A 144179-nucleotide genomic window follows, 5' to 3' on the forward strand; every position below is an offset into this window, starting at 1 on the left:
TTAGACTTAATACATACTGACATTTATGATATAAAGTCAACACCATCACGTGGTGGGAAAAAGCATTTCATAACTTTTATTGAAGATTGCACTAGATATTGTTATGTCTACTTGCTAAATAGTAAGGATGAAGCAATAGGTGCGTTTAGGCAATATAAAACTAAAGTTGAAAATCAGTTAGACAAAAAGATCAAAGTAATAAGAAGTGATAGGGGCGGAGAATATGAATCTCCCTTTGCGCAAATATGTGTAGAGAATGGAATAATCAATCAAACTACGACCCCATATTCACCTCAATCTAATGGAATTGCGGAAAGAAAAAAACAAACTTTGAAGAAAATAATGTCTGCCTTACTTATAAGTTCTGGTTTAACGCAAAACTTATGGGGGGAGGCTATCCTTACGGCCAATCGTATACTCAACAGAGTTCCCCATAGTAAGACACAATCAATTCCTTACAAAAAATGGAAAGAAAGAAAACCCAACTTGAAATATTTCAAAGTGTAGGGGTGTCTAGCGAAGGTTAAAGTTCCTATACCTAAAAGGGTTAAGATAGGACCGAAAACGGTGGACTGCGTGTTCATAGGATATGCAAAAAGTAGTAAAGCATGTCAATTTTTGGTTCATAAATTCGAACATCTGGATATTAATGAAAATACGGTAATTGAATCAGACAATGCTGAATTCTTTGAAAACATTTACCCGCATAAAATTAAACATGAATAATCTAGTGGAAGATCTAAACAACCTCGAGATGAACCAAGTGAGGATGTACATAATAAAGAAAATCCAAGATGTAGTACAAGTCAAAGAACGTCAACTTCATTTGGATCGGATTTTATAACATTTCTCTTAGAAAATGAGCCTCAAATATTTAAAGAAGCGATGTCGTCGTCAGGCTCATCCTTTTGAAAAGAGGCAGTCAATAGTGAGATAGATTCAATCTTAAGCAATCATACATGGGAATTGGTTGACCTTCCTCCTGGAAATAAACCTTTAGGTTCTAAATGGATCTTCAAAAGAAAAATGAAGGTGGATGGTACTATTGACAAATACAAGGTAAGACTTGTAGTAAAAGGCTTCAAACAGAAGGAAGATCTTGATTACTTTGATACATACTCGCCAGTAACAAGGATAACCTCGATTTAAATGTTAATTGCCTTGGCAGCGGTATATGATCTTTAAATCCATCAAATGGATATGAAGACCGCATTCCTAAATGGAGATTTGGAGGAAGAAATATACATGGAATAACCTGAGGGTTTTGTGATTCTAGAAAAAGAAAATAAGGTGTGTAAACTTGTTAAGTCACTTTATGGACTAAAACAAGCACCTAAGCAATGACATGCAAAGTTTGACCAAACCATGTTGACAAACGGATTCAAGATAAATGAATGTGATAAATGTGTATATATTAAAGATACACCAAATCACCAAGTCATTGTTTGTTTATATGTGGATGATATGTTGATCATCAGCAGAGACATTTATGACATAAATGCAACCAAACGAATGCTCGAGAGCAAGTTTGATATGAAAGACCTTGGAGTTGCAGATATGATCTTAGGTATAAGAATCCATCGAACTCCACAAGGGTTAGCATTGTCATAGTCTCATTATATCGAAAAAGTACTTGATAAGTTCAAGTATATGGAATTCGGATTGCCAAGACTCCATTGGATGTGAACTTTGCACTTCGAAAGAATGAAGGTGAAAGTGACTCACAATTGGAGTACGCAAGAGTATTGGGATGTTTAATGTATATAATAAACTGTACACGACCAGACATAGCATGTACAATTCGTAAATTGAGTCGGTACATGAGTAATCCCAATAAAACTCATTGGATGGCTATGAAAAGAGTTTTGGGGTATCTTAAATACACTCAAAACTATGCGTTGCATTATAATAAATATCCTGCGGTACTTGAAGGATATAGTGATGCAAATTGGATCATCGGATCGAATAAAGTAAAATCCATAAGTGGATATGTATTTACTATCGGTGGAGGAGCAGTTTCTTAAAAATCATCCAAACAGACTTGTATCGCTCGCTCTATAATGGAATTTAAATTTATCGTATTAGATAAAGCCGGTGAAGAAGTAGAATGACTCCAGAATTTCTTGGAAGATATTCCGTATTGGCCCAAGCCAGTGGCACCAGTATGTATACACTGTGATAGCCAAGCGACAATAGGTAGGGTAGGGAGCATGATGTACAATGATAAATCTCGTCACATACGACGGAGACATAATATCGTTAAGGAACTTCTCTCTAGAGGAATTATCACTATTAACTATGTATAGTCAAAGGATAATGTGTCAGATCCACTTACAAAAGGCCTATCTAGAGAAGGAGTGGAAAGAACATCCAAGGGAATGAATTTAAGGATTAGGACGAGTCAGCATAGAGGTAACTCTACCTAGCAGATTGGAGATCCCAAGAGCTAGGTTCAAGGAGATCAAACAAAGTTCTCATGATGTAGACAATGTATAGTAAACTAGGATAAGACTTAAGCTGAAAAGTCTTTTAATGACTATCTAAATTTGGCAGATTTGACCAAACAGTTTAATCTATAGGATTGAACGTTTAGAAATCACCTATGTGAGGGCAAAGTAGAAGCCGCTTCAAAGAGAATGTTAGTAAAGGTCTATTCTCTAAGCTCTCATGAAACCGGGACATGTTCATGGCTAAAAAGAACAAAACCGTGAGAACCATAAATGGTAAAAGGCTGGTTGTGTGACATGTGTTGTCTAGGTGTACATTAAAGCTCGACGGTTCAAAGATATCAAACCTACCGATTGACCAAGTGCATTCGATGCATGTTCACTACGGAAAGTTCAAAGGAAAACCCACTTATCCAGATGCAATCAGTCTTTGCGTGATGATCACATACTTGTTCGTAAAAGTTTTACGAAAAATAGTCATTCCCCATTCATGTGGGGGATTTTTGGGTTCATAGTAGATGAAAAAAGTATGAATGGAAAAATGGAGAGTAAAAGGGTGGAGGGAAGGAGACACAAAAATGAAAAGTGTACTCCCAAATTGGCAAGTTTACTCTTTCTCCCACATTGGTGGAAGAAGAGAACTTAAGGGTGTTTATATTGAGAAACACTAACTTCGCATGGATAGTGAGGTAAGAACTAGATGATGCCTTGCACCGTCGTCGTTGTTGCTCGCTCGGCTCGGCTTCAAATTTGGATTTGGATTTGTCAAATGATCGATAAGATCTACCTTTTTGGACAATTTTTATTTGACAGAAATAAATAAATTCAATCTAAAAATAGTGTTTTGAAACTCCATTTATAAATGCATGCATGCAGCGCACTGCTTCACTGGTTTGAAGGAACTGGTGCCACTGTTTCATGAACTGGTGTACATTTTCGAACTGATGTTGCTGCAGAAGGTTGCACCGCTTCATGACTTGATGCACTGTTTTCAAACAGATGTTACAAAAAGTTGCAATTGTTCAACGAAAATACACTCTGATTCACGAAGTGACATACCTATTTGGAATAGATGCACTGTTTAGGATAAACAGATATGCATTTTCAGGAAAAAGTCACACCTCTAAATTGAACCAATGCCACCTTTTCAAAGAGGCATGTTATGACTATAAAAACCTACTTTCTTCCACAGGTTTTGAGTATGAAATTTTCTGAATTAAAAAACATTCTTCTTGTCATCAAAATACTCTGTGTGATCATAAAAACCGTTGAAAGCTTTCGTAGAATCCGACTATTAGAGGTACTGCTATAGTTGGATTGTTGGCCATTTTATCCTGAGAGGAAAAATTTCACAACCTCGGGTACAGTGAGGGGAATTATTTCCTTAAGGAAACTCCGTGAATTCGGAAGACTTGGCCTATTCAATTTCCGTTTCATCTTTATTTTTCTGAAAAATAAATACACCTCTTGGAAAGGTCATTTTGATCTTGTGTTGAGGGTATTTGTTACTTCATTGTGTTCTTGTTTATACTTGAACTCGAGTTGAAGTTGTTGTTGTAATATACAGATTTTGCATACCCGACTATATTGTGGGAAATAGCAGTATATGCACAAGAAGTCTGATGAGTAATTACCTTAGATGACATGAAACTGGCAAAGGGTGAAGATAAGTACTCCTTTGCATTATCACTGTGTAATACCTTAATTGAAACACCAAATTGATTGTTTATTTCAGCATAGAATTTTAAAAAAATAAATAATACTTCAGAACAATTTTTCATTAAAAATACCCATATGCAACGAGAAAAATCATCAATAAAAGTAACGAAATACTGAAATCCTAAACTTGAAACAACACGACCCCATACATCTGAGTGAACAATGTCAAACATACGTGTGGCCCTGTTATTGACTCATTCGGGAAATGAAGTGTGACTATGTTTCCCAAGTTGACAAGACTCGTATTCAAATGAAGACAAAGTGGAATGACTAAGAATTAATTTCTGAAGCTTTGCTAGACTCGGGTGACCAAAACGGTTGTGGAGAAGATCAGTTGAGGCAGCAGAAGTGAAGGCAACTGGTGGTGGTAATTTTGACATATGATACAATCCCTGTGACTCATATCTTGTTCCAATCATCTTCCCCGTTCTTCGGTCCTGTACAACAATAGATTTAGCCAAAAAAGTGACACTACAGTTCAGGTGTTCGGTTAATTTGCTAACAGAAATCAAATTAAATGGATATTCAAGAGCAAATAAAACTGAGTTTAAGGAAATAGAGGGAAGAAGTTGTATGCCCCCTATTCCTTTTACTGCAGTTCGGGATCCATTAGCAAAGGTAACTGCGGTGAGGGTCGTGGAATGAATAAGGTTTGAGAAAAGATTCTGATTACCATAGATATGGTCAGATGCATCAGAATCCAATATCCATTGGCAGGAGGGTGAAGAACTGGTAATACAAGTAAAGGAATCGCCAGTTTGTGGGGCGCCAGATAAAGGTGATTGTCGTGTAGCCGCTTTATACTACAAGTAATCACTATAATCTACTCCAGACAAAGTAATGGAATTGGACAGTTGACCATCTGTGTCTTTATGGGTTTGAACCACGTGAGTTGTACTAGAATTGTTAGTACGTGGTGGTCGACCATGCAATTTCCAACAAGTTTATTGAGTATGTCCTAGCTTGTTGCAAAAAGGTCTAGAGTTTTTAACGTTTCCCCTTTGTTGGACATTTTAATCTTGTGGATTTGCATTTTTCGCAGCTAGTACAGATGTCTCGACGTTATTGGTATCATTTGTTTCTAAAACAATACGCGATAATCGAGGGGAAACATCGATTAAGGAAGGAATTGATGAACTTGCCAAAATTTGATCCCTTATAGGACTCAAATCAGATCGAAGTCCTTTCAGTGCTAGAACTATAAAGAACTTATCTCTTTGTTGCTCCTGTGTGGTGACACTTTCAAAAAGTGGCGTGAGAGAGTCAAATTGATCTTTCAAGGTTTCTATCTGTCCTAAATAACTCGCCATATCTTGATTATTTGGCTGAAGTTGGACCAAGTCTGAGACAACCTTGTATATGTGTTGTATGTCATTTGTATACAGAGTCTTAGCTTTATCCTAAACTTTATAGCAAGTTTTACAAGATTGAAATAGATTGAGTAATTTAGGATCCAAAGAGTTCCATAAGAGATTGCATAATTGAGCCTCAATTCGAGTCCACTTAGTCCTTTCACTAGCAACAATATCACTAGTATTTTTAACTAAACGATCCTCATATCCTTGTCCTAGAAACCACATCTCAACAGATGAAGACCATGGTGTGTAGTTATTACTACCTTCTAATTTCGTGGTAGTAATAACAGGAGAACTTGAAATGGAGGAAAACATTGATTTGACATCACTTGATTCAATTTTCTTTGTGACATTGGTTACTAGAGATTCGCCTTTCTCTGCCATTATGGTTTGGACAGCAAAACGAAATACCAAGAAAAAGGGTTGGTTAAAAGAACTCGAAACAGAGGAAGGAGAAGATCAAGGCTCCTCTTGATGACTGCAGATCTGGTAGAAAATTTCCAGAAAATAACTTTGCAGGAAAAAGAAGAAGTAGCTGATGTAGATCTGCTTTTGCTGGAAACTTTTCTAGTTGCTGAAAATTATAGGAGTGATGGGTAAGACTAGAATGAATGAGTGAGAAGGATGGAAAGGAGAAAAGAAAAAAAATACCAGAAGTGGCTGCAATTAAGAGAGTTTTGATACCATATTAATGATGCAAGTGTATTTCACTTCATGATCAACAATATATACACAAAGCTAGACACAAAATGTCAAGAGCAAATCCCTAAGATAATCTGTACTAGCTACCTGCCATATCTTGACACTATCCAATAGTCATATTCATTAAAACAATACATTAGATATAATACAACAATACAATATAATGTGATATATTAGACACTCTAGAAAATCCAAGTAAACTACGTATATTTTGCATAATCATTTAATTAATTACTTACCTCATATGTAGACCCTTGAATTAAATGTTCCAAAAAAAGATGGCAATTTAACACCTTTTTTCTTCTGTTTCTCATTTTCTTCTACTTGTCCATGCAGTAACTTTGAAAGATGTTGGCTAATAGATTCCTGGATGAAGCTCCTTTATACGAGGTCTACTTGATCTTCTTCTTGCTTCTGATGTCTCCTTGCTTCTTTGAAAATATTATTCTTACTGGTTTTATTAATATATAGTTGCATTATTGACTATAGTTTTGATAAGTGTTTAGTGTTAGATTTTTCCTACTATTCCTTTCGTGGCTTTGCAAATAATGTAGATGTCTCATTGTCTCAATACCTAATTGCACATGCACCCCTGAATTTCATTTGATGTTTTCGGGGATTGATTTCTCAGATGATCACTCAAGTACTAACAGAGTTATTATATCAGAAAGTCATTTTTTTCCTTGATTTCATATTTTCTTCAAACAAGAAGTGACCTTCCGTGATTAAAAAAAAACTATCGGTTTCGTCGAAATCAACTAGATGTTTTTGGCCATGTTTGCTTGTTCATTTTGTTAATTCTCTATAGTCTGGCAAGAAATTCTTTTGGCTGTAGCACTTGCATGGATATGCATTAAAGTGAGGAGGGTCTTCTTGATGCCTTTTTAGAGTGTCTTCAATAGTTTCTATAGATCCAATGCTAGATGATGGCAATTATAATTGGGATTTGGAAGTCAGCCTGAATGAATAGTTCATTTAGCTAATTAATCAGATATGATCTATCGCCTGCTGCTCTTTAGGTATTGAGATATCAGATATGATTTAGATCTACAGATTCTTAGGCTCTTAACGAGAAGCTCACTAACTATTCTTACTGAAGAGATCAACTTCCTCATGACTCACTATAGTTCATGAAATTTGCTACTACTATCTACTTCCTATTGATAAGATATTTGCAATTAAAAGCTCTATAAGAAAAAGTTTAAAGTTTGGAGAAACTATGTTGATAGATGATTAACACATTTAAATTGTTGAATACAGGATTAATTAGATGAGAATAAGGATAAGGTCCGTGCAGTTGAGATCTCTATTCGAGAATCAAAGGGAAAAGAAATATACATGGATGGTAAGAGCTGTTAACAATGTATCCCTTTCTTCTTCACTTCTTTTTAGCAAATGTCCTAAGCAGGCTTATTCTTCACTTCTTTTTAGCAAATGTCCTAAGCAGGCTTATTCCAACATTGACAAAAATATTTGGTTAAGTAACTAGTAAAGTTGTTGCCATGTGACCAGGAGGTTACGGGTTCAAGCCTTGGAAACAGCCTCTGGCAGATATGCAAGGTAAGGTTGCGTACAGTACACCCTTATGGTGGGGCCATTCCCCGGACCTTGCCCCATAGCGGGAGCTTTAGTGCACCGGATTGCCCTTTTTTTTATTTTACTTTGGGTCAAGAGGCTTCCACTAGGGAAGAATACTGCTCTAAGTTCAGCATAACCCCATACAATTTGGAGATCCAAAACTAGAATATTTTGCCAGAACTGTAAATGCTCGAAAGTTCCTTAGGAAAGTTGCTTCTAATGTGTAGATTTTGGTCACTTTTTGTCAGATATGGGGTTGTTCGCAAATGCATTGGAACAAAGCATAATAGTACCATCTAAAGAGTCGAGGTAAATATGGCATGTGGCTCTTAATTTTGATTAGATTTACTCCTTATCTCTTACTAATATAATTAATCTAGCAGCTATGGAAATTCACTCTTTCCATCGAAGGAGGAGATTGGGCTTCATGGGACTTCTATGCCATACTTTCCCAAAAGATTGTAAATAATGTGACCTTTTGCGCTGTTTTTTTGGGAGGATTATGCCTCTCTGACCAGGCAGTACAAAAACAGAAAATTAGAAATACTGGTTTGTAACAAATTATTCTTCTAAATCACACAAGGAAGATGTACATTCACTCTTTTAGTCACAACCATTATGGCAGAAAAACTACTATATTCATTTTCTCACAACATATTACATTTGTGTATTGATCCTATTTCTTGTTCACAAGCTGATAAGTTCCAGTTTTCCAAAAAATTACATTACAGCACTAGTACTGGAGGCAGAGGACTGAGGCATAGTTGTTGTTGAGTGGCAGTTGTCTAAGCCAAAAAAAGAAAGAAAAATGAAGGAATCGTTTGGTATCTTGATAAACCTGATTCTTGTAAGAAGTAAAAGAAATGTAAGAGAAGATTGCCAACTGAGTTTTGGAAGCTATAGCGAGAAGTAAAAGAAATAAAGAATATTCTGCAGTAGATTTTTACTAGAATATTTTCTTACCCATTGCTATTCAATTAAATGAGCATTCTTTTGTGATTTGAAGGGGAACTTCTTTGTGGGAGAAAAAGCATCAAAAACAACAACACAATACCAGTGTAATCCCACAAATAGGGTCTGGAGAGAGCAAAAGTAGCAAGCGGCAAAATATTGGTGTTTGTGATGTTTGTGAGAAACAAGTTTGTGTTCCCTTTCGATACAATAAAAACCACGGGAACACTAAACACACCCCAAACAGTCCACTAATCAAAAGGATTCTTGGACCGATTGGAGATCTCACTCGGATTCGACAATGAAAACAACAATAATGAAATGAAGAAGGTGTTTATCACACCAAAACAGCAACAACAACAATAATATGAAGACAAGATGAACAACAACAAAGTGGTAACAATAACAACACCTCACGGGTTACATTAACAAAAACAAGAAACAACGATTACAACAAACAAGAGGATAGATAGTTAGACAAAATGAAGGTGTAATTTTAAAAACTCAAGAGCCTACCTTTAACAATACACACAATAAATACCTAACTCTTACGTTGGCACAAGAGTGACCTCGATCTCCCAAGCATCCAACGTTTCCAAGCTTGAATCCAACACGAGTGGTTCCACACTTAAGTTGATTTTCCTAGTTACAATTTCGGCCAAGGAGGGCCATTCTCTCAAGAGAGGTGTTACACTTTCATATTCAACAAAAACTAAGACTAAAAACCCTAAGAGGTTCTATGTATAGTGTATTATAAAATAGAATACAAAATGACCATAATATCCCTCAAGGGTGAGGTGCCCATAAAGTGTAACTTAGAGGCTGTTTTTAGTGCATTTAGGCCCTCTTTTACACTTTATTTGTGCACTTCCTTGGACGGATTCAATACGCACTCATTCTCGTCCATCCTCGTGGTCGTACTCGTATCACCTTTCCTCAAATCTCTCTCCTTTTAAACTTTCTTTCTTGAATAATTTATCATTGTAAGCCATGAAGAGGACTACAAAATTTCTAAATGGGATAACTGATGCTTCGATTATGTTTGATTATTGCCTTTTAACATCATGAATCTTGGTACAGATTTTTGTGCGGTTTAGGCGTCCCTACTGGGGTCAGACTGTCTGTATAAAGCATACATCTGATGGAAGTCCCCGCTGCTGTGCTTGCTATAGATTTAACTTGCTATAGATTTAAGGTTCTTAAACATACACCTTCTATATTATTTGATTGAAGATGTTCCTGATTGAATCTACGGTCAGTAATTGGCTGAGCTCTGTTGAGCCTGGGTGCACTAAAGTATCCACAGACAGGAAGTGAGTTGATATTCTAGTAATTAGTTCAATGCATCACTTAGCATGTTTCTCAACTTATATTATGTAAACAATTGACGACTCAGATGTTTTGCAGATAGGAGACATCAAGTATACAACTTTGAGTGATGGTCGAAAACTTTGCCCTGATTGTGGTTATACAGCAGTGATGGATCCTGAAGACTGCAAGCTCCTTCTCGATGAAAATCAGATATTACATTCCAGTTTTGTTAGTTGACAAAGAAGAGATGATCAGAATCCATAAAGAGGTGTGTAGGACATGTGCCAACATTACCACGCGAAATTTTATTCTTCTATCACATTTTGTAGTAGTAATATCTTTGGTTGGTTTCACAGTGTATAGCAGTTGGCATGACGATTCCGGAGAAATTTAAATTGGAGGCCGTAACTTATGTGAGTATATCCGTTTCTATTATTGACTTCTGTTAGATGGGTTGATGTCTTCTGCAATGGAATGGAAGTTTTATACAATTTTTATGGTTCACACTCAGGTGGAAAAAAGATAATTCAAACTTAATGAGTAACTTTATATTCTCACGATTGAAATCAATGCAGTTTTGTGATCTTGGATTTAGATTTTAATATTTGTTGAAACTTTATCGATTCCTCACCTGCAATGTCGAGTTCATCTAATTATATATTGCATCTGCCTCTGTACGCAACATGTGTTCTCTCATTTTGCATTAGATTCACTCATGCTATAATAGGTGTCGAAGTCGATACAAAGGGGTGAAAATGTTGAAGTGGTGAAAGAAATAGAACTACTACTGCTTCCAGGACGCAAAGTGAGAGCAATGCTTCTTTTAATTTGTACGGATTTCCAAAGTAATCTTCTTCTAAACTTCTATGCTTTCACATAAGTAGTCTTTTGATGGATTCAGGATAGAACTACATGTCATTTTCATCTAGTAATTTCTAGGAGAGTTTTTAAGAAAATACTTATATCTCATGCAGCCCAACTCGTTTCTTTCTGTATTCTCTGTAAATGAACGACCACTAACTTCTATATTTGATGAACATATCCTAGAATTGTTAGTATCACCAGTTGAAGACGTACTGCATCACTAACAACGCGCAACTCTACGTTCAGATGTTGATGTCCACATTCTAGCCATTAGTGCTCGGATTTTCTCACTTAGATCAAAGTCAAGAAAAATGTTTCTCTTTAATTTGATTCCAGTTTTAAGCAAATTTTGTAACAAGTTTACTACTGTAATCTTATGTATGCATCAATGCTCTCTATAAACAGGTTGGCCCTAGGATCAATTTTGGCTCATGAACTGATGCGCGCTTGGATGCGCGTTCAAGGTGGTTTCCAGCTTTTTACTATTTGTTGCATGTTTCTTTTTTTCTCGTTCAAAGTAAGAAAATTTTGAGTTTATACACTGTGTAGAGATTTTATACACCATCAGATTATGTTGACAAACAACTTACAAGGCTACAACAATAGGTAACTCCTTATAGCAAGCTTATTTAGTGACTGGAAAATAGAGGTACATAACTTAAATCCAACTGAAAAATAAAGGAAACAAAATATGTGGAACGCGACATTCCTCATGAATCTACACCTTTTTGGTTCAGCAAAAGAGAGAAGAGATAGGAAATCTCATTACTCTTTTTTTACTATCTTCGTCTCATATTTGCAGGCGATGAAGGATTGGACCTAAAAATCACAGAAGGTCTTGCTCAGGTTATGGCTCACAAGTGGCTAGAATGACAATCTTTCATCGGCGATGACTACATGAAGGGTAAAAGTGAAAACGTTCAGTTTTTTGAGGAATCTGATAGAGTTTCTGAAATATGGAATAGAAAATAGATATTGTGAGACATATGGTCATGGATTTAGAGAAGCAAAATGGGCAGTTGAACGTTATGGCTTAAGATACACAATGTAACATATATCTCAAGCAGGCAAGTTACCTGAATGACTTAACCTCTTAGGTGACATTAGTAATTTTTGACAAATTGTTATATATTGGTACTCATGCTACAAGAAGGCTAAATGGTGCACTTGATTGAATATTAAGTTATTTATCTAGAGGACTTGAAATCAATTTCCTACAAATATTTTTTCTTCTTTTTTTTTTTTTTTTAGTGATGCACCCCTTTCGAAAAATTCTAAATTCACCTTTGATTTTTGTAATCATTCATTTACCATTGGGAGAAAACTGATGGTTCTTGGACGAACATTGCTGTGAAAAACTTGTAAACAATTTTGTTTACCTTTGTGACTCCAAATTGTGGCCCTGAAACTACATGAGTAACACAAAATGGACAAAAATCTGCAGCCCACAGGCCACATGGGCATAATTTCCCTTTGACAATCACATGATGAATTTGGCTTCTTTTTATTTTTACTTCTATCAATAGCGAGCTGTTTTTACATTAATTTTTCAAACTTCTTGTCTTAATTTCACTTCATATGTCATGTATTTATTGTAGTCCACAGAAGACCACGTTGCACGAATAACATTTAGATATTATTTTAATATTCAGTGCTATAAGAAAATTAATCAGAACAATCTCAGATTTGCTAATATTATTATTAGTAAATCTTAATATATATTTTCCAGGAAAAAAAAAAATCTATTTACCAACTAAACACCATTTTTTTTTTTTGGTTTATTTTTCTTCTATTTATTGTTAAGTTGTCATTATCATTTTATTAGTAAGGGACTAAGGAGAGACTAAACACCAAGTGGTCCTTTTCTTCTTTCTTTAGATTTTGCCTTCCTATTCCTACGAGGAGTCAACCGTGGAGGCTCTTTTTTCTCTTAATTAACATGTAACGTTCCCTTTACTTTTTGGAAATTCCTCCATAATTTCTTCATTAGATTCTTCACCATCATGTTGATTTATTCATAGAAAATTTGGATTATTTGTTGAATTCTTGAATACAGGTTATGTACTAATAGGTTATTTAAAGAAACAAGAAAATTGAATATAAAAGGATAGCAAAAAGTTATTAAGAGTTGAAACTAATTAAGCTAGCATTTGATTATATATGTAGAGTAATTTAATTTTCAAATATTTTTAAGTTTTTATTTGGGGTTTTGAAATTTCTATTCACAAAACTTCAAATTTTTCCTAGAAAACATATCACTACACAAATTCAACGACTCACATTTTCAAATTTCAACTTCAAAATCTCTAGCCAAACCGGAGCTAACATGTAAGATATCATCCCAAATGGTACATCAAACACCAGCATTGGTACTAAAGGTTTAAAAAAAGAGATTATACTCCTAGTAGTCTCGAAGTTAACCACTTTATCACGCATGCTTCTGTTTTCTTTCGTACTTAATTCTATTCAACATATTAGATACGCATTTGGGCGTGAAAAAAAAAATATAATAATTAAAATTGAAGTTGAAAATAATATTTGAAAGCTGGAGTTGTACGTACATATATTTTACTTGGTTTTGTACTGCTAAAAAAATTCATTTCAAAAACTAGTTTTCCAAATTTTTAAAACTTATTTGCAAAAATTAACATAAAAATCAATATAATGCATAACCGAATAATATTTTGAAAATATTTTTTAGAAAAAGGAAAAAAAATCTCATGTCCAAACGAGCCAGTACAATAAAGAAAATCACAAACATGTGTAGCAGGATTAACAGTGTTAACTGTTCAACTCAATTTACTTGTCTAAAATTTGATTTGGCATACTAAGAAATTAGAATGATAATTTTACAACATTAAAATTTGAATATAATAAAATTAATATTTTGAGCAATATTAGAAAATAATTATAATTAATAATAAAAATAAGTTAAAAATTAAGTGATAAATTATCTTTTATTTTTTAAATTAGCCATAAAAGTGAATATCCATTTTTTTACACCAATACAATAGTAGTAACATGAAGCACACTTTCTTAACTAATTTCGGGAAAACTTTTCTGACTGGAAACATAAGCTTTTTTTTTTTTTTTTGGTAAGAGGAAACATAAGCTTTGATAAAGACTCGACGAGGTCAAAGTCTTCGGAAATTATTAATTAAATGTTATATTATACTACTATTTTTAAGGAGAAGAAACAGAACACGAAACTACCACTTCACTTGAATTGCAACTTCTTTATATGCTACTACCAGCAGAATATTTGTTTTTTTGTTCTGGTAAGTAGACCAACCGAATACTCTATTTTCTTAAAAAAAATTATTTCCCGGAAATTACCATGCTTTAAAAGTTAAATAAACTTGCCATCTTCAAATTTCATGTGTTGCAGTAGTATTGATATATTTGTTTGAACTCAGAGGATCTGAATTTGAAAATGTATGCAAATAGATCTCACGATGAAGGTCCTTCTTATTATTATGAGGTTTAGTATTTTTCACTTCTATATATATCTTTGTTGCTATTGTTATTATTATTATTATCATCATCATTGAGTTAAATTTATTTGAAAAAACTTGAATACAGAATTACCAGTTATCACAAGATGAGAATGAGGACGTGGTTCGTGCTATTGAATTCTCTCTTCAAGAGTCAAAGGCAGCAGAAGAGACATATACTAGCGGTAAGGGTCACTAATGATGCAACCCTCCCTCCCCCAACCCACCCGCCACCACTTTTTTTTTTTTCAAAATAATATTCGAAACCTCCAGCATGACTCAAACCTCAAACTAATTGATGATGGAGCTTGAGCACGCCCTTGTTCAATGCAGCCTTTTCATCTCACTATCTTAAAGCTAAATTTTGTCCTAGTAAGAAGTTGGTAGACATATTTAGCCCATAAGTTTAATTTCATGATTTTGGATGATTGAGTTGGTTATTTGGCAGAACTAAATGCTTTTAACAAAAGTTTCTTAACTTCTGATATATAAATTTGGTCACTTTTTTTAATTAGATATGGAGTTTCCCCAGAATGATGAAGTAGAAGAACTTACACAAGCGCTGGAAGAAAGCACATTATCTTCTATAGACTTGAGGTAAATCTATATGCCCTGTGATCAGCCCCTCATTCCCTGGCTCTTATGGGGGAAAATGAATACTATTATCCACTGAGTTTCGAACTGTGGAACTCTGACTCCCAGGGATTACTCAGTTTTCCATCTAGCATGTCAGATACATGTAATTGTCCTATTCACCTCCCTTTCCGTCGTGAGTTGATTTAGTTTACTAAAGCTTTACATCATTACAGCACCAGTGCTGGCGGCAGAGATCTGAAATGGTGGAAACTTTTCAAGGAGTTAAATCCATTTGTCGATTCGTCGAAGTAAGTTAAACACACTACAAGTGCTTCTACATAAGTAATGAAGAATATACAATTAGGTCTTTAGTTATACGTGCAAAGAGAAGAAAACCCATGCTTCTATCTATTTACTTGATAATTGTTCCAAGAACTAAATCCATGATAAGTATTGTTAGTCCTTAATTCTGGGAAAATAACAAGTACTAATAAGGAAGTAAAGCCATTCATGAATACACTTTCTTATCATTCTGTAGTATCGTTTGACATGATACTTTTTTCTGCTTTCCATTTCATCAAATTGATGCATTCTTATGATTTGTAGGAGCACTTCTTTCTGGAGAAAGAGTAGAAAGCGGTGCAATATTCTTGTTTGTGATGTTTGTGAAGAAGAGGTTTGTGTTCCCTTTCCTCAAATATGTCCTTCCCTTTAGTCTTTCTTGAACTAACATATCCTTGTAAATGTGAAGATGATCAGAAAATATCTGAATGAGTTACCTGATACCTCTGTCATGTCAAGTACAGATTTGCTCGGATTGGTTAAGGTGTACATACTGGGGTCAAACTTACTGCGAGAAGCATATATCTGACGGAACTCCTCTCTGCTGCAGCTGTTCAAGATTAAAGGTTTTCAAACGCCTTCTATATTGTTAGATTCAATCTATAATGAGATATACAGGAACCTCTCAATTAGTCTGAGTACTATTAAAAATAAAGTGCATAGTGATAAATAAATCAACCACTAGCAATTGCATGATGAATGTTCCCGAATAGCAAATATACATACACAATGAGCTTTCTAGCTTCTATACTGGCTTTGCTTTCAATTATAATAGATGTCAATTGCTCAGCTTATAATAACATGTTTAACTGAGAATTTATTCACCTATTTTTAGATAGGAGACATGAAGTATATCACTCTGAATGACGGTCGGAAGCTTTGCCCTGATTGTCACTATACAGCAGTGACAGATCCTGGAGACTGTAAGCCCCTTCTTGATGAAGTTCTCAGATTTTTTAAAGGATTAAACATGAAAGTCAGATATTACATTCCAATTCTCTTAGTTGATGAATACGAGATGATGAAAAATGGTCAAAAGGTAGGCTGAGCAGGTGTTTACATTAGCAAGTGGAATTCAAATACTTCCATCACATTTTTGTAGTACTGATAGTATTTGGTTGGTTTCACAGAAACCACTTGGCTTGACTATCTATGACAAATCTAAATTGGACGCCGTAACTTATGTGAGTACATATACTTCTGTTATAGACTTTTGTTAGATGGGTCGATGTCTTCTGTTATAATGAGTAAAGTTCAATGACTTTACTGTATAACGAAGCGAATAGACCTTGTTACGTATGGTGCAAAATATCTACTCTCTCATTTTGCATTCAATTCACTCATGCTAGGTGTCAAGGTCAAAGCAAAACGGTGAAAATATACAAGTGTTGAAAGAAGTAGAGCATCTGGTTGAAGGACGCAAAGTGAAGGCAATGTTGCTTTTATATGGCTTTCCAAAGTAATCTTCTTCTGAACTTCTATGCTTTCACATAAGTGGTCTTTTAATGGATTCAATAAAGAATTCCTCCAAGAAATTTTCATCTAATAATTTCAAAGAGAGTAAATTGGAAATATATCTTATGTTCTTCATCTAGTTAGGATAAGCAGAAAGCAGTTTCAGTTGTTTATGCAATGAGATATCCTATGCAATTTGTTTATCTACAAAACTAAGATAGTTGAAACGAATCAGCAATGTCGTATTTCATGTAATAAACTGTCACAAAATGCTGTTTTTTAATACAAAAAAAATAATGTTCACATAGTCTATCTGAAGAATTTGCATTATTAACAGCCGTTTCCAGCCAATGGCGGATCCAGCTCATAGTGAGGGGGTCATCCGAGCCACCTTCGGCGGAAAATTATACTATGTATACAAGCTTAAAATTATTTTTCATGTATATATAGTTAACGCTGAACCCCCTTCAATTAATTATTTCGTTCACGTTTTTCGATTTTGAACCCCTCAATTAAGATGTTGGCTTCGCTGTTTCCAGCTATTGCTATCTCCCAAGGTAGGTTCTTACATATTACGTATCCCACAATGTCAACTAAGTTGGGGCATTGAGGAAATATTGAATGTCAAACCAGTAGGGGTTTCAGAAGTTGCTGTCTATATCCTATCAATTTGTTGTCATGATACCCTTGACTTGGTCAAAGTTAACAAAAATGTTCCTTTTTTCCCCAGAAATAATTTGGCTCCTGTTCTAAGAGGATGTGTAAGGAGTCACTACTTTAATTTTTATGGTATCATAATGCCATCATTGATCATTGTAAATAGGTTGGCCTTGGGAGCAACTTTGGCTCATGAAATGATGCACGCCTGGATGCAGATTCAAGGTGGTCTCCAACTCTTTATTATAATCGACTTGTTGCTTTTGTGCTACTTCAACTAACGTAAAAAGGAAATCAAACTTGTGGGGAATCACATTCCTCTTGAATCTTACTTCTACTTTCCCTGCTATGCCATATTAAGGAAACAATTGTTTCCTCACTATCCTGAGGTTTCTCCTCTCTTTGAAAGCCCATCCCTCCTATGTATCTCCTATCCAGAGGACATCTTTTCACTCTTTTTTCAATTTTCCTCTCATATTTATAGGATACCATAAAAGGCTGACCCTAAACGTAGCGGAGGGTATTTGTGAAGTTATGGCTCACAAGTGGCTAGAATGGCAATCTTTTACTGGTGATGACAAAGTAAAGGGTGCAAGTGAAAAAGCTCAGTTCTTGAGAAATCTGAAAGATTATCTGAAAGAGGGAATAGAAAAAAACCATTCTGAAGCATATGGTCATGGATTTAGAGAAGCGAAATGGGCAGTTGAACGTTATGGCTTAAGATACACAATGGAACATATATCTCAAACAGGCAAGTTACCTGAGTGACTTAATTTCAATCAGTGTAACATTGTTTTCATGTTAGTTCATTCATCATTTGGTGGAAACTGACGGCTCTTGGATGAACATTGCTATGAAACACCTATAAAGAAAATTTATACTCTTGAGACACCAAATTCAGGTCATGTAAGTACTTGGCTAATATAGATTGGCGTGAACAAACATTTCCTGCAGTTATCTCAACCAACTAGTATTCCCCGACTTTCAGATGATAAATTTGGCTTCTTTGGTAGCTCTATAGCTGGCTGTTTCCCAATACGCTTTATCGGACTTTCTTACGTAGATTTCTGGAGATCCTATGCTTTCTGTGTATTTCTGGACATAACGATTTCCAATCATGAGTGTCATAAAACAAATCCACTATATAAAATTTTCGAGCAGGAATCACTTGCAATCCCATAAAGGTTACAAAATTTGAAGAGCAAAAGCACACGTTTATCATATAACGATGCAGGATATAACAGTAGTTTAATCCATACTTATGCCACTATTTGGGGATTTCGTGATTAATTAGAAATGCCCAACTGACTCTCCTTGTTTTGACTGGACCATGATCTACCACATATATACACAAAACACAACTATACAAAGCAGAACAATATGAATGATTTAATGGTAACCAATAGGAGCAGCTGCCTCCTGCAATCTCTTTCCTTGGTAATGGATATCCTGAATAGCACGAGCAATAACTAACTCAGTTGCACCATTAACTTCAGACAGTGCAAACAGAAGATAAAATTGCCAGCTAAAAACGTGAAAATTGACAATCATGTTTAAGTTTGATTAAGAAACAGAAGGAAACTTACAGATGCGAAATGGTTAACGTCTCTATGATGAGCTTCATCAGATGACAGTAACAACATCCTTTAGAGTCGCATCCTTAGGCAGTCTCCAGTAGTCAATTGCTATCGCAGGAGCAGGGACATTTTCAATTTCACCACGATCAATATCATTAAGATACAAAGTATATGAGTGTATAGCCTCCTCTTCCAGATAACCAACAACTCTGTGTGCAAGCTTGGGGGACAGCAAGTAAAGCAACAACAACAACCCAGTGTATTCCCACTTAGTGGGGTCTGGTCAGCAAGTAAAGCACAAAGTAAAAATTGAAAAACGCTCCCTGCACAGCAATAACTAACAACCTCTCATACCATTTAGGCTGTACTAGCTCCACCATAGTCATCAGATGCATCCTCTCATTCTCAGCTTCTTCAAGTAATGCTTTTATCCAACCACCACTTTGCTCGAACTTGCGTAATGACCTCAGATGTAACAGCATACCTCCCACCATTCCAGGTACACCTGCCACTGTTTCCAACATCATTGCACGGCAACCGTATCTTTTCTGTAATGCAAATCAGAGTATAGAATCAATGGTGATTAAAGAGAAAGAGACTAGCTGGTAGTGAACGATGATTTTTATTGACCCTACGTATTGGCTTTTATAGCCTGTGTATTACACGTAACAAAGAGACCTACTAGAATACAATCCTAAATATACAAATCTGATAAGTACAAAAATAACTAGAATACAATCCTAAATATACAAAGCTGATAAGTACAAAAGATAACAAGAGTCCTAAACAAAACAAGAGTCCTAAAATAAATAAGTTAGCCGTTATTATGCCCCCGCAAGTTGGCGTCAAGGTCTACTACGCCCAACTTGAAAAAATGTTTACTGAAAAGTGCGCAGGGAAGAGGCTTTGTAAGAAGATCAGCAACTTAATCAGCAGCATGTAGATGTGCAACCTCAATCTGTTTGCTCTCAACCTGCTCACGGACAAAGTGGAAGTCGATGGCCACATGCTTCATGCGGCTATGGAAGACAGGATTGGCACAAATATAAGTGGTGCTAATATTGTCACAGAGAATTCTTGGAACAGCAGTCAGAGGGAACCGAAGCTCCCCAAGAAGATGGGTGAGCCAGTTAGTTTCAGAAACAGTAGCAGCAACTGCCCGATATTCTGCCTCCATTGTAGAACGAGAAACTGAACGCTGCTTCTTCGAAGACCATGAAATAGGAGAACGACCAACATAGATAATATAACCTGTGGTGGAGGTGTGATCTTGAGGATCCCCTGCCCAGTCTGAATCAGAGTACGCAAACAGTCTACGATCACTCTCCTTAGCAATGAGTACGCCAAATGAAGTAGTTGAACGAAGATAGCGGAGTAGTCATTTAAGAGCAACCTAATGAGACATGAGCGGTTGATGCATAGCCTGTGACAACTTGCTGACAGCAAAAGCAATGTCCGGACGAGTGAAAGAAAGGTAATGAAGCTTACCAATAATGCGCCGATATAAGGAACCATCGATTAAATTATCATCAGGTGAGGGATCAAAAACAACATTAGATGTCATAGGCGTGGAAACACCTTTGAAATTATCCATAGCTACCTCATGTAGGAGATCCATGGTGTACTTCTCTTGAGAAAGCAAGAGACCAGCGGAAGTACGAATTACCTCATCACCAAGAAAGTAATGAAGAGGCCCCAAGTTCTTCAGTGAAAAACGTTGGGAAAATGCCTCAATGATAGAACAAACACCTTGTTTGTGATTACCGGTTACTAAGATATCATCCACATAAACTAAAATATATACAGTGAACTCAAACTTATGCATAATGAAAAGCGAGGAATCAAAATGTGATTTAACAAAACCCAAAGTAATGAGATAGTTTTTCAATTCAGTGTACCAAGCACGAGGAGCCTGTTTGAGACCATAAATTGCTTTCTGAAGACAACATACGTTGGTAGGATTTCTAGAATCCTCAAATCCAGGTGGCTGACGCATGTAAACTTCTTCATTAAGATGACCCTGTAAGAAGGCATTGTTAACATCCAACTGATGAACAGGCCAGTCAAGTTGAGTAGCAATAGTCAGGACAAGACGGACAGTAGCAGGCTTGACTACCGGAATGAAGGTGGAATGATAATCAAGTCCTGGACGTTGAGTAAATCCCTTGGCAACCAAACGAGCCTTGTACTTGTCAACAGAACCGTCAAGTTTATGTTTAACGTGAAATAGCCACTTACAATCCACCACGTTTTGGGGAGAATCACATGGAACAAAGTCCCAAGTATGGTTGTGAACAAGAGCATCAAATTCAGCTTGCATTGCAGAATTCCATTGTGGGGAGTTAGCTTAGCTTGCTTATAGGTTGTGGGGATTTTTGGAAATGGTGTAGTGGTTGTGAGAAACTGACGAGGTTTCAGGCTATTAGTCTGTGAGCGGGTGGTCATTGGGTGTACTTTGGTGGCTGGCTGGGTTGGTGGGTCAGGTTGAGTAGGAGCTATTGGTTGGGGCGGGGGAAGCCATTTGTGGCTGATTTTGTGCCGGTGCAAATGGATTGTGAGGAGGATGTGGAGTTTGGCTAGGAATGGGTGGTTTTTCTCGTCCACGATACGTGATAAGTGGCCGTGAGGGCAATGTTTGAGATGCTGAAGAAGCAGAAGTAGTCTGTTTTTGTGGGACTTGTGTAGTGGATGGAGTGGATGTTGAGATTTGAGAAAGAATGTTACCTGATTGTGGAGGGACACCATCTGAAGCTTAGGAGATAGTTTGCAGGCGTTGAGTGGCCGTGGACAACGTAGTTACTAGTAGGGGGAGTTCATAGGAGGAATGTGAAATTGAATGAGTGTCCTCCTTAGGTTGTTCAACAGAAATAGTATCCCAAGAAACATTAACTTTATTTTTAAAACTGGAAAATATATTTTGAAAAGGAAAATTGTCTTCCAAAAAGGTCACATCCCTATATAAATATAATTTGGAGTTAACTGGATCAAAACACTGATGGCTATAATATTTATTAGAAAATCCTAAATAAACACATGGTGTGGATCGAGGTTCTAATTTATTACGGGAATAAGGTTTGAGCAATGGGTAGCATAAGCATCCGAAAACCTTGATGGAATTATAATTAGGCACGGCCTGAAATAGGATTTCAAAAGGTGATTTATTTTGGAGATTAGGTGTAGACATCCTATTGATCAATAAACAGCTTGATGACAGGCATAACTCCAAAAAATTGAACGTAAGGATGCTTGGTGTAGTAAAGTGCGGGCTGTCTCGATGACATGCCGATGTCGGCGTTCAACTAAAGCTACCCTTTGTGGTGTATATGGGGGGGGGGGACACTAAGTGTTCAATTCCATGTGTTTTTAGATGAGAATCTAATTTTTGAAATTCACCACCACTATCAGTATAAAAGGATAAAATTTTTGTTTGAAAATGTCTTTCGGGATGTAAAGTTTTGAAGATTTCCAGAACTTCTGTTTTAGCTTTGAGTGTGAATAACCACATATATCTTGAAAATTGATCGACAAATAAAACATAGTATTGTTTTTTGTCAATCGATATTACCGGAGACGGCCCCCACAAATCACCATAAATTAAATTTAATGGACTAACACTATGCAAAGAACCTTTTGAAAAAGGCATCCTGTGGCTTTTATTAGAATAGCATGAAATACAAATAGTATTAGTTTTGAAACCAACAACTGGAATGGAAAAATCATGCAAAAATTTATTTAAAACTTGACGATTGGGGTGGCCTAATCGTTGATGCCACATGTTGTATGAAACAGCAACGTAGCAACGTTGCATTTTGGTGGACCATCAACATCCCCCGGTGGCCACTCATACAGCCCATTCCGTAGTCAGATCCTTTACAAGATAAGAGAAAGGAAAAAATTCAATAGATAGTTATTATCTTGACAAAACTTAGAGACAGAGATTAGATTATTTTTAATAGCCGGAGAGCAAAGGATATGTTGAAGCTGGAATTGGTGATTTGATGCATTAAAATTCACATTACCAGTATGAGTGATTGGAATGGTATTACCATTATCCATGACGATTTCATCCAAGCCGTGGTAGTTTTGCATAGTGGCTAGACTGTATGTGTCTGAGGCCATATGGTGGGTTGCACCACTGTCAACGATCCACGGAGTTGACTGATTTTGGAGGCTTGCATCATAATTAGCACGCTTTTGAAGATGATTGTGAGAGCGTGTTCGACATACACGAGCAGTATGACCTCTACGATCACAGAGTTGGCAGTACAGGTTGTTGTTGGAAGACTGTTGCTGATTATTATGCTGAGGTTGTTGATTGTCACGCCAGGAATGATAATTATTTTGTTGGTTTGGCGCATTTGATCTTCGATTATTGTTCTGCTGATTGGTGGAGCCTTGACGCTTAGGACTGGAAGTAGTTCCCTTAGCAATGTTCGCAGTGATTGGAACAGAAGGTGTCTTTTTGGCATCCTCATGCTGCAGGAAAGCTCATGATCAAGGAGCTTTTCATATAGTTCTTCATAGGGGATTGTTGAATCTCGAGCACGGATAGCAGCTGAAAGTTCTCGAAATTCAGATCCAAGGCCAGTGAGAATCTTGACAATCAATTCTTCATTGGATACGGGGGATCCAGCAGTGGCAAGTTCATCACAAAGAGACCGAACTTGATGGAGATAGTCAGCAACAGGGCGAGAGTCTTTGGAAACGAAGGCTAGACGGTCTTTAAGACTAAAAATACGAGTTTGAGACTTATTTGCATAAGCAGTATGCAACGCGTCCCAAGCGGCTTTAGCATTTGTAGCAGAAGCGACTGTACTGCCAATGGTCGCATCTACAGTTGCCAAGATAGCATTTTGTATAAGTTGATCTTGTTGAAATCAGGAAACAAAGTCAGGATTGGGCACCTCTACGTTGTTTTCAGATATAGTTTTGGAGGGGGTTGATATCGACCCATCAAGATGACCAAAGAGGTTGTGTCCACACATAAGCATGGACACCTGCGCCTTCCACAATGAAAAGTTAAGACTACCAGCAAGTTTGTCGGGAGTTGAGTAACCGGATTGAACTGGACAACAGTCTTTGAATTGGAGATGTTGTCGGCTTTGACGATGCTTGTATTTGGGTCCATTTAGGTGTGAGTGTTTCAGCCGGGAAAAATAGAAGAGGAAAGGAAAAAAAAAGAAGGATCAAGCTTGTTAAAGCTATAGAGAAGAAGAGGAAAGGAAAAAAAAAAAAAAAAAGATCAAGCTTGTTAAAGCTTGATACCATAAAGAGAGAGAGAATAGCTGGTAGTGGATGATTTTTATTGATCCTACGTATTGGCTATTGGCTTTTATAGCCTGTGTATTACATGTCACAAAGAGACCTGCTAGAATACAATCCTAAATATACAAAGCTGATAAGTACAAAAATAACGAGAATACAATCCTAAATATACAAAGCTGATAAGTACAAAAAATAACAAGAGTCCTAAAATAAATAAGTTGATAAGAAGGTAACTGATATAAAAGCAACTCTAGAATTAACGTTATAGTGTCCAGAGCAGAGAAGTTTCCCTATCATACATATTTCCATTACTCTTAGGGTAGTCCATGAAACAATAACTGTTATAATTTTGGCATGTGTTTCCTATCACAAAAAGATGTACTACTAGAGAAGGATGAAGTAAAGAGAACATCTCTCTGACATCCACATCAGAGCATGGTTCCTAAAGAAGCAATACAAAATAGTCATTTACAATTTGATTGGACAACATAGTCCTCGCGAAGGTGAGTGGAAATCAAACCTTAAAAAATAGATCGGTTGGAATCCTGAGAAGTTTCACTGTCCAATAAGCAACCTTATCAAGGAGTGTCTTGGGCAGATGGTGCTTGCTTAGATCAATCGACAAGTCAGCCTGATATGTCTCCCATGGCTACAAACAGAAACAGAGAATAGATATAAATTAATGAAAGACAATTACTTTCTTTTCTTTTTGAGCAAGTAAGACAAGACATTGCCAGATGAAATTACATCTTGTACCCGGGGACAACGGAAAAAGAAAAAGATCACAAGAAAGTTTCGATTAAACATGTGCAAGATTCCCTATATAATACTCATTTAAAAATCAGAACAAACAAAAGAACAATGAAACAGCTCCAGCAACAATAGTGATGTGCTACTGCAACAGAATGCAAGATTGAAATCTCACTCCAAGTCTCCAACCCTCAGAGAGTGAGGATATCAGAAGTCCAGCAGAGCTAGCGGCTAGTTTTTGGGACTGAGTTAAGCTGAAGGTACATTCTAATCCCGGTATCAAGAGTCAGACTCAACACAATTCTTCGTCTATCCTATGTTAGGCCCCAAGTTACATTGTCCACCCTCCAAATGTACAGTCTTGGGCTAAATAGCTCGAACTCTTCAAAAATATTGTCGCACCCATATCGGATCCTTTAAAAATACACTACTTTTAATGGATCCGCCACACACCCCATGACATTGTTGAAGAGCCCGCGCGCGCAACATAAGTCTTGGGTGTGCGGGGTGTTAAGAAGTCCCACACCGGCTATGAAGTGTCATCAATTCCACCAAACATAAGCCAGTAACTGAAACAGAGTAAACAGACATGGAAGGCTGGGGTGAATGAAGCTTTCCAAAATATTGCCTGCGTTTGGATTTTGAAAATTAATCGAAGAAACATGTACTAAAAGTAACAAGTTGTACACTAATCCGTACTGATCAAAACTCACATACCATGAAGCAGTTCCAAGGCCAAACAGAACCATCTTGTTTAGTAATCTTTGGCCTCGAGATGCCCCAATAGCTGGAAACAGCTACTTCGTCTTCGCCTTCTATTCTCTCCACAGAAGCACGGCTCCTTTTCGCCTCCTTATCGCCCTCCTTCCCCGCCACAGTTGACGTCGAATTCTTCGTTGGCGGTTCACTAGCAGAGCTCACCATCCTCCACCACTGACCACAAAACCCCAGCCTCTGGCCACTCATCATCACAACTGATTCACTACTCGGCTTACCCACTTCCTTCCACACTATCACCGCCGCTGATGGCGGCGATGACAAAGACCACATGAACCGGTTTCTGGTACTGCTAGAAACCAACCGCCTCATCACCGACCTTGCGAGTAACTGATGCATCTTTTCCGATTATCGCAACTTTGATTACATTTTTAGTGTGTGTGTGTGTGATAAAGGAAGCATGATAAAGGTAAAGCGCATGACGAAAGTTGCACATAAAGCTTAGTGACGGTTAGACTACAAGTGGAGGTTAAAATTGTCAGACAAGTACAACTCTGTAAACGTAAAAACTGAACGTGGACCGTTATTGTCTGGAACACGTGGCGGTAATGACCTGGGAACGAAATGATGAATAATCATTCACATTGGATTTGTACGTGCAATCAATTTATGTTTATCTTTTTTGGCTAATCTTCATTTTGTTTAAAATTTCAATTTTTCACTTACTCTTTTACTTTTGTATATATCCTTAAAATATTTTAAATTATCAATTACTCTGATTTATTATTCAAATATAAAATTTTATTTTAAAAATTTAATTCAAGATCAAGTTAAACTCTACAAATATAAATTAATAACGAGCATAAAAAGTAAAATTTGATGGGCCTATATTACTATTTTTTCATTTTAATTTATGTGACACAAATAAAATTTAAATAATCAATTATACTTTTGATATGTTTTTAGATATTTTAAATTATTAAATATTATAATTTATAATATTTTTGTAGATATTTAAGTTGTTAACTATTGGAGAAATGTATAATATTTTATGTAGTTTTAAAATAATACATGTTACTCTTGTTGTCCAAACTTTTATGGCGTTAATAATCAATTATATTTTTAAAAGAATTTAGGTTTTCAATTATTTTGAGTTATAATATTTTTCGTCCATTCCAATTTAAATGATATTGATATAATTTCGAGAGTCAACTAAATATTTTATATCGATTAAATTTTATAAAATGTTAATTATTGTGATTTATAATATTTTTTTTATGGATTTTTTTTAAATATATAACGTATTAATCTTCCTAAGCCGGGGGTCTATCGGAAACAGTCTCTCTACTTCTTTTGAGGTAGTGGTATGGTCTGCATACACTCTATCCTCCCCACACCTCACTAGGTGGGAATACACTGGGTATGCCGTTGTTGTTGTTGTATAACATATTAATCTTTTTTAGATATTTAAATTGCTAACTGTTGTAATTTATTATACATTTATATGTTACTCTTACTGTCCAAACTTTTGTGGCATTGATAGCCAATTACATTTTTTAAAAAAAATAATTTAAGTTTTAAATTATTGTGATTTATAATACTTTTTCTTCTATTCCAATTTAAGTGATATAATGCTTAGACGGTCATAATAATTAATTAAGGGTGATATAGTAAAATCATGATTGAAGCAACGAAGCAAACGTGTTTTAAATGACTCACAACAATTAATTAGAAGTGATATAACAAAATTAATAAAAATACTTGTGAAAATAATTTAAGTGAACCTCATAAAAGACGTTAAGTTAATTTAATATTAAATTTTATTAATTTTTAATAATTAAATGATTTATAATAAATTTTTAATAATTAAATGATTTATAATAAATTTTTAATATAATTTTTTAATAGTTAGATGATTTATAATAATTAATTACGGGTGATGTAGTAAAATTACAGCTGAAGCATACATGTTATAAATGTTTGTTTTATTTTTTATTAAATATAATTAATTTACTAATATGTAAATGATATATAATAACTAATTAAAGATGATATAGTAAAATTAAGGAGCAAACAACTAAACGGATCGGCGAGCAGGCATGTTGACGGGCTCTGCTTGCTCTTTCCTCATTAATATAATTTTTTAGTATTTAAATGTCTTATAATAATTAATTACGAATGATATGTAAAATTACCACTGAAGCAGACATGTCATAAATGTTTGTTTTATTTTTTTATTAAATATTATTAATTTTTTAATACGTAAATTATATATAATAATTAATTAAAAATGAAATAATAAAATTATGAAGTAAACAGTTGAACGAATTGACAAACAAGCATGTTGACGAGCTCCTGCTTGCTCTTTCCCTCTTATTAGATAGTCAATTAATACTCGCTCGCTACCATAGTTTGTCAATTTTATTAAAAATTATTTTTTCATATTAGTTTTTTAATTTATTTAATTAATAAAATATTAATTGAATTTTCACATATTATTTTTATAATTAATTATTTTTGAGTGTTCAGACTTATATATAAAATTTTCAATTTTTTTAAAAAGAAGTGAATCAATAAAATCATGTTCTTATCTATAATTTCTTTAATATATGTTTAAAAAGAAATGAGTAACTAATATGAGACAAATAGAGTAATTATTGAGTAATAGTACTATATTTTAATAAAAATACATATTGCACCAAAAGTTCAAAAATTTAAAAGTAGAAGTTAGAAACCGAAGAAGCTATTGGAACTGGCATGGTGGATTTTTTAGTTGTGGTTGTGGAATAATAATGACGACATTACTACTTACAAAAAAATGGAATTTTTGAAACTTAACATTAATGAGATTTTTAGATTTTACTCTCTCTATATATTTTCAAAGATTGGTTCGTAGCTCTATTTTACCTTTTCAATTACTTTGACAGAGCCATTGTGATAGTGGAAATATAATTACTTTCTGCTTCAGACCAAAATACAGATCAAGGAATTAGGTTAGGTTGGTAGGGAATTCACCACGTAAATATGAAAACCGAGAAAAAAACAGCGACCCGGAAGAAACTGAAAGTGGAGTTATTTGACGCGTCAACACGTCATGCGGCTACTTGAGGGGCCCATCGACTCTTCTCTCCCATAACACGTGTCGACATACGATTGGCTTTTGACATGTCCCACCAACTTTATGAAGCTTCACACCCCTCTTAAGTCTCAGCTCACAAGTCTTAAATTAAAATTAGTTTAATGGAGTTGTAAAAATCCGCAATATTCAAATGCAATCCATCGTATTCACACCGAACATTCTCCATTTTGTTTGTTTATATTCTCTTTCATCATTTCTATACGCTGAATCTCTAGTCCGTGATTAAGTCATCGTCAATGGCGGATTGTGGATCGGATCCTTCCGGATTCCGATTAGGTAAAGTTAATTTGTACCTTCCTTTTTCAAGTCACCTAATCGTTTGGTATTTATTTATTTATGATTTAACAATTAAATGACTATAGCTCACAGGTATAGACAAACTTAGTGGATGTTGATTGAACTGTGAACGGAAATGTAGAATAGAGAGGATGCACTGATTTGTGTGATGTTTATGTTTTTGTAATTGATTGAATTTACAATTTAATAAATTTCTTAAATAATTGGGGAATTTGCTAGTTGTTGTTACTTGTTTGTTCTGACGGAATTAGAATTAAATTATGAATTTGGCTTGACGGAATTAGAATTGAAGTATGACTTTTTATTCTTCTTGAGTCATGACATTACTTGCATGAAAGAGTTGTTGGTAGTTGTGATGGGCTGTAGCTGTTATGTAAACAGCTGAATATAAGATTATTAAGGTTTTATTATTCTCTGATTTTTTCAATTGCAATCAGACCATTAATAAAAGGCACAGACTCTTAAGTTAGATTGTATGTTTAACATGTCGCTGGAAAACCTCTGAGAGACTTGTGACATATCTAAATCATGTGGTAATGAGATGGTTAATGAGGTGATGCTAACGTGGTAGCGAGGCTTGATATTCGGGTCATTCAAAAGAGAGGCATTTTCAAGTACCCTGGGTCTATTATCCAGGTAATGGAGAGATCGAGATTGACGAGGATGTCACCCACCATATTGATGCAAGATAAATGAAATGGAGGCTCGCATCCAGAGTTTTGTGTGATAGTGCCTCTTAAACTTAAAAGACAAGTTCTACAAAGTGGCGGTTAGACCAACGATGTTGTATGGGGTGAAGTTTTGGCCACAAAATATGAAGACGACAGAGATGAGGATATTGCAATGGATTGTAAGTTTAATAGGTGGGATATGATTACAAATGAGGTTGTTCGAGATAAGGTAGGAGTGTCTTCGGTGAAAGACAAGATGCGGGAGGTGAGGTTGAGATGGGTCGAGCATGTGATGAGGAGAAGCACGGATGTCCCAGTGCAGAGGTGTGAGAGGTTGGGTATGGATAGATTTAGTAGACGTAGGAGTAGACTAAAGAAATATTGGAGGCAGGTGATTAGACAGGACATGGAGCAGTTACATCTTAGCAATGACAATGACCCTAGGTAAAAGGTGTGGAGGATGCAAATTAGTGTAAAAGGCTAGTAGGAGGGAGTGCGTCCATGCTAGTAGGTAGGAGTGCTTTGTTTTGTGGTCCGTACTAGTAGTTGTAGTGCTACGCTTGTAGTTTCTTGTTCTTGGAGTTTTGGTGATGTTTGTTGTTTTGGGTAGATGGATTGTAGGATTATTTTGTGGTAGCCTTGTTTCTGCTTTTATCTGGTGTTTTTTACTACCTATTGTTTCTTGATCCTATATTACGTCTCTTTCTAGACTATTTTTGTCTTGAGCCGGGGTTCTATTATAAACAACCTCTCTGCCTCACCTTTGTGTTAGTGGTACGAACTACGTACACTCTACCCTCTCTAGACCCCACTTTGTGGGAGTACACCGGATATGCTGTTATTTTTGCAGTCTCATATAGTTTTAATTGATGTGTAGAGTTTTTATTTTGCAACTCTATTCTCTCCCTATAGATCAGACTTCATAGTTTAAGCTTGCACTTTTCAAAATTTCATCTTGCCTCTACAACTTTATGTCATGTGTAAATACGAAAGGATAACTGCATGCCTAAGAAGAAATATGGATAATAAGGACCAAAAACATGTAGAAGTCGATATCCGCTACTTGAGGGTACATAAAGGAAAGTTATTTAAAAAACGCATAGTTCTTCACTTCTTATATATATAATCTTTCTCTTTATTTATTAGATATTTTTTCTTTTGATAATAATTATAAAGTAATTCTACTGCTCCATACAAGAGCTTTAAGAGAAGATTACACTAGATATTGTTAACCTTTTGCAATACACTCTTGCCATAGTGGAACCAATTAGAGTGTTCTAATCTAATTGCCAATGGTTCCATAAATACACAAGATGCACAAGAGAAACATTAATGTGTTGGTTATGTAAGTAGTTTTAGTTGGAGAAAGAAACTGATCATAGGATAATGGTAGTGGAGGATGGGTGTATGTCAGCCAAGTCAACTTTTCTTTGGCGCAACTCCTGTCAAATAGAGAACTACTTAGTTTATGGGATCAAGCGTAACCAAGCCTAGATTTAGTCCTTTGAGCTTAGATTGTTGTAGTAATTAAAAAGCTCAAGACTTTTGTGACATCAGAGTGAAAATGAAATACATAAACCAGGGAGAAGAAACCTATTTGCGGAACGAACTTCATCTTGTGAAATCTAATGTAAAGAATTGAAGTGAAAAATGAAACCTCTCATTAGCAGAATATTGTTGACATCTCAGAGATGCAATTTCTACCCCAAACACCGTAACCAATGAGTCATTAGTGATATTTCAAGTCCGAGACTATCCAATTCCGTCTTATTAGAGTATGTGAGAATGAGACATAAAATCTCTTTTAAGTTTATACCGCATGTCTTGTTCTTGAGCTATGATTTAGAATGAGTTTTCCTTTAGCCTACTGGAGGCTGTAGTCTCGTTCGCGTGCTCTTTTCTGAGAAAACAGACACACTGTTACTAAGCATATACAATGCATAAGGCATTGGCAAGAGTGTTCTAAATGTTGATCCATAGAATTTGTCTGATTTTACATTTGCATATTTTGAGTTAAGGGTTCTTCACTGAGTTTTATTATGTTGACTGATTTGATATAAAACTTCTTTCCAAAGTTGAACAATTGTATCTTCTACAACATTATATGTTTATTTGTTGATTTTGAGTTGCAGACATAACACAGATATTATCAGAAGTACAGCATCGTTGGCTGAGACCCGCAGAGATTTGTGAAATCCTGCGGAACTATAGGAAGTTTCATTTAACCCCAGAGGCTCCATACAGGCCAGTCAGTATGTCTTCTTCATTTTATCCTTCTATTTTTGAAACTCTATATATTTTTTTTGACTTCAGAGAAGCAATGCTACTTAGCATATCCTAAGAGACACTTCTACAAAAGAAAATTTTCTGTATTCTTTGTTTTGATGGATTTTGTAAAGTTTCTGCACTTATGCCCTAGTGTCAGTGAGTATTTTAGTAGTAAGACTTACAGTCTCAATCAAGCTAAATTAAAAAAGATTTGACTTTAGACAAAGCAGCAGTTTCTATATGAGGACTCTTAAGTAAATTTCTTTTATAATAGTTTCAATGAAATGATTTTATTTAGCAATATGCTGCTGCTCGATCTAAAAATATACAGCTTTTGCGTTGTATTGATTTTCAGCTTGCTCATTGAGATCCTAATTGTTTAGACTTTGTAAATGACTTTTCCATGGTCCTACTTTGTCCTGCTAAACTCTCATCTAAGTAAGGAACTAGAAGATCCTCTGAGAATATTCCCATATTTCATGTAGATTTGTTTTCAAAGTCATTAGAACAATATACATTATCCAATATCCATCCTGTGAGACTGACGACTGAAACAACTGTTGATGATTGGAGCAGTCTGTTGTAGATACCTTTGTTCCTTAAAAAGGAAAAGCGGATGATTTGGTTTTCCCTCTATTCATGTTTAGATGATTGTTGTTAATATGTGTTTTGCTCTTCAGGTGGTTCTGTTTTTCTTTTCGATCGGAAGGTGCTAAGATACTTTAGGAAGGATGGACATAATTGGAGGAAGAAGAAGGATGGGAAGACAGTTAAAGAAGCTCATGAGAAGCTGAAGGTAGGTGTTGATAGTTTATGTAAGTGTACCATTTACATGGATTGGCTTGATGAGTCTAATTTTTGTGAGCTAAAGATAATGGCTTTTTTATATGCTTGATTCTTTTTTGTTGATTAATCCTTCTGCAGGTCGGAAGTATTGATGTGCTACACTGCTACTATGCCCATGGAGAAGAAGATGATAATTTTCAAAGGCGTAGTTATTGGATGCTTGAACAGTGAGTATGGACCATATAATGTGGCTCATTTTGGAAGCTCCTCCGTATATATTTTGTATTTCTTTTGGACCTCTCCTCCTTTTAGTTTTGTGTCAATTTACTTTCTCCTGGAAAAGCTAGAAGCTCAAAATAAGAAACAAAAGTACTTATCAATTGGTTAAGATACCTTCATACACGTGATATTAAACAAAACTAGATTAGAATAAAGTATTATGTCTATTTCATAGAAGTTGGTAATTAAGTGATTATTTCTTGGTAACTTAGTGATTATTTCAAAGAAGTTGAGTAATTAAGTGATTATAAAAGAGTTTATAATGAACACGTTAATCATTCTGTCTATAGTCCTACAAAAAAATGTTTTATGGATTAAACTGTTTGCACATTCTTGTTTACTCTTTCCTTCTGTCTGTTCTTCGTATCTAACCACCTCTGCTCTAAAAGTTCTTTCTTTCTCACTTGATATGGTGCAGGGATCTTATGCACATAGTTTTTGTCCACTATTTGGAAGTAAAGGTTAGACTACCATTTTCTTTCCTTATTAGGTCATGAAACAGTTTGGTTAATTGTTATACACTCACAAGGGATCAAATCAAATTACTTTCACTAAGCGGGATGTGAGAGTGCAGTTTGTGCATGATCTATGCATCCTTCTTTCTAATGACTCTTTAGTTACATCTTTGTAGAACTGTGAAATATCACTGGTCCAACCCTCTGGCCTTTTAGGAAAAAAGCAAAGGAAGAGGGCTGTGGGGTTGTGAAGAAAAAGCAAAGTAATATTGTAACACCCCAACTTAGGAAGGAGTCCCACATCGGCAAAACACAGGAGGGATGCTGGGTATATAAGTAAGAAAGCCTTACTCTCTAGTGACGTGTTTTAAAGCCGTGCAGGCCTGGAATCCAAAGCGGGCAATATCACTAGTGGGTTGGGGTTACAGGGGTGTCTCGGGCCTTGATGGTTCGGGATGCCCGTCGCGGCCAGGGCCTCGGGTCGGGTCATGACAGAATGGTATCAGAGCCACTCCCGTGTTAGCCCTGTCGATGTGGGTCAGAGTTCAAATTGAGTGTAGGCGAATCCCGGTAAGGCGGGGCAAACCTCAAACCTCAGTCCTGAGTGCAGGCAAATCCCATTCGGTGGGGGCAAACCTCAGCGAGGACGCTGAGTCCATAAGAGAGGGTGTATGTAACACTTCAACTTAGGAAGAAGTCCCACATCGGCAAAACACAAGAGGGATGCTGGGTATATAAGTAAGAAAGCCTTACTCCCTAGTGACACGTTTTAAAGTCGTGCGGGCCTGGCTCCAAAGCGGAAAATATCACTAGTGGGTTGGGGTTACAGGGTTGTCTCGAGCCTTGATGGTTCGGGATGCCCGTCGCGGCCAGGGCCTCGGGTCGGGTTGTGACAAATATACATCCCTTTAACCAGGCTTTGGGTTTATGATATATATATATATATGTGTGTGTGTGTGTGTGTGTGTATGGAGATAGCAAGTTCTTTTAAGCAAGACTGCTTTATCCATGGACTATCTACTTGGGCTAAATGCTATTTGGCTGATGATGTGATTCCTCTATGTACTTTTGCATTGCCTCCTTGGTACTAGCTTTAAGAAAATAGTATTATCTTATCAGAAAAAATCTATGGACTGCTTTTTTTCTTATTATTATTGTAGTTCTTTGTTATTTCTCCTTGACAGGGTAACAAGGTGAATGTCGGTTACATCAGAAGTGTTAAATTTGCTCACTCAAACTATCAGAATGAATGCTCATTGTCCGATAGTATGCCTACGGGACACAAGAAACTAGCTTCAGCAAATGCCGATTCAGCAAGTCTAGCAAGCACTTTAACAGAAGCACATGAAGAAGCTGAATCAGGTAATGTTCTTTGCAGTTGGTTCTATTGTGATTCTTTTCTTCAGCTGTATTGTTGAAATTTTTTGGCTTTACTTTATTTACCTAGTTCTTTGTGCCGAGTGCTGAAGGTGTTGTTGAAGTCTCATACTGAAATCCATTTATTGCAGAAGATAATCACCACGCGTGCTCTAGATTTCATTCATACCCGGATCGAGCATCTGGAATGGACAGTCATCTGGTAGAGAGTAGGGATACCATCTGTAGTTCATATGGTTCGCCGCAATCTTCAGGTGCATTTACTAAGTTCCTATGCAAAGTTATTGCATTTTTTCCTTTGCCCTATGGTTTCTTTTAAGACTCTTTCAGATTCTTTATTGTCAATTTATGTCTAAAAAATTGTAACTATTATTGCAGTGGAGTATACATCACTTCCCAGTATAGATGGAGCTGGAAAGTGTGATCTTGGTAATTTTGCATCTGGTCCTCAAAGAACAGTTGATTTAGGATACGGGTTTCCAGTTTCTCAGCATTGTTCAAATGGTACTAAATCGCTTCAGAGCTTTTCTGGTATCATTTTGGGAAATGAACTAGGGCTTTAACCAAGTCTTTTGTAGGTGAGATGGTAGGTCAAGATGATTTCAAGAACAATTTGTCAGTCCATGAAAATTGGCAGGTACAGCTATTACGGTCCCTTTTTTTAACATGATTATATTACATCTTGATCAACATTGCTGGTTCAACTGTTCAAGTACGATAAGCAATAACTATCCTCATTCTAGTTCTTTTGGGATGCTCTTTTGGGAGTCACTCCATTGACATATTTGCTGCCATCTGCAGTCAACTCTTAGGTCTGTAAATCGGGATCTAGTAAGCACTTGTACTTTTAAAAAACTAAAAGAAACTTTCCAGGATTCTTATACGACCAATTTTTTAAAAAAATTAAGAAGTTTCTCTATTTTCCTTTTCTGGTGGCAAATAAATATCTATGTTAGACAATTTAAGGATGTATTCATGGGCATATATCTCTGAGACTCCAGTTTTTACTTAAAGACTCGACATTTGGAGATAATTTATTTTATCCTCTCTTCCTTGTCCTTGGATTTCATCTTTGTGTACCAGGTTTCCTTGTTCTTGATTCCTTATGTGCTGAACCTTGCTTAATTTTATCAGTGTTCTTTTGGAGACTCTCCGTTGCAGTTTCATGGACAAAATGTCAATCAGGATCTGATTGCAGATTTGAGCTATGGTTTGGGAAATAGTTTTCAGAACAGAAGCCTACCTTCAGATCTACTTAGTGTTAGGGGGCAATCGTACTTGTATCCGGATGCGCAAGAAGGACAACTAACACAATTGGATCTTCAATATCTGAATTCACTCTTGGAAGTTCAAGGTGACATGAATCAAGAGAGTAATATGGATATGATCGAGCTTGGAGACTATTCCACGGTCAAACAGCCTCAGCTGAGCAGTGTAAAAATGGAAGAAGGCCTGAAAAAAGTTGACAGCTTCTCCCGATGGGTTGCAAAAGAGCTTGAGGATGTTGAGGAGTTGCATATGCAGCCAAATAATCGAATTTCATGGAATGCTATAGATACTGAGGAGGAGGATTCCTATTTGCCAAACCGGTTGCATATGGATTCAGATTCACTGAATCCCTCACTCTCCCAGGAGCAGGTGTTCAGCATCATTGATTTTTCACCTAATTGGGCTTATTCAAACTTTGAAACAAAGGTAAGCATTTGGCTTTGATGCTCTCTAGCTTTAGTGCTAGATGGCACTGCTTGCATCGCCTGTTGTCTGTAATCTCTATTTGCAGTAGTTTTATAAGTTACTGTCTACTTTTTCTATCAAATGCAATTACCTTTCTTGACCTGTCTGCATACTGTTAGATTATCAAGCTTTCCACAAACATGCAACCAATTATCTATAGCCTAGATTGTGCATAATCTCAGTATGTTAGCTAAGCAATTGAAATTTACTTGCTGAAAGATATTATATGAATTTTCAGAGTTAGTCTGATTTTTGACACACGAAGCAGGTATTGATTACTGGAAGATTTCTTAAGAGTGAAGGCGAGCTGGTAGAGTACAAGTGGTCATGTATGTTTGGGGAAGTAGAGGTTCCCGCTGAGGTTTTAGCAGACGGGGTACTCCGTTGTCATGCTCCCCCACACAAACCAGGAGTACTCCCTTTTTATGTGACATGTTCGAATAGATTGGCTTGTAGTGAAGTCAGAGAATTCGAATATAGATTTGGACCTTTTCAGGAATTTGGTGCTGCCAATGTTTCTACTACTGAGATGCATCTCCTTGAACGAATTGAGAATTTATTGTCCTTGGGACCTGTTAGTAATTGTCGCATTTCTGATACTATGGAGGCTGCCAAGGATAAACAAAGTACAGTGAATAAAATCATCTTTATGATGGAGGAAGAGAATCAGCAGATGATAGAGAGAGCGTCAGACTATGATACATCCCAATGCAGGGTGAAAGAGGATCTATTTCTTGAAAGCAAGCTGAAGCAGAATTTCTATGCATGGCTGATTCACCAAGTTACTGATGATGGCAGAGGGCGAACTCTTCTTGATGATGAAGGTCAAGGTATACTTCATTTGGTAGCTGCACTTGGTTATGATTGGGCCTTAAAGCCAATTTTAGCTTCAGGGGTAAGTGTAGATTTTCGTGACATAAATGGATGGACTGCACTTCATTGGGCCGCATTCTATGGCAGGTAAATACTTCATAGACTAATTTTTCATTTCTTCATTTATGCTCCACTTAGCAAGTTAGTGGCCCATTCTTATTGTCCTGTGATTTTTCTTTTAGGATTCATAACTGATTTTCTTTAGTTAAGAAAAAGAGATCAATGGTCAATAGAACTTGCCTAAGTTCTGTTGAGATTCAAACACTGTTGGATTTGTTTTAGTGCACTCATCATTCATTCCTGTAAAAAGCTTCCAACAGAACGAGCAGCTTGGTAATAGGTTTTATCTTGCAGGGAGAAGACTGTTGTTGGTCTCGTCTCTTTAGGTGCATCTCCTGGAGCATTGACAGACCCATCTGCTGAATTTCCTTTGGCTAGAACTCCCGCTGATCTGGCATCTGCCAATGGACACAAGGGAATATCTGGATTTCTTGCTGAATCTTCTTTGACCACTCACCTTACTAAACTTACTGTGAGTGATGCAAAGGAAGAACTTGCTTCAGAAGGTTGTGAAGCAAAAGTTGGAGAGACAGTTACAGAGCGTGTGGCTGTTACAACTACTGGAAATGATGTGCCTGATGTACTTTCACTTAAGGATTCTCTGGCGGCTATACGCAATGCTACTCAAGCAGCTGCTCGGATCCATCAAATTTTCAGGGTTCAGTCATTTCAGAGGAAGCAGATTATTGAGCATAGCGACGATGAGTTATCATCTGATGAGAATGCTCTTTCTATTTTAGCTTCTAAATCTTGTAAGTTGGGGCAAAACAATGGTATAGCTCACGCGGCTGCCATTCAAATCCAGAAAAAGTTCCGTGGCTGGAATAAGAGAAAAGAGTTTCTTTTAATTCGACAAAAAATTGTTAAAATTCAGGTTCGTTGCTTCTTTCAAATAAGGAATATTGTTATACACTTGGCTGCTAGTTACATATGTTTTGTTGATGAGGAGTACCTTAACTTTTAAGTTGTTTAACCAACTTCCACTTGCAAAATTTTATTAACGAGTCAGGGTATGTCACTATAGAGGCTGTGCTAATCGTATTGTCATATATGGTCCTTTTCCTTCAGCTGATCTGTTACCCATTGTTTTAAAGTAGTTCCCCTTTTGATATAGTGCACATTCGTAGTCCTTTTCTTTCTAAATGCTGACATTTTCGCTATTCATTGTGAAGGCTCATATAAGGGGGCATCAAGTGAGGAAGAAATATAAACCAATTATCTGGTCGGTAGGAATTCTGGAGAAGGTGATATTGCGGTGGAGACGTAAAAGAAGTGGTTTGAGGGGATTTAAATCAGAGGAAGTCATGAATAAGCCAAGCACACAAGACGACTCATTACCAGAGGATGATTATGATTTTCTGAAGGAAGGAAGAAAACAGACTGAAGTCAGGATGCAAAAAGCCCTTGCTAGGGTGAAATCCATGACTCAATATCCTGAGGGTCGTGCTCAATATCGTAGGCTGCTTACTGCTGCCGAAGGACTTCGTGAAGTGAAGGTATAACGATGAATTTCTAAGTTTGTGCTGAATATGGTTTCTGTTTTCAAAGTTATTGAATGCGCTTTTATGCTATCTATGATGTGTAGAGGAAATGGAGGTTGCTGCTTTTTTATTTTTTTGGGGGGAGGGGGCGCTGGGTAGAAAATAACAATTGCTCTTTTCCCCATTGTCTTGCATGCACATTTATGCATCTACTTAATGAGTTGATCTATGGGTTTGCTCTCAAGTTGCAAAAGATAAAAACTTTGGGTTAAAGCTAGGTTGCTAGAACAAAAATTGACTGAGCTTTGTAGGACAAATACTTGGAAAATGGCTGCTTCCGGAGAAAAGTAGATGAATAATGAAAAATAGGATGCTACATCTTGTTGTGGAATGTCAAATCTTTTTTAGGTTGATACTTCTTCGATTTTTCAACTTTCTTTTGTCATTCTGCCTTTGATTTTTCATGACCAAATGCATCTATGAAAGGTATTCCCCATGCCTACCCTCTTATGACACTTTCTGAATATAAAAACCGATAATTCGTTTAGGACAGGTATCTGTGTTGGAGAGAGATCTTTTTGTTAGTTACATAGTTGGATTAGTGTACCTCGACTTTCTGGATGTAGTTTGATGGGTTGATTATGTCGGGTTCGAAATCGAGAAGGCGGCATGCGGAAGCTTAAAGTTTGCAAACCAAGGCGGTGATAATACAAATAAAAATATACTAAAAATATACTATTGAATATAATTTGGCCAAATGGCCTACACAAGAAACTAATATTAAAGAAATATAAAAAAACTATTGGGAGAAAATCTCCCCCTAAACGAGACTCTTTAAACAACTACATTGTGAATGCTATTGTGTTATGGTATGAGAAGGGGGTCTTCTATTTATTGATGTCGAAAGCCTTTCCTCCAAGAAAGAGGTTAGCCAAATATGGAAAAGAATTATATTTTTTTCTTTCAGGAAAAGTAAAAGTAATTATGTTAACTTTTATTTTCCTTCTAAGAAAAAATAAAATTTAAATATAGTAAAAAAATCAGAACAAAAATCCTAACAGATTATTCCAAATTATTAATACCATTACAGTGACCATATGTTTCTCAATTATGCATCTGAATGTGAATTAGTCGGTATTTTTTTAATTTCAACCGTAGAGTCTAGGAAATTACAGCCAAATTCTATTGGGTTTGGCTGTACCTTGATCATGATGATGACGACCCTTGGACATGTTATGGTGAATCTAAATTCAGCTGCCTAACTGGACTCATCTTTGATCGTCTTTTGGTGTCTTTTTCTTCACATGTCTGTTGGTGTTTTTTCCTTCATACCTTTTTCTTCTCCTTTGCAGCAGGATGGTCCAACTCAAATCCCGGAGATCCCAGAAGATACCGTCTACCCTGAAGAGGAGTTGTTCGATGTTGATAGTCTGTTGGATGATGTTGAATAAGCTCCTTTTGCCTTGATTAGCCAATTAACAGTTTATTCATTGTATATATATATAGAACATAGTAACTAATTCTGCACCATCAAGTTACTTGAGGAGAAACTCAATTTGCTCTAGGTTCTTATAATTTAAAAGAATGCTAATGTGTAGCTGTCAATTTTCACCAAATTTTTTTTTAGTCAATTTTTCATTCCTGAAAACGTGTTTGCGATTTCTGAAAATTTATACTAATAATTTTAGCCAGTGCCAGGTGTTAAAAGTGTTTTAGAGATTCAAGCGGAAGGTCTGGTGCAGCATTAGCTTTGTATGTATCTGCTACGTTTTGTGTAGCACCAATATTTGTAAGATCAATAATAAGGTCGTCATTTAAATATTTAGAGAACTGGTATTGGATACGATCATCATTGGCATGACGGAAGTGTTGGAAATGTATCTGATGTTATACAGAAAGATCTTCAGTTTGTAACTTATCAAGACTGAACTTTCTATTAAAGGCAATGTACCCAGGAGATTGTTATTTCAGCTGAGAAGCCCATGAAAACTACTTCTAAGATATGAGCATAGATAAAAGCTAACTGGGTTCAGATAAACTTTATACTCGCATACTATTAGAACAAAAGGCCAAGTATCTAATATCAAAGACTAAGTGTGTTCTAACTTTATACCGCATTGTTGTAAGAAATAAAGATATTAAGTATTGAAGTCGAAGGTCCATGAAGAATCAAGCATTAGAACAAGGAGTAGTGTGTTAAAAGTTAAAATTCACTTTACAGACCGCTGTAGTGTTGTAAGAAAGAAGAGACTTAAGTACCAGAATCATACTCCATAATTGTGCATCTCAGCACCTCAAAATGAAACTAGTGTTTTTCAGATTGAAATTACACAAAGGAGAAACTTGACTTATTCCTGCTTTTGGGGTTCTCCCAATGTTGTTCATTGGAAGTTGTTGCAGTTACATAGCTAATAATACAGTGTCAACATCTCATTTGAAGTTTCTATACCAAGATTTATATCCCTTTATTGTTAAAACAAGTCAAAATACTTGCAACCCTTTGTGTTGTACACCGAACCATAAACATTCGTTAAGCCAGTCCAGTGAACACAATGGGAAAGATAAACATGCCATAAGTTAAACCGACACATGCGGGATAGTTGGGTCACAAGATGCGAGTATTCTTATCAGCTCGTGCTTGCTGCAAGGCTCTCATAGAAGAGGATATAGCCATGATCCGTATTGCTCGAGTACTCTTGAGCTGAGCCAAAAAAGGTCTGGACAGCAGACTCATCAATGATCTCCGCATTCTCATCATCAAAGAACAGCCAGTGGTTGTGGCTTTTCACTAGACTAACATAATGCCCATGGTTTGGCCCACTCCCAACGTGAACCACAACAGCGAATAGAGAATACTCGGAGTCCGTGTTCTCAGTGGTGTTGCTGAGTTTTAGCTCCAGAGGAAACACAACGCGGTAAGACAATTTTTTGTAGCGACCTAGTTGTTCCATATACTTGAAACGCTTCAAATGAATGACAAGGATGTGTGGCGGTTTCTTTATTTTCATCCGTTTTTGTGCTTCTTGCAAGCTGAATTCACAAAAAGAAACTAACTTCCCCACCATTTTAACTGTTTAAAAAGGAAAAGGTGAAGGCACTTACCTACAGCACTTGTCGCAGAAAAATTTGTCCTCTGCATTGAGGGTCTCTGTAGAACTGAAATTTTTTAGGCAGCTTGTTATTGAACTGTTCTGTTCAATATCAAGGCTCAAATCAAAAAATGTCTCATCCCTTGCTGTGACTGTCTCACACCTCAAACATCTTGTTTCATTGGTTAATATACCCTGCATTCCATATAAAAAAGAAACCAGTAAAGCAGCCACTATATCTAGAAACTAGTTCACCATTTGCAAAGTCCTAGGATACAAAATTTGCATCACAAAAGTGGAGGAAGTAAGCACTTATAATTTTAAACATGTATGAATTTGTCTATTGATGGAACCCAGAGCATCATATACAAATTCAGTAGACCAATATAGGACCTTGCCTCCAAGTTTTTCAAATGACTACACAAAATAATGTCATTGATAGAATTTTAAGAGAACTTCATATTTCCTCCTTGTCCCGCTCCTCTAACTCCTCTGAGGTACAAATCCAAAAAACCCAACATAGAACAAACCTGACCTATTTTTTTATTTTTTTTGATAAGGAATGAATCTTATCTATTTTCCTTTCAAAATGAAAGTATAAAGGAAGTTCATTGACAGAAAATCAAGAGAAAACTTCGATTTCCCCCCTTCACTACCTCCTGTGACGCTGCCACGCAGATGCTAAAACTGACATCGTCAAATCATATATAGACAAAAAGGAGGATAAAATTCTAAACACGGTTAAATAGTTTACCTGAAAATTTTTGTGCACCCAGGTAACAAGTGGCTCCTTCTTAACACCATTTGTGTGACCATTACATGATCCATTTGAGACCTTTTCAGGAGAACTTGCTGTTAAACTTTTTGTTGCATGAGATTCTTTCTCCAAGATATCAACGAGTTCATTCAACAAGAAGTTCAAAAATTCATGGGCATCCTGAGAAAAAGCATGACCAAAAAATCAACTTTATTAAACCTAGATAAACTAGGAATTGATTAAGCATGACCAAAAAATCAACTTTATTAAACCTAGATAAACTAGGAATTGATTTTGCATGTAGTTGTGTCCTAGTAATTCTGGATAGCAATGGAGTAGAGATCACACATCACAATAATTACACACTTTGCTTCCTTAAACCATTGTTCATGGCAGTTGGGCCCTTCAGCATTAAAAAGAATATTAACTTAACCCTCCATAATTTTGGCTGATATCCCTAATCTATAAGGGCAATACAGGACTTACAACTAAGTACCTTCCTAACTAATTCTTTCTTCTCCTCCTCATAGTCATTTAAAAACACTAAGGATGTAACCGAATAACCGACAAGAAAATACATTTTATAAGGACATATGGGTCACAGCACATTGAAGAAGCTCCAAATTAAATGATACATGCAATATAACATCCATGTAACTTGAAGAGTGCATGCTTCCAATGTGAAAGCACATAAGATGAACTCAGGACCGAGATTAAGAGGTTTCTCATTTCAAACTGACCTTAGGACTAAATTATGCATCTAAAGTAAAAGTGAGCATGACAAATCTCCCAGTTGACAATTTTAGGGTATTCTCTTTCTTGTTCCAGATGATATTTCTTTCGTTCTTCTTATTTTCTTTTAAGCGGGTCTCTTGATATAAGTCACCTCTGTGAACTTAAAGATAGTGATGGCTCCTTAAACATTTTCTTGAAGCTTACAAGAACATCATGATTAAGGAAACTGATCAAGAAGTCATACTTGGTTCTTTCACGATCTAACCAAAAAACGGATCTTGCCTAGATGTTAGATGGTTGCCACCAAATAGCAAGCACACATAAATGTACAGAGAAACACGTGCCTGATGCATGTAACCTCGGAAAAGTTCATTTTGCTTCCTGACTCTTTGTACAAAGCGCCTTGGAGCAATAACACCCGTTTTCTTCTTCTGTGAACTTATCTGCATGAAAACAAGAAGAAGATTAACGTGCCTACAACTTCTCAACAAGCTTAAATTAAAACAAATGCCATTCTCATGGGTAGAAATTTTGTTTCCTGATGATAATTCTTGAATAGTCATCGTTCAACAGAAATTTAACCGTAGATACCAACGGAAAGACTAACCTGGTTGAAGGGCACAAATGCCCAGTTAATGCTAACTGCTCAATAGCACATCCTTATTTTCAATTCTTAAGTTTGCTAATAAAGAAATGAAAGTTCAAGGAATGGGAGTTTGGAAGAGAATGTTTAAAGTTTTTCTATATTTCTTACGCTATCATGTTGTCTTCGTTTACTTACTTCCCTAGCACTTTGGATTGACTCTTCAGTTCAACAAGCATATCAATCATCCTAATTCCTAGCTCAGCCAATAAATAGTGGTTTTTGCCGCTTTAATCGAGTAAAATAAAAATCTTACACTACCAAGTGCTATCCTCACTTCCTGGTTTTATCTGACTAAATTTAAGACAATCGGAATATGCTTGCTGAACATGCAAAACTAGCACTTTGATTGGAAATAAGTCCACAATAGTCGGAGTTCTCCCGCTTATGTATCATCCTTTTCCATATGCTCGGTTGAATGACACAGAGATAGCTGGCACTTAAGACTAGACTTGCCAAATTCCTCAATTAAGTATGTCACGTGGAGAACATCACGAATTTTGCCAGAATTTTTAAAAATCAAATAAGGTAATAACTTTACTGAGAATTATTAAATTCACGTTCAGCGTAGCAGAATACTCGAACATTCAAAACACCATTTATTATATAGAAAACCCACACTTTTAGATTGAATCTGGTACCTGTGAGAACAATTCAGCTAAACAAGTTAAGAGATTCTCCTCTGCTTCTGGAGGACTCTTATTATTTGCATAATACTCTAGCAGTTGCTCACGAAAGGGAACACAGAAGTATAACGCCTGTTTCATAACAGAAAACGACCAATCAATAATCACATGGAAGACGACAAATCGCTGCTAAAATGAAGTATTTTATCACCCAAATTACTCACAAGCGTAATATTCATAACTGAACTTCTGTTTATCCGACAAGAAACAGAATTTTCTGTTCCTGTCTGTTGTGTCTTGTACTTTAGTTATTGTCCTTGTTACTATCTGATATTTCTTGTACTTCTGTAACTTTTTTTCTGCACTGCTTTGGACTATTTTCCTCGAGCCGAGGGTCTATTATAAGCAGCCCCTCCGCCTTTCAAGGTAGAGGTAAAGGTAAAGGTCTGCGTACAATCTAGTCTACCCTCCCTAGACCCCACTTTGTTAGATTATATTGGATACGTTGTTGTTGTTGACAACAAACGAATTTCACCATCGAATTACTCGCAAAATATTAAATTGTAAAACTATGCATCCAAATAATCATCTTAAGCTTATACTCTCTCGGTCTCATATTACTTGGCATGCTTGCCTTTTGCTCAACTCTTAAAGGAGAAATTTATAAAGGATTGTAAATTGACTAATATGACCCTATTAAATTCACATTAAATATTATAATTACCTATTTGAGCTAATTACTTCCATTAAATTACTAAAGGTAAAGTTGAAAAAAGGAGTCTAATTATCTCTCGATTCTTTAAACATGCCAATTATTTTGGGACAATTTTTTTTTTCTTTTTGACAAACATGCCAAGTAATATGAGAGGAGGGAGTAGTAATTCGTAAACTGGATAGTGAAAACAAAAAACAAGGTCTAAGCAAGAACAAAAATCATCAGAAGTAACCGATCAAGGCAAAGTTTGGTTATTGTAGAAATCCAAGGCAAACCCAGATTTTATGTGGTCAAAAAATAGAGAGAGAAAGAAGAGAGAATAAACCTGCAAGACGCTGTTGCAGTAACAAGTGTTTCCGAAATTTTCGAGACCAAAATATCGTTCACCTTCGGGGAACTGGTCTCCGAGGGCCTTTTCGAGCTTGGAACCCGTTGCACCCATGAGACCATCTACCAGATACCAATACTCCTCTATTCTGCTCCTTTCTTCTACTAATTCAACAGATTAATTTTCTACAAAATGGGGCTAATTCATCTATCTACTGTACCAATATATAGAGAGAGAGTGTTGGAGGTTTTGTGTAGAGAGAGAGAGTTTGAAATTTGGTGAATGAATTGTGTCATTAGGCGTGCTTGCAGAAGCGGTGAAAATTAGCCATCCCTCACAGATCTCTTTCTTTATCTCTCTCTCTCCACCTTTGACCCAACCTTATGCTTATAAGTCTACTAATCTAATTACTACTACTACACTACTTGCTCTTTCGTTTAAAAACGAATAATGAAAAATGTTATATTTAACGAATAATGAAAAATGTTATATTTAAGATTATAAAATTAAAGAGTATTTTGGTATTTTGATACAATTTTAATTTAAAATTATAAAATTTAAAAGTCTGCTTTATTTTCTTAAATTTTGTGTCAAGTCAAAGTAGATCATTATTTTTTTTAAATAAAAAGGGATTTATTTGGGAGATTAGAGTGTTTTTCCTTTTAGGCTGTGTTTGGCAGAAAGAAAAATGTTTTTCACCCGAGATACTTTTGGACGTATAAGTTGGCGATATACTTGGAACACTTTTCACTTAATTTAGAATTTATAGAACTGAAGTTGAAATAATTTGTGTTCGATTATATTTTTTTATAAAGAATATTTGAGAGTTACTTAAATAAAAGTTTAAGAGTAAAAATGAATTGGAAAATAAGCTATAAGTGATTTTCTTAATTTAAAATATAATTTCAAGATGGATTTGAAAATTTATTACAAAATATTGATTTTCAAATAAAATGAAAATTTATCCTAAAAAACAGTGAATAATTTTTATGACCAAATGATTTCTAAGTGATTTCTTTCTTCTTTGTTTTTTTTTTAGAAAATATTTGATAAGTAAATAAAAAACATTAATTTGAAAAGCATCTATTCATGTAATCTAAATAAAAATATTAAGATTTCTGTGGGGTGAGGTGGATAGATTTTTCCCGAAAAAATAAGTGATTTACTTTTTTCTTATATTTGACAAATAAATAAATGATATTATCTCAAAAATTATATTAATATATAATTTAGTCAAATAAAGGTGGATATATATTTTCTGAAAATAAATAATTTTATTATTTATTTCTATATACATAATATATATTTTTTACAATGGATGTTTGACTCACCATCTTTTACGTAGTATAGTATTACGCCACGTAAGGGTAGAGATAAAATCTGACCACAGCTACTCTTTCTAAATTTTTGCCCTATGAAATTATATTATACATATTATTGTTGCCTTCTTTGGCAAATAAATAATTAGACAAGTCGTCTATGAAGATATGGTGCAATGCCTTTCTGTACTTAGAAAAAGTCACAGATATCTAATATATTCTCAATCCCATGATGTCAAGTCCTAATAATTAAATCTTAATTTGTTTTAATTAAATAGTAGTATTTTCATTATTCAAAACCCTTTACTGTGGCCAAATATGTAATGATTTTCTCTGAGGAAAATAAAAAAAGAATGTAGATAAGATTTGCTTCTACGTGCATTGCACAATAATTAAGAAAATTAGAAATACGACAAACTATATTGTTTGGGGAGGGTGGCATATAATCTAAAGGAAGAAATATTAAAAAAAAAAAAAAAAAAAAAACATATATACTTAAATGAAGCAAACAAATTGCTGCTTATAGCTCACCTACAGTTAAATTTTATCGCCATTTTTTTAAAATTTTAAATCACATTAATTAACATAGAAACTTGACTTATCCCATTCTACGAAATTATAGCCCTCTCTTAGTTTCTATATATCAAAAAGTACATGCAAAATTATTATCCTACCTCTATTCATCCTATGCAGTATACATCCCCCTCCCCTACAATTCTCGAAAAAAACTCAATAAATTTTGTTTAAATCTATGTAAACATTGAAATTTTGTGGACTCTACAAAAAGAGTTTAATTTTAATTAGAATTCTTGGAGACTACTTTACCCTAAATCTAGTTTGATGACTACTCAATCTAAACTCTAAATTATGCCTATATAGAGTGGACAAATGTCCCTTTGTTTGATGACTACTCAATCTAAACTCTAAATTATGCCTATATAGAGTGGACAAATGTCCCTTTAAAGGTTCTACAGTATCTCACAAATGCACGGGATATTACAAAGAGATCAAAGATCTAAAAAGTCCCAATAAATTCATGGGATATTCATAAATATCAAAATCCTCTCTCTTCTTGATAATCAAATACATCAAGAAGATCACATCAAATCCAAATATTCCTACGTTCAAGAAATACGCTACTAACGACCCTCAAATTACGGAGAAATTCATATTTAAATCTCCATACATTCGAGAAATACGCCACTGATGGCCCTCGAATTACGAAAAAAATTAAAAGAGATGAATCAAGGGAGGAATAGATTTGTACCCCATCGTTTATCAATAAAACTATTGTTTCTTCATATTTTTATTTGTGGTTGAAGTTTATTCTTCATGAATTAAATTATGTTGCCCTTCATCTCTTCTCTCATATATCAAATATGCAAATCTGTAGCCGCGGGAACGTAAAGATGGAAGCGGTACTTCAAGACTCGTCTTTGAGTTTCATCAAGTCTACACTCCGACAAACTTTGAAGCAGGGGCATTTGTAAACATTGAGGACTCTACAAAAAAGAGTTCAATTTTGGTTAGAGTTCTTGCAGCTACTTTGCTCTAAATCTAGCTTGGTGATTACTCAATCTAAACCCTAAATTATGGACAAATATTCTTTAAAGAGGCATCTCCAGTATCCCACAAATGTACGGATATTCACAAAGAGATTGGGATATTCATAAAGATCAAAACCTCTCTTCTTGATAATCAAATAATTCATGGGATATTTCTTTTCGGATATTCATAAAGATCAAAACTCTCTCTTCTTGATAATCAAATACATCAAGAAGATCCACATCACATCCAAATACTCCTACGTTCAAAAAATACGCCACTAACGACTCTCAAATTACGGAGAAATTCATATCCAAATCTCCATACATTCAAGAAATACGCCACTAACGGCCCTCGAATTATGGAGTAAATCAAAAGAGAAGAAAAGGGAGGAACAGATTTGTACCCCATCGTTTATCAATAAAACTATTGTTTCATCATATTTTATTTTTATTTAGAAACAATCTCATATTTGTATCAAGAAATCCAGTAAATTATATTATATATGAATATTTAATCACGAACTCATTAATTAAAGAAACTATGAATTTGGTTTGTCACAATTGATTGATTCTATAATACAAGAGCACTTGTGTTACGTTATCAAATGGCCATAAAAATTACATTTGCATGCATTATTCTTATGTAACACGAACAGAAATATATTACTATTTGAGTTCTTGCCCCCCTTTTTGGGTTTTCAATTTAGTAACCAACAGATAAAGGCTATTTGCATGTTGCCTTTGGATTTCTGAAGTTGGGAAGTACTGGATAACTTCAAAATAAAATGATCCACCTGTATTTACTACTGTATTGACCAAGTTCCCAAAGTTGCACAAATCGTCTCGAAGTGGTATAGTAAAATTATCGTTTTATTTATAGCCTGTTATTGAGTCTGCCATATCAAATATGACAAGTTAAATATAGACGGACTGAGAGGGAGTAGTAACTAAAAGGTAAAATAGAGATATTGAAGATTCAAATGAACCAACAGAGGATTTAAGTAAAACTTAACAGAAAGTTTTACTACGAACTATTAGCTAGTCCTAAGCTAAAATCTAAATAACAAAAATACAAAAGAGGAAAATTGAAAGTTGCTAATGATTGTTCAAAAGTTTGAGCATGCTTCAGCCTTTATGATGACTGCAATACTTCCTTACTTTACCTAGGAAAACTGGTACCCTGGTGAATCCACTGTAAAAGCAATCGTCTGAAATTGATGAAACAACTTTGCAACATTCTGTAGATATGGAAACTTTATCAAATTTGAAAAAGGCCCTGATCAGATCTGATACACACCCTTCTACATTGATCAGAACCATCGGGCAATTAGTTGATTCATCCTCACTTGGTGGAGGAGGAGGTGGATATGGATGTGGAGTGGGACGCGATGGAGGTGCATTAACCACGGGTGAATCAGACTTTGGTGGTGATGTTATAGGAGCCGCGTGCGGTGGTGGAGCCACCACATTATGAACTACTGGACTCGGAGCAACCATTTTCGGTGGCAAAACTCCTTTATCAACTGGTGATGGAGCGACATTCGGCGACGGAGTTGATGGCAGCTTAGCCGGCGATAGAACCGTGCTTGGTGGCTGAGTTGGTGCCGCATGTGGTGGTGGAACCGTATCAACTGGGGATGGAGCCACACGCGGTGGCTGAATTGGTGAAGCCATTTGCGATGGTGGCTGAGTTGGTGATGCCACTCGCGATGGCGGAACCGCATGACCAACTGGAGATAGGGCCGTGTGCGGTGGCTGAGTTGGTGTGATACGCGGTGACAAAACAGCATCACCTGGGGAAGGAGCCATGTGTGGTGAATGAGTTGGTGAACCTATATGCGATGGGGGAACCGCATTATGAACAGGAAAGGAGATAGAGCGGTATGGGGTGGCTGCACTTGAGGTGATGGTGATGGGTGATTTGGGTGGTGTCCTTTGTGATGGGGTGGTTGGTGTTTGCGGCGGGGCGGGTGGTGTTTGTGATGGGGTGGATGGTGCTTGTGGTGGGGCGGGCGGGGATGATAGCAGTCTAGCGTTGGTGCTGAATACGAAGACGGAAATGGAGTTTCTTGAATATCCCTTGCCGCGGCGACGCTCACGCAAATGAGCAAGAACAGAAATACACATAATGTGCTATTTCTCGCCATGCTTCAGGAAAGTGAACAATTTACCTGAGAGAGTAATATGAGTAGAAATAAATAACCAATGAATATAACAGTACTTCGAGTCCCATTAAACTACAAACAGCTACTCTTTTAGTTCTATCCAAATTCTAGTTCTCTGTTACTGAATAATTTATAGTTCAAGACCGACTAAACAACTGAGTTAACATCAGACTAAAACTCTTTCTCATGACTAGAAAAAAAAAGGCCAAAAAGTATTAAGAGAAAAAAAGATGTGAATATTTTTAGTGACCAAGTTGCCTGGCAAGGGCTGCTTCTCCTAACTTCCAATTATTTTTCCAACAAAACATATCCAAATTCTAATTTCTATGTCACACTTTGAATAATACATAGTTCAAGACTTCTAAACAGCGGTGTTGGGTATCAAACTATCAACTCCCCGTCACTGGAGACAAACGCCAAAACCAATAAAAGCAACACAAAGAAACTGTAAGCAACAACCAAAGAAATTTGCAAATATATTTAGTGATTTGGTTGCATGGCGCTTCTTCTAACTAAAGCTGTGAAGCACTAAAATCAGGGATAGCTTTTTTATGAGTTATTGAATAGGATGATACTGCTCCGATACACGTTTTGGAGGCAATTTGCGCAGGATATAAAGCACCAAAATAGAAGGCACAATCTCCACCACCTGAACAATCAAATATACAAAACAGATGGATCATTTTGTGAAACGTTGTTTAGGCCTATAAGAAGACGTTAAAGGGAGCTTGAAAATTATATAGGATGATCAGGATAAATAAAAGTAAAAATAAACCTTAGCATAAATGTTTCACCAGCTATTGAGTATTAAATTACCAGGTAATAGAAGAGAATGAGAACGGGATGGTCAATGACATCGACGTCTGCGCTCCCATTAAAAGCAGAAATCGCAACCTGAAAGGAAATAGTAGGGAAATGAATACTCCTAATCATGCTAGCTAGGACCAAATATGCCTAACCCCACATATAGCGGAAACTTACCACAACACATCTGATCAAGAAACAAGTGCAGCAAATACCAGTCACAAAACCAACCTGCCAATAAAAGATATTAAAAACCAAAAGCAGATCACATATCATTTATACAGGAATTATGTTTTTCCTTCATAATTAATTTTCCCTTTATAATTATACCAAACCACATTGAATGCTCAATATTTCTCGATGTTATCCTACAGAGTAGAAAATCATTTGGATAAGGAAAAAAATCTCCCCCAGTAATAGATCTTCCCTATTCAATCAGAATCTTCCTAAATGACAGGGTATAGAACATATGATCAGGTACTCGACCATCAATTGGTTTGCACTTAAGGCACAATTGATCGATTGGCCGATATTAATATCGTAATCATAAATCCTAGCTTCTTTTATTTTTGATAAAGGCAGTATTCTTGGATTGTTTAACATGTATCCCCTAAGCAGTATAGATACATGATAACCCTACCTACCATTGATTAAACATATTATTTATGGTAAATCCTTTAGTTATATTCTTTATATATTGGAAATAGCACCTTCCTTCCTTACTTACTTTATTGGTTTTTGATAATGCAGATTATAGCAACTATTATCTCAACTACGAACATAAAGGATGCGGCAAGGAACTCGATTTCTGGTAGCTAAATGGTGAAGACACTATTAAGAGGTTGAGCATAAACAGTAGCACTTAATACCAAAAAAAGCTTCAAAAGGATGCATCTGTTTTGGAGGCAAAAGCAAGGACCAAAATGATATGTAGCTTTGCATCTGACTGAAGCAGTGTACATGTCAAGAAAATGATTGAAAAGAAAAGGACCCCAGCTATATCATGTACAAACCTCATGAAGCTTTTTTTGACGGCCTCTAGATTCAATAGGAAATCGTCGAAGCATTGCGAACAACCTCGAGAGAGATTAAAAAGGAAAAGGAAAAAGGATCAATTCATGAAACATGGATATAGGAAAGTGAAAACAGTCACTTGTGCAATACTGGGGCACCAATTACCTTCCACCGTACATGATAAATCCCAGAGCAGCACAAAGTGAAATAACTGCAGAAAGTGCAAAATCAGATTTTTTAAACTAAGATAGTATACTACAATGGACTAGTAATAATTGCATGCAGAGAGAGAGAGAGAGCGCACTGACTTGCGAGAAAGAGTTTTGCAATTTCAACACCAGCCGAAGTTGAACCAACCCTAATGAAGATCCATATGCATATCTGCAGCCATATCATGGTTACATAAATAGGAGGAAACTCAGAAAGGATTTCGTTGGTTATGCATGGATATACATTTCTGTGAAGCGAAAAGTACTCCGACGAACTACCTGTATAATATATATGACTGCATTAACTGCATAATATGTAGGTCGAAGTTTATCAATTGGAAGGTTTCTTGCCTGTGAAAAATAATAAGCAACGAGTAAGGCTTGATCAATGATGAAAATAATTAAGGTAGCTAGTGATTCTTCCACAAGGAAAATGGTGAACAATCCAACATGATTCCCTTGAAAATATCTTGTCTTGAATAGTTACTTATAAACCTTTTGAGAACCAAATTGCATTACCTGATGAAATATTTCAGCCCAAAAGAGAACTAGTAGTGTATATGTGGAGAAGAATAGAAGACCAGGGAGATCCAGCAGCATCATCTCAAGTGCCTGTTTAAATGTTGATTGGATTTAGCTAAGCAGACAAAGCACAATGCCATAATGGCGGTTCATTAAAAAAAATTTGGAAGTAAACTTGGACCCCAGTTCTGATGCATTGGATATTTTTAAAAATAAAAGCGACGCTGTCCTAATATGTATCCTGCAATCAAATTCAGCAAGAGCTGATTGGTCTGTTAAGGTTGGAATGGGTTCATATCAACTACGGAGTAATGGAATATGAAGAGAGACACTAAAGGAGGGAGTAGTAGAAACGGGCAATTTGACTGTTTGTGCACTGGGAATTGCTCACAAGACAGTCCAAACTGACAGTAATTAGAGAACATGCAAAATGAGTGCCTAAATATCATGTCCAGACATCACTATACACTAAACTCACAGGCTCGCAGCATGAGTTGATGCTAAACAAGGACAAATTGTTCAGTTCAGGCTCTTGCATATGATTGTTTCATCAACATTAAATGAATGCTACTTAAATGGTGACGTTCATGAGTTAAAATTCCTTCTCTTGCAGTGTAATTCCCTTGAAAGTTCATTCTAGAAGTTTTAGGAGTCAATAGTACTCTACTTATCAAATTATTTGCCAGCAGTTCGGAGAAACTGAAATTGTCCTATAGGAATCAGAATGGTTAAGTAAAGGGAAAGAAAAGACTTACTTTTGGTCTCAGATAGAACACACTCCTGTAGACACCAAATAAAATTGCTCTCACTGCCAACAATCGTTTGTTATGAGCATTAAAATAACTTGGTATGAACAGTTTCTAGCAGAACTTTGAGAAAAGTAAAGTAAACCTTACATCCACAGACAACAAAATTCATCAAGTGAAAAACCTTCTGTGTTGTCCAACCAATTCCAGAAAGACGCAACTGGATGCGGATGAGTTGTACCTGTAATACAACACATGGAAACATGCTGAGATGATAAATTCCGAAAATTTGGCATATGCCTCGTCAAGACAAGCTAGCGGGAATGCTGATGGAAATTTGGAATTTCATTTTTTTGCAAACTGACTGTAGTATTCAAAAAAGCTGCAGCGTGCAGATCATTAAAATTGTAACAACCCAAGTTAGCAACAAGTGTCACCCCTTTCATAACCCCTCTCCTGCTGAACATTATGAAATACAAACACACATACCCCTTGAATGGAAAGCATAAAAACAAAAACTAAAAATCACATGTAAAAGGAAAGGAGGATAAACAAAATTTACTGGCAGATCTTTTAATGTGTTCCTCTTCTTTTCATTTTTTGTATGATGGCATTGCAATCAGTGTAAGACTCTTGTTTTCATCATCCCTTTTAGCTTTGTCGGAAGGACTATTGACTTTTAATTGATTAAATAATCCTTTGAAAGTACAGGCTATTTGTTGCAATACTTGAGTCAATTATACAGGTTTACAAAAAAATGTGCAATCTTTTCTATTTCGAGCCTAGACCTGTGTTTAGAACCTAATGATCTAGTTGCGTGAATCAAAATTGGAAATGACTTGTCTTAACAAGTCTATCTCTCTTACATGTTGTCATTTACTTTAAGCTCATTTCCATGGCTCTTGGCCTCTTGTGGAAATCACTGCAAAGAGTAAGGAGAGGAGAGCCGGAGACTGAAATTCTGAAAGTGTATAATCTTTTTGATTTTGAGGAGAGCCGGAGACTGAAAGTCTGAAAGTGTATAATCTTTTTGATTTTGGTGCTGTCGATGCATAGTATAAGTTGCTTATTCAAGCTACGCACGAATTCTCAGTTAAGTAGAATTCAGAATTCAACTTATTTGACAATATGTTTCCTGCTTAGGTGAAGACATGAGTTAAGGGGTTTTAGTAACCAAGAACCTCAAACCACTTTAGAAGGCAGCCAACAAACTCATATATAAAACCTAGGTAACCGGTAATCAAACATCAACCATCAATTTGGTAATAGTGATTAGTAGGAAACCAAGAGTATTCGGTCATCCGCAAATTGTATCTTTGAATGTAACTCTAGGTTTCCTTACCTGCCAACTAATTTACGACCCTGGCAGTAAAAAATCTAGTGGATAGTTTACCAGTCAAGGTTTCCAGCTTTCATCTCAAGTTCAATGTAATGGGATTTAAGCTGGCATATCCAAAATTTTCGCACCAAAGTGTTTCTCAATTACCAAGAAAAGACAGAATTCACCTCCATGCCAGTGCGAACCACTTGTTCGGTTGGGATTAGAAGGAAGAAGATTAGGTTAAGTGTGGTAAATTCAACCCTCTGTCAATCTCCAGATTACGCTACTACCCCACATGACTATGAAACACTTCCTCAGTCTCCAAAAGGAAGGGGTATTACCTTTTGGGAGGACTCCTAATGGTTTATTATTATAAATTTAATTCTTTGACATTCCATTCATTGTTCTATGTGATTATCGTAGTATTTGTTGTTTCTGTGGTTCTCTTCTTCATTGTTTTTAGCATGGCTTATTCACTACTGTACTTGCTTTCCTTACCTGTTTTTGGATATGATTTACTTGAGCCAAGGGTCTTCCGAAAACAGCCTCTCTACTTTCACAAGGTAGGAATAAGGCTGCATACACACCACTTTCCTCTATTAAAAGAAGTCAATGTCTAAACCTGACTGTACCATTTGGTTGCCATGGAATGATTAGGAAAGGAAATGCACCGAAGAGCTAATTTTCTTGCTTTTTTGAGCATTTGATAAGGAGTGAGTATTTTAGGAAAAGCCAACTTATCAAAAATGTATAAAGCTGACTTACTTTAAACTTTTGTTTCCCCTTCAAACAATAAAATGATCTCCTTATCCTTCATTAGAATTTCATCAAAGCACGTGAATCCAAATACCCTTGTGGTTTGAATGGTTATCTCATTGAAATGTAGATTAGATCACTTGTCAATTAAAAGGAGTTATCATCTTCTTACCCAAATAAGCGGCTATCATTAAATTGGCTTTACTAGGGATCCTATAACAGGGAACTCCATTCATCGTAGAAATACTCGAGCAACTTTCCTAAAACTAATAAACAAGGGGAAGGACCAAAACTAAAATCAGTATAAGGAAAACACTAGCTAGCGCCCAACCTACACGACGGCTTCCCACCTCCATTTGGTGGTGCTGCTATGATGAATCGTACACTCGTCCTAAGGCTGCAAGATGCATGGTATATCCTATAGAGAGGCCCCTATCTTATCTCCCTTAAAATCCTTCATAGGTTTCAAGTAGAGAATAGAGTTGACTTATTCGGCCCGGCATATCACAATTCATTCTAGGGCATAGCTGTTTCCTTAAATTTTATCAACAAGTAAATTCAACCTCGACCTTATAACTAGCCCTAGGTACACACTCAAAACTCCAAGAAACAAACCTAATAAGTTATAGATAGACAAATTTCACTCATAAAAGATCGGGTTTCAAAACAAATTTAATTATGGATTCGTCGTTAAAACAAACAAACAGTAAAACACTTCATCAGCTAGCATTAAGATCAATCCAATAAGATTAGACAATAAATCTCGTGTCATAAATGAGTTAACCTAATAGGAAAAAAAAAAAAGCATCGTACCAGAGCAATGAAGGATACAAAGGCATAAGCAGCACATAGAGCGTAAAAAATGCCTTGTTTGCCGTCATCGGTGGCTTTCAACATTCGATTCCACCAACCAAAGATGTCAACTCCATCATCGTAACCCTTTGCTAATTCAAGAAAAAAGCTCTTAGATTTTAGCATTATTATGGCTTAACAGAAATGGAGCTGATACAGATGAAGAAAATCAAAGAGACAAAAAGGTCTGAATGGGAGTGATGGAGTATGTCGCTGCTATTATATACGATGGTTTCTTTGTTTGTTTGTTTGTTCAAAGTGAAAGAGAAGGGAGGGGGCGCACGTGGGTGGATGAACTGACAAGTGTACTAAACACGTGTGAAGTCCCAGGTCTACGAGGACCAACCTTTTGATATGTCTTCGCGGCCGGTTCCATCTTTTTTCTTTTTTTTTTTTTCTTTTATAATTGTATTGTCCAGTTATGAGCACCTCGATTGAATCTATAGGATAACTGTCATCCTCCATTATGTATTAGATAATTTTTTTACTAAGACTTAGAAAAGAAATTAAATAATATTTAGTTTTGTTAGAAATTAAATTATTAGGTCAAATCATGGATGCGAGGTTCGATCTATTTTTATGTGTGAGTATGAATTTTTAATTTATAAATATATTAAATTAATAAGAAATTTACTATTGTTTTTTATTAGTTGATATTTTTTTAATAATATAATTTTTATTCAATCAATAAGAAAATATTCTTTTATAATTATTTTTTATTTGTTTATATATGTACTATCTTCGTTCATAAAAGTAAAAATAAAAAATAGTGGTACTAAGACAATATAACCATAAAATGTTTAAAATGTAAGTCACTATTATATAATTAAGATAAAAAACATAATTTTAATATAATTTCATTGAATCATAAATCAAACTAATAACTCAATAAAATAATTTATAAAAATATTATAAAAAATTATCAACTTAATAACTCGATATAAGTAAATTAATAATTTTTTATTTAATTTAATCATCTGGAAAATTAGTTTTCTGATTTTTACACACCTCTAATCCTACCAAAATCTCTCTTGTTTATCTTCTTTTCGGTAGCTTATTATCAACAAGTTTCTTGTTTTCTTAAAAAAAAAATTAAAAAAACTCATTGTTTTTGTCGGACTGCTTTTGTCCGAAGGAAAATAAGAAAAACTAACTATTTGACTAATCAGAAATATTTAAAATATCAACTATTTTAAATATTTATATAAACTTCATTTTTTTTTTTCTCTTTAAAACTCATGAATACATCACAAAATAGTAGTACAATGTATCTATATAAATTTAAGTGATATATTTAAAAAAAAAAAACATAATCTATTCATATAAAACTGAGTGATGTATCCATATGAACTAAATCAAGAATTTTTAATAATATTAAAAAGAGCTGAATAGGAAATAATTCACTCTAAAAGAATTGAGATTTATATTTTTTTTACGAGAAAAATTCTCGATTGGGCTCGATTTATAGACCAATCATGAGGCCCCATAGCAACGGATCACTTCTTTCTCCCGTTGGGCCTCGGAGTAGCAAATTCTGAAACTTAAGCCTAGTGTATTTCAAAGTGGTTGATCTTATATTTTTTATGTAAACAACATAAATCCCCTAACTTAAGAAAGTAATTACACAAAATCCCCTCTTATTTTCTCTCTCCCGAATTTTGGCAAATATACTCATACAATAGCCAACACATTATACATTGGTGGAATGTTATAATGAAACTGTTAATTCCTAAATTTAAGGTAATTGAAATCAGTAATTATATCATTGTTCCTTAATTAACGGTAATAATTAGATATCATTAACTCATATATGGATAAAACTAGTAACTGAAATTTAAATTTCAAAAAAAAAGATATATACAAGTCAAATTTTATTTTCTGTATTATTTGATTGAAGATCTGGAAAAGAAAAAGGTTCTATTGCTGCAAAAAAAATCTTCAAAAAAAATTCTAAAAAGCAACAAAATTATTCTACGTATGTTCTTCAAAAATTCAAAAAGCAACATGAATATCCCAATATTTCTGCGACATTCTGGAATTTGGGAGTCAGAAACTAGTTATAAGTCATACAAAAATAATGCAATAATTGTTTCGAAAAGTATTACTTTATTGAAATTGATTTCTACTATCGCCATAGAGTTGGATATAGACGAAGTGAGTAAAAAAATTGAAGTGAAATATTTGGTTGAAGGAAACTCTTCTCCAATTGTAATAAGAAAAGACAATGGAGTGAGGGTTTACGTTGAGTTGAAGAAACAACTTGCTGGTTTGGTTAATTTTTCGCTTTGTATTTCAAGTTACGACAAAGCCAATAGTGAAATAGAGTTTGATAAAGCCACTGGTTCTGTAATGTGTATCGAGGATAGTGAATATGATTCGGTTGCGTTAACAGTTGTTAAAATGGATAATCAGTATGCTCTATATGTGCCTGAAATGGAAGCTAAAAACTTCATTACTAATTGCAAGAACGCTGGAATAATTGTGAGTCAGATATACAAGGATAAGGAAACTCTTGTTTCAGTAATGGCAAGACACCCAATAGCGAATGGATTCAACACAAAAGCGAAATGATCCGACAAAAAAAGGTATGATATCAACTGTATCTCCTGATCTTATAACATATTGAATTTTTTTATGTTAAGAAATTTATGTTGTGTGTTTTTGTTAACTGTTGATATGTAATACTATCATACGAATGTATAAGATGATATTTTATGTGTTGGATAATGTATAATTAAATCATGCCAGGTGAAGAAATGTATGATGCATTGGTTTAATAGATTGTTAACTCGTTTGTCTGTTATTACTGTTTTTTTAAGTAAAAATTTTGAATATATAATTTAAATTATACATTCAGATATATGTATAATATAACTGTGGCATTGAAAGTTTTTGTGTTTATGTTATTAATATTTTAATTTTTAATATTTCTGTTTTATACATTGATTAAGTTTTTATTTGTTGTTGCAGATTTGTACTGATAACATGAATACATACTTTATGAAATTTAATTCTTTGATTAATGTGTTGTATTATTTGATTTTTTTTATATAAATGTGTTGCAGAAAGTACGTGTAATGTAGATTACACATTCAGAGATATGTATAATATTACTGGACAGTTGCTGAAATAAATTTATTTTTTTTTATATTTTCAAGATTAATAATTTTAGTTAATACAATGACTAAGTTTTTATATCTTGATGCAGTTATGTACTCATTTGTCGTAACGAAGATTGCCAGTGGGTCATGAAGGCCTCTTGTATGAATGAATCGAAATTGTTTGTGATTAAAATATTTATTTCGGAGCATAGGTGCAGTTTTAGGGACCGAGTGCTGAATAATGTGGTTGCGACAAGTAACTTTGTGAGTGAATTTACTGCTTCAAAATTAATCAATCACAAAAGAATACACACCTCCGCGGACATTATCGAAGAGATGAAAGCTGTTTACGGAGTCAACATTAACTACATGAAAGCATGGCGCGCAAAAGAGAAGGCGATTGCGATGCTTAGAGGTGGACCAACAGATGAATATAGAAAAATGCCTCGTTATATATATATATATATATATGTTGAACCAAGTGTATCCTCAATCGCACATTCGGATGCATGTGGCAGTAGATAACGAGTTTAAATACTTATTTATTGCATTGCGTCCGATGATTAGGGGTTTTGAATTTTGTAGACCTGTTATTGTTGTTGACGGGGCACATTTAAGCGGTCCATATAAAGGAACATTTGAATCGGCAAGCATATTAGATGGTGCAGGTACTGTGTGTTTATTTTTTTGCGTGTTGTACTTTTTTTTTGTTATTTATTATATATTATATTATCTTATACATTGATGTATAAATCAAACCTTGAGTTTATTTTTTTAAAAAATAATTGACATTTTAATTTATATGTAGGTTGTATTCTGCCATTAGCTTACGGTGTTGTTGATTCGAAGAATGACAACACGTGGATTTGATTTTTTCAAAAGTTTAGAGAGGCATTTGGTGAAAGAGACCACATGTGTGTCGTTTCAGACAGAAATGAAAGTATCATAAAAGGTGTAAACATTGTTTATCCTAATGTCCCTCATCTAGCTTGTATATGGCATTTATGGAAAAACGTTTGCACCCATTTTAGGAAAAGAAAAGATAGACTTAGTGACCTTTATTATTCTATGGCTAAATCTTATATAAAAAAAAAGATTTTGAATATATTATGTCAAAGGCTGCTAAGGTTGATCAAAGAGTTAAGAAATATCTGGAGAAAGCTGGGTATGAAAAATGGACTCGGTGTCACTCTCCTGTAAATAGAGGTAGAATGATGACTACAAATATAGCCGACTGTATTAATGGTTGTTTGGTTGAGGCTAGAAAACTTCCTATTCTAGGTTTCCTAGAAGAAGTTAGAATATTATTTGCTGCATGGAATTGTAAGAACAACGAAATTGCATCGTACACAAATACAACTCTTGACAGAAAATTTGAAGAAATTCTAACTCATAATGGTGTTAAAGCTTTGTGGATGACGGTATGTGTTAAAATAATTATGGAACAGAAACTTTGTTTTACATTAAGTGTATATTAATATTTTTGCATCTGAAACATGTTATGCCTTTTGGTAACAGGTTAAACCAGCAGGGAGTTATCTTTATTGTGTTTTATGATTCGGGACGGAGGTACATTGTAGATATTGAGCGTGGCACGTGCAATTGTGGCTGATATCAAATTGATGAAATACCTTGTCCACGTGGAATTGCCGTATTAAAAAGTAAAAATGTGGATGTAAAGGATTATGGTCGTTATTGTTCTGAATTGTACAGGCCACAAACCATAGTGAAGACATATGAACTCACAATAGTTCCAATGCCAGACAAGAAGGATTGGAATGTTCCATGTTTTGTTGATGATGAATAAATTTTGCAGCCCAAATATCGAAGACCTCCTGGTAGGCCAAAAAAAGGAAGGCATCTGAAATCAAGTGAATCATTGTCTTCAAATTCAAACCGCTGCGGTAAATACGGAAGAGCCGGTCACAATCGTAGGACTTGTGGTTTATTTCCAAAGGAATCATGATGAAGATAATATGTTTTTCTACATGTTGATGGTTTGTTTGTTTTTAGTAGTATAATCATATTAATTAGATTTCTTTGGAATGCTAGAACAATTAATTTCAAGTTTTTTGGTTGCTATTTGAGTTTCACTTGTTCATTTAATATTTATATTTATATGTATTTGAACAGATTGCATAATTTTTTATTTATCATATTTCGTAACCATATCACTGTAATTTCCAACTGATTGGTATATGTGTTATGTTGACTGGAAATATAACTTTCACTTAAAAAATAGTTGAAACATAATCTGTATGAACTATTATACGTTAGTATTTACTTAGTAAGAAATGTATGATGTAGCGTTATACATTGTGTTGGTGTATTTTCTTTCACAGGAAAAATGTCATTCTAATCAATATTAATTGTTACACGTTATACGTTTATATAAAGAATGATTTTGTTCATTTAAGAATGTATAAATTAGATTATACATTTGTATCATTGTATGAAATTGTGTATTTTGTTCATTTAAGAATGTATAAATTAGATTATACATTTGTATCATTGTATGAAATTGTGTAATACTTTATAAAAGTGATTCTGTTAAACTATGTTTGAAAAAATTGTTTAAGAAAATATAAAGTGTGACAATAGGAATATATGTTATGTGTAACATATATTTAACGTATTAATTATTAGTGTAATGTAGTTTTACCTTAAGAAAATTTATATTACAGTAAAAATATTATGTGTTCAAATGCAATGGCAATATATTTTTATTTTTGTTTGTACACGTTGTTAAAAAAGAATATAAGACAAACTCAAATTCGACCAAGAAAAAGTTTGTATCATAACAGTATTGTGTAAGAAACTGCTAATCAATTGTTTAAAAAAAAAAAGACATACATAAATTGTTCATTAACCATCAGAAAGTATTACTGGAAATGTATAACATTAAACACCAAAATGCCAACAATAGAAAACATTGCTACTCCAAAGTAACAATTGCATTTGCTTCAATTTCTTCGATAACACTTTTCCTTGGTCGAGGCGGATCTTCATTATCACTCGTGCACCCTTCATTTGCCTTTTCCACTCCGTAATGCCACAGTAAGGAAGCATAGCGTGCATGTTGACATGCAGAATCAAACCCACATGAATGAACTTGTAGTCCTTCACTTAATATTTCTGCATAGGCACACACAAATACGTCACAATCCCTGCTTTGAAAAGAAAAATAATAATCAGTGAATCAATTCTAACATTATTATGCATGAAAAATAAACTGTAATTTACTTACAAACTATCAGATGCTTGTTGTGGGATATTTTGCACATAGTCAACATCAAATGAGATTTCATTTACAAGATCAGTTTACTGAGTAATCTTCCCTTTGTAAGCTTCAAGTGATGGCCAGTCAGTTTGCTCGGTCTTATCATAAAAGCCATTGTCTGACAAGTAAGTTGGAAGCATAACTGCAAGCTTTTGTATTTCAATTGGAGGTTTTTTTTCCCTTTTACTTGACAGTGAGTCATACACACGTATTAATCTTTCCTTCAAAACAATCACAGCCAATACCAATGAAATTCTTTACCCCAGTTAATTGGAACATATACCTCACCAACCATATACCATGGTAATCCAGCAGGCATACAGAATTCCTGAATTATATTAACAATAGCATCTTCATTCTTAGCCACCACAATTGATTCTGCATAGTCTTGTTGCATGGATAGGTCAACTGCCGGTTTCGTTGGATAATAGCGAGTATGTGTCTTCTCAATATATGTTTTAAAGAAGCAGCTTGTCGTTGTATATCTATAATTATCACTCAGCTGAATCTTTAATTTCTTTCTCAAGTGGTAGAAGATCACATCTAAATACTACAAGTGAAAACAGATTAAAATAGTAAAAATGAATCAAAGAAATCAGTAGCTTTAACCTTAATTGTTGAGTAGATGTATGATATACAGCTATGCTATTGTTACATAGTATTATATATGACATGTTGGTTAAAGTTGAAGAAATTATAATGAAAAATACTGCATGTATGACATGTTATTATACATTGGCTAACATGTATAATATGTTATTATACATACGTTTTCATGTATGCTATGTTATGCTATTGTTGAATATTAAGTATCAGCAAAAGAACTTATGATATGGACAATAGTTAGAATAAGTTACCTCATCGTTCCAGCATGTCTTGCGTTCGGACATCAAGTAAAATCAATTTTTTGACTGTGGGTATGCAACGAAAGTCCAATTGTCTGTAACCTAACCCAGAAGCATTTACTCGATAGTGGTTGTCCGTCTCTTTCCTGAAAATAATCATTGATTACACATGACAGTAACCGTTTAGATTAAGATGGCAAAGTATTGTTAGGCAAAAATATAATATCAAATTTCTTACTTGGTAGAATGAGTTTTCAACAATCATACGACAATCCACTGGGAGTAATCAATCATCAATTCGTTAGGCAAATCTTGGTTGATGTTGTACCCATCAAAAGCATACTTCAGCTTCTCCTCTTTATCGATATCAACCGCATCCTTAGAGCCAGAACCATACTTTGAAATGTATGGTGACCTTAAAATCCTGGACTTCTTTGTTTCTCGTTTGGCAGATACTTTTGCTTTTGCTTTTGAGGCTTGAAGCTCCCGAACCTGAGCATCAGGGAAGTCAGGTGGAATCTGACTGTCTGGAAGGTCCCAGTGTCTTTCGGTCATTTTATTTGAAGCACCAACATCCAATTACTTTGTAGTCGAAGGTGTTGACAGACCAAATAAAATTGTATCTACAACATTGTATTGAATCAGTTATTGTCCCACCAACTTCATCCTACGTGAACACATAAAAATTTGTAATGTATACATAGAATATCTGAATGTGTAACTATAATAATGCTTACAACATTTATGTTAGAAATCATGATAGGATCAATATAAAAAAAATTGATATGCATTAGAGAAACAAATCAATACATTTCAGTTGGTTCAAATTCACAAAAAAATTTGCTATGCACCAGAGAAATAACATTAAGTCTCAATACGTACTTTTACAAGGTCGAACACGTCGAACGATATTTTTTGTGTAAAAAAAAGTGAGTGTTAAGCGAAAAAAATACCTGAACATCTGTCACATCAGTAGAATTCTGATTTTCCAAATTCACTTCAGTAATATCTTCTTTAGCGGTTAGATTCACATCCTAAATTAAATAACAATTATCGTGTATTAACATTTATTCAAAGTATAATGTAAAAGTTTGTGATGAAGTTTTACACCCGTGATAAGAAATTTCTATCTGTAATAGGTGCATTTGAATATATAAATATATCATTAGTAACAAACGATGTAATATTTGATGCACAAACGATTTTATGGCATTAAAAACATGAATATGTATGATGTTAATCATAAACTACAACCTTTATGTTAATGAAAAAGATTGTATGTTGGATGTATGACTGTTCTTGATATATTCAATTGAATGTTTTATGTACATTTAATTGTCCTAATATGAAGAAGTTAAAAGAAACTACATGTGTATAGAAGTAGTAAAACAATATTAGGGACATAAGAATACCGGCAAATCTTCTAATCTGGAATATTCTTTTTTCCCAACTCTTCATTGCTACATTCTTCTTCATATGCCATAATCTCATCCTAATATTCATGTGTTAATTATCATTATCCAAGTTGCATGTAGATAAAAATTTGTATTTATTAAGACAACTGTTAAACAATGTGCAAAATATTGAAAGTGTTTAGATCACTAAACTGTTAGCCATGTATGATGGATATTTATACATTGACATAATTAGATAACAGTTACTAATTGTATGATGTTCATTTATACATTCATAAAAATAAATCAAATCAACATTGAACAATTGTTAGTTATGTATGAGAGTAACTTATAACTGATTCAAGTTAACTTATACATCTGAAAATTAATATAATCTGTTAAACAGGTGTGATGGTTACTTATTAAACAACAGTTAGCATGTGTGAGGGTTGTTTAAATATTTATATATTGAAAGCGTCAAGATCAATACAACTATATATTCAGCTGATAAGGTTAATATCCTTTTTTTCCAACCAATAACAGAAGCAACATTTATATGGACATATAATTTAGGAAAAAAATAAATATAATGTACATAAATATACCTCCAAAGCTTACAAATCGGAATAATCCTGATTTTTAAAATTATCCTCACGACCTGCATCTTTATCGACCGCATTCACATCCTAAATTAAATTACAAGTCGATTTAATTAACAATTCTTCATAAACTTATTTTTGATGATTCTTGAATGATGTTGTTTAAATAAGTGTAAATGACATTATTATTAATGAATAAATTCATAAATAACATGTGTTTTGCTGAATAAAAATATAGAAAGTTTACTGTATAACTGATCATTATACATTCAAGTTAATGTATGAGGAAAAGTTAAACTGCACAAATTTAGTACGTAACAAGTATTCAGGAAAAAAAATACCATCAATTGTTGCTCTTCAAGAAGGTGCTGCTTATTAGATTCTTCATCACGATACACTTCCATATCGTTTAATCTCCCTTATCATAATCTTCATGCTATTTAAAAATTAAAAAAAAACATTTATTTTTGATAAGGTAAGTATGTTGATTTATAGTAAGAAAACAACATAAGTGAGAAAAAGTACCTGCATATCAGATTTATGTTGTCTCTCTTGTTTGTTGGATCCATCTTCTTGACTTTGTTGTTCTTCATCAATTTTGTCCTCCTGTATAACAACAAAAATCTGAATGTATAAAGATTTCATCAACGTTATGCAAAATATAATGAAATTAAATTGTTATACCTGTGATTGATTATTTTGTTCATTCTTCAATGCTTTGACAACCTCAACAGGTATTTTTGATATTAGTGTAACCAGTTCGGCCATCTTTTCAGCAAACTTATCACGTAAAGAAAAAAAAGTTAATAGAAACACATCATGTTATTCAGATAAAATGTACGATGAAGAAAATAAACTTACGCATTTGTTGATGTAATTCTTTATTTCATCACCATCTAAACTTGATTTAGAAGTCCCTTCAGGCTGTGTGGATGATGAAGGAATAGACTTGTGCTGGTGACTCTGCGGAAAAGCACCCATTTCTACATGATGATGATGTTGAATTTCAGACACATCAATTTCTTCCTTGTCTACTGCATCCTTATGCGTTTCACGATACAAATCAGATCCATGTTGTACTGCATGACCACATCCAGATGTATCATCAATCATCACCGCTTGTTTTTCTTGCTCAAACATGACAGTCTTTCTTTTCTTCAAAGGTTGATCAGCTGATACAGGCGATTCAAAACCAACCTTTATGAGGATTTTTCGCGGCGATATAGTGCTGAAATCACCAAATTCTTCAGCAATGGTACCAACACGCTGTTGAAGTTCAACTGCTGTCCTTTTCAACTTTTCAGAATCAGATGTCGAAGCATAAGTTGTTGGATCACATATCTCAAAATCTTTTGAAAAGGTCAAATCCAATCTGCTAACTTCATCGGTTGTAGGTTGTATATTCTTGTAAGAATGCTGGAAAGAATAATAAAAAATAAAATATTTGCACATAAATGAAACGACGTGAACAAATAAAATAAGTCCAAAGTTAAAGAATTACCTTAGTGAACATGCCAGACATAAAAGATTCATACTTAGGTCTTATACACTGCACCGACCAGTTTAGTATTTTGAGAATAGCATTTCTCTTACGGACAATAATTTTTTATTCTACTTCGGAGCAACACTCAAACATCCAAACATTTAGAACGTGCGGCATTCGACCCAATTAATATAAATGTTTCACAGTGTTGAAATCCTGCTGCCAAGAACTCATTAACTTTTCGAATGTGACCTTCCCCCATGGAAAGTGAATGTACCGACCGTCCTCAACAATCTGAAAGTGCTCAACACTTATTGGTTCTTCTTTATGCTGAGAAAACATGAATGTATGAACAAAGAACAATATCGCCAGGTTCAAAGCATCTTTAGCGTTATCAAAGTTTCCATTTTGCACCCGTGTTATCAGTTTTGAACGAGTTATTGCTGCTTTATTGTCGGAAAAATACCTCGACATCAACGCTGATTTAGTTGATGAAGTATACATATAATCATCAATATTATTGGTACACTTCAGACCGTTTATAATGGCAAATTCAAGCACTGTGAATTTGAGAATTTTCCCTTGTACCTAAACATGAAGCTCGTCTTTGTTATCCTGCTGAATTTCAAGCATAAGTAGGGATTTTGAAATCTGTCCTATCCAGTTGCACCGTGGAAAATTCAGAAATATGTCAAAAATCATATTTCTAAATGCTCCCAGTACATTCTCTCCAAAATATTCCTTTATCTCTTCCCTGAAAGCACAGTTACATAAGCTCCCCATATGCAATGGGTGTGGTGGGACTTTATTAATTCGGTATTTCATGCCCTGGGAAAAAAACATAACATAATTAGCTAACAGTTACTGATTGTATGATGTTCATTTATACTTTCATAACATAAATCAGTCCAACATTAAACAATTGTTAGTCATGTATGATGGGTAACTTATAACTGTATAAGGTTAAAATATACACTACACTAACACATGTATAATGTTAACTTATACATCTGAAAATTAATATAATCGGTAAAACATGTGTGATGGTTACTTATTAAACAATAGTTAGTCATGTATGAGGGTTATTTATACATTGACAATTAAATTGTTAGTCATGTATGAGGGTTAATTATACATTGACAATTAAACAGTTAGTCATGTATGAGGGTTATTCATATATTGACATAATTAGCTAACAGATACTGATTGTATGATGTTCATTTATACTTTCATAACATAAATCAACCAACATTAAACAATTGTTTGTCATGTATGAGGTTTATTTATACATTGAAAATTAAACTGTTTAAATGTATAAAAACTTCAGTCCAACATACCCACTAAAGTTATAAATGTATGATGTTAACTTATACATCTAAAATTAATATAATCTTTAAGACATGTAAGATGGTTACTTATATCTAACAAATTCTTATTACATTAAAAAGAAACTACATCTAAACATGTATGAGGGTAACTTATACATATAAAATTTTAAAGAGTAATTAAACAACATAGACAAATATATGATGGTTATGTATACATCTAACAAATTATGACAGACCAAAACATAAACAGAAAATACACATGTATGAGGTAACTTATACATTTAAAAAATTAATATCAGCTTTATTAGAATGTATAACCTTTACAATAATATTTTAGATCAACTGTATTATACATTCCTTTGATGAAACACTAATGTATGGTGTAATATTATACATGTATCAAATTACACATACACTCATAGTAAATATCTTCAGCAGACGTGGTCGGCCGGAATCATCAAATTTCTTTTTACTTGCTTTTGAAGTAGACTTCTTCGATTTAGAAGCAGCCTTATCCGTCAACTTCTTCATTGTAACGGGGTCGTTTCTGTGCTTTGATCGATTCTGCCCAATCAGGATCCTGTTCATCAAATGTAGCAGGAACAAATCCAAGTGGAATATCTTGTACAGTTGCATCTAACTAAGTAATTCCTAAACTAAAACTTGGAGGATTATCCATTACCAAGTAACACTATTTTAAGTTAACAGTATTGTAAAATCGAACTAAAAAACAAGAAAATCTCAGATCTAACTTGTACCATATGAAAAATAATGAAAATGCGAACTACTTAACTTGAATAAGATTGAACAATACTATAATTTGAACGTGCAAAAAAAATAAAAAACAGAAAACCCCTGATTTGGAAAAGTTGAACAAAAAAAAAATCAAAAAAATTAATGAAGTACAATATTAAAAACAATTAACTGTTGAATAACTTACAATTTGATAACCACAAGTAGATTTTACTTCAACTATGCCGTAAAAAGAGGGGTTTCAAAAATGGAGTAAATAACGGCTTGATAATGGAAGTATAAGGGAGTAAAAGACGGAATGATGAAACCGGTTGTTACATGTATAATGTGATGAGAGAGAAAATACCCAATAAAGGGATTTTTGTAATTATTATGAAATTTGTGTAATTACTTTACCAATTGAGAATTTTTTGTAATTATGTAACTTAAATTTGTGTATATATGTAATTCTTAGATATTTTTGTCCCTCAAATATTTGATCTTAATTTTTTCTTTCAAAGTGTTTTTTTTCGCTAAATAAGTTTTTAACGTCCGTCTATAAAGTAGAATTTATGATTAATTGTTTATGGTCATTAGCTTAAAATATCACAATGTCTACATTTGAACAAAAGTTAGAGCGCTTGTCTTGTAAGTAAAATATATAAGTTCTACCTTTATCTATGAGATAGAATTTTTGATAAATTCTGTAAGTTCATTGTCTTAAAATATCATGAACGTCTATCTTATAGGTAAGAGTTAAAACGTTTGTCTTATGATCGAATTTATTAAAGGAGGCAAAAAAAATCAAGATTATTTCTTATGAGACAATTTTATAAGACTTTTTTATGAAGGACAAAATATCAAGGCAACTCAATGTAGGATCATTTCTGTAATTAACTCGAATGACTTTCAACAAAAAATTGGGGCTGGGAGATTCGCTATTTTCTTATTTGCTTTTCAATATTAAGCCAATAATTGAAATATAATAGAAAAAGAATTAATTTTCCATCTTAATGATCCCTTTTCCCCCTCTTATCTTCTTTATATTTAAAAGTGGTATCCAAAACATTGACGATTTGCGGTGTCTTCCTTGAATCTCTATGCTTAGAATAAGGACGAGCTTCGTGAGTTCCAATTTTATAGTTGTACTATTTTTAACATATATATATATATATATATATATATATATATATATATATATATTCCCACTTTTTGTTTGTAATTGTCTGGAAATTAATGCATAACATTTGACTATGCACACATTTTATAAAAAAAAAAAAAAAAAAACTTATGACGCGTACAAAGAATTACATTGAAACTTATATCTTAAGTATGACTCTATGTTCAGGATAAATCAAATGTTAAATTTAAAGACTTTTAATATATATTTTTAAAAAATATAGGCACAAGCCGAGTCTAAAAGCATTATTGTGCACATATTGACTGTTTCCGTTAGTAGATTTGGACGTGTATAGACTCCACAAATTCACAGATGTGAAAATTTTAAAAATTGTGTACCTTCACAAAAATGTGATGTATTATATGGTATGATATGAATTCAATTAATACCTAAATAGAACTGTCAATGGCTTCCCTAATAAAATTGAATTTGGTGCACAAAAAGATTTGGTCTGCAATGCGCGTTGAGACAAACCAGGGCCCTCCTTTCCACTGGTTGACCTTTCATTCAATATGCTAATCCTTTCCAATTTCCATCATCCACATTCTTTTTAATAAAAAAAAAAACAATTATGGCAATCCTTTTAATTCACTAATGCACCTAGGCACTGTTTTCCTATTTAGGATTGTTGGATCAGGTGTATTCGTACAATTCAAAGCTCAACTTGGTTGAAGAACATTATATTTTTTCTTAATAAAATTAATGTACTTTCAATCCTACAAAGCGAATCGACAAAGTAATATATGGATTCACGTGAATCTAATAATTTTTTCTCAGACACATATATAATAAAACGAACTAAATATTTGGTCTAAAATTTACTGTGTGTATAAATTTGAAATCGTGGTTGAGATTCATACTCTTAAAATCCTGAATCCGCCTTTAGACGCTGATAAGGAAAATTAATGAGACATAAGTCACCAAAGGACACGGCAAGCTGGACTCAGTCTCATTACAATATGGATACTTCAAAGAAATTGTTCTTTGGTGAGATTTCAATTTTATGTTAATATTTATATAAGCAATAATGTTGAACTAAATGAGGTATCTCAAAAAGAGACAAACTAGCATTTGTTGTTTACTTGATCGTCTTCATTTGCCTTATTAAACAGGCAAAAACTTCGGTCGTTTAGGGCCGTTTGGTTCGGTCCCCTTACTACTTTTCGCTTACCTTAATGGCTAATGCCAATATTATTATTATTATTATTATTATTATTATTATTATTATTATTATTATTATATTATGTGTCTTACACAATTCATTGAAATTAATGTTATTTTCGTTTGTACTTCGGGTACACAGAATCAGTATATGCAGAACAATAATTTCAACTAGAGTTCAAGTATAAACAAGAACACAATGAAGTATATCAAATACCCTCAACACAAGATCAAAATGACCTTTCCAAGAGGTGTATTTTATTCTTCCAGAAATTAAGATGAAACAGAAAATAGTCAAGTCGTCCGAATTCACGGAGTTTACTTAAGGAAATAATTTCCCTCACTGTACCCGAAGTTGTAAAATTTTTCCTTCCAGGATAAAATTGCTAAACAGACCAACTGTAGCGGTACCTCAAACGGTTGGAATGTCTTCGAACGCACAGAACGTTTTGATTGATCACACAGAGTAATTTGGAAGACAAGAAGTAATTTTGTATTCTGAAATTTTTGTACCAAAACCTATAGAAGAAAGCAGGTTTTTATATCCATAACATGCCTCTTCTGAAAAGAGACAATGGTTCACTTCAAAGGTTGCACCTTTTCTGTAAATTCATGTCTGTTCATCAAGGAGTATGTTTGTTCCGAAACAGTCATGTCAGTTCACAAAACATTGTGTCATTTTCAGAAGGGTTGCATCCTTCTGAAACTAAATATTAGTTCGAAACATTTCTTGTTCAAACCATTGCATTTGTTACTGTTTCACTGTTACTGCATGCTGCATGTATATAAATGGAGTTTCGAAACTCTGCAGTAAAAATTTACTGCATTTTTCCTTGGAATTCTTCGGAATTCAAATAAAGTTTGTCCAAAAAGATAGATCTCATTGCTCGATCGTTTTCCAAATCCAAATTCAAATCCGAAGCCGAGCGAGCGACGACGACGAAGGCGTGAGGCATCTCTTATTCCTTGCCTCACTTATCCATGTGAGAGTGTGTTTCACAATATAAATACTTTAAAGCTTCTTTATCCCACCAATGTGGGAGAATTTAGTAAGCTTTCCTATTTTTTAGTACACTTTCCATATTGGTGTGATCTCAATTTTTTCTCTTCCACTTGATTTTTCTCCATTTTTCATTCATATTTCTCATTTGCTATGAACCCAATAATCCCCCACATGAATGGGGAATGACTATTTTTCATAAAAGTTTTACGGACAAGTATGTGATCATCAAGCAAAGACTGATAGCATCTGGATAAGTGAGTTTCCCTTGTAGTGAACATGCATCGGATGCACTCGGTCAATCGGTAGATTTGATATCTTTGAACTATCGAGCTTTAATGTACACCTAAACAATACATGTCACACAACCAGTCTTTTAAAGTTTATGGTTCTTATGGTTTTGTTCTTTTCAGCCATGAACACGTCCCAGTTTCATGAGATCTTAGAGAATAGACCTTTACTAACATTCTCTTTGAAGCGGCTTCCACTTCGCCCTCACATAGGTGATTTCTAAACGTTCAATCTTGTAGATTAAAACTATTTGGTCAAATCTGCCAAATTTAGATAATCATTAAAAGACTTTTAACCTTAAGTCTTATCTTTGTTTTTACTAGATATTGTCTGCATCATGAGAATGGGTTGGGTAATTGACAATGTTAAACCTGCCAGACACAACTTTGTTTGATCTCCTTTAACCTAGCTCTTGGGATCTCCAGTCTGCTAGGTAGAGTTACCGCCGTGCTGACTTGTCTTAGGCCTTAAACCCATTCACTTGGATATCCGTTCAACTCCTTCTCTAGATAGGCCTTTTGTAAGTGGATCCGACACATTATCCTTTGACTTTACATAGTCTACAATGATAATTCCACTATAGAGAAGTTTCCTAATGGCATTGTGTCTTCATCGTATGTGACGAGATTTACCGTTGTATATCATGCTCCCTGCCCTACCTATTGCCGCTTGGCTATCACAGTGTATACATACTGGTGCCACTAGAATAATATTTTCTAAGAAATTTCGGAGCCATTCTGCGTCTTTACCGTCTTTATCCAATGCAATAAATGCAGATTCCATTGTAGAGCGAGCAATACAAGTCTGTTTGGATGATTTCCAAGGGACTGCTCCTCCACCAATAGTAAATACATATCCACTTATGGATTTTACTTTCTTCGATCCGGTGATCCAATTTGCATCACTATATCCTTCAAGTACCGCAGGATATTTATTATAATGCAAAGCATAATTTTGAGTGTATTTAAGATACCCCAAAACTCGTTTCATTGCCATCCAGTGAGTTTTATTGGGATTACTCGTGTACTGACTCAATTTACTAATAGCACATGCTATGTCTAGTCATTTACAGTTCATTATATACATTAAATATCCCAATACTCTTGCGTACTCCAATTGTGAGTCACTTTCACCTTCATTCTTTCGAAGTGCAAAGTTCACATCTAATGGAGTCTTGGCAATACCGAATTCTATATATTTGAACTTGTCAAGTATTTTTCGATATAATGAGACTGTGACAATGCTAACCCTTGTGGAATTCAATTAATTCTTATACCTAAAATCACATCTGCAACTCCGAGGTCTTTCATATCAAACTTGCTCTCGAGCATTCATTTGGTTGCATTTATGTCAGAAATGTCTCTGTTGATAATCAACATATCATCCACATATAAGCAAACAATGACTTGGTGATTTGGAGTGTCTTTAATATATACACATTTATCACATTCATTTATCTTAAACCCATTTGTCAACATGGTTTTGTCAAACTTCGCATGCCATTGTTTAGGTGCTTGCTTTAGTCCATACAACGACTTAATAAGTCTACACACCTTATTTTTCTTTCCTGGAGCCACAAAACCCTCAGGCTGTTCAATGTATATTTCTTCCTCCAATTCTTTATTTAGGAAAGCGGTTTTCACATCCATTTGATAGATTTGAAGATCATATACCGCCGCTAAGGCAATTAACATTCGAATAGATGTTATCCTTGTTACTGGCAAGTATGTATCAAAGTAATCAAGGTCTTCTTTTTGTTTGAAGCCTTTTACTACAAGTCTTGCCTTGTATTTGTCAATGGTGTCATAAGCTTTCATTTTCCTTTTGAAGATCCATTTAGAACCTAAAGGTTTATTTTTGGGAGGAAGATCAACTAATTCCCATGTATGGTTGATTAAGATTGAATCAATCTCACTATTGACTGCCTCTTTCCAAAATGATGAATCCAAAGATGTCATCGCTTCCTTAAATGTTTGAGGCTTATTTTCTAAGAGAAATGTTACAAAATTCTATCCAAATAATGTGGATGTTTTTTGATGTATACTACATCTTGGATTTTCTTCATTATGTTCATTCTCAATTGGTTCATCATGAGGTCGTTTAGACCCCCTACTAGACTGTTCATGTCTAGTTTTATACGGGTAAATATTTTCAAAGAATTCAGCATTATTTGATTCAATTACCGTATTTTCATTAATATCCGGATGTTTGGATTTATGAACCAAAAATCGACATACTTTACTGCTTTAGAATATCCTATGAACACGCAGTCCACCCTTTTAGGTCCTATCCTAACCCTTTTAGGTATAGGAACTTGAACCTTCACTAGACACCCCCACACTTTGAAATATTTCAAGTTGGGTTTCTTTCCTTTCTATTTTTCGTAAGGAATTGATTGTGTCTTACTATGAGGAACTCTGTTGAGTATACGATTGGCCGTAAGGATAGCCTCCCCCCATAAGTTTTCCGGTAAACCAGAACTTATAAGTAAGACATTCATCATTTCCTTCAAAGTTCGGTTTTTCCTTTCTGCAATTCCATTAGATTGAGGTGAATATGGGGCCGTAGTTTGATGGATTATTCCATTCTCTACACATATTTGCGCAAAGGGAGATTTATATTCTCTACCCCTATCACTTCTTATCATTTTGATCTTTTTGTCTAACTAATTTTCAACTTCAGTTTTATATTGCCTAAACGCATCTATTGCTTTATCCTTACTATTTAACAAGTAGACATAACAATATCTAGTTCAATCGTCAATAAAAGTTTTGAAATGCTTTTTTCCACCACGTGATGGTGTTGACTTCATATCACAAATGTCAGTGTGTATTAATTCTAAGGGATTTGAATTTCTTTCAACGGACTTATAAGGATGCTTTGCATACTTTGATTCCACACACGTTTGACACTTTGATTTATTGCACTCGAAGTTTGACAAATTTTCTAAGTTAATCAGTTTTTGTAACGTTTTGTAATTAACATGGCCTAAACGTTCATACCATAAATCATAAGACTCAAGCAAATAAGAAGAATTCGAACTTCTATTTATTTCAACAGTCATTACATTCATCTTATAAAGGCCTTTGGTCAGATAGCCTTTTCCTACATACATTTCTCCTTTGCTAATTACAATTTTTCCAGAAACGATTACACATTTGAATCCGTTCTTGTCTAGAAGTGAAACAGAAATTAAATTCCTACGTAACTCCGGAACATACAAGATATTGTTAAGTGTCAAGACCTTTTAGGAAGTCATCTTTAAGCAAATTTTTCCTGTTCCTTCTGCCTTAGCCTTAGCGGAGTTAGCCAAGTAGATCATTTCTTCTACTTGAGCCGGAGCGAATGACGAAAACAACTCCTTGTTGGCACATACATGGCGGGTGGCACCAGAATCCATCCACCATTTGCGAGGATTCCCCGTCAAGTTGCATTCCTAGAACATAGCACATAGATCATCACATTCTTTATTGGATTCAATCATATTTGCTTGATCCTTCTTCTTGCCTTTCTTTGGGGCCCGCCAATCTATAGACTTGTGGCCAATCTTGCCACAGTTGAAGCATTTTCCCTTGAACTTTTTCTTGGGTTGGTTGCTTCCTTGTTCAGCTTTCTTCCTTTTCTTGGAATTGTTTTGGTCATCTTCTACAATATGTGCTCCATTAATTGTAGAATTTCCCTTTGACCTTCTTTCGACAGTTTTATTATCCTCTTCAATATGAAGTCAGACAATAAGATCTTCAAAAGTCATCTCCTTGCGTTTATGCTTTAAGTAGTTTTTGAAGTTTTTCCACAAAGGTGACAGCTTCTCAACTATCACTGATACTTGGAAAGCATCATTCACAATTAAACCTACAAAACAGTTTATGTAAGTATTAAGAATATTTTTAATTTGTTCAACTAAGGTATTTTTCAAAGATATATCTTCTGCTAGGAGATCATATATGATGACTTGCAACTCTTGTACCTGAGAGACAACATATTTGCTATCTATCATTTTGAAGTCCAGGAACCGTGCAACAAGGAATTTCTTAATTCCCGCATCCTCCGTCTTATATTTTCGTTCAAGTGCCCCCCACAGTTCCTTTGATGTCTTAGTTCCACTATAAACATTGTAGAGGTCGTCTTAGAGACCACTCAGAATATAATTCCTGCAAAGGAAGTCTGAATGTTTCTAAACTTCTACAATAACAAAGCGGTCTTTGTCCGAGGTTCCCTCGGGCACCTCAAGAGCGTCTTCGCTAGTGAACCGCTGCAGATATAAAGTGGTGAGGTAAAAGAACATCTTTTGCTGCCACCGCTTGAAGTCAATGCCCAAAAATTTTTTGGGCTTCTCCGCTGGTGCCATTGTTGGCGGAGCATTTGTGCGACTTGATGTGACAATATTAGTTGCCCCCACAGACGTTGTCATATCTATCATTTGACTTTCGTTAGTCATCTTTCCTGTCAACACAAGACAGAAAAATTTAGTATTTTCAGTATACTACTTATAAAGTTAAATAACTTATCAACTTTTCTTCTTGTTTCTAATTAACGATGAAGTTTTTATAACTTCAAATCATCAACCAAGTGAACTTTAACTTGTGATGAAGATTTTATGTCTTCTAATCACTAGTTAAATTCAAGCGAAATATAAAGCTTAAAGCTTTAATCTCCAAAAACAAGTTATACAGATTCTGTAAAATTAGTTATTTCCTTAAGATTGTTATTTTAGTTTGTACTTAGGGTACACAGAATCAATATATGCAGAACAATAACTTCAACTAGAGTTCAAGTATAAAAAAGAACACAATGAAGTATATCAAATACCCTCAACACAAGATCAAAATGACCTTTTCAAGAGGTGTATTTTGTTCTTTCAGAATTAAGATGAAACAGAAAATAGCCAAGTCATCCGAATTCACAGAGTTTCCTTAAGGAAATAATTTCCCTCACTGTACCCGAGGTTGTGAAATTTTTCCTCCCAGGATAAAATGGCTAAACAGGCCAACTGTAGCGGTACCTCAAACGGTTGGAATATCTTCGAACGCACAGAACGTTTTGATTGATCACACAGAGTAATTTGGAAGACAAGAAGTAATTTTGTATTCTGAAATTTTCGTTCCAAAACCTAAGAAAGTAGGTTTTTATAGCCATAACATGCCTCTTCTGAAAAGAGGCAATGGTTCACTTCAATGGTTGGACCTTTTCTGTAAATTCATGTATGTTCATCAAGCAGTATGTTTGTTCCGAAATAGCCATGTCATTTCATGAGAATCAGTGTGTTTGTTCCGAAATAGTCATGTCAGTTCACGAAACACTTGGTCATTTTCAAAAGGGTTGCATCCTTCTGAAACTAAATATCAGTTCGAAACATTTCTTGTTCAAACCATTGCATCTGTTACTGTTTCACTGTTACTGTATGCTAAATGTATAAATTTACTGCATTTTTCCTTGGCATTCTTCGGAATTCAAATAAAGTTTGTCCAAAAAAATAGATCTCATCGATCGATCAAATCTGAAGCCAAGCCGAGCAAGCGACGACGACGACAGCGCGAGACATCTCTTATTCCTTGCCTCACTTATCCATATGGGAGTGTGTTTCACAGTATAAACACTTTAAAGCTTCTTTCTCCCACCAATGTGGGAGAATTTAGTAAGCTTTCCTATTTTTGAGTATACTTTCCATATTGGTGTGATTTCAATTTTTTCTCTTCCACTTGATTTTTCTCCATTTTTCATTCACACTTCTCATTTACTATGAACCCAACAATTAATTTATTAAGAAAATTAACCAAATGATTTATTTCTCATCTCAAGAACAAAAATTATGATTGACGCAAAAATTCATTGAGTCATTTGAAAATCGTCTTTCTACTATATACACACTGATCTCACTTGTGAGATTACAATATGTATGTTGTTCAAGTAAAAGCTCCAACAATTTCTTTTCTTCGGTAACGAACTTAGGATTTAAGAACAGTGGATGTTTAAAAAATTTAAAAACTAAAAAAAAAACCCTAAATATTAATGCACCCAATCAACTTTTTATTTTAGTGCATGCTTTTACATATTTATGTACCTATTTTTATGTATTTTCTATGAAATTTTACCTATTTTGTGTCTAGTTTAATGGATGCCGAAGCACCCCAAAAATGAATATAGGTCCGCCTTTACTTTTCTTTTTACATTTTTCAGAAAAATAATGGGTAGAAGCGATATATGAACATGTTAGACTGAATTTAGGTGGCTTATAATAGTCTAAGTTAATAGATGAGCAGATTATTGATTCGTTAAAAAGTTATTTGAGTTGAAATAAGTTAAAAAACAGGTCAAATTCAACTCTCAACCTTTATTAAGTTTTAATTGTTTTATTTATTATTTTATAAAAATATATTTTTGAAAAAATTTTGTTGAATTTTCTTCTAAATATTAATTTGAATTAGATATCAACAAAATTTTTTAATGAATCAATACGAGTTGGACTAAGCTAATAAATAGACAACTCGAATGAATTGTGGAAATATAATTTTATGAACTAATTTTATTATCCCAATAAGTGGTAATTTGATTGGTCATTATGGTTAAAATTGTGGCAAACTTATCGAATCACGTGAACTATGGGATATGCCAGTTCCGTTGACAATTTTTTTGGTATTAAGCTTTTGGCAACAGAGAGCTTTACAAAAGGATAAGTCGAAGAATAAAAGACTAGTTCAAAACTTCAAATTCACCTAACAAATAAGTACTCCCTTTATAACTATGACAAGAATGAATTTATTATTCTATTATCATCAACCCTTGAAATAAAGGATTCACACAATGAAAACTTGGCAAAGGTAGTGGGCAAAACTGGTGATAAACAGTTGAAAAGCAAGGAAACTGGAACTGTTTATTAAATTTTTAAAAAGTACAAATTGCTGACCAAATAACATGGTTGCAAGTTGATGATCAGTTTTAGTGCTACTATTTTTTTTTTTTTTCTGTAGTAATTTATTACAAGCCTGCCCTTTTCATTCCATTTTCTGAATTTTTACCACTTAAGTATATTCCATTTTAGTATAAAAAGGCGAAAAAAAAAAAGGAAGAAAGAAAGAGGAAACAGCTGTACAAGAAAGAAAGGAAAAAGGACAAGTAGTCCCCTCTGACTGGCTGTAACATTAGTACAAACACAATTAAAGAAATACTAGTATATATAACCTAAATGACAGCAAAGTCAATAAGGAACCCCAAAACCCAAAGCATAAGCCTTTTTTGACACCGAATCCAACTCTTTTCTCTCACAAAAACTCCATCAAACTCCTAAATAATTCTCAAGTTGCCAACTTTTTTCTTTAAATCTCTGATTTTTTGTTCTGTTTAATCATATATATAATAGTATTTTTCTTATGTTCAACACAAAAGTCAAATCTTGTTGATATATTTTTTTTCGACTTTGGAATTTTGTGGACTGGTGGATCGGTGAGCAGATGATATTTTTTTCAATACCCGAATCTTGATTTTTGAAGAATTTTGTGAATCTTGTAGAAAAGTGGATTCTTGGATATATTTTGATTGTTTTTTTGTTTTGATGATCAAGATTCTGTTTTTGATGTTGCAGGTGGTTGTACATATCAGGCTAGGAGGGTTTATGGTACACGTTGCTTACTATATAGGAGGCAGCTGAGGAGTGACTGAATTATTATATGGATAATTTATGCTGCTTCAATTCTAAGTTCTCAAAGGTGAGGTTTAATATTGGCAAGCTATAACTTTTGGGATCTTTTAGGTTTTGCTTGATGAGTGTTTATTTTCCCTATTAAAGTTCTATTCCGATTGTTTAGCTGTTCGTTGAACTATGATATGATAAGCTGATTATCAGGGGTCAACGAAGTGGGTTGAAAACCTGCGAAAAAACACTAGGTGATTCATCTCATTTGTCCTAGTCTTGGTGGATGGAGTTGTCTAATATCTGTTTTCGGTTGGAGTTGGCAGGTATCCTGTTGCTCGGACGCCTTTAGCTTTTCAGATGGAAGTCGTTTCATGATGCTTGCTTCTTCATAGAAAACTAAATGTATTCTTACAAAATAATTTTAGGGGTTTAAGCTTATGAGTTTTACGTTGTGTGTACTGGCAGCGTAAAAGGATATCTACACAATCATGTCGTGTAAAAGGTAATAGCATGTAGCTGTATTAAGTAAAGATTGATTGGTAATCCGCAAGGGTGGATGAGTTGGTCGATCAGGTGACCTTCCGAATGGGATGTCTAAGGTTTGAATCCCCCCTACATGCTTTCTCGGTGGAACTCGTTGCCAGTGGCGGAGCCAGGATTTTCATTGAGGACGCTCAGAAGTAAATATATGGACTAGTCGAAGGGGGTTCAAAATGTACTATATATACATAAAAATATTTTTGACCATGTAAAAATAGTATAATTTTCCGACGAAGAGGGTTCGGATGAACCCCCTCACTGCTCGTCGCACAGAGCTTGCCAAGTGTGTTTTGCAAGCTATTATATTGGAGTGGGTTTACCTCGTGTGCACTCCAAGGATAGCGGCTGCTGTTTCCTTGTCAACTAAAAAAGTAAAGATTGATTGGTAACCTGAAATAAATATAAGTAGCATGCTATAATAGATTAAGTTACACTATTAGTGTCAGTGTGTAAAGTCCTTAGCTAATGTATGCAGGATCTTATTGAACTATGTTCTTCTTTTGGGAGTAAGGAATTTTTGGAAGTTTTCTTTGTCTACCTGGAAGGGGGAGGGATAGGGAAGAGGGAGGATAAAATGGTGTTCGGGCTAGCTTGTGTGCGCCTCTACTATTCCGCACCGGCTACTTGCTACTTCCCACCAGCACTACCAGCACAAGTGCTGATATTTCTGAATTGCTTGCTTTTTGTGGAATTTAACTAGCACATATTATTGTAGTTTGAAATACTTTGGCTTCAAGGTTGTTCTCTTTCTATGTGTTGTCTCTAGCATTGGCTTCAAGACAGCCTTCGGGTCTTTTCTTCTTTGTTGGTCTCATAAAATTCCTTTATTTTTCCCTGTTTGGATGTTTTGTCCTATAGCATGCTAACAAAATTTTCGCAATGAGTGTATTTTATGGAGTGCAACTCTCTGATATTTAGAGCATCTCATCCTTGGTTTTATTGGGACACGTAGCATTGCACTTTGTGCCACTACCCGTGTGGATTATTGTTGACATTTTCAATGATTGGTGTTCCATTAATTATCTTTCTACGAAATCCCAATAAATGACTTCAGAGTTTACTTCCATAACAAATGGAGTTACTTTTTTAATAAATTTTTTGGGGGATGGGTGTTTAATCTCAGTTTATGGGCTGTCTGCATTGTATATTTGGCTGGATTGATCACAAAGCTGAAGTATCATTTTTCCTCTAGCTTGCAGGAGGACGGTCATCATGTAGCTCTGGCAAAGGAAGAAGCAATCAAGGGCCTATCAAGTATGGCTTCAGCCTGGTTAAGGGGAAAGCCAATCATCCCATGGAGGATTACCATGTTTCTAAATTCGTCCAGTTGAATGGTCATGAACTAGGACTTTTTGCTATTTATGATGGGCATTTGGGAGATAGTGTGCCTGCCTATTTACAAAAGCATTTGTTTACCAATATATTAAATGAGGTAAATTAAGAATCTCTGCAAATTGAACTTCTATGCTCCGTGAGGATCATTGTGGTTTTAGTAAGACAATTTCTTTTGGAGCATGTAATGATGGCTATGTTATTGATTTCACCAGAACATACTTAAAACATGCTTCCTCTTCCCCCTCTTTCTATACCTTGCATTTGTTGGTTTTGATTGGAAGATTGCGCTCTAGCATGAGCAACAGCAAAAAATGGGCAAAGTTACTGGTCGGTCCCTCTTTCTAATTTGGAAAAGCAGAAGCTAAAAGTATCCTTTTAGAGATCTACACAATATTAGTAGAGAGGTAGATCAAGTCCGAACTCCGATGTAAGTGTGCCATATCAAGAACAAAGTCCTAATGCAATGCACTACGGCTAACCAATCTCAGAAATTCCATTTAACATTAAATGCATGATAATTTAAACTTGGGCAGTTTTATTTCTTTAGGGTCTGTTTATTGTTTTATTTTTGTGTTAGGTGGCACGGTTTGTTTGGAATTTGTCTCACCTTTTATGTTAAAAATTTCTAGGAGGATTTTCGGAATGACCCTCATAGGGCAATCTTACATGCATATGAGAGAACAGATCAGGCTATTCTTTCACACAATCCTGATCTTGGGAGAGGTGGCTCCACTGCTGTGACTGCGATTCTTATAAATGGCCGTAAGCTATGGGTAGCAAATGTTGGGGATTCCAGAGCAGTGCTTTCTAGGAGGGGTCAGGCCATCCAGCTGTCAATTGATCATGAACCAAACACCGAGCGAGGTGACATTGAAAACAGAGGTGGTTTTGTCTCAAACATGCCAGGTGATTCTCACATGCTATCACGTACTCCTGTGGATATATTGTAATACAAATTGAAAATGGACTGCATTAATTTGTCCCTTAAGTCCTAACTTGCTTCCTACGTGTACATTACCTTGGTCTTAAGCCTGTATAGTCCATCTTCACTTATTCTTTATAATAGTGTATAGTATCAATTCTCCGCTTCTAATAAAAATCAATGAGATTTAATTTAATTTAATTTCTCCCTTCTAATTGGTGTGATACTTCATCTCACGTTACCAGGGTTCAGTATTAGGAGTCAAATGTGTCTTTTTTGTGGTTTTCTGTGATTGAAAGATTTTTGTCCAGTACAGTCAAGGTTTATGTGGAAAAATAGTAGTTCTCAACCTAGTAATTAGTATTATTAGAGTAATGCAAACTGTTTGGGGGCCTATCCTGAAAAGGGTAAAGCTGAGCTGGTGACATTAATTTTTGCAGCAGCGACCTTGATGTGTGTTCAGCAATGCGGTAATTGGGAAATAATTTGGATGAAAATAAATTGGTGGGTACTGTCTTTATTCTAGAAAATAATCGGTTTAGTGGTGCTTGTAGATTAGAAATGACTAATAAATGTAGTGCTTCAAATGTTTTCCCAAAGTCCCTTAGTATTAGTTTCTAACGATCTGAGTGTTTGTTGTCAACGAGCAGCTTAGTACATATAATTATAATAAAATTTGTAATATGTGTGTTCGTGAGAAAATGCCAAAATATCACAAGTTATATAAATCTAAAAGTAGTGTTGATTTTTGTGGTACTAATAGTTATGTTGGATGCTTAAAAAGAAATGCTTCAAAAAAGAAATCATGCAAATATGTCCTTATGTTAAGAAGAGAAATGTGTATATCACTTTAAATGCATGGGTCAGCTAGCTCTTATACGTTATATAAGGATAAATTTTATTTATGTTTTCAAAAATCGTGTAGCGCGGGAAATCCACTAGACAAATATATCATATTAATAGTATAATATTTCAATGTGTTTCATAAGAATCTCTGGTACAATTTTACTTCATTATTATTTTTAAATTTCCTATGACGTAACATGTGCGACTTCTAAGATTTTTTCCCCCTTTTACAATTTAAAATCATTTTTAGGGGCTTACCAGTTTAGCCTTTTAGGCCATAGTATGGCACAGAATCAAAGTTGCCTCTTTTTAAGTTGTATAGTTCTACCATGAAGTTTGTATTTCTTCAACTATCGACTTCGAACTGTAGGTTCTACAATGGGTGCGGGTGTATTTTTATATTGACATAAGAAATTGTATTAATTATGTACCATAGTTTTAACAATTAATATTAAGATAAAATATTTTATTATGGAGTTAGGTATATAGTATTTATCTCTTCTATCGCAATTAATCTTCCAATCTTGATAGAGTTCTCGACTGGAGGATTCTTTACCCTTAGAAAAGGATATCTCATAATCCCAACAGACCCTCCCCTATCAAGCATAGGCTACCGACGAGTTATGACATCAGGTGCTTGCTATCTGATTTATGTTTTGGCATCTACCATTTATGGCTCACCAAAGATATTCTTTATGATTGGTAGACGTCTTTTTAATAGTTGCATTTGCACATAAGCTGGTCAGTATTTATTCTTCTTGTTGGCACATAGAACTTAACCATGGAGTCGACCTTCATTTGTTTATGAATTTTTTCCCAGTTAACCTGATAAAATGTTTTGATGACTAAGATATCTCTTTTCACTGTTGTTACTTTTTATGTGCTCTGTGCTGAGAGAAAAAAAAAGAAGGATTGAAAACATGATCTAATATCTTAGTTTAGAAACCTACTGTTGTCTAGATATAGAATTCACACGAGTTATTCGGGGTGCTTTAGACCCAAACTAAACTGATTTGATCTATGACTTGAATAAAAGGGATCTCACGTTGCATATGGAGATTGTTACCGACATGCCTATTGAAATTTATATAATCTCAGGAGATGTTGCTAGAGTAAATGGCCAACTAGCTGTATCTCGTGCTTTTGGTGACAAAAACCTGAAATCACACTTGAGTTCTGATCCTGATGTAACAAATGCTGATGTTGATGCGGATACAGATCTTCTCATACTTGCCAGTGATGGTCTATGGAAGGTGCCATTTGCTCCAAACATCTCTCTATCCCTTTCCGTTTTGGCATTCTTAGGTGCACATTTTCCTTTCCTTGCTTTTGATTGCGGATTTTCCAGGTAATGTCTAATCAAGAGGCAGTCGACATTGTGAGGAAGGTCAAAGATCCAGAGAAGGCAGCCAAGCAGTTAGCAATCGAAGCATTGATCAGAGAAAGTAAAGATGATATATCATGCATTGTTGTCCGATTTAAAGGGTAATTTCAATTTCATAGGTGAATTTATCCCAGTGTGCAGTATATATATTTGTTAGAGGGGTATTTGTTAGTTGAGGTGTGATTTATAGACTGACAGAAGCACAAAGTCTCAGATAATCCTGCATAAAGTTTTATATGTTACCAGAAAAGAGATTATTATATGTTCCTCTCCCCCAACCCTCTGTAATATTTTAGTTCTTTACTCGGCCGTGTGGTTGTATGTGTTGATTTATTCAGCTTGTAGATTCTCAGAATCATTTTTTCCGTCACTTTGCATGAACACTTCCAATTGTTGCATTTGTTTTCCAACTATTGCTTCATGAAATGGTGAAAACTAGTAAGCTTTTCGATGATAAAGTTCCCAACATTCTAATTTTGCAGAATGCCATGTTTCATAGTCGTAGTATAATGTTTTCAAATTGAAAATAATTAAAGTTATGGAGTTGTTCATCATCTTGGAATGAGTACATGTTTTGGTGAGCCTATAGGGCGACCGATAAAGTTGTTGTCATGTTATCAAGATCAAGAGGTTATGGGTTTTAAGTCGTGGAAATAGTTTCTCAGAAATTTAAGGTGAGCTTGCGTATAATAGATTCAGACCCTTGTGGTCTGATCCTTTTTCGGACCTCGTGCATAGCAGGAATTTTAGTGCATCGGATTGTCATGGCAAGTCAGAGAGCAAGTTAATTGGCAACTTAACATAATCTTATCCAAATAGCTAAGGAGTTGATAAGGGGATTGTCAATGAACCGTGTTGAACAATTCAACAATTATATAGTAGCTGCAATTGCTTTAATGTGGCCGTCTCAAAATAAGGAAACACGTGCCAATTCGACACGTCGATCTCTAATTTAAATTCAATGAGTTCAATATTTTTGTTTTTTTTTAATTACTGAACTCATTATATTTTTGAAGGTATGAATTCATATTACTATTTATTATATTTTTTAGGGGAATTTTATAGATAAATTTATAATTATGAAGTACTGAGCTCGGATAAATTCGATATTCCAAAGCTACTAGTCATGATAGGGTGAGCGTAATAAATCCCGTAAATGCAAGCAAATCTTCAGATCTGTACAGTTCTTCTGGCCATTATCATTAGTTCTACCACCGTGGTATACTCCTTCCATGAGTCAATTTAACTAGTCCCGTATTTAAATAAGTACGTAATTCGTCAGTAAGCGAATAATCCTAGCCGGGCTGGTAAGCCTTCAATTCGTTCTATGAGTCCACAGCTCTTAGCTTTCGCATCATTTCATCTTTCACCCCACCTAAGTCCTAATTGAGTCTTAACGTTAAATTATATTAAATTAATTTAATTTTTAAAAATTAAAATTTAGATATTTAAAAACTACATGAAAAATATTACTTATAAATTATAATGTTTTTCAATTTTAATTAATAAATAATATCTTAAAATATTAGTTAAAATTTGTATCACTTTAACTTTAAAAAAGAAGGGAGGGAGTATGTAATAATTTACCAAAAAGATAGGCACCGTTACATGGGTTGAATTTAATTTCTCCTACTTTTCTCCTTTAGGGATGTGCGTTCGATATCAGTACCCTAGATCTGTTCCTGCCTTTTAGTATTGCAAAAATTACACAAATTAGCAATTTATATTTTCAATATTACAAAAAATACTAATTTCCTAAATATATTACAAAAATTTCAACATATACATAGAATGTTATGTATATGTCGATTATGTTATGTATATTAATAGAGAGGGAGAGTAAAGTAATTAAAAAAATGAGAGAGAGTATAATTACTTCCAAAAGGTTGGTATTTATGTTATTTGTACAGTACTATTTGATTCGTTTGACTCACTCATTTATCACCTTTTATTTTGTCTATAATAACAGTGAAAGGTCGATCTAATTCCAAGTTTTAATTAAGAGGTTGGATATCAAATTTATACTTATTCTTAAATTAGCATAATATACTCTCTCCGTTTCATTTTATATGATACATCAATTTAACTTTAAATTTTTTCTTTTACCTATAGTGAAATGATGATTCACAACAGTCCATAAAATTTCAAAGTTCTATCTTTCTTTTTTTTCATAAATAACAAGTCAAGTCAAAATTCAGGGGCGACTCGAGTACTCTGATGGTCAAAGGCAAAAAATAAATGGAGATCTTAAATTGTTAAGAATTTTTTTTTTTATTAAGTCTATATTTTAAATTTTTTGAGATGCAAAGTTGTTAATATTTTTTTCATAGCGATTTCTTCTAGTAATTCTTTTTCTGTCAATATAACTAATGTATTTAATCTTTTATGAGACATAATACTTTAAAGTTTAAATATATATCAAACTTCTTCTAATAATTTTTTCCTTTTTTATAAGAAAAATTATTTTCTCTATGAATAATATTTAATATATTTTTTTATAAAAAGTATATAATCTATTATTATATAAAAAAAAAAAGCCCATTAAATTTGGGGGCCTAAGATAGTTACCTATTTTCTTAATAGATAGAGTCGGTCCTGAGTCAAATAATATCACATAAAATGAAATAAAGGGAGCAGTATTTTGTCCGGGACTCGACAAAAATGCGGCTAAGCTACTTTATTACGCATGTTTTTATTTTTAATAAAGCAAACAATTTGGACTATATATCTACACGTTTCTAGCAAATTGCAAATGGCAGTAGTGCATTCTTTTTATGATAGTAATTGGTAAATATACGTAATTGAATGGTAAAATAGTACTCACTAGTATTTACTATGATTGAATGAATGTGAATCTGTCCTGATTCTTTGACCGATTACCAAGACACAGTAATTACACGTCCTGATTTCTATAAATCGTGCTCCCTTCATTCCATTTTTATACTATACTTAAAATATTATAAATAAAAATAATTAATTTTACTAATTTACTTTTTATCTATATTGATCATATTAAGATCATTTATTAAAAATATGCTCACATTAATTGAATAAATTTATTCAGGCTTTCAAAAGGTATAAATTTTTTAATTAATTTTAACTAAACAAAAGGAGTAACAATTAACGTAAATTTATAGAGTATTGATTACCAATTGGTGGTGGGGAGTATTACTCTCATTATTAAAATCTTAACCATTAACCAAAATTCTCCTTGGTCTTAAAATATTCTGACTATGACTGAATTTTCTTTGTGTTGTCGTTGGCTTATAAAAACAGCATCTTCCACCAAATCTCTCTGCAAAACTTTGCTTAACAGTTTGGAGAGTAGTAAAGTAAGATACACAATCTGTACAGAGAATACAATTCTCTACTCTAACGATTGTTTAGGTGCACACTGTAGTGTGCTCTGTTGTTGCAGTTCTTATAATTGAAGTATGTCTTTCATCTGTTCGTCACTTGCAGAGTACAGTGGCGGAGCTAGACTTTTGGTTAAGGGTGTTTATATTTTTCCTTAGGCAAAGAATTGTTTAAAAAACAAAGAAAATAAAGCACTGTTCTACCTGTCAAGGTTCGAACGGGGATTGTTGATGCGGAAATGCACACTCTTGACCACTGGAATATGCTTCTCCAACTTGTTAAGGGTGTGCAACAACATGTATATAATCATAAATATCTATATTTAACCTATATATTTGAAAAAAAATTCCGACGAAGAGTATTTATCTGACCATGCTTCGTTGGTTGTGGCTCCGCCACTGGCAGAGTAGCCCTGCCAGTTTATTCGTGCACCTCTCGCATATTTCCTTTCTACAACTAGTGCAACAACAATAACATACCCAGTGCTATCCCACAAGCAAGTCTGGGAGGATAGTGTGTACGCAGACCTTAACTTGGGAGGTAAAGAGGTTGCTTCTGATAGACCTCGGCTCAAGTAAAAGCACTACAAAGAAGTTTGAAAAATGAAAACGACGGGAGCGGAGAAGCCAAGACAAAATGCGAAAGAACGCAGGATAAAGCATACTAGAAATGTACGGTCACTACCACAAAGTAATATGATAATCGAAATCCAAGAAACATTAAATAGTAACAGAAATGGAATAAAAGCTTACTATGATCATTGTAGCCGGTATTTCCTTTCTACTGAATTCTCATTAATTCTCCAAGGACTATTATTGTACTCTCGTGATCTGGTATTCCTATGTATTTGCCGTTCCTCTGTCACGTCTTGTTAGAAGTCCTGTTGCTAACCCATACTGCGGTTAGGGGTGTATCTACCTTATTTGAATATCTGTATTTGGATGAAATATAATGATTATCCACAAGCCATTTCCATTCATCTTTATTTTATTTTCTGAAAGTAGTTTAGTCACTGGAAGTTTGGAACACAAAGAAAGATCGGTAAGGCGGGGGTCTTCTGTTCTTGCATTCTTTTCTTTTTGCAGGAACCATCATTAGTACTACCAAACGCAACAAAAGCTTAGATAATACTACCGGATAAAGGGTAAAATAAGATTAGACTATATTATATGAGGGCATAGTTGAAAAAAGAATGAAGAAAACCATAAAAAACCACCAAATCATGGTAACCATACCACATAAAACCACCATCCGGCCGTCTCAAAATAAGAAAAGACGTACCAACCCAACATGTAGATAGATAAATTTTATTATATTACTATTTATTATATTTTTAGGAGAATTTTATAGATAAATTTATAAACCATCAAGTAATGAGTTCGGATAAATTCGATGTTCACCCTGCTTGTCATGATAGAGTGAGAGTAATAAATCGCTGTAAATGTAAAGATATCTTCAGATCAGTACAGTTCTTCTGACCATTATCATTAGTTCTCCCACCACTACCGGGATATACTCACTTCGTATCTTCAGATCAGTATAGTTCTTCTGGCCATTATCATTAGTTCTCCCACCACTACCGGGGTATACTCACTTCGTTTCTTTTTGAGTTAATACATAAAAATGATCCTAAACTTGACATTAAATTATAATTTTGATCTTAAACTTTGACAATGCACAAATATGACCTTTAACTATTCAAAACTGCACAAATATGACCTCCAATCCTACGTGGCAAAACGCGTGTTCAACACGCAAAACTGAGCGTGTCCAGATTAAAATCTAAGGGCATAATACATAAATATGACCTTAAACTTTGACAGTACACAAATATGACCTTTAACTATTCAAAACTGCACAAATATGACCTTTAAATAACTCTTCACTATTATTTTTTCATTATTTTCGGCTCAAGATAATCTAATTTCTTTTGTCATTGCGGAAAAAAAAATATTAAAGATTTATTAATTAAGCGGGTCAGCCTCATATGAAAAAATCGAGCGGATATGTATATATATTATAAAGCAGAGGACGAATTTAAATTATATAATATATCTAAATATTATTTATTTAAATATTAAATTAAACATGAAACTATACTAATAATAAAAAAATTATAGTTTTAATAAAATATTATTAAATTAATGTTATTAAGGATAGCAGTAGTAGTATATTAAATTAACGTTATCAAATTAAAGTAATTAAAATGTTATTAAATTAACATTATTCAAACGTTATTAAATTAACGAGGGGCAGACCTACATGGTTGCCATGGGGTTCACCCGAACCCCCTCGGTAAAAAAATTACGTAGTATATATATAAGATAGAAAATGTATATTTATGTACGTATATTAATGTTGAACCACATGAAACAAGGCACTTAGATAGCCCAGTGGTGTTATTTGCTTTTCTTGGGCGCTTCCTTCAGTCTATTGTGCGGGTTCGATCCCAAATAATAATAATAATAATTTTTTTAAATTAAAAAAAAGTTAGGTGTTGCTACTATAGAAATAAATAAATAAAAAAATATAATAATAATAATAATAATTAAAAAAAACGACGTCGTTTTAACACAAAAAGCAAAACTTTGACAGTGCACAAATATGACCTTTAACTATTTAAAATTGTACAAATATGACCTCTCTCCAAGTCAACCCTTTTAATGATGTGGCATAGTGTGATTGGATTATCTTTCCACGTATGCGCGAATGAGACTCACGCATAGGGTTGTAAAATCGGAGGTCATATTTGTTCAGGTTTTGAATAGTTAAAGGTCTTATTTGTGCACTATCAAAATTTCAGGTCAAAGTTATAATTTGGTGTCAAGTTTAGGATCATTTTTATGTATTAACTCTTTCTTTTTAACTACGTTTTTATTTTTTTGTGAGTTAATTTGATTAAGTTTAAAAATTAAATTAAATTATTTTAATTTTTTTAATATTAAAATTTAGATATTCAAAAATTACATGAAAAGTACTATAAAGTGTATTTTTTAATTTTTTTTAATTAAAAAATACATCTTAAAATATTAATTAAAATTGCCCAAACCCATCGATAGCCTCTCAAACTTATCCCTAAAATTCATTTAGGCCCCTAAACTAAGGCTTGTACCTATCAAACTCCTAAACCGCCTAATTTTGTTCCAATTGGGCATTTTTTGATATGTGACACTCCATGTGTTGTCCACTCACTAGGGGCGCGTGAGACACGTTTTTTTGAATAATTATCCAGTAGAAAGGTGCCAAGTGGTACTGAACTCCCAAAAATATTAATTAAAAAATTTATATTTAAATTAATTTATTAATATAATTTTTAATTTCTTAATTTTTTTTTTAAAAAAGCATCCCACCGCCCCGGTATCATCTTCTTCACAGCACCCCACCCCCTGCATCTTCAACCCCAACCCACCGCATCCCGCATCTTCATCGTCTTCAACCCCACCCTACCCCCTCATCTTCATATAAACAATTTCTTTTTAATCCACCATAATTATTCTCATTTCTTGAACAATTCCAACGAAATTCATTTTTTTTTCTCTATTAATATCACCATTTCTTGAAAAATTACAACAAATATCACTTTTTTGTTAAAAATTACAAGAAAGATCACTTTTTTCCCTATTAATATCACCATTTTATGAAAATTTTTAAGAAAGATATTTTTTTTTTAGATCTCCTTTAAATTTTTGAAGTAGATTTTAAATAAACAATTTTTGTGTGTGTGTATTTTTGAGGTTCACAGTGAAGCAAAGTTCACTTTAGTTGGGAAGTAGATGAACGCAGGGGAAAGAGAAGATGAATGCTGGGGGCACGGGGGTTTGAGAGATGATGAACGCTGGGGGAGGGGGACTTGGGGGAAGGTGGGGATTAGTTTTTTATTTTCATTGTTATAAATTTTATAATTTTATTTTTAATTTTTAAATAAATTTATAATTTCTTTTAAATAATTAATTTTTATTTTTATTTTTTAAACAATTTTATAATTATTTTTTAATAATTTGGATCCTCAATGCCATTATTTATTTTCATTTTTTAAAAAATTTTATAATTTCTTTTTAATAATCAATTTTTTATTTTTATTTTTTAAATAATCTGGATTCAATGCCATCTTTTATTTTTTTTAAAAATTTTTTTTATAATTTCTTTTTAATAATCAATTTTTTATTTTTATTTTTAAATAATCTGGATTCAATGCCATCTTTTATTTTTATTTTTTTAAAATTTTATAATTTCTTTTTAATAATTAATTTTTTATTTTTATTTTTTAAATAATTTTATAATTATTTTTTAATAATTTGGATCCTCAATGTCATTTTTTATTTTCATTTATTTATTTATTTTTATTTTTTAATATTTTTTAAAATAATTTTATAATTATTTTTTAATAATTTATTTTTTTGAAATTTTATAGTTTCTTTTTAATAATCAGTTTTTATTTTTATTTTTAAAACAATTTTATAACTATTTTTTAATAATTATTGGACCACAATGCCACGTGTTAGCTTTCAATTAGCCATTTTTGTCATATCATCGCGTGTGTGCAACACACTTTTAGCTGTTAGCTGATTGCAAAAAAAAAAAAGGCCCAATTGGAATAAAATTGGGCGGTTTAGGGGTTTAATAGATACAAACCTTAGTTTAGGGGACTAAGTAAATTTGAGGGACAAGTTTGAGGGACTATCGATGGATTTGGCCATTAAAATTTGTATCATTTGATATAAAAAAGAAAAAAAGAGAAATTAAAAAAAACTAAAGGAGTAAGTAATAATTTACCAAAAAGATAGGCACCAGTCCATGGGTTGAATTTAATTTCTCTTACTTTTCTCCTTTAGGATCTGTGTTTGATATCAATTCCCTAAATCTGTTCCTGCCTTTTAGTATTTGATTCGTTTGACTCACTAATTTATCACCTCTAATGTACCCTTTTACTTTGTGTATAATAATTGTAAAAGGTCGATCCAATTCCAAGTTTTAATTAAGAGGTTGTATATCAAGTTAGCATAATATATTTGGTAAAATGACCTTCTGAACCCTTGTATTATGTCGATTTTATAAGTTGAATACTTCTACTTACATATTTGTCATCTGGACCCTTGAACTCACTAAAAAATAATATTTTAAATCTTTTTTGGTGAGTATAACACACTCCCCCCACGTCAGCTGTCACGTTTGCCTCATCTGCCACGTCAGCTGTCAATAACAAAAAAAAATAAAAAATTTAAAAAGGTATTACATTAAATTTCAGGTTATTTTTAAAATACTAACTAACAAATTAAATATTAAAATTAATTTAATTAAATATTTTTTTTATAATTGTAGAAAAATTTGAATAATCTTGTTTTTATTTTTAATCACAAATTAAACATCAAATTCATTCCAAATAATTAAAATTCTTCTCCAACTAATTTAAATTTTTAACTATAAATTCATATATACAAACATAATAATTTTTTTATTTTTAAATTTGAATATATTTAAAAAAATCACAAAAAATTTATTTTTTTTCAAGCGAAATTCACTAATTTTTTTCAATATTCACTATTACTCACTTTCAATTCAAATTTAAATTTTAATCCCCCCCAAAAAAGATTTCAAATTTAAATTTTTATTCAAAAAAAATGAAAAGAATTGAATTGAGGAAAAATTAAAATAAAAAATAAAAAGTGAAGCTGGTGGTGGTGGTGGTGTGGGGGAGGGGGGCAGGAAGAGTGTTGGGGTGGGGTGTGAGGGCTAGAAGGGGTTGAATGGGGCTGGCGAGGTGTGAGGCGTGGGGACGGGACTGGGGTGAGGTGGAGGGGCTGGAAGGAGCTGGGGGTGGGATGGGGGTTGGGTATGGTATGGGGGGTGGGGACGGGCTGGGGTGGGGGTGGGGAAGGGCTGGACGGGTGTTGGGGTGGGGTGGGACAGGGCCGGGTAGGGTGTGGAGGTGGGGACGGGCTGGGGTGGGGTGGGGAGGGAACTTTTTTTTTTTTTTTTAATTTTTAAAAATATTTTTAAATTAAAAAAGATGCAGTGAAAAAAAGGATCCTTTTTAAATTTTAATATTATTTTTATTTTATTTTTAATTATTTTAATATAAAATTGGTCAAAAATTGACCCCCACTTGCACCCCATGCGAGTGGCTACACTCTGTTTGTCCTAATCACCATTTCAATGCCACATAGGCAAGATCAACGGTCAAAGGATGCAAAATGTTGTTTTTTAATGGGTTCAAAAGTCCAAATAACAATCATGTAAGTAGAAATATCAAAGTTACAAAACCGATATTGTACAAGGATACAGAAGGTCATTTTGCCAATATATTTCTTCTATATCATTTTATATGACACATCAATATAACTTATCTATAATTCTGACACATCAATTTAACTTACCTATAATGAAATGATTCACCAACGGGCCATAAATTTGAAAATTCTACTTTTTTTTTTCTCTTAAATAACATGTCAAAAATTTCTCCCTGCTTGATTTATTTAATCTAAAAATTACACAAATACATAACTTATATTTCTAATATTTCAAAAAATTTCAACTCTCTAATTATATTACAAAAATCTCAACATATATACAGAATACTATGTATATGTCAGTTATATTATGTATATTAATTAAAAAAGGTGTAAAGTAAATAGAAAAATAAGAGAGAATATAATTACTCACAAAAGAATTGATATTTATATTATTTATAGTCATTTATTTTATCCAGAACTCTTAACAGAAATGCGGCTAAGGTACTTTACTACGCATGTTTCTTAATAACAAAGCAAGACAATTTATACTACATGTCTACACGCTTCAGGCGAATTGATTTTACCTTGCATTTGCAAATGCCAGTAGTGTTTATCTTATTAGCCCTACCTTTTTGTTCATTTTCCAGTTGGTAACACTAATTGAAGAAATTATATTACTATGTCATTAATGGGTTGTTTCTGCGCTGCCGATTTTGACATGTATTCCAATTTTGACCACAGCTGTAGTGCATTCTTTGTATGGTAGTAATTGATAAATTTAAGTATTTGAATGGTAAAATATTTTTACTGCGTGAATGTGAAGTCCTGATTCTTTGATCGATTATCAAGACAAAATAATTACGTCCTAATTTTCTATAAATACTTCGTTTCATTTTATGCTATATTTAAAAAGTTATAAATAAAATAATTATTTTTATTAATTTATTCTTTTATTTATATTAATAGATATCAAGATTATTTATTAAAAATATACTCGCATTAATGTAATATACTTATTAAAATATTAAACTTATAATTGATTTTAACTAAAAAGAGGGAGTAACAATTAACGTAAATTTATAGAGTATTAATTACCAATTGGTGGTGGGGAGTATTACTCTCATTATTAAAATCTTAACCATTAACCAAAATTCTCCTAGACCTTAAAATATTCTCACTTTCAATTATTTTTTCTTATAAATAAAAAAATAATTTTATTAATTTACCTTTTAAAAAGATTTAAAATTTGTACAAATAATTGTGAAAATTTATATATGAAAAAAATTTAATTAACACTTGAACAATTAATATGGAAGGATGAAAATTCTTTCAATTTCCAATTATAATAACATCTCCACCTCTGTTTCCTATCGCTTAATGTATTTATAGTAGGAACGGAAGATTAGTTTCGGCTACTCAAAGTAAAAAAAAAATAAAAAAATAATCTTGTTCATTTATATTTCCCGGGAAAATTAACTGACAGCAACAGCTACGGTAGGAAAGTTTTGATACATATTATACAACGTTTCTATGGTCAAAAATCAATCATCCATAATTCGTCTTTATTGCCATTTAACTACATTGATTTTTCCCGGGTCACCATCAAGCTGTTCAACCCGACCCGTTTTTGCATATAGTGCAATTTCTTGGTCCTCAAATTACTCATTGTTGTCGTATATCTCCGGTTAGTTCTGGTGAATTTTCCGACGAAGGGGAGATGACGGAAAGTAGTAGTTCTTACTCTGTTGGCCCTTTGCTTCTGAGAAACTTATTGACGTCGGCGTTTATTTTTGCCGATAAGCCGTTTATTGTTTTAGCAGAAAGATACAAACTTCTTGAAACGTTACGTTATTTTCTTGTTTCTGTTTTTCTGTTTTTTCTTCGTCTTTTGCCTTTGTTGTTTCCTTCTTTGAATTGTTCGGGAGAAAATTTGAAGGGGAAAAAGGGGAAGGGGGAGATTTATACTCCGGTTGGTGTGAGTGGTGGTGTAGAGTCGGGGATATCGAGGGCGTTGACGCAGGTTTTGTCGATTGTGAATGATATTCCGGTGAGTTCGAGGAAGTATGAGGTGGTGAGGTCATTGGCTGAGAGGTTAATTGACGAGAATTTATTGGAGGGAAATGAAGCTTTGAGGGAAGTGAATTGTACGGCTTTGTCGGCGGCGTTTACGCGTACGCTTAGCCAGCTGGAATCGGCTATGGTGGCGGAGGCGGAGGAAGGTGGAGGTGTTGGTGGAGTTTTGGGTGGTAGAGGCGGAGATTATATTGGTAAGTTGAGCCGTGGATTGAGGGCGATTAGGTATTATGGTGATGTAGTGTGGCAGCGGGGAAGGGCGAGGAACCAGATGAGTCAATTTGGGTGCTCGGCTGAGAAGCTGGTGGCGGAGTTGTTGTGGCTTGCTCAGAAGATGGTAGCTTGTGGTTGTGTTGATGAAGCTGTTTGTATGTGGGCTTCAGCTTCACATGTGGCTTGGCTTGCTCTTTCTGCTGAACCGCGGCTTCAGGGATCTCTTGTTAAGGTTTCAGGTAGTTGTCTATCGAATATTCTTTGAGAAATTTGAAGTTTTCGTCTTCTTTTAATTGTATGTGCAGTTATGGATCTGTTTCGGATTGAAGCGTACTTGTTGTTGTTGTATGTAGAGATTTGGAGCATAAAAATGAACCTGAATTGACAAAATATGTACATAGAACTCATTCGATATGAATAATGATTTTTAGCGAATTAATATGTCGAAGTGTCTATACTCGTCTAAAGATCTCCCATTGGATTTGCACTGCAGTGGGATATTTAGATTGTAGCAGCTACTTCATGAGCCTGAATGCATTTTCCTATACATGAGATTAAGTGTTGGTTCTACCAAAAAGATAATGATTGCAGTCTGCAGACACCTATATGTTTTGCATTGTGCAGCCTCACATTTCCCTTCAAAACATCTTTTAATCCTTTTATACTACATTTCTGCAAGAGCAGAGTCTTTTGTATTGCTTTCCTTGTCGTTCTCATTTTTTTCCTTGTAGATATTCCCGGCAAATAGATGTTCACAGTTGCACGTTCTTATTACATAGGTTGCACCTGCTGGCTGGTGCATAAGCTTAGACCCCTTCTCTGCAAATTAACTATGTAAAACGGTTCATGTGAAGCGAGCCTTTTGAAGGACTAAGGAGGCTTCCACATAAGCTTCTACGGCCATTATATGTTCTCTCATGCATTCCTCGGCTTTCTCTAACAAGTTTTGACTGTTATTTTTACCATGTTTCCTTGCTGTCTATATCAATCAATCGAGTTATGTGTTTCTTCGCTCCACCCCTTTCTATTATTTCAAGGAGCGCAGCGACTCTCTGTATTCCAGCATTGGAACTTCCTTCTAAACTGGATGAAGCAATGACTGTTAGTTCAGTCAGGGAATTAGTCCTTCAGTTTATGCTTGTTCCAGCCAGCAGTTTTATGCCTTTTAAATTCTTCTCATCGTAACCTTTAGCTTCAGCAGATGACTTAATTCATTCCACGAATTCATTATGTGTCTCCAAGTGGATACATCATGAGAGATGTTGACTGGAGGTGTACATCATCCATCTTTCATTTCATACTTGATCTAACAGACTGCAATATTTTATCTTCCTCCGTCCGAACAGAGAAGAGAGTTTTTATTGTGTGTTCTCATATTTTATTGGTAGCATCTCATCATGGAATTGCTATCAAACTTGATATTTGGCATGTTATCACCATCTGTCTTTAATTGTTTTTTTGGGATAGAAAAAGCGCCATGTTCTGAATTTCTATTTTTGCTTTTGGTGTTCTTTCTAGCGTTCTTATTTAAACAATCCAGAGAAATAGGAGAAGACACAGAGGATGAAGAAAGTACAAAAGAGCATCTCAGGCGGACAAACATGAATATGCTGATGTCATGGCTACCATTGCTATGTCGAGCAAGCAATGGTACAGACACTCCAGTCCTGAGTATCAGTGAAAGGGCTGAGCTTGAAAGAATATTAGAACAGATCATAGGGACATTGGAACAAGAAGAGGAGCAAGAAAAGGTGTTGTCCCTTTGGCTTCACCATTTCACCTATTGCCCTTCTTCTGACTGGCCCAACCTCCACGATTGCTACACTCGCTGGTGTAAAGCTTCTCGTAAGCTCTTGCTTCACTGAATTTTTCACGAAAAACCTTTGGGTTAGATTGATTATAAAAACTTTGGAGTCCCATCTTTCTGGCAAGAAAGGAGTCTCTAATGGGAAGTGGAGGAAAATATTATACTGGTGTGTTAGTTCCTCTACCACCCCATCATTTTCTGTAGGTTTTGCCTCAGCAGGAAATGCCTATGAAGGTTCAAAAAGTGTATCATTTAGCTATGTCTTGTAATTATTTTTCCTCTAGCTCAATTTTAAGCCAAAGCATGCTTACGTTGCATATGCACGTTTGATAAGTATTTATTAAGTGCTTCAATATACAGCAGATTGAGCAGACTAGTTTACTTAATTTCAGGCCTCAAATGTTCTTTCCTGCAGATTACATTGACTTCTCTTCTAATTCTCTAATATTTCAAAAGTTTTGTTATTCTAGAACTCACTTCATTTTGTGATATATCAATATAGGAGCATACCCCAATTTTTAAGTTGTGTCGAAAATTCTTTATGGGATAGCAAAACACTTATTGTATACTATATTATCTATATAAATCAAACGACCTGAGATCTCGTGTAATATCTATCAACTGTTTCAAGCATATTTAATCCTTTAGAAACTAAAGAATGTCCTGATTTCTTCGCTTTCATGTAGAATTGTCCTGATTTCTTTAAATTTCCAATAGTTCATGTGGTTCAATTATCTTCCCCGCCCTGTTCGAACTTATGACATAAAGGCCTAGACAAGATGTAGCTCTGTAGACAAGCTGACTGGGCAAATTTCCTTCTGGAAGTTTGTTCAGTTCTATTAAAGTTTACATAACGAAATATACAATCGAGATGCAAACCAGAACAGTACTACGAGTAAATCTATACGTGATAGCGAGTGAAGTACTCAATCTGGAGTTGGATACTTTTTAAGTTCCTATATAGCCACCAGCTTCGAGTGTATATCAAACGGTTCAGATGAGGATAGCTGAGGCTCCTGGGCAAGATCAGTAAAATGCATTAGACAAGTATGATGATGATGCAACGGTACACTGATTATTTCCCTTTTGACAATCTTGTAGAAGCGTACCTGAGTTTCACTTGCACCATTAAGGCCTAGTCCTTTCTGTGCTTCATGAATCTTGTTGTACATACACATAATTAAGCGCCCGTAAGTCAATTTAACCTCTTCCTCCAACGTTTGGATGAAACTGTATGTCAGGGCACCCATTGGAACGCCTGTGAATGCCTGCATAAATCCAAGGTACGGCCTTTTCAATGATTGAAGGTGCAAAAAGAGATCAACATATCAATAATCTCTTAAAAGGCAATGCAAACTAAAATGACTTGATCGCGTTAGTATACTTACATTAATTTGGTGTTTACCAGGAGTCTTTTATTACAGATTCTAAAGTTAGTATAGATGTGTGATATTTACATTTACAGATACTAACCGTTGTATCTCCAGAACTTTGATCATCGTTACAGGCACTGATAGAGAAAGCTGTACCGCCTCTGGTACCTTTGTATGAGCTGATCCGATGGTCTTCCCACCGAAAGTATCCTGCCCTGCTTGAAAACATTTTACATACTACTTTTACTATTAACTTAATGTGAAGTTCTTTCATTGCATGATCAAACATCAAAAGGGTTAGTTACTCAATAACCTGTTTATTATTCTGCAGACAAAGGACAAATCTAGGGAAGTTCCACTGAAGCATGCATCAATTATGGCATGAAGTGTGGCTCCAGGGGGTAAAGGCCTTACAATGGTACTATTAATCTCATCATCTAGTATCCTCCCCTCTGTCTCATAATCAACAGGGCATATTGATTCATCATGCCCATCAATCTCATCACCATCGCGGTCTCGTACTCGTGCCCCATGGCCAGAGCAGTGGAACACTAGTGAATCTCCTGGCCGACAACCATGAACAAGCCAACGTAAGGCTGATCTGATATTGGCCTTGGTTGGGTATTTGTATGGATCTTTCTCATCCTCTGCACAGCTTTGCACTACATGTTAGATTAAAGCCGATCTTACAAATGTTCAAGTAGCTAAGTTGACTGTTCTCATAAGTGGAATGTTAAAAGGCATAATACATAAATATGCCCTTCAACTTGGCATCAACTCACATCTATGACATCCAACGTTTGTTGTGCACAAGTAGACACTTAAATTTGTATAAAGTTGAACAAGTAGACACATACGTCCTATGTGGCAAAATACACGTAGCACAGATGTATCTACTTGTGCACACAAAAAGTTAGAGGCCATAGATGTAATCTGAAGCCAAGTTAAAAGGCATGTTTATACATTGTGCCTTAATTAAACGAGACGTTTAAGAAGACAAGGGTACATACCAGTAAGGACAATTACTGATGCATATGGGAAACCCAACTTCTCGACCAGAAAATATCTCATGGATAAAAAACATCATTAATGCTTCCCTTTAGACTCTTCGGATGGCCACGGTAGTTAATCCCGCACAGAACTGCTCGTTTTCGTCCATGTACTGCAGGCGGTCTGATATTATTAATCTGTGGTGGCAAATTGTTGAACTGTTGGGGCTGGAAATTATTAGCACTTGGAGTACTCATCCTTCTTGGCCTTGCAGGATAAGGTGGAAATTCCGGGGGGCGCATATCGTTATTGGGAGGGGGGAAATTAGCAAATCCATTGTTTCTTGGAGGTTGGAGTTGTGTAACATATTGGCACCTTGGGCAGCTAATTGTTTGTGCTCTTATTGGCGCTGCCATAATCATGACGCACCACTTGCATTTGCATCTTCTCCTGTCCATTATGTGAAGGGTAGGGTGATCAAAGTGAACTTCCTGATATTGTTGTGGCTACTTAAGACGAGAGAGGATTGATCAATATTCATGGAGGAGCCTATAATATATATAACCAACAAAGGCGTTCTACATCCAGGGGCTTCTTTACCATATTTTGAATTCAACAGTTTTAATAAATATTCTCCTACGGCAGTTCATCTTGTACCATATCTGAAAGAACAGTTTGTATAGCCAAAAATCCTATTTGAGATCTGTTGATTTTGTAATAGATGATTCTGTCAAAGATCCATTGGGGTCCTGATATTATAGAAATATTGTTGGTTTAAAACCGTTAAAGGGAAACAAAGCAGGGATTCAATTTAAAGGCTGGGCGCAGAAATAGAGACGAAGTTTAAAGAGAATATGCAGAGCCGGTTGATTTTTTCTTATTGAAAGACCACCTCAAATTGATCATCAACTTAGCAACTTAAATAGTTACTATTACAACTAAAAATAGGATAAAGAAACAACCTATTTCTACCAAAATTAGAATAACTAATTAGTTTCCTACCAAAGATAGGACTCCTAATTTAACTAGGATTGTACGTAAAAAAAAAAAGCTGGAGAAAAAAGAAAAAAAATAGCTGTATTCTTAAAGCAACTTTCAACACTCCTCCTTACTTTATGAAATGCAAACACCAATTTTCTGCCTGAGAAGCTCAGATTTGCTGACATCAACTTCACGGCCACCCCACCCAGCAGCTTTGCGATGACAATCCAAAACTTTCGGGTCTGCGCAGATGACTTGTTGCCCCTTTCGATATTGGATTAACTCTAAGCCTTGAAGGGTGGACAAAATATCTTCTGCCTTGATGGCTATCAGGTCACTTAGCTCCTTGATAGATATATTGCCCCTGAGCTTTTTCAAAATATCCAGAAGCACATGCGTCCAGTAACCCCTATAGTTCAACATTCCTAAGTCGGAAAGTGGTCTTCCGGTGTGCCTACGTTACCTTCTTTCTTTGAAAGTTCATATAAGAATGCAATTAGGAATTTCCCATAGCCTTTCCTCTGATAAGGTGGAAGTGTCAGAATGCAATCTAAGTTAGAAGACTTTTCTGAATGCTTTTCCTTTGAAAAGTAACCAACCATATGGCAACCTCGGTCGTCACATTCATGAAACATATAAAAGAGGAACAAGTTAACATCATAATACAGAGTCTTATGATCAAGAAACAATTTGGCCCAGTAGCATAGTTTTGCCCATAAACCTTGTTCTTTTTGCCATCAACCTCAAACATTGACAGTGTACCGCTTCTATAGATCTTATCACCTGGAGGATGCTTAAGATCACATTTCTTCATGTGCCTCTGAAGCTGCTCTGTGCATTTCATAAAATTGAGACAAAACTCGCAAAAGAACAGTTTCGAGCAGTCATTGTATTATGGAGGAAATGACGAGAAGTACTACGTTTCAATCTCATATCTTCCAAATTCTATTGTAGCAATGTTCTTGACTTTTGTGAACTCTTCGTGCTCTTATAAAATGGCTGCATCAAGCTCCTCATGGCCCTCGACACGAATCTCATCAATTTTACGTTTCTGGTGGTGTGTCATTTTCAAACTTGTCACCTTATCCTCGACCTTCTCATCCACAACAGTCTCTACCGAATTAAGATCAAGTTGTTCAAGTTTAACCCACTCATCAAGTCTCCGGTTGAATTTAGTATCAACTATCAAACTAAAATCGTCAGAGTCGGACGTAAAATCAGAACTTGAACTTTCTATTTTAACAGACTCATCCTTATCTGGATCATCAGGATTAAAGTCATCATCTGAGTCTTCAGAGGAAAGCTCCAAGATCCCATCATCTTTAGGAGGGGCTTCTGCCAGCTCTTCAGATGCAGTAGCAGCATCTTCCTTGGGATATACTTTCTCCCAGCTGTTAGTGACGGAAAGGTCTTTTCCTTGAAGATCATTAAGCAAGTCAATGCAGTCAACTTTGCAATCACAACCAGGACAAAGCCATCCTTCATCATGAGGTGGAATGTCTTCTTTTAGCAGAGGTGGATCCACACACAACTCGTGAAATCCACGTTCTTCTTCCAATGGATTTAATGAGAAACTTCTGCCGCTCATTTTGACTTTAAATAGGTCTTGTACAGATGCTTCCTTGATCAAGCAGTGTTTATCTTCAAAATACAATTTGAAACCTTTTTCTAATAACTGACCAACACTTAACAAGTTCTGGTCCAAATCGGGTACATTAGTGCCCGATTGTGTTTCAATTGTAATGGTTCCCATTCCTTTTGCTGGAATATAACCATCATGGCCAATTCTAACTTTTGTAACTTTAGTAGGGCTCAAATCTTTAAAAATATCTTTATCGCAAGTCATATGATTTGTGCATCCGCTATCGATCAGCCACAAATCGCTTGAGACACTGTTTGTTAAACATAATGCGATAAAGAGTTGATCTTCTTCCTGTTCATCAACAACCCGAGCCTCTGCATCTTGTTGCTGAGTTTTGTTCTTGTAGATTATCGCTTCATGCCCAAGCTGATTGCACTTAGTGCACTTGGCATCAGGCCTTTCCCAACACTTAAAAGGTGCATGTCCGAGCTTGCCGCAATGCTTACAAGGAAGTTAGTTTCTTTTGAAACCACCTGTTTTGTTTTTGTTGCTGCGCTGCACCTTCTCCATCAGTTGGTTGGTGCTTATTATTCTCCTTCTTCTTAGAACGTCTATCATCGTGATGCTTGGCTGGTAAGGCACCTTCGACAGCTCTTCTTTGTCTCATAACATGCCGTTGCTCTTGCGCTTGAAAAACACTTAAGAGCTCTGCAAGTGTTATCTTGGACAAGTCCTTAGTATTTTCTAAGGTTGTTATAGTAGCTTCAAATCTTCCAGGTGCCGTTACTAGGATTTTCTCAACGATCCTTGAATCATTGAAAGCGGAACCCAACAATCTGATGCGATTTGCTAAATTAAGGAGTCTATCAGAGTACTCCTTTATGGTTTCGCTTTCTTTCATCCTTTGCAGCTCAAACTCACATACCAGATTCAACACTTGCATCCCTCGAATCTTTCATCTCCTTCATACTCAGTCTTGAGATAATCCCATACCTTTTTCGCGGATTCCAGAGACATGATACAAGTAAAGATATTAGATGAAACTGCAGTAAATAAGCATGCCAATGCCTTTGATTTTCTGGTTTTCCTCTCCTTGTGAGTTTTAATCCGCATCATCGTGGGATTGTCCGGCAAGGGAGCTATCTCGTATTCATCTTCAACAGCTTCCCATAGATCCAAAGCTTGCAGATATATCCGCATTCTAATTGCCCAGATTTGATAACTTTTTCCATCGAAAATTGGTGGTGCCATTGAAGAAAAATTTATTTCTCCGTTTATGGTATCCACCGGATGAGATTGATGCAAACACTCATAGGTCCCTTAAGATTAAAACTCTGAAACCAATTGTTGGTTTAAAATCGTTAAAGGGAAACAACGCAGGAATTCAATTTAAAGGCTGACCGCAAAAACAGAGATGAAGTTTAAAGAGAATATACAGGGCCAGTTGATTTTTTCTTATTGAAAGACCACCTCAAATTGATCATCAACTTAGCAACTTAAATAGTTGCTATTACAACTAAAAATAGGATAAAGAAACAACCTATTTCTACCAAAACTAGAATAACTAATTAGTTTCCTACCAAAGATAGGACTCCTAATTTAACTAGAATTGTACGTAAAAAAAGAAAAACTGGAGAAAAAAGAAAAAAAACAGCTGCATTCTTAAATCAACTTTCAACAAATATGATAAAAATGAAAACAACTAACCTAGTAGTTATCTTTATATATCTAGTTTACCTGCTGGATACACGTTATATATATCTCTTTTTTCGGCTATCTAAGAGACAGACGTGACATACTACTATCACATAAAAGGCTTGTCCTCCATTTTGACAATATAGAACCTCCCCCAGCTTCTGTTCTTTTATGAGGTCCTGTCGGGGTAGACAAAGGTGGTGCATGTCTAAACTTTGTGGTTGCTAATTGAAATACTATCGCAATCCATTGGACTTATTGAATTCGAAATCTATTACTTGTACACTTATTTAGTGAATCCCTCCACACATATACAAGATTTGAGCGGAAACTATCAAGCAAAAATGTAAGATTTGATCAACCTCACACATTATTATGAGGCACAAAGTAATTTTTTTTTCTCTATCTAGCAAACTTTATGTCCTTGTTCTTTGTATGTCAAATCAGGAAAAAGCTTTATTCTCATTCTGTTGTGGATTGGTGATGGAGAAAAAAAACAAAGAATCTATCTATTTGCACCTTTCGGCATGATAGATAATAGATTCATCTTGTCTTCTGAAGGTATGATCGTTTCAGAATTTTGAAAGTGTTGAGAAAATGTTACAATATTAGTATGGAACAAAAAGAGAAATAACAGTAACAACTTATCGAATCACACACTACTAGTGGGAATGGGTATTTCACTGCTTTTTTAGCTAGTCAAAGAATCATACTAATGTTTCATGAAGAGAATCCAAATTTCGCTAGACAATTTATATAGGAAAAAGATTTAAATATGTCACTAAACTATCAGAAATGACTTATTTATGCCATCTGTTAAAAGTTGGGCTCATTCATGCCATCGCCGTTACAAAACCGGCTCATCCATGCCATTACTTTTTAACATGGTTTTTTAAAAACAGCCTTGCCACGTGGCAGCTTATTAGAGGGCCACATCATTTTTTAAATTTTTTTTTTTTAAATAATTTTTTTTTGATCCATTAAAAGAATTCACGTAATTTTTTGATCCATTGAAAATTAATTTGATCTATGCTTTTAAAACTTGATTAATTTTTCATGAATATATTCTTAAAACATTCTCGTTCGATTCGTTTTTCTTTTTTGTCATTTTTGACATATTAAGATTGTTTTCATATTTTACCTTTAATCATTTTTGACACATTAAGATTGTTTTCATATTTTACCTTTAATATTAATTATTTTTTTTTTTCAAATTAATTTCAAATACAATAGTAAACATCATTTAATAAATATATTATAATAAAATAGCTATTTTAATTGATGGACGAGTAACTAAAAGAGAACGGAGAGAGTATACACTCCACGCTTTTTATCACTTTTTCTTTTTTAAAGATTCACGTTAACTAAAACTTTTATCATTTTTCAATTGAAACTGAAGGGATATATAAAAATCAAATATTATTATTATATTATTAATAGTTAGCTTCTCATTTTGCCAACTCTACATATACTATATATGTTGACATGTTGTCGCCTTCCTATTTTTGCAATAATAAATGATGATGTATAAAGTGCTACGTACAAATGTTGAATGCCGATTAGGGGCGGCTTAACCCTTTAGGAGAAAAGGCGGCCGCCTAAGACCCCAAAATTTGAGGGGCTATTTTTGTTTAATAATAATAAATTACAAATTTTAAGAAATATATTAAATACTATTTATAGAAAAAAAATTTATATAAAAAAATAAAATGCAAGGCCTCCGTTTGATTTTTGCCTTACGCCATAAATTTGCTTGAGCTGCCCTTGATGCTGATGATGTCATTCTATGCTTAATAAAAAAATAAAAAAAATAAAAAGTTACTTACATTCGGCTAACAAAATATTTCATGTATGCTAAGACATACTATATGCTTAATTAGAATAGCGTTTGGTTATAAATTTTAGTAGTAGATTTTAAAAAAAAAATTCTTTAAATATTTGTTTGATCATGAAAAATTAATCAAATTTTAAAAGTATAGATCAAATTAATTTTTAATGGATCAAAAAATTAGGTGAATTCTTTTTAATGGATCAAAAAATAATTTAAAAGGAAAATTATTTTTTTAAAATAAAAAATAAAATAAAAAATGACGTGATCATCTAATAAGCTGCCACGTGGTAAGGTTATTTTTAAAAATCGGCCATTAAAAAGTAATGGCATGGATGAGCGCAATGACATAAATGAGCCTAATTTTTAACAAAGGACATAAATAAGCCATTTCTGATAGTTCAGTCACATATTTAAGCCTTTTCCAATTTATATATATACACGTTTCCCTGAAGAATTGTTAAATTAATGAGAAACTAATCTTCTTTAATGATCTTGTTTCCTCTTTGGTCGTAGAAAATTAATATTGTCAAGAAAATGGGTGCTGTCTGTCTTAGTAAAAATTAGACCGGTAGGTTTTTGAGCGGGAGCAGAGCCAGGTAAGACTAATGGGTCGGAAAATTATATGTTTATATATATATATATATATATATATATGATTATATATGTACTGAATGTTGAACCCTTTTGACTTTTTCATGTATTTACTTTTCGTATTTTGAAATCCTTATTGAAAATTCTGCCCACTGTTTTTGAGTTGGCAATCAAAGTTCAGTTGCCATTTCAAATGTAAAAGGTGCTGTCCCTTTGACTCCACCATGGCCCAACCTCCTCGATTGCTACACCTGCTGGTGCATATCTTCTCTTTAGCTCTTGCTTCACTGAATCTTTTACGGAAAGTCTTCGGTTGGATTGATTCTAAAAACTTGAAAGTCCCATCTTTCTGGCGAAAACTTATTTCTCTATTCGGTCCATCAGTTTCTGGGATGCTGAAATTGCTGTTAGAAGGAAAATGCCTACGAAGGTCCAAAGAAAGATTTGTATCAGTTAGCGATATCTTGTACCTATTTTTCCTTTAGTTCGTCAATTTATAAGTCGACAGCATGCTTAAGTTGCATGTGCGTATCTGTCAGTATTTAGAAAGTGCTTATATTTGCAGCAAATTGAGTAGATTAATTTATTCTGTGTTATTGATGAAGTTTACATATCGAAAATACATGATCAAGATTCACACTTGAACAATATTATACGAGCGAATTTACATGCAAAATTTATTAGTGCGACAAGATTATGCCAGGGAAGTCGTAATCAGGCAAGATTTGGATACTTTAATTTCCTATAAAGCCACCATCTTCGAGTGGATATCAAACTGCACAGACGAGGATAGTTGAGGCTCCTGGGAAAGACCAATAAAATGCATTAGACAAGTAGGATTATGATGAGATGCTGCAGTGAAATTTCTTGGACGAATTCATAGAAGCCTACCTGAGTTTCATTTGCACCATTAAGGCCCATTCCCATCTGTGCTTCATGAATCTTATTCTGCATACTCATGAGTAAGCGTCCATATGTCAATTTAGTCTCTTGCTCCAATGTTTGGATGAAACTATAAGTCAGGGCACCCGTTGGAACGCCTGTGAAAGCCTGCAGGAATCCAAGGTGCGGCATATTGATGATTGAAAGTGTTCAAAGTGAACGTTATCCATAATCCCTCGAATCCATGTTGCTTAGAACTTAACACAACACAATAGAAGTAAAAGACCTATAGCTTACCCGTGTTAGCGCACTTACAGTTTGGTGTTTGCAAGGGTCTTTTTAATTTGTTTAGAGATTTTAAAGTCAGTATAAGAATAAATATTTACAATTACTAACTGTTGTATCTCCAGAATTTTGATGGTCGTCACAGGCACTGATAGAGATAGCTATTCCCCCTCTGGTGCCTTTGTATGTGCTGATTCGATGGTCTTCCCACATAAAGTATCCAGCCCTGCTTGAAGACATTTGACATACTACTTTTACTATTACTTAATATGAAGTTTCATTGCATGATCAAGCATTAAAAGGTGTTAGTTTCTCGAGGACCTGTTTATTCTGCACAAAAAGGGCAAATCTAGGAAAGTTCCACTGAAGCATGTATCAATTATTCCATGAAGTGTGGCTCCGCGTGGTAAGGGCCTTACAATGGTATCATTGATCTCATCATCTAGTATTCTCCCTTCTGTCTCATAATCAACAGGGCATAGTGATTCGTCGTGCCCATCAATCTCATCACCGTCATGGTCTCGTACTCGTGTGCCATGGCCAGAGTAGTGGAACACTAGTGAATCTCCTGGCTGACAACCATGAACAAGCCAACGTAAGGCTGATCTTATATTGGTCTTGGTTGGGTATTTGTATGGATCTCTCTCATCCTCTGCAAATTTTATGTACTACATGTTACATTAAGGTTGTTTTCATTAGTGAATGTTCATTAAGTGAGACGTTTAAAAAGATAACAATACATACCTGTAAGTACAAGTACTGATGCATTTGGGAACCCCAGCTTTTCGACCAGAAAATATCTCATGGATAAAACATCATTAATGCTTCCCTCAAGACTCTTTGGATGGCCACGGTAAGTAATTCCACACAGAACTGCTCGTTTTTGTCCATGTACTGCAGGAGGTAGCATGTTATTCATCTGTGGTGACATGTTGAATTGTTGAGGCTGAAAATTACTAGCATGTGGACTCATCCGTCCTGGCCTCGCAGGATAAGCTGGAAATCCTTGGCTCATATTGTTATTGGCAGGGGGGGAATTAGCAAAGCCATAGTTTCTTGCAGATTGGAGTTGTATAACAGATTGGCACCTTGGACAGCTAACTGTTTGCGCGCCAATGGGAACTGACATTTTCATGCCGCACCACTGGCATTTGCACCTCCTGTTGTCCATTGTGTGAAGGGTGAAAGGGCAGGGCGATATAAGTGGATTTCTCTTGTTTTGACAACTTGAGAGGATCAATCAAGATACATATGGGAGGCATATATATATATATGGGCTATGACACAGGTGGATGCATGTTTTAGATTCTATGGACCACACCTCTTTTGATTTTTACAGGAGTTGAAATCTATTACGTACTTATTTAGTAAATCTTTCAACATGTTTGAAGATATATCTCAGAAATAAAGTAGGAGTAGATAATTTTAGTAGATTTAAATTATTAGAATCTTATGTGGCTTAGACTTAGGAATTAGTTGTTCCTTTATTATTTGAATAAGAATTAGTTATCTCAATTTAAATTGGAGCGTAGTTCGAAATTTAGCTATAAATATATGTTTTGAGTTATTAATAAAAAAAATTCCGTTTGACAATACTATTGCCGTATTTTATTTTTCTCCAACTCTTTCTCTGTTATTTCTCCAATTTAAAAGCTAAAAACCAATAATTGGTATCAAAGCTCCAGTTTCTTGAGGAATCTGTGAGAAATGAATTCTGAAAACAACTTTTCCCAAATAACTCCTTCTGTCTTTGATGGTGAGAATTATCATCTTTGGGCAGTAAGAATGGAGACTTATCTTGAGGCTTCAGATCTTTGGGAGGCCGTGCAGGAGGATTATGATGTTGTTCTGCTGCCCGATAATCCCACGGTAGCCCAGATCAAAAATCAAAAGGAAAAGAAAACTAGAAAATCAAAAGTAAAAGTGACTTTGTTTGCTAGTGTTTCTCCAATAATTTTCATGAGAATTATGACCCTTAAATCACCAAAAGAAATTTGGGATTATCTGAAGGAAGAATATACCGAAGATGAAAGAATACGAGGCATGAAAGTATTGAATCTAATAAGGGAATTCGAACTGCAAAAGATGAAGGAATCTGAGACCGTCAAAGAGTACTCAGACCGTCTTCTTGACATTGTTAACAAGGTAAGATTGTTTGGCACAAAATTTAAAGATTCAAGAATTGTTGAAAAAATTCTTGTTACAGTGCCTGAAAGATACGAAGTATCAATAACTACCTTGAAAAACACAAAAGATCTGTCCAAGATTACCTTGGCAGAATTGTTAAATACATTGCAGGCGCAAGAGCAAAGAAGGCTTATAAGGCAGGATGGTATGATTAAAGCAGCTTTGGCAGCAAATCACAAGACTCAAAGTAAGGGTAATAATTCAAGAAAAAATTACCCACCTTGCCAGCACTGTGGCAAAATAGGTCATCCTTCATTTAAATGTTGGAAGACACCAGACGCACAATGCAAAATTTGCAATCAACTTGGCCATGAAGCTGTGATTTGCAAAAACAAATCTCAAAATATGAAGCAGATGCCCAAGTCACCAAAGAAGAAGAAAAAGATCACTTATTTGTGGCAACATATTCTTTAACCAAGACATATGACAAGACTCTCTTTAAAGAGTTTCTGCCTTCAAAAAATAAAAAAATTAGAATTGAGAATGATGATTATATTCCTGCAGAAGTAAAAGGGAATGTTGCAATCAAAACAATTTCAGTTGATATGAGAGGCAAAAGTTTCTTATTTAATCCAACAAAAAATGCACACAAGCCTTGCAAGAACAAAGATGAATTAACAGATTTATTCAAGAGGTCAAATTCAACCAAAGCTGAGACTACAATCTACAATTTTTTATCTGAAGCTAAGACTACAATCTACAATTTCTGATCCAAGAAGGAGTGTTGAAGATATGTCTCAAAAATAAAGTATAATTTTAGTAATTTTAAATTATTAGAATCCTATGTGCTTAGATTTAGGAATTAGTTTTCCCTTTATTATTTGAATAGGAATTAGTTATCCCAATTTAAATAGGAGTGTAGTTAGAAATTTAGCTATAAATATATGTTTTGAGTTATTAATAAAAAAAATTCCCTTTGACAATACTATTTTCGTATTTTATTTTTCTCCAACTTTTTCTCTGTTATTTCTTTAATTTTAAAGCTAAAAACCAACACCAACACATGTACACGATTTGCAAAATGTAACCTAAAGCTACTGCAACTCTTGACGCTATATTTCCCCTTGTGTATGGGGAAATTTACAATATTCAACTTTCAATTACCAAAATAGATAAAGTTAATTTCTTATATGCAAAAAGTAACTCAATTATGCCTATATATAATGTTTAAAGTTTAAAAAATCGAGAAATGTAGATTATCGCGTTTTCAAAAAAAAAAAGTTAATGTAAATATAACTACATCAACAATTCACCATATATAACATAACCTCCACTTGGTATCACTTAGAGAAGTCATTTTCTGAGGCATTATTATGTCAATTAAAAGTAAAAGAAAGAACAAATAAAAACGCCCCGTACTTTTGAGATGCTCGTGTCCTTATAGTCAAGTGGCCATTATTTGGGCATGAAAGATTCATTTTATCATCTGAAGTTATGCTCTTTTAATTTTTCTTGATTGGGCATTATATGTTTTTCACTAGTGTACTTAATTTATCCCCTCTGGCCCTCTTCAGCATATTTTCCTAAAATGTGTTGTATTATTTCTTTTTAGAATTTTGGAACGTTATGTGTTATATCAAACAGTTGCTCAACTGACTGAGAAGACAAATTCCTACTTGCTGGTGGCATCGGATGCTATTTTTTCGTGGGCAATGGGCATTTCACTGCTTTTCTAGTCACAGAATCAATTTAGTGTTTCATTAAGTGCAAAGTGTTTTTGAGAATTCGAATTTTCCCAAAGAATTGTTAAAGAGAAAATAATCTTTTTTAATCATCTTGGTTCGTCTTTGATTGTAGAAAGTTTATATTATAAAGCAACTAGGAAAATGATAAAGTGATCTCCATCTTATTCGATAATGCATAAATAATATGCACTAGTCTCAGCGTCCTTCTAGATGTATAGTATTCTCTTCATTCAATTAATCTTGTGATTAATTTTCGCCTTTTAACAAGAAGAAGAAAATACCCTGTGTAATTCCATAAATGGGGTTGGGGAGGGTGGCCCTACCTTGTGCTAGTAAAGAGGATCTTTCCAAAAGACCATCGGCTCAAGTAAAATTTCTAGTCTTTTAACCAAAAAAAAAAAAGATGTCTTGACCTCCAGATCCAGTAGGTAAATGTTTTGTGCTTTTTGCTTCTTAATTTGTCACCTTCAGAAAGTGCTTCTTGGCCTACATTATATAGATATTATGGAGTAATGAAGCAGAAGAAATTGATGTGCTAGTGAATGGCAGAATGAGGGAACATATTTTTTGACTTGGTAGTTGCATGAACTTGTTAATTTAACTCTTCTACATTGTTTGCCTGGTTGATGATATGTAATTTTGAGATTTCAACTTAGGTTTTCCATTTTCGTCTTATGAATAAGCAGGACTCGAACTACTCAATGAGAAGTTTTTGAATTGTCTATAGCTTGATCACCTTTACATGCTGCTAAAGTTCCTCAGTATGTTCACTGGAATCTGAATTAATACCTTAAGGAACACAAATCTTCATAATGTTGTTTTTAAATACGTCATGGTACATTTGGAAATTTTAGTGAATTTATTTAGTTTCTGTGCGGAATCTTTTCCAGTTCAAACAAATAATTATCCCATCAAAGTGCCAGAAGGCTCAGGTCCAGGCGGGCTCGGGAAAAAGGCGAATGTAGACAGTTGAGATAACTTATGCTGTTCTGTTTATCATAAACTTATGCTCAATTATCTAAGGAATCTGCTTTCTGTTAAAAGCTTGCTTGAGATATCTGTTGATATAATCTAAAAGGATGCCCATAATTGGTGGGCTGATATATATACAGTTGATGTCAGACTTGGTCAGACTTTCCTTATAGGTCTTCTGGCAAAAACTCACTTTGTGGAGGCCAGTAAAATAAAAACACACACTTGGACATGTGTTTTACAAATGAAATTGTTGCATGCCATTAGCATCGTATTTTAGGAGCTTATTTGGTCCTTTACTCTGGTAATGAACTGCTGCATATACTCTATACAGGATTGATAATTCCAAAGACAACATCATCCTTGTGCAGGCTTAAGTTTAAAAAGTGATTTTCTGGCTTAAGCATGTACGTAATTTATCTCCAATTAATCAATCAGACCCAATCCAGGAATTGCTCATGAACATTCCATTTCATATATTATAGTTATCACATATCTTAGTGGTACCAACTGAAATGGAAGAACTGTGTTTATTTCTGGAACGATAAAGATACATCGGTCTTATTTAAAAGAAGATTACCATTACATATACCAAGTCTGAACGGCACAAGCTTAAAAACAGGTATGTAATCCTATACACTTACATATACAAAAGTTTGTGATGAAAATTTGTTAAGACCCTGCTATGGACTTGGAGAAGACCCCATCAGAACACAAATTTTATTGGAAAACTTTCAATTATTAACTCAGAGATGCAGATACAAATTATATTGTCAGAATCAGCACAGAAAAATGCCAAAGAGAGAATTTGATGCAAATATTTGGATTGCATATTCATCTTTCTGCTGTAGATTCAGAGCTTGAACTTTGTGTTAGGGTTAAATCTTTCAGAAGATGATAATACTGGTTCCTGCACAGTTGAAATGTGATAATACAGTATCAGATCAGAAAAATAGATAAGCAAAATATCTGTAAATTTTACAAATAATTAGTGCCTATTGATGAGAATTCCAGAACTTTTAAATCTTTGAGGCCTATGCAAGTACTAAACTGCGGCTGAAAAAACATTCTGGATGTTAGCTCGTGGGATATAGCACAAGTTTTTCCATTTTTTGGACATATGTCTGAAATTGATATTTTCTGGATGCATAATTGTGTATCTTCCAAGAAAGTTCAAGTTGTGAAAAACCTGAAAGGGTGCAAAACACTAGTCTGAGTTTTACCTACTGACAATGAAATTGTTTTAAATTACCAGTCACTTAAAAGATGATCAAAGGTAACCAACCTTCTCGAGTAGGTTAAATTGCACTGATTGTGTGAAAAATCATTAAAGTTGTCATATAAGTTACTAAATCCTTAGAACGGTGGTATCAGTGGATGCAGGATAATTTTGAGAACGGATACCTGGTCTATCTTGCGTTGGAGTAACTTCAGCAGTGGGCTTCTGACTTTGTTGACCTTTCCAAGAGGCTTGTGCATATAATCAAGTAATCCCTGGTATGTTATATTCGGATTTTCCCAGATAGCTCTTATAAATAGGAAAGTCATGGCACCAGTCATAATATTTTTATCAGAGAAAGCCTGCATAATATTCATACTATGGTAGTTGGGGAGAGAGGATATGTAGATCAATCGTACGAAGACTTGATTAAAGGAAGGAAAAAATAATACAGAGGTATATGCAGCTAGTTGATCATCCTTGCAAGCACTGAAGCTGATGGCCCTGCCACCACTTGTGCCCTTATCAGCGCCGGATGGGGGTCTGTTATCATCCCATTTATTCCTGTTAAAATTCAAAAACCGATAATAGATTCTCTCATTTAATTGTGATTTGTAAGATGATTTTCATTATCAGAATTATGATAATGAGCTTTGTAACTGACGGACTCTGGTTTGTATTGTTTAAACTGATCATTCCCAAGAGAAAAATGAAATGCATAAGAACCATGGCTAAAGGTATGAGTAAAGAATGACTTTTACTAATTTCTTATATTTTTAACGTAAATTTAAATCCTATGTATCTTGAACAAACATATGAAACACCGGTTAGAAACTAAAAAAGAACTTTTGGATGGTAAGATCATACTCTTTGTATACCCAAGGTAAGTCGAGAACAGTTCCACTATGACTAGCGTCAACAAAGGCATGAAGTGTAACACCTGGAATCAGTGGTTTAACAAGAATATCATTGATGGCATTATCACTGATCATGCCTTCAGTGCTAAAGTCGAGAGGACAGATCGTTTCATCAAAACCATCTTGTTCATCATCACTAAAATCAGGTTGTCGCAAGCCATATCCTGAGAAGTAGAACACCAACGAGTCACCTGATTTAAGGTCTGCCATCAACCACCTGAAAGCCTCCAGGATGTTGGTCCTAGTCGGAGGTTTATATGCCTCTTTTTCTGCATAAATTGTTTCATTCAAAAGTAAGGTAAAAAAATATTTCTTACTTAGGCGGATTTAAAATTTAAATTTATGTGTTCAACCATTAGTTTTTAACCACTGAAACCCATCACATCTTTGAAAATACGGGTGTGTACATTGGTTTACTGCAGTCCATTTTTTGGACTACGGGTTCAAAAATTTGATATATTGGTTAAGATTTCAGTGATTTTCACATATATCCACGTTCCGTGTTGAAAATACTGGTTGAACCCACTGATATATATGTGTGTGTAAAAATACTAAAATCTCAAAAAGTATTAGAAATTAAATCCGTAATTTCAAATGTACAACATTTTCAATATTATGAACTTTAAAGTTCGAAGGGGAGCCTTGGAGTAGCTGGTAAAGTTGCTGTCATGTGACCAGGAGGTTACGGGTTCAAGCCTTGGAAACAGCCTCTGGCAGAAATGCAAGGTAAGGCTGCGTACGATACACTCTTGTGGTGGGGCCCTTCCCCGGACACCGCGCACAGCGGTAGCTTTAGTGCACCGGGCTGCCCTTTTTTATGAACTTTAAAGTTTGAACCTACCAAATTTAAGTCATGAATTTGCCTATGATCATACTGTCAACTGAGAAACTGGAGTACCTGCTAGAATGAGAATGGAATCATCTGAAAAGTTGAATTTTCGAAGAAGCAAGTCCCTCATGCTGTGTACATCATGCAATGTTCCTTTAAGCCTGAATTTCTCCTTCTTGTAAGTCACCCCACAAAGAAGTGCGCGCTTCCCACGTGGCGGTGTCTTTGTGAAACTCAGAGACAAACGTGGACTATCGCTGCGAAGTGCGTGCTTCCCACGTGGTGGTGTCTTTGTGAAACTCAGAGACAAACGTGGACTATCGCTGCGAAGTGTGCGCTTCCCACGTGGTGGTGTCTTTGTGAAACTTAGAGACAAACGTGGACTATCGCTGGAGTACTCACTATCGCTGCGAGGTGTGTGCTTCCCACGTGGTGATGGCTTTGTGAAACATATACGCGAACGTAGACTATCGCTGGAGTACTCACTATCGCTGCACCCACGTGGTGATGGCTTTGTGAAACTTATAGGCCAACGTGGACTATCATTGGAGTACTCACTATTGTTGCGAGGTGCGGGCTTCCCACGTGGTGATGGCTTTGTGAAACTTAGAGACGAACGTGGACTGTTGCTGGAGTACTCACTATCGCTGTGTTGATTCCTATTGGAAACAGGAATTAATCCAGTAAACCAATAGTAAGACATTTTCTAATCATTTTTCAAATTAGGCAAGACTCATCTGTAAGAGGAATACCATTCATAAGCTGGAGAATCTATTTTTAATGGCTCTGAAACCTCATTTATAAGGATAAGGCATAAAAAATATTGAAGAAGCTGATTCCAAGATTCGAAATGACTTCTAGTGTATGCAGATGCTTTGCTGCTCTTATAATATTATCATAAACTTATTCTCATTTTTTTAAAAGAGATCTGCTTTTTGTAAAGTCTTGCTTGATATATGCCTTGAAATTATCTAAAAGGATGCCACAAAATGGTGTGCTGAATGTCAACTAATACAGTCATTAGTCAAAACTTTTCTTATAGGTCTTTTGGCCAAAACTCACTTTGTGGAGGCCAGTAAAACAACAAGACACACTTGGACATGTGTTTTACAAATGAAGTTGTTGCCATTTAATAATAATTAGTTAAGACCCTGCTGAGGGAATTGGGAGGGACACCATCAGAACGCAGTTTCTTACAGGAAAACTCTCAATTATTAACTCAGAGACATAGATACAAATTATACAGTCCAAATCACCATAGAAAAATACGAAAGAGAATTTTGATGCAAATATGTAGATCTTCTTCTCGAGAAAGATAAACAAGGGTCAAAAGAAATGGAAGCAATACAAGAGATAAGTATGAAACAAGCAGCGCGCGCCCATGCCCTCCTTTAGTGATGGAACTGGAAGTCTCTAGGTCCAAGTTCGTAATTCTGCAGCAGATTCAGAGCTTGAACTTCATGTTAGTGTTGAATTTTTCAGAAGATGATAACACTGGTTCCTGCAAGTTTTAAAAGTTATAATACGATATTATATCAGCAAAATATCCAGTAAACCTTACAAATTAATGAATGCTTATTGATGAGAATATCGTACTTCTAAATACTTGAGGCATATGCATATACTGTACTAAACTGCTAAACAAAAACATTCTGAATAACACTTTTACACTCTCAAATCATGTGGTAGGTGATCAAAGGTAACTATTCGTACTAAGTGGAGTTATAAGACAAAGAACCTTCTCCTTGATTGGTTGTGTAAAAATTCATTTGGATTGTCGTATAAATTGCTAAATCCTTAGAAAATCGCATTAATATATGCAGGATAATTTTGAGAACAGAATGTTTTGGGCAAGGAGATGAGATACCTGGTCTATCTTGCGTTGAAGTACCTTCAGCAGTGGACTTCTGGCTCTGTTGACCTTTTCGATTTCCTTGTGCATATAATCAAGTAATCCTTGGTATGTTATATCCGGATTTTCCCAGATAGCTCTTACAAATAGGCAAGTCATGGCACCAGTCATAAATTTTTCAGCACAGAAAGCCTGCATAATATTCATAATATTATAGTTGGGGATAGGATGTATAGATCAATCATATGAAGACTTGATTAAAGGAAGGAAAAAATAATACAGAGGTGTATGCAGCTAGTTGATTATCCTTGCAAGCACTGAAACTGATGGCCCTGCCACCGCTTGTGCCCTTATTAACGCCGGATGGGGGTCTGTTATCTTTCCATTTATTCCTGTTAAAATTCAAAAACTGATCTCTTATTTAAGAGTGATTCTTAAGATGATATTCATTTTCAGAATTATGATGATAATATCAGTTTATCTGAGCTTTGTAATTGGACTCTGTACGTCATCAGTTTCTCTCGTTTGTATTGTTTAAACTGATCATTCCCAAGAGAAAAATGCAATGCATAAGAACCATGGCTAAACGTATAAGTAAAAGAATGACTTTTACTAATTTCTCATATTGTTAATGTAAATTTAAATTCAATGTATTTTGACCAAGCTTGAACAAACATATGAAACACCAGTTAGAAACTAAAAAGAACTTTTGGATGGTAAGATCATACTCGTTGTATACCCAAGGTAAGTCGAGAATAGTTCCACTATGGAAAGCGTCAACAATGGCATGAAGTGTAACACCTGGAATCAATGGTTTAACAAGAATATCATTGATGGCATTATCACTGATCATGCCTTCAGTCCTAAAGTCGAGAGGACAGATCATCCATTAAAATCAGGTTGCTGTAAGCCATATCCTTTGAAGTAGAACACCAACGAGTCACCTGATTTAAGGTCTTCCATCAACCACCTGAAAGCCTCCAGGATGTTTCTCTTAGTTGGAGGTTTATATGCCTCTTCTTCTGCAGAAATTGTTTCATTCACAAGGTGCAAAAATATTTCTTACTCAAGAGGATTTAAAATTTAAATTTAGTGCGTTCAACCATTCGGTTTTTACCACTGATAGGCGATGCGCTTGCAGGAATGAATGCAAAATATACCATCAATATCACAATGCATCATAACTGTCTTCATAAGGACCACCATCATCGCCATCAACCTCCGGCCTCATCGGGTATCAATATCATCTCAATAGTATCCTCCGGACTCGAACCGAGTATCCATATTATCACAATATCTTCCGGCCTTGCCGGGTATCAATATCATCTCAATAGTATCCTCCGGACTCGAACCGGATATCAATATCATCATAATATCCTCCGGCCTTGCCGGGTATAAATATCATCTCAATAGTATCCTCCGGACTCGAACCGGGTATCAATATCATCATAATATCCTCCGGCCTTGCCGGGTATCAGTATCATCTCAATAGTATCCTCCGAACTCGAACCGGGTATCAATATCATCATAATATCCTCCGGCCTTGCCGGATATCAATGTATCATCATAAATCTCGACACATAAATATAGGCATATAATAGGTACACAGACGCAAGCCGATATACTCATAACCGTAAAGATATCTAACTTATCAATACATCCCAAATACTCGTTATTAGCTAACCAACGCTTATTATTATTAAACCGCTAGTTCGCTAGTCATCACATAACCTCTAGTTATTAGCCTAAAGATTATCCTTCACATAATCCTTGTTCACGAGATAACAACTAACCACTATTCATTTAACAGTCAACGTCTAAAATCTAGTCTAGGTTCATCATTAGACCAAAAACCGTCATTTATCCACCATTCATTATTATCAACTATTCATCCTATTTTTGTTAATCATTACTAGACAACACATTACTACTTGTCGCCTAACCATCTTTTATTAAATGACTTCATTCATTAACTGACCATCATTAGCTACCATGTTCCAACTAAGCAAGATTCATTAACTAATACATTAGCTTCCTAGCCATCAAGTGCAATAGTTAGCTAATAGACAACTAGTTACCACATAGCTTAATCGTCTAACAAGAAGAAAAATCATAAGATCATATTTCGGCTATAATCACATAATTTATAATGGTAAATAATCGTGAACGTACCAAACCTATGCATGCCATCACCAGTATTCAATCAATGGAATAATAAGCATCATACTGCATCTTTCTCTGTCTCATACCGGAGAGATATGTATACAAACATATACATATTCATATTCATAAATCGCAATCACATCATTCACAATGATAAACACTTCTTGGATATTTAATCAGTACCATAACACGGCTCTTGACCCATTAATTTATCTGGAATAATTACAACATCATAATCATGGCCTTAGGCCCATATACATATCTGGGACTCATATCAACAAGCATATCGCCTCTATTAGACATCTCATATCTATAGGTTATGCATCATGACCAAGAGGAAAGTCGTCTCTATAAGCTCAATAATCATAACTAAGAAGAAAATCATCTCTATGGGCCAAATATCATAACTAAGAGGAAAATGCTTCTCTATAGGCAAAATCATAATTAAGAGAAAAATGCATCTCTATGGGCCAAATATCATAATTCAGAGGAAAATGCATCTCTATAAGCAAAATATCATAATTAAGAGGAAAATGCATCTCTACGGCAAAACATCATAATTAAGAGGAAAATGCATCTCTATGAGCCAAATATCATAATAAAGAGGAAAATACATCTCTATGGGCAAAATATCATAATTAAGAGGAAAATGCATCTCTAGGGGCCAAAAATCATAATAAAGAGGAGAATGCATCTCTAGGGGCCAAATATCATAATAAAGAGGAGAATGCATCTCTAGGGGCCAAATATCATAATAAAAAGGAGAATGCATCTCTATGGGACACTAATCATAATCCGACTAAAATCATCACAATTTATCAATTCACCAAGTAATTGTTATAAATAAGGCTCATTAGTCTCAACTAGGTCTACTATCCGCAATTAAGCCCACAAGGGCTAACACAAATCTTGGCCTAAGTAGGCCGGATGATCCCACTTCTAATCCATAATTAGGCATACTATGCTCCAAACTAGGATAAGGTATCTAGTTCATCCTCTAGATGTCAAGCAAGTCATATTAACGCCTAAGATAGTAACTCCGACTAGAAACAAGGATACTCAAGTCAACTCTACCAAACTTACGGTTCCAAAACTATCACACTAGCCCAATAAGGCTAAATATACAAATCATGATTCAAATGCTAAAAACCATATTTCGAGCATAACATTATATCATATCCATGCTACAAATTTACCCAAGCTAGGGAGAAGGCAATAGGACTCTACAAGGGTATTAAGTAATTCAACCTATGGGTCAAAACCCCCATCTAATCCCCAAACTTATATGTATAATCAATACTAAGTCATTTTATCCAATATCAATCTTAAAATTCACATTCACACGCAATATATATCATACATCATCCATGAAGAAGAGTAGACAGAAGCCCACCTCAAGGCTAAACCGCAAAATCACACTTCACGCACCACATGCTCGTCTTCACTTCACAATCCCCAAAATGTCATCACACTATCAAAAATATAATCTACTCATCAATATGAGTCTAACGATACCCATATTGCACTATTGTGCTTCGGGTCCAAAAATGACACCAAAAAGTCCAAGTGGGTCCCATTTACGGAAATCACATTTTCGAGGTCAAGCCAATGCTCATCTATCACCAAGGAAGCATAACCCTCAAACAAATGAAATTTGGGGTTAAATCAATCCCTAAGCTAAATTGGGGTTTTGGGTCAAGAACAATGAAATTCACAAATAAAGTGATGAAATCTTAATTCGGATGATAATCATGATAAAAGATGTTTACCAAGCTCCCTAGACACCCACAAGACTCAATTTCAAGTTATCATACCCATTTAGGGTTTTAGGTTCTCAAATGTGAAAGAAAAATTCCCAAAATCACGACTTTGGGTCTATTTATAGATCCCCTTGGCGAACAGACGCGGTACCCTATGACAACAAAGTCCAAAACTTGTTTTTGACCCTCGGAACTCATCTAGGACCCAAAATATATGATCCAATAGTGAAATTTGAGTGTAAACCACAATTCAAATCCATTGAAATCATCAAAACTTCTATACAAGGTCGTTTAGGCAAAAAGTGGGGCCCACATATATAGTTTCGATTTTATGACTTTCCGACTAATAGGTCAAAATGAGATCGGGTGCATTGGGACCCGAACCAAAGGTCTATCTAGACTAAAATCGATATTTCGGATATGCTAGCGCATTCGAAATTTTCATCATTTCGCTGAAGTTTTTGATCGGTGGCCATTTGGAACCAACGAAGAATTCTAAACAGGGTGTTGACTCTAAAAACCAAACGAATTGCCCGATAACCGAATCCTCAGTCCCAGCAAGTCATAAATGACTTGGGGGCAGCTATGGAGAAGCTCAAATGGTGAAGATAAGTATAAATATGGAAAATAACCTAAAGGGTCATTACAATAAGAACTGAGTTTATTTCTGGAAAAATAAAGATACATCAGTCTTTTTTAAAAGAAGATTACCATTGCATGTACTAACGGTCTGAATGGCATAAGCTTAAAAATAGGTATGTACTCCTATATACTGATATATACAAAAGGTGTTGATAAAAATTTGTTAAGATCCTGCTATGTGTTAGGTTTTTGTTCTGATTTTCTTACCAAGTTTAAGTTTTACTTTTCCTGAAAGGAAAGTATAAATTTTTTTCATATTTGCAAACCTCTTTCTTATTTTGGAACTCTATAAATAGAAGACCCTTCAGATACCATAACACAATAGTATCCACAATGTAGTAGTTTCAAGATTCTTGTTTAGAGGAGATTTTTTTCTCAATTAGTTTTTATGTTTTTTAATATTAGATTTTATATGTAGGCCAATTGGTAAAACCATATAATAATTTTATGCTTTTATAATAATTTTATGCTTTTTGTATTATTTTATTTGTCATCTATTTATCATCCCCATGGTTTGCAAACTATAAGTTTTCACATAACGCTCTCTCGATTTCGAACCCAACACTATGAACTTGGAAAAGACACCATCAGAACACAAATTTTATTGGAAAACTTTCAATTATTAACACAAAGATGCAGATACAGTTATATACTCAGAATGAGCACAGAAAAATGCCAAGAGAGGATTTGATGCAAATGTTTGGATTGCATATTCATCTTTCTGCTGTAGATTTAGAGCTTGAACTTTGTGTTAGGGTCAAATCTTTTAGAAGATGATAATACTGGTTCCTGCACAATTGAAATGTGATAAAACAGTATCAGATCAGAAAAATAGATAAGCAAATTATCTGTAAAGTTTACAAATAATTAATGCCTATTAATGAAAATTCCAGAACTTTTAAATCTTTGAGGCCTATGCAAATACTAAACTGCCGCTGACAAAACATCCTATGCAAGAACTAAACTGCCGCTGAAAAAAACATTCTGGATGTTAGCTCATGGGATATAGCACAATTTTTTCCATTTTTTGGACATTTATCTGAAATTGATATTTTGTGGATGAATAATTGTGTATCTTCCAAGAAAGTTCAAGTCGAGAAAAACTGAAGAAGTACAGAACACTAGTCTAAGTTTTTGTAACAACCTCAATTTCACACCACAACTCCAATATATATATTATACTTCCAAATCCGAATACAAATAAGAATTCAAGCAACAAAGTAACAATGGACAAATACTAATGGAAAATCTACGAGTAACAGAGGAAGAAGGTAACTAGAAGGAGATGAGATAGTAGACCATTGAAGAGGAGATGAGAGAACATAGACTAAGCCGAAGCTTCAACATAATTTACATGAACCTTCTATCTAATCCCAGATCCTATTTAACCAATTGACAATCGGGCCTGGATCCCAAATAAAACACTCCAACATCTCAATAGGTCCAACAATCTCAGCTGGATCAGCCTAATTCACCACTTCTAACCCATAGCCCCTTACAAAGTTGACTTGGTTCATAACAGTTTTACCTAGTGACAATGTAATTATTTCAAATTACCAGTCACTTAAAAGATAATCAAAGGTAAGTAACCTTCTCGAGTAGGTTAAATTGCACTGTTTGTGTGAAAAATCATTAAAGTTGTCATATAAGTTGCTAAATCCTTATAACAGTAGTATCAGTGGATGCAAGATAATTTTGAGAAGGGAATATTTCAGGCAAGGAGATGACATACCAGGTCTATCTTGTGTTGAAGTATCTTTGGCAGAGGAATTCTGACTTTGTTGACCCTTTCAATAGCCTTGTGCATATAATCAAGTAATCCTCGGTATGTTATATCCGGATTTGCCTAGACAGCTCTTATACATGTGTAAGTCATGGCACCAATCATAATTCTTTTAGCATACAAAGCCTGCATAATATTCATACAATGGTAGTTGGGGATAGGATATATAGATCAATCGTATGAAGACATGATTAAAGGAAGGATAAAATAATACAGAGATATCTGCAGCTAGTTGATTATCCTTGCAAGCACTGAAACTGATGGCCCTGACACCACTTGTGCCCTTATAAGTGCCGGATAGGGATCTGTTATCATCCCATTTGTTACTGTTAAAATTCAAAAACTGATAATAGATTCTCTTATTTAATAGTGATTCGTAAGATATTCATTATCAGAATTGTGATAATGGTGAACTATAAGTTTACCTGTACTTTGTAATTGACGGACTCTGTACATCATCAGTTTCTCTTATTTGTATTGTTTAAACTGATCATTCCCAAGAGAAAAATGAAATGCATAAGAACAATGGCCAAAGGTGTGAGTAAAGAATAACTTTTACTGATTTCTTATATTGTTGATGTAAATTTAAATTCTATGTATCTTGAACAAACATATGCAACACCGGTTAGAAACTAAAAAGGACTTTTGGATGGTAAGATCATACTCTTTGTATACCCATGGTAAGTCGAGAACAGTTCCACTATAACTAGCCTCAACAATGGCATGAAGTATAACACCTGAAATCAGTGGTTTAACAAGAATATCATTGATGGCATTATCACTGATCATGCCTTCAGTGCTAAAGTCGAGAGGACAGATCCTTTCATCAAAACCATCTAGTTCATCATCAGTAAAATCAGGTTGTCGTAATCCATATCCTGAGAAGTAGAGCACCAATGAGTCACCTGATTTAAGGTCTGTCGTTAACCACTTGAAAGCCTCCAGGATGTTTCTCCTAGTCGGAGGTTTATATGCCTCTTTTTTAGCAGAAATTGTTTCATTCAAAAGTAAGGTAAAAAAGTATTTCTTACTTAGGCTGATTTAAAATTTAAATTTGTGTGTTCAACCATTAGGTTTTTACCACTGAAACCTTGTTATGAACTGACTACAAAACTCAATCCAATAACTCGGAACACAAGGAATATTTTTTGGGACAATTTTTTATTAACTGAAAAATGGAAAAACAACACAATCGAGCTAAAATAACAGAAATTAAACTAAAGGTGAACTAGGATGACCATGGATGAAGCTCACAGATCCAAATCTGAAAATGAAAGAGAAGAAGAGAAATTAGAATTGGAAGAGAAGAAAGAAGCAAGGAAAGGGTTGAGAAGTTGTTAGTTACCAAATTTTCAACGTGCTCTTCTCTCCTCCAGCATGTATTTGAGGATTTTCCCACATCATCCCAGCTGTCCAATCTTCATTAACTACTTTTAATCTTGGCCTTTTATTATTTGCAATCTACTCCCTCCCTATCTCCTTAATTAACTAATACTCCTTCCACCTCTAATATTTATTTGAAAGTTAGTTAAGGTTGTTACACCCTGCCCCTTGAAAAACATCCTTGACCTCAAGGATGGGTGTCAAAATCCAGAAACTTGGCTTTCAAAAATGCATAATCCTCCCAAGTTGCTTCTTTAGGTGGAAGATTTGACCACTGTACCAAAACTTTCACTCCAGCTACATTACCATCTCGAACCAATTGCCTTTGCAAGATGTGAAGTGGCTTAACAAGGAATTGACCATCTGCACTAGTGGTAGGCAAAGTAGACTGCACCATTACTCTATTCCCAACCTTCCTCTTGAGAAGCGACACATGGAACAAGGGATGAACCTTGGAATCAGTTGGAAGGTCCAACTTGTAGGCTACCTGACCCACTCTTTCAATCACCTTAAAAGGACCATAGTACTTGGAGCTAAGCTTGAGTTTCCTTCTGAGTGCTATTGATGTCTGTATGTATGGTTGGAGTTTGAGAAATACAAAATCACCAACCTGAAATTCTCTTTCAGTCCTTCTCTAGTCGGCATACAGTTTCATCCTCTCTTGAGCTTTCAACAAATGGTCAAGGAGAAGTTGTTGAACCTGTTGTCTCTTTATAGTCATATCTTCTACAGCAGGTACTGTGGTGTCCAGCATCGGACCAATAGCCAAGTGGGGAGGGGTGTACCCATACAATGCCTCAAAGGGGGTACGTTGAATACTAGTATGAAAATTTGTGTTATACCACCATTTAGAGAGAGGTAGCCATTGTTTCCACTGAGTAGGTCTATGTGAGGTCATGCACCTGAGGTAATTTTCAATGCACTTATTAACTCTCTCAGTTTGTCCATCACTTTGGGGGTGATAGGCAGTGTTGAAGTGAAACTGAGTGCCCAATAATCTGAATAAGCTTTGCCAAAAGTTGCTCAAAAATATACTATCTCTATCAGATACTATTAATTCAGGCAATCTAAGAAGAGTGTGTATATGTTTGAAAAACTTAGCTGCTACATTGCTGGCTGTGAAAGAGTGTGACAAGGGCATGAAATGAGCAAATTTGGTCCTCCTATCCACCACTACCAAAATAACATCTTTGCCTCCAAACTTGGGCAAACCTTCTATAAAATCCATACTTACATGTCTCCAGGCTTGATCCAGAATGGGAAGGGGTTGTAACAACCCTGGATAGGGCAAATTCTCTTCTTTACTCCTTTGACACACATCACAGGACTCTACATATTGTATGACCATCTGTCCCATACCAGGCCAATAAAACATTTGTGCCAACCTCTTATAAGTGCCCATTTGTCCTGAATGACCACCAACCGGAGAATCATGAAAGGTGGTGATCAGTTGTTCTCTTAATGCACCAGAGTTGCCAATATAAACCTTGCCCTTTCTCCTTAGTATTCCTGAAGAATAATGGAATAGGTGAGGTCCAAGATGATCAACCAAAAATTCAGTTATAAGTTCAGTTGCTGCAACATCCCCATCATAGCTTTTATGAATTTCTTGCACCCAAGTAGGTACCACAACACTTAAAGCTGACACACAAGCAGTTGTAGTTACAATCTTCTCTTCTTTATCTTCAAATTGCCTAGATAGAGCATCTGTTACCTTGTTCTCAGCACCTCTTTTGTATTGCACCTCATAGTCTAGGCTAAGCAATTTTGTTAGCCCCTGTTATTGTATTGCAGTAGTAATCTTCTGCTCAAGTAGGTACTTTAGGCTATGATGGTCAGTTCTGACCACAAAGTGTTTATACTGAGGATAATGCCTCAATTTGTCTACTGCATTAAGGAGAGCCATGTACTTCTTCTCATAAATGGACTTTCCTCTATGTTTAGGAGCTAGTACTTTACTAAAATATGCTATTGGTCTAGTCCCTTGCATGAGAACAACACCAATTCTTGTCAAGCTAGCATCAATTTCTACAATGAACTCCTTAGTATAGTCAGGTAAAGCCAAAACAAGGGTAGAATACATGGCTTGTTTTAAGGCTAAAAATGCATGATCAGCTTCCCTACTCCACTTGAAGGAATCTTGCTTCAATAATTCTGTTAGAGGTCTGCAAATGACTCCATAATTATAGACATACTTCCTGTAATAGCCTGTAACCCCAAAAACCCTCTAAGTGCTCTTAAAGTGGTAGGGGTTGGCTAATCTCTCATGGACTAAACTTTACTGGGATCAGTAGACACCCCTGCGGCAGTGATAATATGACCAAGATATTCTACTTGTGATTGTCCAAAAGAACACTTAGTCCTCTTGGAATACAAGGATTGTTCTCTCAGTACTTCAAACACAGCTTTTATATGGTCTACATGGTCAGTCAAAGATTTACTATATACTAATATGTCATCAAAAATCACCAAGACAAACTTCCTGAGTAGAGGCTGAAATACCTGGTTCATCAATGCTTGAAAAGTTGCAGGTGCATTTGTGAGTCCAAAGGGCATCACCTTAAACTCGTAATGGCCCATGTGAGTTCTAAATGCAGTTTTAAACACATCTTCAGGCTTCATCCTGATCTAATGGTATCCGGCTCTCAAATCCACCTTTGAAAAAATGACAGACCTTTCCAATTCATCTAGCAAATCATCTTCTATTGGTATAGGATATTTTTCTTTGATTGTGATCTCATTCAAGCCCCTATAATCCATACAAAACCTCCAAGTACCATCTTTCTTTTTAACCAATAGGGCGGGTAAAGAAAAAAGAGATTGACTATGTTGTATAATGTCATTACTGAGCTTCTCTTGTACTTGCTTCTCTAATTCTTCCTTCTGGTAGTAGTTATATCTATAGGGTCTAAGAGACACTGGCGAAGTGCCAGGCTTCAATGGAATCGTGTGATCAAGGGACCTCGTAGGAGGTAAGGATTTAGGTTCTGTAAATACATCACTGTACTAAGTGAGTACCTCTTAGATGGATGCCTTCACTCTATCAATGTCTACAACCTCAGTAGCTTGAATAAGGAATAAATGAGCCATAAGGGTTTGTCCCTTAGTAAATAGCCTGCTCATAGCACAGCCAAAAATCATATTAATTTGCCCTTTTTCAGGTATTTCTCTCATAATCACCTTGTGACCCTTTCTACCAATGGTTACACATTGTTTTTCATGATCAAACTTGGTCAGGTTATGCTTCTTCATCCAGTCATTGCCTAATATAATGTCATAACCACCTAGTTTGAGAATTCTGAGGTCTTCTACAAAAGTTCCCCCCCCCCCCCCCCCCCCTTCCAGGTGAATTGAGGGAACATTGAACTACAAAACACATAGTTGCCATCAGCAACAGTCACTCTGATAGGTTGGACATATCTAGACTGATATCCATTTTCCACCACAGTTAATTCATTGATGAAACTGTGTGTACTCCCGGAGTCAACTAGGATTGAAAGGGTCCTCTTCTTTACCCAACTAGCCACTAATATCGTATTAACCCCACTACAATTACCAGATAAGGCACTAAGACACACAGCCTCAGGAATATCAACATAATTCCCATCGTCCACCTCAATCTCAACCTCTTGTGGATCTTCAGGACTCAAGGGTAACTCCTCAAGGCTTCCATAAATGCAGTGCAACTACTTTAATTTACATACATGACCTAGGTTATACTTCTCACCACATCGAAAACACAAGTGATTAGCCTTCCTATGTTCATACACTTCCGGGCTAAGCCTAAGGGGTGTAGATTTCTGAGCTACAGGGGAGGATCCAAGATTAGGTAACATAGAGATACCAATAGCAAGGGAACCACCAGTAAGTTTAAGAGCCACTCTAGTCTTCTTCAAGGCAGCCTCAATTGCTTTCTCCTGCATTCGAGCTTGCTGAATAGCAACACTCAGTGTAGTGGGCTTGAACATCTTAACCGCAAATTTAATTTCCTCTTTAAGACCTCCGATGAAACTAAACAGGAAGTGGGATTCATTTAATGTCGGATTCCTCATGATCATTTGTGCCTTAATATTTTCAAACTTACGCAAATAATCTTCAACACTACCCGTTTGTACAAGCTTGTTAAACTCTTCAATGACATCCTTCATTAGAACATCCCCAAACCTTTCACATATCTTTTCCTTCAATTCCTCCCAAGAGATTGGACCTCGACTTAACACTAAGGAATTGTACCAGATCTCTGCATCACCATTTAAGTACAGGGTTGCACTTTCTACCTTCTGAGCATTAATAATTTGATATAAATTGAAGTAGCGTTCACATTTTCGAACCCAAACCTCCGAATTAGAACCATTAAAACTAGGAAGTTCCCATTTAGGAGTAGAAACATGAACCTGATTTAGCCTAGCAGGTCGACCATCCTGAACTGGAAGAGGAAAGATCCCATCTTCCCTTATAGGATTATCATGTCCTCCCGGAGGACCACGCTCCATTGCATGGATTCACTCTAAAAGGAGCTCCAAAATACCCTGAATACCAGTTTGGGTAGCAGCCAGAGTTTGTTGTCTAGCCCGAAGCTCGAGCAACAACTTATCATGCTGAGCTAACTTTTCATCCATAAGACGCATACGAGTGCCTTCAGCCATGATTAAAACACCAACACCAACAGTTGTGGAATCAATGGCTTTGATACCAATTCTTATGAACTGACTACAAAACTCAATCCAACAGTAACTGGAACACAAGGAATATTTTTGAGATAATTTTCTATTAACTGAAAAATGGAAAAACAACACAATCAAGCTAAAATAATAGAAATTAAACTAAAGGTGAGCTAGGATGGCCGTGGATGAAGCTCATAGATCCAAATCTGAAAATAAAAGAGAAGAAGAGAAATTAGAATTGGAAGAGAAGAAAGAGGCAAGGAAAGGGTTGAGAAGTTGTTAGTTACCAGATTTTAAACTTGCTCTTCTCTCTCCTCCAGCGTGTATTTGAGGATTTGCCCACATCATCCCAGCCGTCCAATCTTCATTAACTACTTTTAATCTTGGCCCTTTATTATTTGCAATCTACTCCCTCCCTTTCTCCTTAATTAACTAATACTCCTTCCACATCTAATATTTATTTGAAAGTTAGTTAAGGTTGTTACAAACCCATCACACACTTTGAAATTACGGGTGTATACACTGGTTACTACAGTCCATTTTTTGGACTACGGGTTCAAAATTTGAAATATTGTTAAGATTTTAGTGATTTTCACATATATCCATGTTCCGTGTTGAAAATAGAGTTAATAACTCAAATGATCACTTAACTTTGGACTTTTATCTCAAAAAATCACTCAACTTTAGATTTTTATCCCAGAAAGTCACTCAACTTTGATCTTTACTCAGAAGGTCACTCAACTTTTACATTTTTACTCATAAAGTTGCTCAACTTTCAAATAATGTGAAAGTTGAGTGACTTTCTGAGTAAAGATCAAAGTTGATGACTTTCTGGGATAAAAGTTCAAAGTTGAGTGAATTTCTGGGATAAAAGTTCAAAGTTGAGTGACCATTTGAGTTATTTACTCGTTGAAAATACTGGTTGAACCCATTGATATATATGTGTGTGTAATAATACTAAAATCTGAACAAGTATTAGATCCGAAATCCATAATTCCAAATGTACAACATTTTTGATATTATGAACTTTAAAGGTCAAACCTACCAAATTTAAATCATGAAGTGGCCTATGATCATACTGTCAACTGAGAAACTGGAATACCTGCTAGAATGAGAATGGAGTCATCTGAAAAGTTGAATTTTCGAAGAAGCAAGTCCCTCATGTTGTTTACATCATGCAATGTTCCTTGAAGCCTGAATTTCTCCTTCTTGTAAGTCACCCTACAAAGAAGTGCATGCTTCCCATATTGATACGAGTACGACCACGAGGATGGACGAGAACGAGTGCGTATTGAATCTGTCCAAGGAAGTGCACAAGTGAAGTGTGAAAGAGGTCCTAAATGCACTAAAAACATCCCCTAAGTTACACTTGATGGACACCTCACCCCTGAAGGGTATTGTGGTCATTTTGTATTCTATTTTGTAATACACGAACCTCTTAGGATTTTTAGTCTTAGATGTTTATTGATATTGAAAGTTGTAAGAAGAACATTTCTCTCTTGTGAGAAAGGCCTATGGCCGAAACATTGTAACTAGGATTTCCAACTTGAGTGTGGAATAATTCGTGTTGGATTCATGCTTGGAACGTTGGGTGATAGAGAAGATTGAGGTCTCTCTTGTGCTCACTGAAGAGATAGGTATTTTTAGTGTGTAGTGTTAAGGGTCCAAGAGTGGAATAGGCTCTCGGGTTCTTAAGATTATACCTTCACTTGTCTATCTATCTATCTTTACGTACATTTCTTGGACTCTTTGTTGTTTTTCTAGCCAAAACCGTGTGTTGTTGTTTCCATTGTGTTATTGTTCATCTTGTTATCTTGATACTCTCTTTGCTAGTTTGTAGTGGCTGTTTTGGTGTCAAATACACCATTTTTATCTCGTATTATTGTTGTTGTAGTGAATCCGAGAGCGGTCTCCAAAAAGGTCCTCGGATCCTTAAGATTAGTGGACTGATATGGAGTGTTTTTTCATGTTTCCATTGTATTTCTCGTATCATTTGGTATCAAATCATGGCTTGATCTTGTTCCTACAAGATCAATCTTGGGCTTGCTTTTTAGAAAATTCAAAAAAAAAATTGTTGTTGAAAAAACTGAAAATTCCAGGGAAAAAAAAAAAAGCAATCTGCCCATTTAGTGTTCTTGGCCGAAAATTATGTTTTTGTTGTGTATTGGCCAATATTTTTACTTGTATTTGTTGTATCTAAGTGTTAGCTTTGTTCCTCACTCACACGTTGAGTCTATATCTTAGATTTGAGCTTGAAATGTTGATGTTGCTAATGTGAACAAAGTGTGGCCGATTGTTGTTGGTATTGTTGTTGTGGGTTCAAGACTTGAATGTGTGATGTGTTGTTGGTTCAAGTTTTGAACGTGTATTGTGGAGATTGTGTTGTGGAATTTAAGCTTGGGAAGTTGTTGTTGTTGTTTGGGAGGTCCAACATGAACCTTAGAACTTCAAGACTCAAAGTTTGTGTTCTTGGTGTTCTTGGTGTTCTTCACCATCTCCATATATTGTTGACGAAAAAAGTGGTTGTTGATCTTAGAAGTTGAAGAAAAAGAATGTGTATTGTGTTAGTCTTGCAAGACATAGATCCGAGTTTCAAGGTGTAGTACTTGTGACTCAAAGACTTTTCCTACACATTAAAGACTTTACATCACTTCTCAACCACTTTCCCATGAATCAAGGGTCCATGTTTTAAGGAAAAATACTACAAAAGTCAAGTCTTGAAATGTGAAACTTGAAAAAAAGGCTCCAAGAATTATTCTTCTCTCCGTAAAACAAATTTCATCAATTCAAATTAACATTGGTCAAGACTTGGACTTTGAAAAATAAAAATTATAGAAACCGCAACCAATACGTGGCTGCCATGTCATCAAGTTACTGTTCACGCATCAAATTTTGGCTCAAATTTTAGATTTTCTTAGTTCCTTTTTATTGTTCCGTTGTTTCATTTGTTGGTTCCAATACTAATTGGCAAACTAGTACTCATCTACTAGATTGTTAGTTAGTCTTTGTGTTCGTTCATTCGTGTTTAGCGTTTGTTGTGTGCTTCTTTTTTTTCTCTTTTGTGAATTCGTTGTGTCTTGTTGGTTCAAGTCCTAAACAATTTTTCTTTTGAGTCAACTCAAACAAAAATCTATTTCGAGCAAAGATGGACTCATCCCTCAATTACTCACAAAGTACAAGCCGACTTTCAACACTTGTGAAACCAAGTGTGAGGTAAAACCGAGAGTGACGGTGTGGTGATGCATTTTGAACTAACAAGTTTGTTTTGTTGTTTGTTGTTTTCCTTTGCTTTAGGTACCATGGCTGCCACTAATCTCGATGCCACATTTGATCACATCAATGATGATATTGAAGAAATGAAATGGCACGTGGAAAGGCTATGCCAATTGTTACCTAAACTTATCAATTTACTCTTAAATGTAGTTCACTACTTGGGCATGTGAATGAAGTGCTTAAAAATTCGCAAGTTAGTGATGGTGTCTATAGAATTGATCTTGATAATGCGCATGACTCTTTAAACATCTTGTGTGGTAAAAGCATTGCGATTAGTTTTGTTCATAGAGATCATGTGTATGAAAATGTTTTTGTGTGTGAATGTGGGAGTGACATTCTAGGGGAAGGAAGGGCTAGCCTCGGCTTAGGCCCTTGGCTAATTATTCCATTTGATCCTGGTACCATCTTAGGGTGGGAAAGGATGACTCTCGGCCTATTTTCCTTTTGTCTTGATGTTTGTCCAAGCCACTTCCTTTGTAGCAATTGTACTAATGTTTTCATGATTAAAACAATGGACCAGTGGCTATACTTCAAATTTGTCCCACCTCGGCATGGCATATTGATGTGTTATTTTTGCTAACCCTAACCCCTCATATCATGAGGATATGTGCTTGTTGTCTTCTCTTGATTTGCAAGGTACGGATTCGAGGTCGAATCTTTTTCAAGAAGGGGAGGATGATATGAGTAAGACCACGGGATGGACGAGAACGAGTGTGTATTGAATCTGTCCAAGGAAGTGCACAAGTGAAGTGTGAAAGAGGGCCTAAATGCACTAAAAACAGCCCCTAAGTTACACTTGATGGGCACTTCACCCTTGAGGGGTATTGTGATCATTTTGTATTCTATTTTGTAATACACTATATATAGAACCTCTTAGGGTTTTTAGTCTTAGATGTTTATTGATATTGAAAGTTGTAAGAAGAACATTTCTCTCTTGTGAGAAAGGCCTATGGCCGAAATGATACAAGAAAGACAAGGAAACACGAAACAAACACCAAAATCAGTCTACTAGCCAAAAACCCGAGGACCTCTTTTGGTGACCCCTCTCGGATTCGCCACCAACAAGAAGAATACAAGGCACAATGGCATAATAACACCAAAATAGTAGCAACACAACAAGAACAAGATGAACAATAGACTAATTTCGGATTCCTCATTAACAACACAAACACACGGTTACAACATCAACACTACTACACGATTACAAAGAAACAAAAAGATAGATAGTTAGACAAATTGAAGGTATAATATTAACAACCCAAAAGTCTATTTCACTCTTGGACCTTTAACATCACACACATCAATTACCTAACTCTTACGTTGGCACAAAAGTGACCCCGATCTCCCAAGCATCCAACGTTTCCAAGCTTGAATCCAACACGAGCGATTCCACACTCAAGTTGATTTCCCTAGTTACAATTTTGGGTTGGTGGTCTTCTCTCCTTAGAGAGAAAATGTTTCAAGTGTTATAAACTCATAATATTCATCAAAATCTAACTAATGAAATTCTACATTATTCTATTTATAGTGTATTACAAATAATAGGTAAAATGACCAAAAGAAAGGCCCCTTAGTGAAGGGGCACCCCTCTAGTGTATATAGTGGACTGATTTGGCCATTTTAGTGTATGTAGTGGATTGTTTTTGTGTCCATTTAGGTGCTCCTTTGCACTTCATTGCACACACCAAGCCTCGGGTCTAACGTACACCCTCATAATTCCATCTACGTGATCGTACTCATATCACCTCCCCTTCTTGAAAAGGATTCGACCTCGAATTCGTACCTTGCAAAATCAAAGAGGAAACAAACAAGTACACATCCTCATGGCATGAGGGTTAAGGTTAGAAAAATAAATAATTAGCACTATCATGCCATGGTGGTACACTCTTGAAGTACAACCAAAGATCCTTTGTGTTAATTATGAAAAGCTTTTGTACAACATCACAAACGAAAGGGCTTGGATGAACATCAAAAATTAAGGGACAAAAACCGAGATTACGCCTCTCATACGATATATATATACAACAACATCATGAATATCATCATATGCATATAGGTAGTGAAGAAAGGCACCAAAGACACAATTCTCATCTAAGATGTATTCACAAGTAGGAACACACAATGAGAGAAAGGGACATTGCAAGCACATAGGACGTCTCTCCTTCCAACCACTTACCGAGGGAAGACATTCCATAAAGGGAGTCATACCAATAGGGAGAATAGGGAAACTACCATGCAATAATCCAATCCAAGGCAATTAGTTTGCCCAAGAACTCGGCTTCCCTCTATAAATGATGTGAAGCACGCTCCCAAGAGCCCCACAAGATACTTCAACTTGTCCAAGAAGTCTTTAATATCCTTGGACCCTTCCACAAACAAGAATACAACTTGTCATCCTCAAGTTGTGATTCACATAACTTAAATACAAGTGTGTCAAACATGAATGCACGGATATGAGCAACACCCCAAAGAGACAATGACACATTTTCCCTACGGTCCTCAAGTAGACACAAACCACCATTAACATCAAAGGGATCACAATTCAAGTCACTATATTTGTCAAGCGCGGATGGGGTGTCGTGCAAAGAAGTACAAGAAAAATCATTTTTCAAAGATATGTCAAGCACATGATTAACCCTATGAGCCAAGCAAACATTAGAATCTTTACAACAACATAGGCTCACGGGTTCACTCCTTTGTCCTTGACCAACATCTTCAGATTCTTCACTCACATGAGATTCATTAATCACATCACACTTATTCTCAAGTGGTGGAAAAGTTTTACACACAAGTTGATCAACACAATTTTCACATGACGATGTACTTTCATTCAACACAATAGCTTCAACACTAGGTGGACACAAATCAATCTTACTAGAAGATTCGATTTGGTCATCTATAGGATCAACTAGTGTATCCACTCACACAACATGTAAATCATCCACAAGTGGCAAGGAATCAATACACTCATATGTAGGTAAGCTACTACTCACACTCAACGGCTTATTAGTCACATGTTCATCATTCACATGTACCAAAGTATAAGAGTTAGCTATTTTTGCTTGATGTTCATGAGTATGTTCGCCTTTACCTCGGTGTGAAAGTCCTTCATAAGTTTGGGAAGCAACTTCCTTTGGGAATCTCTTACCGCAAGATATTTGGACCTTAGGTTTTGAATTTGTTGGGATAAGTGTGGATACCAATTGGTGTAGCCTTTTCACGTGCCCTTTCATGTCTTCAATATTGTCAGTGATGCGGTCAAATGTGGCATCGAGATTAGTGGAAGCCATGGTGCCAAAATAAAAGACAACAACGAACAACAAAACAACAAACTTGTTAGCTCAAGAATGCCTCACTACACTCTCACTCTCGATTTTTACCTCACACTTAGTTTCATAAGTGTTGAAAGTCGGCTTGTACTTCGCGTGTGATTGAGGGTCGAGTCTACTCTTGCCCGGAATAGATTTTCGTTTGAGTTGACTCAAAGAAAATTTATTTACGGACCTGAACCAACAAGATACAATGAATTCACAAAAGATAAAAGCACACAACAAATGTAGACACGAACAAACAAAATCTACAACTAACTTACAATCTAGTAGGAGATTACTAGTTTGTTAATTTGTGTTCGAATCAACAAATGAAACTAGGAAACAATAAAATGAAACTAAAAAATCTGAAATTTGAGCTTAAAAATTATCGGTGAACAGTAAAAACGTGATGTGGCAGCTACGTATTGATTGCGGTTATTATCAAATTTTATTTTCTAATTCAAGTCTTGGTCCAATTGTAATTTGGAATTGGTGGGAATTTTTTAAGGAGAGAAAACAAGTCTTGAAATCCTCTTTCAAATTCAAAAAGCAAGACTTGACTTTTCTCCTCAAGACATGGTCCTTAAATCATGGAAGGTTGTTGGAAAGTGGTTGTTAAAGTCCTTGAGTGGTTGGAATTGGTTGTAAAAGTCTTGAGAGGTCTTAAATTTTGAAAATATGTATTTCAATACTAACAAATACACACTCTCTTTCTTCAACTTCCAAGATCAAACATCCACTTTTTCTTCAACAATAGATGAAGATGTGAAGAACACCAAGAACACATTTTTTTGAATCTTGAAGTTCTAAGGTTCAAGTTGGACCCCAAACATCAATAATAACTTTCCAAGCTTAAAAATAAAACACAATAACCACCATACACATTAAAACCTTGAACCAACAATGCACCACATGTCCAAGCTTTGAATCCGCAATAACAATACCAACAACAATCACACGGCCAAAGTTTAGGTTCACAACAAAAACATCAACAATTAAAGCTCAAATCTAGATCTAGACTTCTCTAGTGTTAGAGGTGAAGAAGCTAACACTAGAAACAACAAAACAAATAAAATGACTCCTAGATCTAGACTCAAAACAAGAAAAATCTCGGTCAAAACACAACAAGAACACAATTTTGGCCAAGACACAAAAATGGACAGATTTGCTTCTTTTTGAAATTTTCAGATTTCGACTTTTTTTTTTTTGAATTTTCTAACAAGAAAGCCTAAGATTGATCTTGTAGGAACAAGATCTAGCCATGGTCTAATACCAAATAATACAAGAAAGACAAGAAAACATGAAACAAACACCAAAATCAGTCCACTAGCCAAAAAACCGAGGACCTCTTTTGGTGACCCCTCTCGGATTCGCTACCAACAAGAAGAATACAAGGCACAATGGCATAATAACACCAAAACAGTAGCAACACAACAAGAACAAGATTAACAATAGACTAATTTTGGATTCCACATTAACAACACAAACACACGGTTACAACATCAGCATTACTACACGATTACAAAGAAACAAAAAGATAGATAGTTAGACAAATTGAAGGTATAATATTAACAACCCAAAAGCCTATTCCACTCTTGGACCTTTAACATCACACACATCAATTACCTAACTCTTACGTTGGCACAAAAGTGACCCCGATCTCCCAAGCATCCAACGTTTCCAAGATTGAATCCAACACGAGTGATTCCATACTCAAGTTGATTTCCCTAGTTACAATTTCGGGTTGGTGGTCCTCTCTCCTTAGAGAGAAAATGTTTCAAGTGTTATAAACTCATAATATTCATCAAAATCTGACTAATGAAACCCTACATTATTCTATTTATAGTGTATTACAAATAATAGGTAAAATGACCAAAAGAAAGGCCCCTTAGTGAAGGGCACCCTCTAGTGTATATAGTGGACTGATTTGGCCCTTTTAGTGTATGTAGTGGACTGTTTTTGTGTCCATTTCGGTGCTTCTTTGCACTTCATTTCACACACCAAGCCTCGGGTCTGACGTACGCCCTCATAAGTCCATCTACGTTATCGTACTCGTATCACAAAACATTGTAACTAGGATTTCCAACTTGAGTGTGGAATCATGCGTGTTGGATTCATGCTTGGAACGTTAGGAGCTAGAGGAGATTGAGGTCTCTCTTGCGCTCACCGAAGAGATAGGTATTTTTAGTGTGTAGTGTTAAGGGTCCAAGAGTGGAATAGGCTCTTGGATTCTTAAGATTATACCTTCACTTTGTCTATCTATCTATCTTTACGTACATTTCTTGGACTCTTTGTTGTTGTTCTAGTCAAAACCGTGTGTTGTTGTTTCCATTGTGTTATTGTTCATCTTGTTATCTTGATACTCTCTTTTTTAGTTTGTGGTGGCTGTTTTGGTGTCAAATACACCATTGTTATCTCGTATTATTGTTGTTGTAGTAAATCCAAGAGCGGTCTCCAAAAAGGTCCTCGGATCCTTAAGATTAGTGGACTGATTTGGAGTGTGTTTTCGTGCTTCCTTTGTCTTTCTCATATCACATGTGGTGGTGGCTTTGTGAAACTCAGAGACGATCGTGGACTATCACTGGAGTACTCACTATTGCTGCAAGGTGTGCGCTTCTCACGTGGTGATGGCTTTGTGAAACGTAGAGACGAACGTGGACTATCGCTGGAGTACTCACTATCACTGCGAGGTGCATGCTTCCCACGTGGTGATGGCTTTGTGAAACTTATATGGGAACGTGGACTATCGCTGGAGTACTCTCTATCGCTGCGAGTGCGTGCTTCCCACATGGTAATGGCTTTGTGAAACTTAGACGCGAACGTGGACTATCGCCGGAGTACTCACTATCGCTGCGTTGATTCCTATTGGAAACAGGAATTAATCCAGTAAACCAATAGTAAGACATTTTCTAATCATTTTCAAGTTAGGCAAGACTCTTCTGTAAGAGGAATGCTACTCGTAAGCTGGAGAATCTATTTTTTAATGGCTCTCAGACCTCATTTATAAGGATAAGGCATAAAGAATAACGCGGACAAAGTGTGCCAGAAGGCTCAGGCCCTAGCCAGGCAGGCTCGGGAAAAGGCGAATGTGTCTGTCTTACCTCTTTATTGAAGAAGCTGATTCCAAGATTCGAAATGACTACTAGTGCATAACCTGTGGTACGCAGATGCGTTGCTGATCTTATAATATTATCATAAACTTATCCTCATTTATCTAAGAGATCTGCTTCTTGTTAAAAGCTTGCTTGAGATATGCCTTAAAATTATGTAAAAGGATCCCCCAGAATTGGTGTGCTGAATGTCAACTAATATAGTCATTAGTTCTTATAGGTCTTTTGGCCAAGACACTGTGTGGAGGCCAGTAAAACAACAAGACACCCTTGGACATGTGTTTTACAAATGAAGTTGTTGCCGTTTAGCATTTTAGGAGCTTATTTGATCTGGTAAATCTGATAATAAAAATTAGTTAAGACCCTGCCACGGACTTGGGAGGTACACATCTCACCTACGGTCCAACCAATTGGGAGAGAATAGTCCTTTTCAGGAGTGATTCATCATCAGAACACAATTTCTTATATGAAAACTTTCAATTATTAACTCAGAGATATAGATACAAATTATGTAATCCGCATCAAGACAGAAGAAAGCCAAAGAGAGAATTTTGATGCGAATCTCTGGATTGTCTTCTTGAGAAAGATAAACAAGGGTCAAAATAAATGGAAGCAATACAAGAGAAAAGTATGAAACAAGCAGCGCCACGCCCATGTCCTCCTTTAGTGATGGAACTGGAAGTCTCTAGGTCCAAATTCGTATTTCTGCAGCAGATTTAGAGCTCGAACTTCATGTTAGTGTTGAATTTTTCAGAGGATGATAACACTGGTTCCTGCAAGTTTTAAATGTTATAATACGATATTATATCATCAAAATAGATACCATAAGCAAAATATCCAGTAAACCTTACAAATTACTGAATGCTTATTGATGAGAATATCGTACTTCTAAATACTTGAGGCATATGCATATACTGTACTAAACTGGTAAATAAAAACATCCTGAATAACACTTAGGGATGCAACGCAAGTTTTTCCAATTTCTGGACATTTGCCTAAACTCATGTGGATGAAAGGTTATCTTTCTAGAAGTTATAGTTGAGACGAGGTGCAAAACTAGTTTAGCTTTTATATGCTAACAAGGTAATCTCTTTACACTATCAAATCATGTGGTAGGTGATCAAAGGTAACTCTTCGTAATAAGCGGAGTTAGTAACCTGGAAATAAGACAAGAAACCTTCTCCTTGACTGATTGTGTAAGAATTCAATTGGATTGTCATATAAGTTGCTAAATCCTTAGAAAAATTGCATTAATTGATGCTGGATAATTTTGAGAATGGAATGTTTCGGGCAAGGAGATGAGATACCTGGTCTATCTTGCGTTGGAGTACCTTCAGCAGTGGACATCTAGCTTTGTTGACCCTTTCGATTGCCCTGTGCATACAATCAAGTAATCCTTTGTATGTTATATCTGGATTTTCCCAGAGAGCGTTTGTAAATGTGTAAGTCATGGCACCAGTCATAATTTTTTCAGCACAGAAAGCCTGCATAATATTCACAATATTATAGTTGGGGATAGGATGTATAGATCAATCATATGAAGACTTGATTAAAGGAAGGAAAAAATAATACAGAGGTATATGCAGCTAGTTGATTATCCTTGCAAGCACAGAAACTGATGGCCCTGCCACCGCTTGTGCCCTTATTAACGCCGGATGGGGGTCTGTTATCTTTCCATTTATTCCTGTTAAAATTCAAAAGCTGATAATAGATTCTCTTATTTAATAGTGTTTCGTAAGATGATATTCATTATCATAATTTTGATAACATGAAATTTCAGTTTATTTGAGCTTTGTAATTGATGGACTCTGTCCGTCATCAGTTTCTCGCGTTTGTATTATTTAAACTGATCATTCCCAAGAGAAAAATGAAATGCATAAGAACCATGGCTAAACGTATAAGTAAAAGAATGACTTTTTCTAATTTCTTATATTGTTAATGTAAATTTAAATTCATTGTATTTTGACCAAGCTTGAACAAACATATGAAACACCAGTTAGAAACTAAAAAGAACTTTTGGATGGTAAGATCATACTCGTTGTATACCCAAGGTAAGTCGAGAATAGTTCCACTATGGCAAGCGTCAACAATGGCATGAAGTGTAACACCTGGAATCAATGGTTTAACAAGAATATCATTGATGGCATTATCACTGATCAT

General features: G+C 35.0%; 13 protein-coding genes and 3 pseudogenes across 20 annotated transcripts in view; 5 read left to right on the top strand and 11 right to left on the bottom strand.

Annotated features, from left to right (window-relative positions):
* The first annotated feature begins 14123 nt into the window (after window positions 1-14123).
* Window positions 14124-18422, top strand: LOC107840037 (protein DA1-related 1). 2 transcript variants are annotated; one of them, XM_016683749.2, is made up of 12 exons: window positions 14124-14205; window positions 14344-14408; window positions 14510-14606; window positions 14937-15018; window positions 15231-15305; window positions 15604-15673; window positions 15804-15905; window positions 16175-16378; window positions 16470-16523; window positions 16689-16798; window positions 17618-17676; window positions 17936-18422. In XM_016683749.2, exons 1-12 carry the CDS (start codon window positions 14169-14171, stop codon window positions 18217-18219), a joined length of 1239 nt encoding a protein of 412 aa, XP_016539235.2. In that variant the 5' UTR covers window positions 14124-14168; the 3' UTR covers window positions 18220-18422. The 2 variants fall into 2 exon arrangements, with proteins under 2 accessions (XP_016539235.2, XP_016539236.2); XM_016683750.2 differs by having other exon boundaries at window positions 14142-14205; window positions 14316-14408.
* A 151-nt stretch (window positions 18423-18573) lies between these two features.
* LOC107840039 (ubiquinol oxidase, mitochondrial) lies at window positions 18574-26284 on the bottom strand. Its single transcript, XM_047394922.1, is given in 6 exon segments — window positions 18574-18900; window positions 19038-19077; window positions 19079-19271; window positions 19327-19576; window positions 24814-24942; window positions 25761-26284. Coding segments are annotated over 6 exon segments (1071 nt in total). The 5' UTR covers window positions 26160-26284; the 3' UTR covers window positions 18574-18840.
* A 2690-nt stretch (window positions 26285-28974) lies between these two features.
* On the top strand, window positions 28975-40828 carry LOC107840040 (calmodulin-binding transcription activator 2). 2 transcript variants are annotated; one of them, XM_016683754.2, is made up of 14 exons: window positions 28975-29175; window positions 32000-32119; window positions 32816-32931; window positions 33060-33148; window positions 33619-33661; window positions 34840-35017; window positions 35164-35286; window positions 35411-35536; window positions 35611-35669; window positions 36167-36727; window positions 37035-37726; window positions 37994-38573; window positions 38872-39195; window positions 40533-40828. In XM_016683754.2, exons 1-14 carry the CDS (start codon window positions 29136-29138, stop codon window positions 40629-40631), a joined length of 3150 nt encoding a protein of 1049 aa, XP_016539240.1. In that variant the 5' UTR covers window positions 28975-29135; the 3' UTR covers window positions 40632-40828. The 2 variants fall into 2 exon arrangements, with proteins under 2 accessions (XP_016539240.1, XP_016539241.1); XM_016683755.2 differs by having other exon boundaries at window positions 28983-29175; window positions 40536-40828.
* A 510-nt stretch (window positions 40829-41338) lies between these two features.
* Window positions 41339-46508, bottom strand: LOC107840041 (ubiquitin carboxyl-terminal hydrolase 4). Its single transcript, XM_016683756.2, has 6 exons — window positions 46071-46508; window positions 45046-45162; window positions 44106-44204; window positions 43024-43206; window positions 42283-42464; window positions 41339-42210 (listed from the first exon to the last, which is right to left on the bottom strand). The coding sequence occupies exons 1-6, from the start codon at window positions 46185-46187 to the stop codon at window positions 41808-41810; spliced, it is 1101 nt and encodes a 366-aa protein (XP_016539242.2). The 5' UTR covers window positions 46188-46508; the 3' UTR covers window positions 41339-41807.
* A 3556-nt stretch (window positions 46509-50064) lies between these two features.
* LOC107879428 (leucine-rich repeat extensin-like protein 5) lies at window positions 50065-51066 on the bottom strand. Its single transcript, XM_016726467.2, has one exon. The coding sequence runs from the start codon at window positions 51064-51066 to the stop codon at window positions 50065-50067; it is 1002 nt and encodes a 333-aa protein (XP_016581953.2).
* A 253-nt stretch (window positions 51067-51319) lies between these two features.
* LOC107840042 (tobamovirus multiplication protein 1) lies at window positions 51320-57697 on the bottom strand. The gene is made up of 11 exons (XM_016683757.2): window positions 57290-57697; window positions 54550-54640; window positions 54409-54461; window positions 53651-53743; window positions 53411-53482; window positions 53231-53303; window positions 53088-53133; window positions 52922-52985; window positions 52086-52139; window positions 51921-51998; window positions 51320-51753 (listed from the first exon to the last, which is right to left on the bottom strand). The coding sequence occupies exons 1-11, from the start codon at window positions 57452-57454 to the stop codon at window positions 51661-51663; spliced, it is 882 nt and encodes a 293-aa protein (XP_016539243.1). The 5' UTR covers window positions 57455-57697; the 3' UTR covers window positions 51320-51660.
* A 23084-nt stretch (window positions 57698-80781) lies between these two features.
* Window positions 80782-86830, top strand: LOC107840043 (probable protein phosphatase 2C 10). Its single transcript, XM_016683758.2, has 6 exons — window positions 80782-81162; window positions 81302-81425; window positions 83085-83324; window positions 83857-84133; window positions 86094-86248; window positions 86344-86830. Exons 2-6 carry the CDS (start codon window positions 81387-81389, stop codon window positions 86482-86484), a joined length of 852 nt encoding a protein of 283 aa, XP_016539244.1. The 5' UTR covers window positions 80782-81162; window positions 81302-81386; the 3' UTR covers window positions 86485-86830.
* A 10551-nt stretch (window positions 86831-97381) lies between these two features.
* Window positions 97382-100473, top strand: LOC107840044. Its single transcript, XM_016683759.2, has 2 exons — window positions 97382-98491; window positions 99771-100473. The coding sequence occupies exons 1-2, from the start codon at window positions 97684-97686 to the stop codon at window positions 100115-100117; spliced, it is 1155 nt and encodes a 384-aa protein (XP_016539245.2). The 5' UTR covers window positions 97382-97683; the 3' UTR covers window positions 100118-100473.
* Window positions 100474-100728: 255 nt separating this feature from the next.
* Window positions 100729-103145, bottom strand: LOC107840045 (annotated as a pseudogene).
* Window positions 103146-103324: 179 nt separating this feature from the next.
* LOC124886698 lies at window positions 103325-106236 on the bottom strand (annotated as a pseudogene).
* A 2881-nt stretch (window positions 106237-109117) lies between these two features.
* Window positions 109118-111541, bottom strand: LOC107840047 (metacaspase-1). Of its 3 annotated transcripts, XM_047394923.1 has the most exons (6): window positions 111014-111515; window positions 110591-110921; window positions 110381-110495; window positions 109994-110152; window positions 109836-109904; window positions 109118-109524 (listed from the first exon to the last, which is right to left on the bottom strand). In XM_047394923.1, the coding sequence occupies exons 1-5, from the start codon at window positions 111438-111440 to the stop codon at window positions 109845-109847; spliced, it is 1092 nt and encodes a 363-aa protein (XP_047250879.1). In that variant the 5' UTR covers window positions 111441-111515; the 3' UTR covers window positions 109118-109524; window positions 109836-109844. The 3 variants fall into 3 exon arrangements, with proteins under 3 accessions (XP_047250879.1, XP_016539247.1, XP_047250881.1); XM_016683761.2 differs by lacking the exon at window positions 109118-109524 and having other exon boundaries at window positions 109672-109904; window positions 111014-111541; XM_047394925.1 differs by lacking the exons at window positions 109118-109524; window positions 109836-109904 and having other exon boundaries at window positions 109996-110152; window positions 110371-110495; window positions 111014-111514.
* Window positions 111542-111733: 192 nt separating this feature from the next.
* Window positions 111734-112870, top strand: LOC124886699. The gene has a single exon (XM_047395626.1). It carries the CDS (start codon window positions 111977-111979, stop codon window positions 112868-112870), a length of 894 nt encoding a protein of 297 aa, XP_047251582.1. The 5' UTR covers window positions 111734-111976.
* A 2754-nt stretch (window positions 112871-115624) lies between these two features.
* Window positions 115625-118865, bottom strand: LOC107840048 (metacaspase-1). Of its 4 annotated transcripts, none has more exons than XM_016683763.2 (5): window positions 118148-118863; window positions 117200-117518; window positions 116785-116896; window positions 116518-116694; window positions 115625-116023 (listed from the first exon to the last, which is right to left on the bottom strand). In XM_016683763.2, exons 1-5 carry the CDS (start codon window positions 118779-118781, stop codon window positions 115967-115969), a joined length of 1299 nt encoding a protein of 432 aa, XP_016539249.1. In that variant the 5' UTR covers window positions 118782-118863; the 3' UTR covers window positions 115625-115966. The 4 variants fall into 4 exon arrangements, with proteins under 4 accessions (XP_016539249.1, XP_016539248.1, XP_047250882.1 ...); XM_047394927.1 differs by lacking the exon at window positions 115625-116023 and adding an exon at window positions 116102-116302 and having other exon boundaries at window positions 118148-118864; XM_016683762.2 differs by having other exon boundaries at window positions 116518-116896; window positions 118148-118864.
* Window positions 118866-119271: 406 nt separating this feature from the next.
* On the bottom strand, window positions 119272-121347 carry LOC107840050 (metacaspase-1). Its single transcript, XM_047394928.1, is given in 6 exon segments — window positions 119272-119579; window positions 119946-120122; window positions 120211-120322; window positions 120659-120815; window positions 120818-120952; window positions 121048-121347. Coding segments are annotated over 6 exon segments (684 nt in total). The 5' UTR covers window positions 121094-121347; the 3' UTR covers window positions 119272-119522.
* A 3735-nt stretch (window positions 121348-125082) lies between these two features.
* Window positions 125083-128058, bottom strand: LOC107840051 (annotated as a pseudogene).
* Window positions 128059-142481: 14423 nt separating this feature from the next.
* Window positions 142482-144179, bottom strand: part of LOC107840049 (metacaspase-1) — a 2968-nt gene continuing 1270 nt past the window's right edge. The window contains exons 2-5 of the mRNA XM_016683765.2: window positions 144055-144179; window positions 143592-143703; window positions 143327-143503; window positions 142482-142792 (exon numbers count right to left, since the gene is read on the bottom strand). The exon at window positions 144055-144179 is cut by the window's right edge and continues 194 nt beyond it. Of these exons, the coding sequence (XP_016539251.1) occupies window positions 142736-142792; window positions 143327-143503; window positions 143592-143703; window positions 144055-144179 (471 nt within the window). The 3' untranslated portion in view covers window positions 142482-142735. The remainder of the gene's footprint in view (window positions 142793-143326; window positions 143504-143591; window positions 143704-144054) is intronic.

Source organism: Capsicum annuum, chromosome 8 (assembly GCF_002878395.1).
Source record: "Capsicum annuum cultivar UCD-10X-F1 chromosome 8, UCD10Xv1.1, whole genome shotgun sequence".
NCBI lineage: Eukaryota > Viridiplantae > Streptophyta > Magnoliopsida > Solanales > Solanaceae > Capsicum > Capsicum annuum.

Bases quoted from the DNA above. Each gene is read 5' to 3' on its own strand.
- LOC107840037 (XM_016683749.2), top strand. From the start codon at position 14,169: ATGCTACTACCAGCAGAATATTTGTTTTTTTGTTCTG. The intron at 14,206-14,343 runs GTAAGTAGACCA...GTTTGAACTCAG, and splicing joins ATATTTGTTTTTTTGTTCTG to AGGATCTGAATTTGAAAATG. The intron at 15,674-15,803 runs GTTTGTGTTCCC...TGTCAAGTACAG, and splicing joins GTGATGTTTGTGAAGAAGAG to ATTTGCTCGGATTGGTTAAG.
- LOC107840040 (XM_016683754.2), top strand. From the start codon at position 29,136: ATGGCGGATTGTGGATCGGATCCTTCCGGATTCCGATTAG. The intron at 35,018-35,163 runs GTAATGTTCTTT...CATTTATTGCAG, and splicing joins ACATGAAGAAGCTGAATCAG to AAGATAATCACCACGCGTGC. The intron at 35,287-35,410 runs GTGCATTTACTA...CTATTATTGCAG, and splicing joins TGGTTCGCCGCAATCTTCAG to TGGAGTATACATCACTTCCC.
- LOC107840041 (XM_016683756.2), bottom strand. From the start codon at position 46,187: ATGGGTGCAACGGGTTCCAAGCTCGAAAAGGCCCTCGGAGACCAGTTC. The intron at 43,207-44,105 runs GCACGTGTTTCT...GCTTTTTCTCAG, and splicing joins TCCGAGGTTACATGCATCAG to GATGCCCATGAATTTTTGAA. The intron at 42,211-42,282 runs GTAAGTGCCTTC...TTGTGAATTCAG, and splicing joins TTCTGCGACAAGTGCTGTAG to CTTGCAAGAAGCACAAAAAC.
- LOC107879428 (XM_016726467.2), bottom strand. From the start codon at position 51,066: ATGTGTATTTCTGTTCTTGCTCATTTGCGTGAGCGTCGCCGCGGCAAG.
- LOC107840042 (XM_016683757.2), bottom strand. From the start codon at position 57,454: ATGCTAAAATCTAAGAGCTTTTTTCTTGAATTAGCAAAGGGTTACGAT. The intron at 51,999-52,085 runs GTAAGTTTCCGC...ATTTCCTTTCAG, and splicing joins TCTTGATCAGATGTGTTGTG to GTTGCGATTTCTGCTTTTAA. The intron at 51,754-51,920 runs GTAATTTAATAC...TTGATTGTTCAG, and splicing joins TCATTCTCTTCTATTACCTG to GTGGTGGAGATTGTGCCTTC.
- LOC107840043 (XM_016683758.2), top strand. From the start codon at position 81,387: ATGGATAATTTATGCTGCTTCAATTCTAAGTTCTCAAAG. The intron at 81,426-83,084 runs GTGAGGTTTAAT...TTTTTCCTCTAG, and splicing joins TCAATTCTAAGTTCTCAAAG to CTTGCAGGAGGACGGTCATC. The intron at 86,249-86,343 runs GTGCCATTTGCT...CGGATTTTCCAG, and splicing joins CCAGTGATGGTCTATGGAAG to GTAATGTCTAATCAAGAGGC.
- LOC107840044 (XM_016683759.2), top strand. From the start codon at position 97,684: ATGACGGAAAGTAGTAGTTCTTACTCTGTTGGCCCTTTGCTTCTGAGA. The intron at 98,492-99,770 runs GTAGTTGTCTAT...TGTTCTTTCTAG, and splicing joins ATCTCTTGTTAAGGTTTCAG to CGTTCTTATTTAAACAATCC.
- LOC107840047 (XM_047394923.1), bottom strand. From the start codon at position 111,440: ATGGACAACAGGAGGTGCAAATGCCAGTGGTGCGGCATGAAAATGTCA. The intron at 110,496-110,590 runs GTCCTCGAGAAA...GTCTTCAAGCAG, and splicing joins TTTTTGTGCAGAATAAACAG to GGCTGGATACTTTATGTGGG. The intron at 110,153-110,380 runs GTTAGTAATTGT...GGATTCCTGCAG, and splicing joins AAAATTCTGGAGATACAACA to GCTTTCACAGGCGTTCCAAC.
- LOC124886699 (XM_047395626.1), top strand. From the start codon at position 111,977: ATGAATTCTGAAAACAACTTTTCCCAAATAACTCCTTCTGTCTTTGAT.
- LOC107840048 (XM_047394926.1), bottom strand. From the start codon at position 118,781: ATGTCTTACTATTGGTTTACTGGATTAATTCCTGTTTCCAATAGGAAT. The intron at 116,897-117,199 runs GTATGATCTTAC...GAATTTTAACAG, and splicing joins TTACCTTGGGTATACAAAGA to GAATAAATGGGATGATAACA. The intron at 116,303-116,517 runs GTATCCGTTCTC...GCACCCTTTCAG, and splicing joins TCCAACGCAAGATAGACCAG to GTTTTTCACAACTTGAACTT.